Source organism: Loxodonta africana, chromosome 17, assembly GCF_030014295.1.
Source record: "Loxodonta africana isolate mLoxAfr1 chromosome 17, mLoxAfr1.hap2, whole genome shotgun sequence".
Lineage (NCBI taxonomy): Eukaryota > Metazoa > Chordata > Mammalia > Proboscidea > Elephantidae > Loxodonta > Loxodonta africana.
The window spans coordinates 55,314,362-55,458,540 of NC_087358.1; positions in this window are offsets into that span (position 1 = coordinate 55,314,362).

Here is a 144,179-nt window from a genome sequence, read left to right on the forward strand (position 1 = left end):
TTATAAGTTACAAATCAGCTTGATGGCACCTAACAACAATTGATTCAACAAACACCTATTTTTTTTTACCCTAGGATATTTTCCCCTTCTTGTATTAGTCCCTTCCCCCCTTATTTTTTAAGATCCTCTTTCACTGAAAGTCATCTCAATAGAACTGTTTCTTTGGACAAGGAATTATCACAAAATCAAACAACCAGGCATCCAGAAATGTAATTTTTGAGTAGAGTCACACAGGATAGAAGATGGTAGAGGTTGATTCATCAACATTCATTCATTAGTTTATTCTAACTGATTCACAAAAGCTGATCTTATTCTTGATTTCCAAAATCACATTTTTTAAACTTTTATTACATTATTATTAGTGACAATGTATTTTCCAACAGCTTTATTATTATTGTTTTTGTTGTCTAGATTTTATATCTGCTCTTTGCTTCTAAAGAAATCTAATTAAAATAGAATTTAGTACTTCAAAATGCTTTGCAGCAATAACCTTCAAAGAAAAGGGGTAATTAAGAATAATTATCAGATTCAGATTAACATGGGCAGAAGGAAGTGAAACTACAATTAGTATTGGAGATAAGGGAAATTAATAATGTTGGTATATAGCATAAAGCAGCAAGTTAATTTATCACCAGTTTTCATGGAAGGACGTGCTACTGAGTTCTGTTTTCTATGCTGAGGGGTGTCCATTTTTCTTCCTTAGAGTACTTTCGATGTGTTATACCAGTGCCTTCTGGCCTCCATTTTCTCTTATGAGAAGTCAGCTGTTTATCTTGTTAGGGTTCCCTTGTAAGTGATGAGTTGTGTTTCTATTGCTGCTTTCAAGAATTTTTTTTCTTTTTTTCACCCTGTCTTTGACTTTTAGCATTTTTACTGTAAAGTTTTTATCTGTGGCTCTCTGTGTGCCTGTCCTACTTAGAGTCTGTGAGCTTCTCGTATGTATAGATTATTGTTTTTGAATACTTTAAGTGTTTTTTAGGTTTTATACCTTAGTACATCTTCTCTGTTCCTTTGTTTTTCTTCTCTTCTGGTACTACAAGTATGTGCATGTTGGTACTATTAATGGTGTCCCACACATCTCTAAGACTTTGTCCATTTTTCTTCATTGTTACTGTTACTCAAAGATTCAAACATATTCAATATATCTCAATCAGTGGCTATAATTATTCATTTTGAAATTCATTTTTTACCATATTAGACCAGAAAGAGAATCTTTAAATTGACTACTGAGTTCTTTTCATATGACTCTAGTGGTATTTGAGCCTTGGTTGCACAGTAGCTAAACACTAGGCTGCTAACTGAAGGGTCAGTGGTTCAAAGCCACTAGCCACTCCTCAGGGGAAAGATGTGGCAGTCTGCTTCTGTAAAGATTACAGCCTTGGAAACCCTATGATGCTGTTCTACTCTGTCCTATAGGGTTGTTATGAGTTGGAATTGACTCAGCGGCAGGGGACTTAGGTGTATTTGATAGCTTCTGTACAATCCACTATTACAAGATAAAAATAGTCAAGGCTTATTTGGTCCATTTTCTACCACAGTCTTAGAAATAAGTTTTACTCCAAGAATACCTGTTTCCCTCATTAGAAAATGATATGGAACACAGCAATTTATAAACCCTGAATGCTCAATCTGAGGGAAAAAATTATGTATATATATATATACACACATGTATGTATGTATATGTTAAAAAAAAAAAAAAAAAACTGCCATTGAGCCGATTCTGACTCATGGTAACCCTATAGGACAGAGTAGAACTACCCCATAGAGTTTTCAAGGAGTGCCTGGTGGATTTGAACTGTTGACCTTTTGGTTAGCAGCCATAGCACTTAACCACTATGCCACCAGGGTTTCCATTTATGTACATGTATATATATTAATATTTATATATAATGTATATATCATATGTTTGCAAATATATAGATATATCATAGTGATATATGAAATTCAGAATCATGTGGTGTTTTCAAAATCCTCTATATTTCATTTGTATCCCACAGAGAATTATAGTCCTAGTATAGTCTTTTTTTTTATTATAGTCTATGGTTAGTCGTCTATTTTATCATACATTTCACACACAACAGTTTGAGAATAGCAACTCTAATAATAATACCACCAATCTAATTAATGAGAAAAGATAGTATTGCTTTGCATATGATTCTCTGTTCTCGCCCAACTTTAAATTTTTTCACTTATTTTCTATCTGCAAGACCTGACCATATAGCCCTTACACAATGAATTGCCTTCTTTTTAACCCTTGTTGTTGTGTAATGTTGAGCCAGTTTCAACTCATAGTGACCCTGTAAGAGACAGAGTAGAACTTCCCTAGGGGGTGTCCTAGGCTGCAATCTTCACAGGAGCAGGTCGCCAGGTCTTTTCTTCTGCGGAGCACTGGTGGATTTGAACTGCTTCTTTCAGTTAGCAGGCCAGCACTTATTACTCAGTAATAATTGTACAAGCAGTAGTGTCCTGGTAAACAATTAAAACTGATCACAAAAAATGAACCCAAATATGTACTTTCCAATTCTTTTTTTTTTTTTTTAATTTCAGGTACATTTTATTATCATTATATCATCTGTGTTAGTTTTATTCCTTAGGGATTCCTATTACGTATGTTTTGGATCTCATTTGCTTATCTTCAATACTTTCAGTTTATCTTAAATTCTATTTTTCCCTTCATTCCCCTTTGATTTTTAAAATGGTCCTACTTTTCACATTATAATTCCCTTGTGTTCTCTTATAAATTATAGTTTACATTTATTCTTGAACTGAATTATTCTTATTATTTATTTTCTGAATTCTGTTACCACATTCTTGAATTTTTTCATAATTCTATACTGTTTTATTTCATGTCTTGTATCATTTTATTAACACAGTTTATTTGCAGTAGAAATTTACATATTTATTATGAGCAGATCTTTTTTAGCATGTCTTCACATTCTGTAAGGAAGTAATTCTGCTCTTCTTTTTTAAAATTATAATAGTATTTTATGGGATTTAACATCAATATTTTATGTTGTTTATTTTTTTTTCTTATATGTTTAGGAAGATGCATATTCAGGACAGCTGTTCTAACTTCATATGGTACAGTCTTCTACTGATTTTTACTTAGTGCCCCAAAGTTAGTGATTCAGTTCTTCAGATTTCCTGGCTTTTTCGCTCTGCTGCCCCCTCCCTCGCTTTTTTTTTTTTCCTTTGTATTTACTTTGGTTCTATTTATCCTATCATACCCAATTCTGATTACTGTTCAGTAATTTTTCCTTATTCTGGATTCCTGTGCTGGAAGGGAGCTCTGGCCACAGAGTTTAAAGAGATTATAGGATCTAGATTGATTTTTCTGCATTAATTACCACTGCAAACTCCACTTTCACATAATATTGAATTGGTAAGAACAGTCCCTTTCACTAGAGTGAGGTTCCCCTGTTCTCTGGTTCATTAGAAACTCTTTTACCTCCCTCTATTTTCCTGTGTTTTGGTTTGCATAACACAAATGTCCTATACTTATTAATTTTTTCCCAACATGCTTTTTTGGGGGAGTTATTTTAGATACATTTCAACTAGTTTAGTTTACACACTGGCTATGAATTGAAGTTTTGCTATTTAATTCTCTATATAGAGGTTGTGATTTTAAGAGTGAAACACTACAGAAATGATTGCTTCCACCTTCCCAGCAGGTGTTTTGTTTTTTATTGCTATTACGGTGTGATTTTTTCTGTATTGAATTATTAAGCAAGACAGTTATGGTGTTTAGGAAATCTAGTATTTTCCCTAAAACCATCTGAGCATTGTGATGCATGCATGATTGTATATATATATATATATTCAATTATTTATTTCTTCATCAATTTATCTATGTTTTATAAGGAAAAAAGAATATATAATTTCTAACCATAACTTTTTTTTATTTTGTTATGAGTATATTCAGAACTTTGGCTACTTTTTATAATTTACTTTTTAGAGTCAATACCCAACATGTTATTTAAAATTTCATTCATATCACAGAGGTGTCACTTAAGTTTCAAATAATTAACAAACTTTTTGTCTTTTTATTAAGGTTTGTCAAAAAGTTAATTGTCAATTCTGTACCAAAAAAAGACTCTTGGATTCAATTGTCACGATAGTTTTCTTTCTTTCGCTCTTTTTTTTTTTTTTTGCTATTGTTACTATCTTTTCCTAGTTTCTTCAAAAATGTTCTACATATATTTGTCTTAATTAAGTCTTGCTAATTTTCTAGATTACATTTTAAGACTTCTCTGACATCAGTTCTAAGAAAAACACCTTTCCCTTTTTTCTTTATGTTTTTGCTAATATTGATATAGGTAACTAAGATTGTAAAAGCCTTTATTTTTAATATCTAAAATTTGAATAATACAAGTTAGTTGAGTAATTTTATAAGGTAATTGATAATGAAAATTATTGTGATATTTCTGGCAAGAATACCACTTGGGATAAATTTAAAATAACACTATGAGCACTTACGTTCTTTTAAGAACTATCTATATAGGATCAAATTGACAACAGCAACTCGAAAGACTAGATAGGAATCTTAGGGTGCAGTGAATTTGTGTTAATAAGGGAGAAACAACTCAGAAAAAGAGGGTGAAAATGGTTGCACAATTGAAAGAATGTAATCAGTGTCACTTAATTGTACGTGTATAAACTGTTGAAATGGTATATGTTTTGTTTTGTATATCCTCAACACCAACAAAATAAATACAATTTAGGGGAGAAAAGAAAATAATAATACTTATATATGAGTAGTATTTAGGGTGGATCAAAATTAAAGGATTTAAATTTTTTAAATACTTTATGTAAGGAATGCCAAACAAGTTTTTGAAATCATTTTCCCTGTTCGATTGTCTGTATGAAGTAATGAACACATCGTCAGTGAATTTGCTATTATTCTCCCGTGAAATCTATGCTGCTAATCTTAAATGCTGCTTAAAAAAAAATCCATCAAAGCTTACATAAATTACTGAGTCATACTGTTTCAAGACATGATTGGAACTCAGGAATTCCTGGCATTTAATTTTAAACTCAATGCTCCCAGATGCACATCTTCCTGGATAATTCATTAATCAGGAAAGCTAGAAACTATTCATCATAGTTCAGTGTAACAATTCTTTCACATGGTCCTATCTTTGTGGGGCTATACATTTTGAAAATTGCTTACTCTTGGGCATTTTCTCCATTCGAAGATAAAATATCATGTCATCAACCTAAAATCTCTTCTATAATGATCGAGAAATGTGCTGTTCATTTTTTAAAGGGATTCTGGCTAGCCGACAAGATCAAACAGTCAGCATTTGAATCATTACTGCCTTGAAAGATTTTATTATTAAAACAAGTCTTCATTATTAGAAAATTCATTTGGATACATATGAAGGAAAAACAACATTTCCCATCATGGAAGAATAACAATGCTGTGGTAATGTTTACATGTAATGCCTCTAATTGCTGTGATCTTTTAGGTTTTAAAGACAGTATTGGGAGAGGCAGAAACTGTTAGTCAGAAAGTCAGAGACTGATTCCACTATGTCTACGGTGCTAAGGGAGAATCTTTCATCGCATTATATCCTACTTAATCTCCAGTCACGTCTGCTTCCTTCCTTTCCTTGACAACCTAGAGTCCAGCAACAAAGAAGAATAGTAGTGAAAGCCCTTGTTATGCATCTTACAACATTTGTTGATGCAAACAGGACTGCCTTCTCCTCTGGTGACAAACACTGGAGCTTGTTCTACAAACACCCCTGACGTTGGACACTACATGACACTACATGATGCAAATATATGTCTTGATCCTGGAAAATGTGTGCAGTTTCCACTATGGTTGTTACATCTTTCCAGCACTGGCTTCTGATTCTCTGTCATGTGCATCTGATTACTAGAGTTTGAGTTCATTTTCGAGATGTAGTTGTAAAAGAGCATTGATAACGTGCATTCGATTTCTAGAGTAGAATTCAATATGCACTTCAAAGTTAAGGAATTACTGAAACATAGAGAGAAGACTGAGATACTTTACAGACACCAAGGATATTAATCACCATTTAAATGTGTTGCTTGGAAACTCTATGGGGCAGTTCTACTCTGTCCTATAGGGTCGCTATGAATCGGAGTCGACTCGATGGCTGGCACTGGGTTATTTTACAGTAACTGATATTTTTGCAAGTAGTTACACAACAATCACAATATAAAAAACAATCACAATATAGATGTCCTAATACAAATATTTGATTCAAGGAGCGGTATTTTGTTTTTGTTTACTTGTATTTAATATTAAAAAAAAATAATAATTTTTTTTTTTATGGACATGGAAGCAGGCTGACGTAGTGTTTTTTTTTTTTTTAACCAGCATTTTTTTCATAAGTAAACATACTGATATGATGCACTGGGGTAATCTCCTAAAGTTGCCTATTGCTGCTCCAGGTTCTGCCTAGATGTTCCAGTGCCTGAGAGGGTCAAGACCTTGGCTTGCCTATAACCTTCTTACAGCATGTTGCTTGGTAAACTATATGTACCTTGTGTGAATCACTTAATCTCTAGGATCTTCTTTTCCTGATTTATAAAAGTGGGATTAAAATGCATATTTATATCTATATTTTAGGGATATGAATTTATTAATAAGTAGGTATTGATGCAAAACAATTTAAGACAAATACAGCACTAAATATAGTAGTCAGATAGCAATGTAACTCTTATGTTAATCTTATGAGAATAACTTCTATTAAGACAAGCCTGGGTTAATTTTTAAAATAGATAAGGGTACTTCCTTTTTTTTTTTTTTTACCTTTTAATAACTTTTTTATTTTAAAATAGATTTAGATTTATGAAAACGTTCAGAAACAGCAATGTTACTGTACACCCCATACCCAGTTTCTCCTGTTAATAATGTTTTACATTAGTATTGTATACTTTTCACAATTAAAGAACTAATATTTATATACTGTTACTAACAAAAATCCATACCTTACACAGGGCTCCTTAGTTTCTACTTAATGTCTTTTTTTCTATTCCGGAATCTCATCTAGGATCCCATTCACATTTAGTTGTAATGACTCCATAGGCTTTTCTTGAATGCTATAGTGAGGGTGTGCTACTTTTTTAATAAATAAATATATACTATAGTTATATACTGTATTTTATATTTAATATAAATGTATACTATATTACAAAGTATATACGTAATTTATATATACTCTATATTTATTGTATATACAGTCATGTGTTGTTTAATGTCCACAATATGTTCTGTAAAATAGGACATTATGAGGTTTGGACATTGTGTGAACCCCAGATTATATACAGGCAGTTCCCGGGTTAACGGCGCCTAGCCCAGCACACTCTTCTGCCTGCCTGAGGAGCAGGAGCAGCCCACCCAGCGTCCCCAGACACTGCCTGCTTGCCAGACAAAGCCAAAGAGCTATATCCACTGGATACAGGAGGCTGGCCTTCCAGGGTGTGCGGCTGCGGGCTGGGCTAGGGTTGTGTTACAGCCAGACCCGTACTTTGTACGTGAATGCCCCCTAGGATTTCCAGGGATCTGTTGGTGGATTACAACTGCCTACTTTTTGCTAGCAGAGGAGCTCTTAAATATCAAATCCATTCAAAACTAAATTAATTAACCTTATTATTTTAACTAAAAGAAAACTATCCCTTTTGAATTATTTTCAAGGTTTTCCTAAGACGTTTTTACACTATGTAAGACAAATTCATTTGGATATGACAAGTATGTGCACAATGCAATTGATTTAAATGTTTAAAAAATAATATTCATTAGTCAAATTACATAGGCTTATATCTGGGGGACAGTTAGAGACTGTCAGATGATACTAGTTTGATGTGTCTCCTTAAACATCGCTAACAAGTTTTTTTTCTCATCAATATTTTCTCTCTTCCCTTCATATTCTCATATCAACATCACACTCCAATCAACTTTAAAATTTCTAACAAGGACGACACTCACACAGGTCACAAGAATGGTGATAATGACTAATATGCCTAAGTTTTGATATTTGAATGTGCATATATTATAAAAAGGAGTTAAACTTACTGTTTCTTGCTTTTAATTTCACACTGATATTCTCATATATACTACATATAGTGCTTAATGTCTTAAACATCTTTAAGTAACCTCGGGATTTTTTTTTTTCAAAAATCTGTCATATATAAAGGCATATCAAGTTTTATCATTTAACTACAATACTATTATTATTATTTGAGGCAGCCGAGTCAGTTCCGGCTCATAGCATCCCTATGTGTAACAGAAGGAAACACTGCCTGGTCCTGCGCAGTCCTCACAGCCATTGCTGTTTGAGCCCATTGCTGCAGCTACTGTGTCAGTCCACGCTCATTTGAAGTTTTTTCCTCTTAGTTATTAAATGTTGTAACAGTGCTTCCTAGGTTTAAGAGTACAAACTCTGGAGGTATGTTGCTTGGGTTTTAATTATCTCCCTACCACTAACCCCTGGTAATCTCATCCAAATCATCTGTAAAATGCAACAACATTGACAATTGCATGAGACTTATAAAAATAAATGATTCAATGGATACGAGCGCTTAGCATACTCACCAGCACACAGGATACCCTCAATATATATTATATAGATTTCGTCCTTTAGTTGTATTAAGATTTTATCTTTAGTAGTAATAATATTTTCCATTTCCCAAAAACATGTTTCCTCTTCAGTTGCAATATACATATGTGGCAGAAAAGAGCAGAGTTTTCTATCACCTCTCAAAAATAATTTCTATCCCCCCTGCTACTAGTCCACTGTCCATTTACAAGTCTTCTTAAATAATAAGAAAAAAAAAAGGCATATGATGAAAATCCATCTTATTTGCAATGTATGTTTGCACGCATGTGGGAGAGCAGTAAGAGAGAAAGTATACTTATTTTATATAGCATTTTTAGTTCTTTTAATTTGCACCTTGGGCAGAGTGAGCTGGGAAATCATTATAGGTAGGGAGAAAGCTGTCAAATGTATTCAATAGTGTACTTCTTTTCTGGATATAGTTTTTGTTATCGCAATCTTAAACTTCTTTATTTCTTTTACACAAGTTGTTCTTTAAGAAAGTATAAAATTATTAGTTCTCTGTGTTCAGAAGCTTACTGTATGTGTTACGAACTCCCATATAGCCTTCCCCCAGGCTATTTATTATAGTAACAGCAGATGAATTTTAGATGTCAGTTAATGATGCAAGATGGGTCACACTGATGATTTTTATTGGAATAAGGGACAGCCTAAGAAAATGAAAATCTAAATCTATACAATTGATATGGAATAGTTAAATGACTGTTTAAAACTTTGTTTAAATGTTAAAGACTACAGCAATTGCAGATTGTGATTACATTATTAGGAACTTTCAGCACATACCCTGATACGTATACATTTTTTGTCTAAATCGTTGGTTGTATTTTCCAGTCTTATCTATTTGCAATTTATTTTTTAAAGAGAATAATTCTTTGGGAAACATTCTGGTATACAGTTCTTAAGACATAAATGCACTGTGAGTTTAGGTATAATCATAAATAAGTAACCAAAACTAGTTTAGCTTTAGCCTGTAAAACCTCAGTCATTAACTAACCTACTGGATCCCCCAAATTAAATCACCCTCTGAGCCCCAGCTTATCGTACAGGCAAGGGCAGCAATGAATTGATCATACTAAGTAAGGTTAGGCAGTTTTTGTACTTTATCTTCAGCATGTATAAATATTCTACTTAAAACATTTGCCCAGAACTGGACAAAGTTTCATTCTGTTATACAAAAGGCCACTATGATTTAGAGGCACTTGATGGTACCTAACAACAACAACAATTAAAACATGCTTAACATATATCTCTACACTTATGGAAAGACTCATCATTTTAACTTAGTAATATACACTGTCATCAGTAGCTGATTTATATCACTGAAGTCCTAATTTAGGGTCAGAATGCATTTAAAAAGATGTTATTAATTCTGAGCATTTCTTTTTTCTTTAACCGTGTTTTAGGTGAAAGTTTACAGCTCAATTTAGTTTCTCATACAAAAATTTATACACATATTGTTATGTGACACTAGTTGCAATTCCTATAATGTGATAGCAAATTCCTCCTTACCACCCTGGGTTTCCCATGTCCATTCAATCAACTCATGTCCCTCCCTGCCTTCTCATCCTGCCTCTGGACAGGAGCTGCCCATTTGGTCTCATGTATCTGCTTGCACTAAGAAGCACACTCTTCACCATCATATTTTATGTTTTATAGTCCAATCCAATCTTTGACTGGAGAGTGAGCTTCAGGAATGGTTTTAGTTCTAGGTTAATAGAGCTTCCAGGTGCCTATGGCTTCGGGGGTTCCTCCAGTTTTAGACCACTAAATCTGTTTTTTTTTTTTTAACGTGAATTTGCATTCTTTGCCACACTTTTCTCCTGCTCCATCAGGGAGTCTCTGTTGTGTTCCCTCTCAGGGCCATCATTGGTGGTACCTGGGCACCATCTAATTCTCCTGTTCTCAGGCTGATGAGAGTCTCTAGTTTATGTGGCCCTTTTGTCTCTTGGGCTAATGCTTTCCTTGTGTCTTTGGTGTTCTTCATTCTTCTTTCCTACAGGTGGTTTGGGACCTATTGATGCATATTAGATGGCCCCTCACGAGCCTTTAAGACCCAAGACACCACTCACCAAAGTGGAATGTAGACCTTTTCTTAATAAACTTTGTTATGCCAATTGGCCTAGACGTCCCCTGAAACTTTGGCCCCCATGAGCATTTCTAATTTAGAACATGACATGTTCTACATGGAAATTTTAATCACAGTCAAACTGATGTATGTGCTACATCTTCAGACCCCATTCAGTGTTCTCTAGAGAAACAAAAACACAATCAGTATGATATGTACCTGTATTCTTAAAGAGCTTGGTTTTATGGAATTGGAGCACAGTATTCTGGGAGCTGGCAAAGCCAAAATATGTAGAAAAAGTAAGGCAGGAGTTGATGTTGCAGTCTTGGGTCCAAAGCTGATAAGTCAGGCCGGCAGGTTGGAAACTCAGACAGGATTTCTGTGTTACAGTCTTGAGGCATAAGCCCTTCTCTGGAAAACTCCCCTGTTTTGCTCTTAAGGCCTTCAAATGATTGGATAAGGCCTACCCACACTATGGAGGGTAATCCTCTTAAAGTCAACTGATTATAAATATTAATCACATCTAAAAATACCTTCACAGCAACATTTAGACTGCATTTGACAGGACATTTGGGCACCATAACCTAACCTATCGGACACATAAAATTAAGAATCACGTATGCCATTATTCCCCCATTTTGTAAATGCGATAACTAAGGCGCAGAGAACGTGATTAACTTGCCTAAAGTTACAGATGTGAGAGTGGATTCGTACCCTGTAATACATGATTTAAAGCCTGGCGCCTCCAAGCATGTTATTCTGCCTTTCCAACTGAGTTAACTCACGTTCAAAAGTGTGCACATATGTATACATTTTTGTTTTGTTTTGTTTTCTTCTAAGCTTACTTTTTTAAGATACAGGAATCAACAGCAATGGATTTGGGGTTTGGTCGCATATAATGAAATGCATTGGATTTAAAAGTCTTTTTTTTTTTTTAGACAAATGTGTACACCCATGTAACCACTGCTATAAACAAGATATAGAATATTTCCGTTCCTTGAAAATGCTTTATTGTGCCCCTTTCCAGTCAGCTCCCTGAAGTCCCAGCCCTAGGCACCCACTGATCTGTCTTCTGTCGGGTAAGTTTTGTCTCTTCTACAATTTCTTGTAAAGAGTTCAGGTAATTACTTTCTCTCAGAAGGTGTTTTTGAAATTCCTTTATGGGTGCCACATGTACCAGTTCTGAGTTAACCATATATTTCTTAGCATTTCATTGCATGGATATAGCATCTTTTGTTTATCCACTCTTCAAAAGATAGGCATTTGTTTTATTTCCAGATCTTGACCACTATGAGCAAAGCCGTTATGAACATCTGTGGACAAGTTTTGTGTGGACATATGTAATCATTTCTCCTGGGTGTTACCTAGTAGTGGAATTAATGAGTCAAATGGTCAGTGACAAAATGAGGAAAGCTTGTTGAAAAAACAGACATGCCAGGAGACAGATGCCTTAAAGAAATTCACTCTAACAAAACTTAAAAAATAGTAAAGAATAAATCTCTTTCTTAATGACTTACTTCAAAAACATTGCACACTCTTAAAAAAAAAAAAAAAGACACTCAGCAACATAAGATTCATGTCTCCAGCATTTAATAAAAATTTAGTACTCATGCAAAAACAAAAAAAAGACCATAACCAAGAATTAAAAAAAAAAAAAGCAACGCACACCAAGAGATAACATAGAAAACAGAATTATAAAATTAGCAAACAGAGCTTTTTACTCTACAAGCATTTTCTGTGCAATTCATGCTAACAGCTATACTGTGATTACCCACCCCCGCATCTAGAAACTAGTCAATGCTGCAAAAACTACTGGTGTTAGAAAGTTTTTAATTCTTCTACAGAATAATTGAAAAGGATATAATTTGAAACAAAATGCGAAGGAAACGAAAGATACAATCAGTTTCAATATCTATATGTTTGTAACTTCACTATAAAAATGGACTAACTTTTCTATCTCCAATTTACATGTGCTGCCCAAAAGAAAATACATTTATCACTAATCTAGGTGTGTATACATATAAATACTTTCATGTAATCAATATGCAATAAACCAAACACTAAAGTCGTTGCCGTCGAGCCGATTCCAACTCATAGCAACCCTATTGGACAGAATAGAACTTCCCCATAGTTTCCAAGGAGCACTTGGTGGATTCGAAAAGCCGAACTTTTGGTTAGCAGCTGTAGCACTTAACCTCTACACCACCAGAGTGTCCAATTAATATGCAATAGTATATATTAAATATAAAAGTGATAAATCATCTAAAATTGACAATTACAGCATTATTTCTCTTGACTCTGGCTTCCATGCCATCTGTTCATTCAGCAAGCCAAATAATTCCTGATTCAAATAACTTATTGGGTTTGCTCCTCCATTTCTAAATTTTGTCTCTGAGATTGATCCATACTTTCATAATGAAAAATTATCAATTTAATGTTTCCATGTTCTTAAAACTTATTGGGTTGTTACTTTAGTATAAAGTGAAATCTTAAGTTATTATGAATTTAATAATTGGTGAGAGATGGCTTTCTTCAAATTGAACAGTGATCCAACTAAACTCATTCCTACTGTTCAATATGTGAAGGTTGGAAGAATATCAGTGTATTTTTATACGTTGATATATTTGAATAACTTATTCCAATATCGGTGTACACACGAAACAATCCACTGTTTTTGCTTTACACTTTGTCAGCACTTCAAACGCTCCTATTATGAGTCTATCATCTGGATATTGTATATCACGTTTTTCTTTCAGTGTATGTTTCCTTACAGTTACTTAATATAAAATATATTAAATAAGAACATATTTTTTATATATTTCTGCTTTCATGAAATGGAAATGCAGTACAATTTAATGGGAAATTCATAGATTATGAAAACAGTTATTCAGATATTTATTAAACATATTCTTAGAGAATATTATGTGAGGTAAAAATCCTTGGTACCTGTTTATGATAAACTACTTCTCAAAATGTATGTGTCTATTATTTAACCAAAGAAGGTCTTTATTAAAATGATTGTACTGAAATCTCTGATAATCACTGACATATAATATTTTGGACATAGTTCTTATGATACACCTTTTTCTAGCATGCTGTCAGAGATACAAGGAATCCACAATTCTGTTGTCATGATTTTCTACACAATATTTAACCTGAAGCATTCACATGAAAACAAAATCTCCTCTAAATACTCGTGGAAAGCTCTTTTGAAATACTTTCCTACATTATCATAAAGCAAATTAGCAACAAGATTGCACCACATGGTGAGATTGTTTTCCCATCAAATTGTTTACTTTCCTTTCAGTCCACAAAACTTTCATGCCTTTTCCCAGGAGAAAGCCTTCAGCAGAGTAGGGACACTCCATACCACAGAATAGCAGAATTATAAGACTGTCAGAGAAGTCAGGATGCATTGCACTCAGCTGCAGAGTAGGCTTGCCTGGAAAACAGCCATTTTATCTGAGGAGTTCTTTATGGTCTGGTAAATTGTATTCCATTTAAACAAAATAGAAATGACATTCCTGGACAAAATAATTTAATCACTCGGTACGTGGTTAATTTTTCCGACATACCCTATTTCTTCATTTTACGAAATGTGTTTTTTTATTTACTTTGAATTCAAGAGTGTACAGAAATGTACTTTATTTTACCAAAGGGATGTGAATGTATCAAAAAGGAAAAGAGTCCTCCTACCCTGCAAAAAATAAATATATAAGTAAAATTAATACAGGCTTTTACAAAGAGACTATGGGAAATAATTTTCCAATATTTAGGCTATAATGGTACTGGGAATGTTAATGTTGCACGAGTCTGTGTTTCTGTGTTGATGGAAAAGAGAAAGAAAAAGTGAGAGAGACAGAAAAAGAAACAGCGAGGATAGAGTAAGCAGTATAAGAACAGCAGCACTAATAAACAAAGTTGTTAATCAAAACTTGTCCTTCTACATTTAAAGTCATGTTAACTCAAAGTCCCATTTTAGGATAATGAATAGACTTCCAGTTAGCACGACGCTTCCTCTGTCTTCATTGACATTCTTTTATTCTTCTTTGTTCTACATTTTTAACATTTGTTCACATTTCAAGGCATTGGACTCATTTGCTTAAGTCATTAAGAAATGCTGGATCCAGGATTTTATTATTTGATTATTGAGTGTTTTGCACACTTGGAAGCAAATTAGTATTCCAGCTTTGCTGCTTGCTGCTAGACACTGAACGCAGATAGAGCACATTATACGTTAGACCAGTTAAGAGGTTTTAAATTAGATTTGTGACTTGAAAGTTTGAATAAGGAAACTAATAGAACACAAAATGAAGCAGAGGGAAAATTAGATTAATTATCTATGTCATTCAGTGTGAACGGTTGCTGATATACCGTGTTGTTGAGTGGCATTTTGGTACTAAAACACCCCTTAATTTAGCCTGTATTAAGTTGTCATAATTGTTATGAAAATGCATACACGTATTTACAGATTGTAAAATATCCAGGAGTGTTTTTAAAACAAAACAAAAAAAAATTAAATAAGTCCTTCGTAGTCTCTTTTCCTCTGTTTATGTCTTTCTCTCCATCTTGCCCTGAATTGTTATAACGAACTAAAACCAATGAATTCTAAGGAATGACAAATTCAGAAAGTGTACACAGAGTGAATCTTTATTATGCGACCGTGCAAACGCTTGATCCATAAAAACAAAAACATGATTAGAAATGTCGTATTTTACAGTTAATCCAAATACGTATTCTGTACGTTTTCCACTAAAATAACTCTTCTATCTTATACTAAAAGCAAAGAAATATTTTCATAATCGTTTTCATTCTTCAGCATTCCTACAAAATGTTATCCTTCACTCACCCAGGGAAAATGGCAGAGATTAATAACAACACTAGCAGTATTGTACGCTGCGACACCAAAGGTTAAACTCTCTTGATCTATCTCTGCTCTAGGTAATCCCAACAAATTGAGCCAATTCTCCTGCACTTCTGATTCAATTCAGATACCCTAAATTCCTATGTCACGTGTGTGTGTGTGTGTGCCCAAGAGTGTCCTTTGCTCTTATTTCAGTCTTATCAAATGACAATAACATTGATACCTAACTGAAATAATTCCTGCTGGTTGCATGAAACGTGCCTGAATAAGTATCCACCTGCTCTTCATAAATAGCATCAGGTGCTCATTCTGTGTGAGAAGCTATATTTTAATTTTAAATATTCAATTTCAGTACTCGGAACCACAGTAACATGAAATTGTCATAATGCCTCCTGGTTAGTAAAACAGTGGGTGAATAAGGAAAGAAAACTTGCAAATTTTCCTTGATAATGAATGAAGCATGACAATTATTATTAAAGTATTTAAAACATAAACACCAGGTAATTCCTACTTAAGTTTTTTTGTTTAGAATTTTAAGGATTAATTCTATAATGTCAGAATTAGAAATAATATGCTTATCCCTCTAGACAACAACTAAGTAAATTATAAATTCTCTCCCATTGTTTATAAATATTTTTACACTTTATATAATGTAAATATTTTGACTCACCAGATAAAATTTCAGTGTAAATTTCAACTGATTAATGTAAAATGATAAAGCAGAGAAAGTGACATATAAAGATATGTAATACATAGATTTGTCTAGGCAGAAGTATAGAACTCTCAGCTATAACACAAAGTATCAGATTGTCAAAATTAACACAAACCAAAGATTTTACCTAGTATCAAAAAAAAAAAAAAAAACAAAGTATACTATTAATTTTAAGTATATGGGTTAAGATAAAACATAGCGGGAGCAGGAAGAGGTTTGAGAATGCCTTTATAACTCCCTGGGTATTTTCATACCTTATCAGGATACACTCAGGCAAAATTAATATTTTTAAAGTGTAAATTATATATGTATTTTCATCGGTTAAATAATTGGGAAGAGTTCGATCCTGAGACATCTGTATACTTAGATGATTGCACAGCTTATGAGAATTTTTCCTGGGAAGTATGCATCAAAAATCAATTCATCCCAGGTTTATTTATGATTAGAAATTATAAACAGACCAAGTATGTCTGGTGAAATCAGGTAGGAAAAACTATTTGATTTCCAAGAGTTCTGTCATTAATATGTTTATATGAAGATTTGACTAGTCATCTTTTTTCCATCCCTCCTTCCTTCTTTTCATTCTTCATTCTCCCCTTCCTCTTTCCCTTTCCTTCCTTTCCTTTTTTTTCTTCCTTTCTTTCCTTTCCAAAAGCTTTCCTCAACCCTTACCCCCACTGAAAAATGAGAGGATAGATTGCAGGCCTGCCGCTAATCATTTCCTTCCCAAGATACTAATACGCAGTTTTGTGGGGGTATTTTGTGATTTAATTTGTGAAGGATTCAGAAGAAGGAGAGGAAATATATGTAGAGCTTAGAATAGTGCCTGGCATACAGTAAGTTCCATATAAGTATTAGCTATTGTTGTTTTTTTTTATTGTTGTTAGGTATCATCTAGCTGATTTCATTCATAGCAATCCCATGTGAGAGTAGATCTTCCCTATAGGATTTTCTAGGCAGCCCTTGTGGCACAGTGGTTAAGCATGCCACTGCTAACCAAAATGTCAATTTTCTGAACCCACCAGCTGCTCCACAGGAGAAAGATGGGGCAGTCTGCTTCTGTGAAGATTTACAGCCTTAAAAACCCTATGTTGCTGGTCTACTCTGCCCTATAGGGTCACTGTGAGTCTGAATTAACTTGATGGCAACAGGTTAATCTTTATGGGAGCAGATCACTACGTAGTTCTGCCTCGGAGCTCCTAGGTGGTTTCAAACAACCAACTCTTCAGTTAGCACCCCAGCCCTTAACCATTGCACCACCAGGGCTCCTTCTCATTCACATCAACATTAAAAAAAAAAAAAACACTAAGATTTCCTTAGAAGAGTCCTTTAAAGTTCACAACCATTTTTTTAAGTCAATGCAAAAACAAATTTACTTTCAGCAACGGTAGGGAAGGATATAAAGCCTGAACATATTTTTACCTAAGTCAAATAGTATTTGATAATCAAGAAGAGTCTTTAATCAGTTATCAGCTTCTACTTCCTATCAATATAAAAGAATGCTTTTCTCAGTCACCGTCCAAGGATTAATTTTCCTGTGGTTTAAAATCATGACAATTTTTAAATACACAAAAAAATATCTTCCCTAAGGACATGATATTATCCTTAAAAAAAAAAAAAATGGAATTCTGAGTCATGAACAATTAAGAGAAACTTGGTATAGGAAGAATAATAGTTTAGTCTTTCATTACTCTTGAATTTTACTCTCGATAAAGTGACTTTGTCGCAATCATTCAGTTAATAACCACTCCTTATTATGCATGTAATATACAATCATTGCAAAGATACAGAGAATACAGAAATATTAGTATCATTTTTAAAAGTAAAAATATGTTATCCCACCTATATTTTAAACCTGGAGGCGTAGGTGTTAAGAGCTATGGCTGCTAACCAAAGGGTTAGCAGTTCAAATCCATGAGGCACTCCTTGGAAACCCTATGGGGCAGTGCTGCTCTGTCCTATAGGGTCTCTATGAGTCAGAATTGACTCAATGGCAATGGTTTTGATTTTTTTTTTTTAATATTTCAACCAGTGACCATTGTTCACTATATATTTTTGACATATTTTCTACACAATTTTTCTTCACATATTTTCCAAAACATTTTGAAGGTAGGCATATGTCTGTGTCTGTGCTATGGAATGGTTCTTTACTATATATTTTTAATCTTCATGATATCAATTCAATTAGATGTTCATCAACTCACATTTTCAGCTTTTCCATGCTCTTTTGAATTTTTCTAGTGGTGAAAATCATGAGCTTAAGCTTATGAATCAGATCCCAACACTCATTTGTGCAACCTGCCTAGAGAAACAGTATATTTATATTTTTACACATAACATCTACTTTAATCTTTAAAATAATGCGTTTTTTAAAATATATTTATGAATTAAAAACAATAATTAGGAGCTAAGATTTTTTTTTTTTTTTTTTAAGATGTTAGTGACAGTATGACCACAACAAAGAAGAGTTAGGCAAATGCCAATCACACAGAAGGAATACTCAGCAAAGTTGGCTCATTAGCCAAGGGGTAAAAAAAAACACAGCTAATTCTGTACTGACTGAAAAGCTCCATTAAAGAATGCGACAGCACTGTATTTAATTTAGTTAGTTTTGTTAGTTTAATTTAGGTCTAGATTTATTTTTTTACTTAACCAGAAATCACTTAAACTTATAACTTTTGCCAGTGAATGAGACTGAAGGCCTATTTAACTGGGTTTTTTAAATTTTGTGGATCACCCAAACCAAACCCACCACCACTGAGTTGATTCTAATTTATTGCGACCCCATAGGGTTTCCAAGGCTGTAAATCTCTATGAAAGCAGACAATCACATCTTTCTCCCATAGAACCATCGGTGGTTTCGAACCGCCTACCTTCTGATTATCAGTCCAGTGCTTTAACCACTGGGCCACAAGGGCTTCTTCATTTTACAGATTAAGAAGGCTCAAGTTGCACATTTTTTGAATATTTAAAATTTCTCTATGTTAATTTCACATGATTAAAATGCATTAGTGATTTCAGAAGTGACTCTGTTACAGCTACTGGCAGTAAAAGCAGACATTTGATTGGTGTACATCAGATTGGCAAAATAAACACACAGAAAAACATATAAATAATTTCAAGTGACTTCTGAACAATACAGGCTCCGTGGGTAGGTCAAGTGGTTAAATGCTCAGATACTAACCAAAGGTTGGCAGTTCTAACACAGCCAGAGGTGCCTAAGGAGAAGGAACTGGCAATCTGCATCCAAAGCCTCATAGCCTTGAAAACCCTATGGAGCACAGCTCTACTGTGACACACATAGGGTTTCCATGAGTGGAAACTGACTTGATGGTAACTAGTTAGGCTTAGTTAGGCTTTTTTTTTTTTTTTTAACCAACCTGCTCTTACTGTACATCTGCGATGAGATATGTTCTATTCTGAGGGGAAATCAAAAAGAACCACAAAGAATTTCTAAAGTCGAAACTTTAGTCTGTTAGTATTAATAAGAATTATAACTTTGAAAGTACTTCATAAATGATGTTGGATGACACAATAAGTGCAACCATTAATGTTATGTTATAAAACTCACGATTTTTTCTGGATGTGAAAAGAATTACAAATATGAAATCTAATAATTGAAGTAAACCCTGTGTAATTTAAGTATGTTTTGGAAATATCAATATATAACAATATCATTTTACAAATCTGTATTTTATTTCTAGCTATTTTCATTCAAAATATTTAGAAGCAAAAACACCTCCGTAGAAATAAAGGCAGGTAGCTTCCCTAAACAAACTCACTGCTGTCGAGTCAATTCTGACTCATAGTGACCCTACAGGACAGAGTAGAACTGCCCCATAGAGTTTCCAAGGAGCACCTGGTAGATTAGAACTGCCAACCATTTGGTTAGCAGCCGTAGCTCTTAAGCACTATGCTACCAGGATTTCTGTAACTTCCATATCTTGATTGAAAATATTCTTTTCCACTGAAATGATTCAAAGGTGTTAGGACAAATGGTTGAGACCAGTTCTGGCTCAGGTAATGTAAGTAAGTAATGGAGAAAAGTGGATGTGCACCCTTGAAGGTCCTTCAAAACTTCAGAATAGGCAGGCAAAGGAGATATACATACAAATATATATACATATATACATACTTATATGTACATATGTATACTCTACAAAGGAGGATAGGAAAGTCATATAGTAGACTAAATTCCGAAGAAGTCTTTTCAGGAGACATAATGTTTGTACAGCTTGAAAGAAAAATACGAGTTTATCTTGAAATAACAGCAAGAATATATATATATGTATATTCCAATTAGAAGGTACAACATTTTGTATATTACATGATCCTGAAAATTCCATCGGGTTGTTAGCTAATATGATTTAGAAAGCAAAAGGTGCATAATATAAAGCTGAGAAAATATATAAGAATAAAGTGGATAAAATAGACTTTATAACAACTGCAACAACAACAATTTTATTAATACATACTGTACTGGACTTATCTATGACCAATCTAAGAAAAGTCTAGCTAGAAGCCTTAAGAGCTTTGAGCATTACTTCAAATAGAGTATTTCTAATCTCCCTCCTCTTCAAGCAAACAGAAGTCCATTCATTAAAAATAAATGAATGACTATCAGCCCATGAATGGATAAACAGAATGTGCTATGTACATACAATGGACCCAATGGAATACTAGTCAGCAATAAAGAGAAATGTAATCCTGATATATGCCACAATGAATGAACCTTGAAAACATTACGCTGGGTGAAAAAAGTCAGTTGCAAAAGGGATAACTATTGTATGATCTCACTTATATGAAATAAGCAAATATATGGGAACCAAAGGTTATTATTGGTTACCAGGTGGGAGGAGGAGTTTTGCTTAGGGGCTGCTGAGTTCATGTTAATGGTGATGGAATGATTCAGAAAAGGATAGTGAGAATACTTCTGCAGCTTGAAGAATATGATCAGTGTTACTGAATTGTACATGTAAACAGTGTTGAAATATGTTTGTTAGGTATATTTTTACCACAATGTTTTTTCTATGAATAAATTAGTTAATGACTCAGTGAATGAATACTATGTTTGTATGAAGTTGATGAAACAGGCTATATTAACTCAAGAGTTTTCTCCCCCAACATAATGAAAAAAAAAAATTCATAGGCTATAAGCCATTCTGCTTTTAAAAAGTTTATATAGTCTGTAGTGGAAATTGGAGTGGAGAGGGGCAAGTACCTGATAATTGAGGAACAACTAGCTGTCTTAGCATCCTCATCTGTTCATTCTATCATCTCCATCATTTCTGAGTCTGGTTCTATTGAATAAAGTAGAATTTAGAATGACATCATATCAAAAAAGAAAAAAAAAAAAACAAGAAAGGATGGGAGGATGGCAAGGAGGGAAAAAAGAGGCAGGGAGGAAGATGAAAGAGAGAGGGAGGGAGGGAGGAAGGTAACTGCAGAAATCATTAAGAAAGAAAGCGAAAGCTTAAAGTTTGCTATTCTCCCAGCATCATCTATGTCTCTTACTGGTAATATCATTCCCCTATCTTCTGGACTGCCACACAATCTGTGAGGTTTTTTGATTTGATAAAGGTTTCAGTCCCACTATACATACCCATCACTATGTCCATTCAAACACATCACAGTTTGAAAGGGCATGTGATTCACCTATCCCATGGCAAAAATAATTAGTTACAGAAACAGGATTAATGCTGTTCGAAATCTCTCCTCCTGTTGGTCTTTCCTGTGCTCATATTTCCTGAAACAGGGAGAAATCTTCTCCATTGTAGGAAACAACCAGACCATCCATGCCAAAAAGCAGAACCAACAGGCAAAAGTCATGATGCCATGTTTTGATTAGGAGGATCTATCTGAGTGGAAACCCTGGTGGAATAGTGGTTAAGTGCTACAGCTGCTAACCAAAAGGTTGGCAGTTCAAATCCACCAGAAGCTCCTTGGGAACTCTATGAGGCAGTTCTACTCTGTCCTGTAGGGCCATTATGAGTCGGAATCAACTCGATGGCCACGTTTTTCTTTTTTAATCTGAACCTGAACACAGGTCTATCTCTGGGATGACCAAGTTTTCTGAGATAATTATGTTCCCTTTTGTTTTACCTACATGGAATTGAATTTCTATTACTGGCAACCAATGGAACACAGATTAATAAAGCAAGGAATATAAATTTTACTGAAAATTTGTGTGAAAGGGAGATCTAAAATATAAAGGTTGATTTCAATTAGTTTTGGGAGTTTAATGAAAAAAATAAGAGAGATGGTGCAACTGGTTTTGAAAGAGTAACTTGGGATATGTGTGGGGAAGAAGAGAATGGTTTAATGTAATCCCGAGGCTGCTTTTGTACAAGCAAACACCTCATGGGATTTGGTTCCTTGGTTTGGGGGCATAGGGTATTGTTTTCATGGGACATCTGCATTTTTTGGCCTAATACTGTGTTTAATGATTCTGTTCTACCTCCTAGTTAGCTACCTAGTGCCTAGGGTCTTAAAAGCTTGCAAGTAGCCATCCAAGATGTAATCATTGGCCTCTGTCTGCCTGCAACGACAGTAGAAGAAGGACAGTCAGAAGGAGGAAATGGAGTGTGCGGTTAATTGTCTTCATGAACAACTACCTCCTTTGCCACAAGACCAGAACTGAATGTTACCTCACTACCATTCTGAACATTTTGATTGAACATTCTATAGAAAAATCCTGATCAAAGAGGAAAAATGCAGAATATATCTGAAATTACCATGGAATACAGATTTTCTGCAGCCACAGAGGCTGGATGAATCCCTAAAAGTATCACCCTGAGATAGTCTTTAAACCTAAAACCAAAAATACCTTCTAAAGTTCCTTAAAACAAAACAATAGTTTAGCTTGATTAGTCAAGAATGTCTACCTTGAGCATTGTGCTCTTTTAATATCTATCCACATGGTTTCAAATTGACAACAGCAACTAGACAGATTAAGTGGGACATTTAGGAAGCAGTAAGTTATGTTAATGAGGGAGGAACAACTTGGAAAAGGAGGGTGAGAATGGTTACATGACTGGAAGAATGTAGTCAATGGCACCGAAGTATACATGTACAAATTGTTGAACTGGATCGTGTTCTGCTGTGTACATTCTCAACAACAACAGCAAAAATAAAGTAACATACTAAAAATTGCATTATTGTGTGTGATAGAACCCTATCCTGTACCTGCCCTACTGAAGTTTTAGTAAACTCATTTCACAGAGTGGTAATATTGGGTTTGGGGGACCTTTTACCTTGAAAAAAATAATTATTAATAAAAATGGTGGTACTTATTTGGGGAAGCAATTCAAGGCTTATTACATTATTGCTTAAAAAAAGTACTAAATACTAATATGGGGGGGTTAGAACATATCTTATGGTCATCACCCCTGTTTAAATATTAAGGGCCTAAGAGCATAAATTTAAATAACCCTGAAGGAAAAGAATTTTTAAACAAAGAAATTCAGTGTTTGAAAAAGCCCATTTTGAGTAAACTCACAAAACTGGACATTCACTGTGAAGGTTAATGTGTTATATGTTACTTATTCAACTGCATTTAGCCATTGTCAACTATTAGAATTGAGCTAGATACATCATAGACAGGAAAATACTTCACTTTGAAATATCTGCACCATTAAGATAAGGGTGAAATCCACCTTAAGACTCCTTTTATATTATTTGTTCTTTCTGCATTAGAAGCTTGAGGAGTTTTGCATATTCATATAATTGTGTGCATGAATATTAAAAGAGACTTTTACGTTGACAACTTATTAGATTACCTCCAGCAAAGTCAAAAAGGAAAAAAAAAAAATTGAAAATGTTTAATATTTAGTTTCAATGTTGATCATTTCCAGAGAAGGTTATTATAACCTGACACTGAACCAAGATGTGTCTCTTTAACATTCTGCAGCATTGTCATAACTAGTTAAGGAGCACAAAAGAATAGAACTGTAAGGATAAATGATAAAAGCAAAGAAGTGCAGAAAAGGATAAAAGGGCTGCTGCTGATGTTGAGTTTTATTTGTAAGACATCCCCTCCTAACCCTAATTAAAGCAAGCAGTTAGCATGAAGCATATTCAGGGAGCCCTCAGTAGTAGCATGTAAGCTCAGATTTCTGAATCTCCTATGAAGGTTATGGCAACATTAATATTTAAAGAGCCTCTCAGCCACGGGTTGTGTTAAAAATCAGGAGACCTGGGTTCCATTCGTGTTGTTTCTTTTTATAAAAATTATTGAAATTATATTGAGAGAACTGCAGTTTCTCTGGCTCTCCTAATGCTAGAAAAACAATGAAATAGTTTCGGTAAAGCAATTTGAACAACTTTCTATTTGAGACGATTTGTTGCAGTGTCACTAAAAAAGCTGATATATTGCAACTTCGAAGATGAAATTTATCTTAGATAGTACTGATAAAGCAGCAGAAAATGACATTACCTTAAACTTGCTTCAGCAGTTCCCATCAAAAGAGTCTTAAGGGGATTTAAGGTAACTCTCAATCTTCTCATTTTAGCTGGAAAACAATCTGTCAGAACTCTGTTGTCGCTGAGATCCATATTCCCCTTCCTAAGGAAAATTCCCTGACTGCCCAGTAATGTAAGTCCCAAGTGGAGTCATAAATCTTATTTGCAGAGTGAAGTTGTAGCCTGAATCAAGCAGGAGGTTTGGAATTTGTGATCCTTTGGGAAGGAGTATTGTATGGCTCTGCAATTTATTTATTTTTATTGTGGAAGTTATTGAAGTAAATAGGGCTGAATTTGTGTAAATTCTTTTACCTAAAGGGCAGCTCCACACAAAAAAAAAAAAAAAATCAGGACTCTCTGTATAACAAGGGAGAGATTAAAAATTATTAATATTATCCTACCTAACATAAATGAAGGCTCCAAGGAAAAGTTGATACCAAGAAATGAAAAGGAAACGATTGTGATAACTGTCTTTTTTTTTTTTTTCAATAGTCCAGACACTAAAGACTTATGTGAGTGGCTGTGTGTCTTAGTCAAGTGCTCCTGGGATAAGTTTTAGACAATTGTAGTTACAGTTAAATGATCACGGGCTTCTTCGACAGAAGACTCATTTACGAAGAGCTGGCCTTTATTCAGTGCCAGTTGTCATGATGTCTACTCCAGCTCAAGGCAACCCCATGAGTGTCAGGGTAGAACTGTGTTCCATAGGGTTTTCAACAGTTGGAGTTTGGGAAGTAGGCCATCAGTCCTTTCTTCTGAGACACCTCTGGGCAGACTCAAACTTCTAACTTTTCAGTTACTAGCTCAGTGTGTTAACTCTTTGCTTCACCCCAGGACTCCTTGGTCTTTGTAGCCGTTGTATTTTGTCTTCTGTGACACATAGGACAAGCACACTCAACAAGTCACATGGAATCCCTATCCTCACTCCACCTGTAAATGTTCTCTTCTTTGGATGAGATTGAGCATATTGGTTTTAAAAGGTTGTGTGGGCACAATGAAGCAATTACAAATGGGTAATATGAAAAGACTGGATCTTTTATCCTGCTGAGGCTCTATATGTCTTTCTGGTCAAAGTTTGTGAAGGTCTAGTCAAGTGGATTTGCCATCAGGAATCGGCAGAAGTGGATTGGAACCATGTTGTATTCATAATTATGCTGCTGACACAAAATAATTGCCCTGCCGAGCTGCTTGTTTCCAGGGGTTCACCAGACTTTCTGTCCAAGAATGAAATTTAGGAAATATCAAACCATTATGTATCTAGGTAGGTCACCAGAATGTGCTCACAGACACAATTCAGAATTCAATTATCTATCAGTCAGAATGTGTGTATATTTTTCATCTTTCTGAGATTTTTATTTTTTACAACCATTTCCTTCAAGGTTCTATGACTTTTGTCTGGATTTTATTTTCCCTGCATATTGCAGTATTCTAATGTAGCCATTTAGTGAAGGTAACTGACAAAAATGGATGGAAAAAATGGTATTTTAGCTTTATGATTTCATTTAGTCCCTAGCTTTCTTGTTAAAAAATACTGATTAAAAAGGTTTTTAGAAGTGATATACAGGCCTATTCATAAGTGACATCTACCCAATTAAGATGCCTTTAACTTTATATTTGAAAACCTGTATATCTGTGTAGGAACCCAAAAATATGGAGAAACATTGTGCTCTGCCTGCTTTTGATTTGGCTAATTGTAAAACAACAATAGCAACAATAACAACAAATGAAATAAATAAATAAATAGAAACTCCCTTGTTAACATAATTATTTCACAAAGAGATCTTGTTATCATAGGAAAAGTTATAGTCAAAATAAACTTTAAATTTTACTAGAATTTTGCATATCTCAAAAGGTGAAAAATTATTTTTCAGCAAAATTAGAGATACTCCAAATATGTTAAATTGGCTTGTGATAGATTTAATCTTTTTGTCAAATGAAACTAGATTAAAGTATGAGAAGGTGAACATTAATATATACTATGTTACTGATTTGGATGCAAATAAGATTTGAGATTTTTTTGAAAAGCATGTAGCATGGTATAAAATGTTAGTAAAATAGACTGTCATCCACAAATTTTCATAAAAAGGATTATAAGGAGTAACTCCATTTTATCAAGTGAAAGCGATTACACATTTGAGCCCTTATAAACTTTTTTACAAATTTCCTGATAAGCATCCTGTATATGAAAGAATGTTTAAATTTAATGTTGACCCTTGATTTCCTAAATCCTTATGTCTGGGTGTCCTAGCATTTCCCTCTCTTACCTCCATACATTTGAAGACAATTGTTCTCACACTATCCCAATGTTGTCTATACTTTCACCTCACACATTGGTAAACAATGATTCATTTTTAATCAAAAATTAGAATCTGTGTTTGGATTTCCCCAGCTGTCTTCTTGCGCTTTCACTGTTTGCCACCTGCAATAGGGACGAGGTGTTCATGTCTGTGACACTACAATATGCTACCCATTAACCTTATCCCACCTGTTGGGAAATTAGTTGCTGTAACTATCTATAGAAGTTTCCAGTTAACTATATTCATGTGTATAATAAATCTCCTAAACATAGGTTTACTTCTTTCATATTGGTTTCTGCTATCTATGGATTGAGAACAAAAACACACTACTGCTCTTGTTGTCTCTCTTTAAAGGGCTCTATCAACAGAGGAGGAGTCCCTGAATGGTGGAAATGATTAAATACTCAGCTACTAAATGAAAAGTTGGTGGTTTGAGTCCACCCAGTGATGCCTCAGAAGTAAGGCCGCCCAATCTACATCAGAAAAATCAGCCACTGAAATCCCTACGGTCTATAGTTTTTACTCTGACACACATGAGGTTGCCATGAGTCAGCATTGACTTAACGACAACTTTTTTTCTTTTTTTAATCAACATGGAGATCAAATTATGTGAATTAGAGTTGAAAATGTAGTACTGTTTTGGTATGTAAAAAACTACAAAGTACAGTGTGGCTTCAGTCAGAAAAGAATGCTACGTTTGTCTTTAGCATTCTTGTCAACTAACTTTTAACTACTCTGGGCTATAGGGTGTTATAGAGAAAATCTTGAATGCCGTTTCAAGTTAAAACAGGGGTTTATTAAGAATTTAAAACAATTCCAATTGGGGAACTATGTAGCCCATTGTAAATGGAAGCAGGTAGTCTTGGGGAAGTTTATACAAGCATTCTTATGGGGTAAAAAGAGGAACCAAACCATAGGTAGGGCAATTAAGGGAAAATCAGTGAAAATTGTAATAATCAAACTCTGGTTGGTTACAAATTATTAATAGTATAGTAAGTGATTATAGGAAACCCTGGGGGCATAGTGGTTAAGAGCTATGGCTGCTAACCAAAAGTTTGTATTTCAAATCACTAGATGCTCTTTGGAAACCCTATGGGGCAGTTCTACTGTGGCCTGTAGGGTCACTATGAGTCAGAATCGACTTGATGGCAACAGGTTTGTATGTTTTTGTTTTTTTTAAGTGATTATAGTTTCACAGGAAAAATGTAGATCATGTTCACAAGATACTTACATGTATTTTCTTTGTCTATCTTGCAAAAATATTTTGTTGGCAACAGCACCCAGACAGCACTCTTCCTGAGCACATGTATTTTTGAAGGGTGCAGATAATCACTTGGTTAAGACCCCTCAGGGCATATAGTTTCACATCCTGGTTTTGACCACTGAAGAAAAACATGCTTTTCTCAAAAAAAAAAAAAAAATGCTTTTAGTCTGGAAATCCAGATTAAAATTAGATACCATGGTCAGTGTATCATGCCTCTTTCTCACTGACTACACTTAAAGTTGTCTTTTCCTGAGACAAAGGTTAATCACAGTGATAGTAATTCTGGATTATTCTTCTGGGCCACAAACCTGCTGGGTTGTGACACAAAGAGCTAAAGAGTATAACCCACCCTTAAAAAAAAAAAAAAAAATTGCCATGAGGTCAATTCTGACTCATGGTGACCCTAGAGGACAGAGTAGAACTGCTGCATAGGGTTCCCAAAGAGAGGCTGGTGGATTCGAACCGCAAACCTTTTGGTTAACAGCCAAGCTCTTAACCACTGCACCATGCATACTTATTTCTCTTAGGGTTTTATGTTCAACAGTTAATCCTTTGACCGTCCTATCTGAATTTGTCTATATAGACATTTTCTTTATGACAATAGGAGAGTGTCTTGAGTTCAGATCTTAAAAATCATAATCTAAGGTGGATGTTTATGTGCAAGTTATTTATTAACATAGTGTTCTATAGTGAAATCCAAGGACAGGGTAGGAGAAAAAGCAAAGCAAATTTATGGTTTTACCTAAGATTTATTTATTTTTTTTTTTTTAAGATTTAGACTTGGCTTGATTTCACAGGGAGTGCAGGAGTATTAATTATACCACAGAGTTGTCCCATCTTGAGATAAGATATTTTGCAACCTATTATTAATCATTCGTTGACTGTGCAGAGGGGACACATTACCAGCCAAATGTTTCTGTCTTTTCAGGGAGATTCTCTGGAAAAGGGTGCAACTGAAAACTTAGCACCTAACACTCACAGAAACTGGGTTATAAGTACATAGGGCTGGTAAAAGCAATTCCAGTGCCTTGCCAGATTGTCAACAGTACATAGATTCTGGCATTTCATTTCAAGTTGTTTTTAACCTAGTGGAATATTTCTACCTGGGATTACTGGCACTTAGTATAATGAAGGCAAAGAATCCAGTCACAAACACCTTTATTGGTGCTGTTAAACCAACTTTGACAGCAGGGATCAAGCAAGAATACAAAATAAGATTTTGGTCTCTGTGAAAAGAACATGTACTCATGTGTATCAGGGCCCCAGCAGGAGATTTATTTCAGGGACCCAAAGCAGATGGCACAGTTCTCAACTGACCTTTATGGGACATTGTTCACTGCTTAACTTTACTGAAATGAAGAGGCACGGATTAAAAAAAAAAAAAAAACTCCCTCCCATTCTCAAGAATCTATTTAATCCACATAAGCATTTGTTGTGTAATCACACATAAATATTGAAATAATTAATATTTTCCTCAAAATAACTGAGAATGAAATCAGGGATAGACAACATTTGGTTACCAGCTAAACTGCAGAAAAAAAAAAAAAAAACTGCAGAAGACCCAGCTAAATTTGAATTTCAGATAAGCAATGAATATATTATTACTCTAAGTTTTCCCATACAATATTTGGGACATACACTAAAAAAAGATTCAATGATTATCTGAAATTTAAATTTAACTGGGCATCCTCTTTTTTTATTTGCTTGTAATATTTTATACTTACAGAGCAGTAATGGTGTAGAATTTCAAACAAGGAAAAAAGATTTTTTTTTTAATTTGTCTTGCATTTTTGTTTATTGGGTTATAAATTAAAGATAAAGTTGTCTTTACAAAGAAAAAGAGGAGCAAAGCATCACAATATAATATATTCAAGCACTGAATTATTGTTCCTGCTAACTTCTTAGAAACATAGAATGTTAAACATACACTTATATTAAGCATACACAGGTGTACACACATTAACATAAACACATTTTTTCACCCTTATTAAGTTTTAAAAGTCTACTGCTTGGTGGAGTTACAGCATCAATTTATAAACGATATATAAAAAGAAAAATCACAGCTCCCCTGCAGTGCCAGTTGAAAATACTTTGCATTACATTCACTGCTGAGAAGAGTTGTGCTGAGCTACTTGCTATAATATTGCTTGGAATTGAAGACATCCATCACACTGAGGAACCCCACCAGTTGGAATGCAAAAGGAAGTTTCTTTATGTGTGGTCTCCTTTTAGGAATGGAAGAAAGGAGTCAGTTTTTCTTGTCCACCCTTTCTTCTCCTTTTCTTTTTGTATTATTGTTCAAGAATTTGTAACACAGCAGTTATTCCCTTATCTACTCACACATGCCATTCACAGGATAACTTAAGTGTTTGCATTCATTCCTTACATGCAACACTAGTTGGCTTGTCTGCTTGTTTTTACTAAAAAGTTCCTGAGGAGTAAAAAAGTAAAGATTTTTATAAAATCTCATAAAAATTAACAATAATGAAGCTTTTAAACAACGAAATGCAGCATACCTCATTTTAAGAAAATCATCTCAAATTGTTTCGAACAGCCTTCAAACTGGATGAGCTCATTTAGTTCATCTAATACAGTTTGAATGCTATTTCTCAAATAATATAAATTTGTCCAGCTTTTAAGCTGGGTTCTCCAGAGAAATAAAATTTGAGAGACAGAGAGGTATCTCAAGGAAATGGCTTACATGGTTGTGAAAAGAAAAAATTTTTTGTAGAGGTTGGCAAATCCCAAGCCTATAGATCAGGCATCAGGGTAAAGGCTTCTCCTGAATCACATAGTTGTAGGGGCTGACAAACCCAATATTAGCATGTCAGAAGGCAGGTTTCTGGCTCACAGATTGTGAAGGCTGACGAATCCAAGACCAGCAGATCAGACAGCAGGCTACTGGCTCACAGTTTGCAAAGGCTGATGAATTCCATGAACAACAGGCAACAAGGCAGGCCACTGGCCCAAACCCCAAGAACTGGAGATCAGATGACGATGAGCCGGATTCAAGATCCAGAGTAAGCAAAAGCCAGCGAGCTTTGCCAGAACTTCCATATATATTATTGGATGCAGGCCACACCCTTGATGAAACTCCTCTTACAACTGATTGGTTTATCACATCAACAGATCACATCATGGAGGTGATTAATTATATCACAAAATGGAGGATAACTACATCATTATACCCACATATCTGCCGAATTACATCATTATATAACTACCAAACCACTAAGAATCATAGCCCAGCCAAGTTGAAAACAATTTAACAATCACATTCCACGGTTTGATACCAGTACAAATCTCCTTAAACCATGCACAGTCTCTAAAACAAGATGATTACAAAGTCACGTTTGCTCCTAACATTATACAACTAACATGTATATAACCGAAAATGCACTATTCTTGTTAACACGTTATATTTTATAAGTGAAGAAAAAAAATATTTGATGCAAATACACAAGTAAGAAATACTCATAAATATCATCAAGTCTGTAACTGGTCATGTGACCATAACTGGTATTTAAAAATACCTTCTTCCACCACCCATTCAGTATTTCCTTTGCCCTAGCAAGCAACTCAGCTGGTCATGGTTCTTTGCCTGGTGAGTCGACCCAAACCTTCATTCCTGAAGAGTCTGGGCCATTAGCAGTCATGTTGGAATTGTCTTGCTGTACCTTCCATTGACTATAATCACAGTACGTGGTAGTACTAACTGACACCTTAAGTGATCTCCGCTATTCCAGAAACATACTTCTTCACCTCCATTATGTAATATCAATCTTATTTCCCCTTGGTAATCAGGTTCAATCGCAGCAGCCAATACGGTAACTCCCTTCTTTGTCTGTTGATCTAGAAACATGAGAAGATCAAAGTGGCCAGGTGCTATTCTTAATTTCAGTGTTGTTTCTCCTGGTGGGAGAATTCCTCCCTTTGGAACTAAGACATCCAGACTCACACACCCTAGGGTCACAGAACAGGAAGCAAAAATTTTGTGAGTGGGTCATTAGAGGTAATAGTGAGGTGAGTGGTTCCACTCCCATTTCCACCACTTCATTCCTGAGCCCATGAATCTTGGTTATGGGAGAAACAGCACCACCTATTGGAAGCTGGTTTATAGCATATACAGCCTCGTGAAGAACATTGCCCCAACTCTGCAAGGTATTGCCACCTATGTGGAGCCATAATTGTATCTTTAGAAGGCCATTTCATCATTTTATCAAGCCAGCTCTTCAGGATGATGGCCAAAATGGTAAAACCAATGAGTTTCATGAACATGATCCCATTGCCACACTTCATTTGCTGTGAAGTGAGACCCTTGATCCAAGGTGATGCTGTGTGGGATGCTATGATGGTGCACAGGGCATTGTGTAAGTCCCCAGATGGCAATTTTGGCAGAAGCATTCTGTGCCGAGACAGCAAATCAGAATCCAGAGTAGTGTCGATTCCAGTAAAAACAAAATTCTGCCCTTTCCATGATGGCAGTGGTCTGATGTAATCATCCTGCTAACAAATTGCTGGCAGATCATCTCAAGGAATGATGCCATATCAGGGACTCAGTGTTGGTCTCTGGTGCTGGAAGACTGGGCATTCAACAGTGGCTGTAGCCAAGTCAGCCTTGGTGAGTTAAAGTCCATGTTGCTGAACCCATGCATAGCCTCCATCTTTGACCATGGCCACTTTGTTCATGACCCCATTGGGCAATGACAGGAGTGGCTGGGAAAGAGAATAACTGATTTCTGCAGAATGCATCATTCTATCTACTTGAACATTAAAATTCTCCTCTGCCAAGGTCACCCTTGGGTGAGCATTCACATGAGACAGAAATACCTTCACTTCTTCGGCCTGTTTAGAAATGTCAATCTACATACCTCTTCCCCATACCAGCTCATCTTCAATTTTCCAAACATGTTCCTTTCAAGTCCCTGACCATGCAGCCAAACCATTGGCCACAGTCCATGAATCGGCATACAATCACTCAGCTGGCCATTTCTCCTTCCAAGCAAAGTAAACAACCAAGTGCACTTCTCAAAAATCTGTCCATTGGGAGGATTTCTCTTCACCACTGTCCTCCAGAAAAGCACTATAGTGCTGCCACTATCCACTTTCAAGTGGTGGCTGCATATCACACAGAACCATCTGTAAACCAGGCACGAGTATTCTTTTCCTTAGTCAGCTGCTTATAAGGATCTCTCCATGTGGCCACAGGTTAAGACTAGGAGAGGGCAAGTAATGTGACAGGAGTGGATACCAAGGACATTTGGTCCACTTCTTCATGTGATTTACATATGCCTTCAAGTCCTGCTTGAGTGCAATCTCATATATATCACTTCCATTTAATGATAGAGTACTCCTGTGCACATCTGAATTTATGGCTCTGTGGGTCAGACAATAGTCAGTTCATGATGGGCACCTCAGGCCACATGGTGACTTGGTGGCCCATGCTAAGGCCCAGTAACACGCCAAAAAGCTGTTTCTCAAAAAGAGAGTAGTTATCTGCAGAGGATGGTAGGGTTTGCTCCAAAATAATAAAGTTCTGTACTGGGATTCACCAATAGGCATCTGGCAAAGACTCCAAAATGCATCTCTATCTTTCAATGACTCTTCAACCACCATTGGATTAGCCAGATCATACGGCCCAAGTGGCAGAGACACTTGCATGGCTACATGAACCTGTTGCAGAATCTTCTCTCTTTTTGGGCCCCACACAAAACTAGCAAATTTTTGAGTCACTTGATTAAAAACAAACAAACAAAACTTGACAGGCTAGAGTAGCACACCCAAATGAGGGCTATATTGCCTCTAAAATCCAAACATGTCTACCAGGCATTGTGCTTCTTATTTAGTTGTGGGAGGAGCCATATAAAATAGCTTATCCTTCACTTTGGAAAGAATATCTTGACACGACCCACACTACTGGACCCTTAGAAATTTCACTGAGGTGGAAAATATCTGAATTTTTGTCAGACAAGTTTTCCACCTTCTAGCAAGCAAATATTTTACCAGTCTAGTCCAGAGTCATTGACAGTTCTTCCTTGCTATGTCCAATCAGCATAATGTCATCAATTTAATGGACCACTGTGACTTCTTGTGTAAAGGAAAAGTAATCAAGGTCCCTGTAGACAAAACTATGACATAGGGTTGGGGAGTTGATATACCCCATAGGTAGGACAGTTAAGGTGTATTGTTAGCATTGCCTGTTGTACATAAACTGCTTCTGGTGTTCTCTCGAAACCAGAAATTGAGAAAAATGCATTGGCCAGATCAATTACTGCATACAAGGTACCAGAAGATGAATTAATTGGCTCAAACATTGAAACTCTACCTGGAACTACAGCTGCAATTGAGATCACCACCTGGTTAAGTTTATAATAATTTACCAGCATCCTCAAAAATCAATCTGTTTTTTTTGCACAGGCCAAATAGACAAATTGAATGGGGATGTGGTGGAAATGACCACCCCTGCATCCTTCAAGTCCTTGATGGTGGCAGTAATTTCTTCAATCCCACCAGGAATGTGGTACTGCTTTTGGTTTACTATTTTCCTAGGTAAAGGCAGTTTTAATGGTTTTCATTTTGCTTTATTACACAAAATTGTTCTTTACTGTTGTGTTAAAAGATGTGTCCTGTGGGCAATACACATGTGAATCTGTGGGTCTAACTTGATAAAACCACTCTAACGTGCCAATTTTCCTAAGCCTTCTTCTACAGTATATCAAGGTATGTCTGGCACTTCAACTTGATTTAATGTGGACCACTACATAATCTATGCTTCAGAGAACCAGCCAAACAAAATATAAGATCCTTTCCTAACCTCTGAAGCTGAAACATTGAATGAAGTATCTGTGGTTAGTGGCCCATGCCAATAAACTCAGACTGATATAACATTATGTCCCTTGCATCATTATCCCACACTCTTAATAGCCTTTCCCAACATATTCCACTGGTTTCTGTTTGTATATATTAGAAAAGTCAAGCAGTTCTTTTAGGGTGTAGTGTGCCTTCTCCTGGGTCACATTTTGTACTTTATCTTTTGTGGCTCACTGGACTTAAGTCTAGTTATAGGCATAGAAGCGAAAATGGATCGTGGATGTGTGTTCTGAGAACATCTTTAGCAACGTCTTTTAAGGCATCTGCCTCAACTGATACCTCAGGCAATGACTCAGATGCCACCCCCAGCAATACATCAGACAAAGGTTTATCGGACATAGCAGGGTTAATCTCATCATATGGGGGTGGAGGGGCTAGTAGTTTTACTGGGGAGGGTGGCTTAGCAGACAAAGATGGATAAATCTCTTCAGATGCAAGTGACAAGGCTGGTTCTTTTGGCAGAAATGATTCAATAGAATTTAGGGGTTCAGTGTCCCGAGGTTCCTGATTATCTGCCCATATGTCCCCTTCCCAAGTTTCAGGATCCCATTCCTTCCCAATCAATGCCTTCACTTAATTCAGACACCATTCAAGGTCGGGAATTCAATTGGTGTTATAATTCAACCACTCTTGTGATAAGACTCTGGGTTTGGATTTCAGAAATATCAGCATTGTTACTACAAGAAATAAGGCTTTTTTCAGGTTACAAGTGGCAACTCTGAGGTCATTTATGTGGTGCTTGAGTTGTGACTGAAGCCCTGAGTTCATCTCTTTCTTTCACCACTTTGTCTAGTGAAAAAGGTACCAATCAACCAGCTTCCTTATACTTCTCATTCTGTAAAAATTGTAGAAAAGTATCAAATATACAATCACCCAAAGCCTTGATTCTCACCAATACTTGATCTATTGGTGGTGATTTTTTGCATATTTCTAGTGCCACCTGTCTTAGGCTGGGTTCTCTAAAGAAGTAAAATGAATAAAGCATATAAATATAAATAGAAAGAGATTTATATCAAGGAAATAGATCACATGATTGTAGATGCTGGGATGCCCCAAGTCTATGGATCAGGATAAAGGCTTATCCTGATTCAAGTAGCCACAGGGGCTGGTGAGCCAAGATCGGCAGGTCAAAGAGCAGAGCTCTTGCTCACAGGCTGGGAAGGGTGATGAATCCCCAGATAGGCAGGCAAAACCACAAGGCTTATCCCGATTCAAGTAGCTGCAGTGGCTGGTGAACCCAAGATCAGCAGGTTGGAGAGCAGGACTCTTGCTTACAGTCTGTGAAAATCAATGAATCCCAAGATCAGAAGGTAAGCTGTTAGCTCAAGTCCCAAGAACCGGAGGTCTGACAAACAAGAAGTAGCTGCAGGATCCAGAGAGGCAAAAGCCAGGATGTCCACTTATATTCGTACGGAGGCTACGTGTCTAGGAAACTCCCTTTCAACTGATTGGGTACTCACAGCAGATCCCGTTATGGGAGTAATCACATATAAACACTGAGAATCATGTACTAGCCAAGTTGACAATCTTAACCATCATACCACCTTGCACCATGGGTTAGCAATGTCCTCTTTACTACTACTGGATGTAGAGTCATCAACATCTTTAAGACTAACCAGATTTAAGAATCAATTTAGAAAACTCATCCTAACAACTTTGTTTATCTAGAACCACTCTCAGTACCAAATATCTTAGGCTGGGTTCTCTTGAGAAGCAAAACCAGTGAAGCATATGTATATATATATAGAGAGAGAGATTTATCTCCAGTAAATGACTCATGTGTTTGTAGAGGCTGGCAAGTCCCAAGTCCGTAGGTCAGGCATCTAGCTGGAGACTTTTCATGATTCACATAGCTACAGGGGCTGATGAACTCAAGATTGTCAAGTCATATGGCAGGCTGCTGGCTCACAGGTTGTGGAGGCTGCCAAATCCCAAGATTGGCAGGCAGTAAGGCAGGCCGCTGGCTCAAGTTCCAAGAACCAAAGGTCAGATGATGATGATCCTGATTCAGGATCGAGTGAGTAAAATCTAGCAAGCTCTGCCAGAACGTCCATATATAATTCGATTCAGGCCAGATCCCCCCCCCCAAAAAAAACTCCCTTTACAACTGATTGGCTGATCACATCAACTCATATGGAGGTGATTAATTATATCACAAAATGGAGGATAATTACATCATTACATATCTGCCAAACTACATCATTAAATAACCGCCAAATCGCTAATAACCGTAGCACGGCCAAGTTGACACACAACCTTAATAATCACAGGCATCTTTGGAGCTTATAGCCATAAAATGTAGATTATTGAATTCAATAATCCTTGTACAACACTGGGCATTTACTAAATGTAGACTTTTACTAAAGTTTTGTATTTCCTTTTTTTGTTTGTATGTTTGGTTACTGATTTGCTTGCTTGCTAGTTTCCTAGCCTTGGCCTCCTGGACTTTAAAATTATATAAACAAGTTGAAGAAAAAGTAACAAAGATAATTGAAATGGCAGAGATGCAATCTTAACGGTAATGAGATAAACTAATTTAGAAAATAAAATATATTGTGCATAACATTTCCACTGTGAGGCAATAAAACAGAAGTTTCAAAGATAGTAGGTGCTGTTATGACATCACTAAAGCATGATGAAAGTGGGGAGCATTTTACAGAAGTTGGAGTCAGTAGTTATGTCCCCTTTTTAACCTGTCCAAGAGGCATAACTTGGAAAAAGAGCAGAGGTTAAAATAAGAGTAGAGAGATAATTCCCAAAAGGCTCAGTTAATGATTTGGGACTGTGAAAGCAGAGAAAAGGTGAAGCTGATTTTTACACCTCTCACTGTTTACTCTGATCCATGTATTGTGGTTCTAGTCTTTCTCTCTCCCTCTCTTTCTCTTTCTATCTACCTCTCCCTAAACTCATGAAGAGATATAGAGACTTGAAACTGGGACATCACACTTTAGCCGGATAACATTGTGAGTCAAAGAAACTGGTGTTCCCAATGGAAAGTAATAAGAAGAGACAGTAAAAGATATGAACAATGTAAGTGTCATAAAAAAAAGTATGAATTACAAAAACGATGACAAAAGTGGTTGTCAGGGTTATCTAGAGAAACATAACAACGGAGATACACACACACACACATGCACACACACACACACGCATGTAGGGACCCTTGGTAGCACAAATTGTTAAACTCAAATAGTGAAGGTTCAAACCCACCCAGAGTGGCTTGGAAGACAGGTCTGGTGATCAGTTTCTGAAAGGTCACAGCCTTGAAAACCCTATGAAGCAGTTATGCTCTGCACACATGTGGTCGTCATGAGAAGGAATCACCTCAATGACAACTAACAACAACAACAAATCTTCAGTAAAACATTTTGTTATAAGATTTCATAAAACATCTATTACATAGGCAAGTGTCCTTGGTATTCATTAAGCAAAGCAGCCTAAAAATGTGAGTTTGAATTGTTTCAACTCATTGATCTCAGGAGTCAATAAGTCAGAAACCTGTAAATGATTAAGGAGAGAATTGTATGCAATAGAACAAACCTAAGAACAGCCACCTGTGTTTGTATTCTAAGAATTGTCTGCCTTTGGCAAGTAATTTAACACACAGTTTCCTTAAAATTAGAATTCCATAATTAACTCTTGCCTTCCCCAGTTTCAACAAAGCTGAGATTTCATCTGTTTATAACCTCTGAGACACTGTAGGATCTTATGAATGTTAACTTTATCTAAGGGTATCAGGATAATTTCCTAAAAACAGTCATAATTATGAGGCAACCAGAAGTTAACTATGTGTAGATGAGATGATGCCAATAAAGTCAGAAGATAATCAAAGATTTTTTTTAATATGAATATATATGTACATTGAATGTATGTATAAAAGTTTAATTTTTTTTCTTATAAAAACATATGGAAACATTTCCTCCACATCCTAGAGAAAAATATTATCTTTCTAATAATTTGTCATAAAAATGTGGAAAATGGGATTTTATATTTAATTCCAAATTTTTCATTGATTAAAAAAAAATTAAAAATTGCAAGATCACTTTTAAGATAGAAAGCCCAAAAGTAGTTAATAAGAAAGAAACACTTGGATGTAGCATACAAAATACTTTGGAGGGTAGCAAGAGAGGACCTTTTTTCAGTGTTTTTTTTTTTTTTTTCCATTGCAATACAGCTTACAAATGGAATATAGTGCTGAAAGTTGTAGGAAGCAAGACAGTCATCGTAACTTGAAAATGGTTTGCATTTTACAGAATTCTGATGAAAGCGTATTTGCAATGGCAAATTTAAGACAGGGAACAGAACCCAAAAACCAAACCCACTGCCGTTGAGTCGATTCCGACTCATAGCGACCCTATAGGACAGAGTAGAACTTCCTGATAGAGTTTCCAAGGAGCGCTGGCAGATTCGAACTGCCGACCTCTTGGTTAGCAGCCACAGCACTTAACCACTACACCACCAGGGTTTCTACATGGAACAGAGGGCCCCCCAAACCTGCAAACAAAGTACAGGAAATGGGCCGTGGCACAGAAACAAATCCATTGACCAGAACAATGGGAAAGGGCATTAGAAGATAACCTGCAAACTTCTTTAAAGTTGTCTTACAGAAGCAGCTGGATAAAACCAGCCTCAAGGACATGTGCAGAACATCCACCTGTGACTGCTGTGTGACCTTTCACCAGGGGCACTGAGGGGCAGCATCAGCAGCCAGGAATCAAACTTGGGGAGTGAGAGACTGCACAGGCATGACACCCCACAATAAGTCCTGCTACAAATCCCAGAGGCCTCCAAGACAGGAACTATCTTAGAAAGCTGCTGTGAGCGCACCGTAGTTAACATATCCCGGCCTACACCTATGAATAAGCGTGAATCTTTTCCCACTCAAGAACTTTTAAAAACCCAGGCAAGTCTTTTGTTCTGTGAGACAGTGGTATGCGTTCCTTAGGCCCTTCTCATCTCCACCTGCAAGCCTCTTCAATAAAGCTTTGCTCGTGTAGAAAACTGTATGTGCCTTACCTTTTCATTCTTGACCAGTGAGAGGCAAGAACCTTATTCCGGTAACAAATTAAGTTTGTGGAAGACTTCATGAAGCAAGCATGCACATACACAGACACACACACCTAAGTTAAACTACAAAACCCAAGAGAACAATACACATACTTTCATTTTTTTATACAAAACCAAAAATAATTCCTGGAAAATTCAACTGAAAATCTTGATATTTAACTTAAAAAACTTAGAACATGTCAAATCAGAATGTTGAATGAAATTTTTACCTTTGTCTAGATATTTACCATATTTTTGACATACCCTAACACTGTAGTAAAATATATACACCTCAAATTTGGGATGTAAATAGTTGAAGAAAATTGAACATGGACCTAATACAGTAAGAAAATTAAGAACTGTCTTGTTCTCAACAATTTCACAATTAAACTATTTTCACTTGATTCTTATACAATATTATACAACTGGAGCATGTACACAGAATTATCTGTAAAAATACTGCTTTTTCTCTAAGCAAAGCCAGGATGATCACCTAAATGTTTAATAGTGATGGCAAATAAGGCATCTTCTTGAGAATTCAAAAACCCAAACCCATTGCCGTCAAGTCGATGCCAACTCATAGGGACCCAATAAGACACAGTAGAACTGCCCCACAGGGTTTCTAAGGCTGTAAATCTTTGCAGAAGTAAGTTGCCACATCACTCTCCCTGAGAGCTACTGGTGGGTTCAAACCATCAACATTTCAGTTAGCAGCTGAGTGCTTTAAACACCAGTGGAGGAAACTCATGTTTTTAAGGAGTATGTATTTGAGATTCAATTGCAAGAGCCATGTGACATTCCTAATTGTTTTAGATAGAAAAGTAACAGAGTTTCACAAATGAAAATAGATGCCAGCATCAAAGGGAAAAAGAAAAAAAAAGAGGGGGAATTTGATGTTAAACGCAAGATATAAAATAGAGAAAAGAAGAGGACGGTGACAGCTGCGAGGTAGAGGTAATGTAACAGCAATAGCAACAATGAACACTCTTAGATCAGAAGGAAAAAGAAAGACATTGACGATTTTGTCACCATTTGGTGGTAGGTAGCAGAGAGTGGGTGGCTCTCCAGGTTCCTCAGCTGTAGAGTTGTAAAGGTGGGATATTCTTGGAAGCTGCAAGAAAATTCCCTTCTTAGCTGTGCTGTTCATACTGTTAGTCTTCTAAAGAAACCCAACTGTTTTTTCTCTTACTGACAAGCTACTTAATTATTGTTGTAAAGAGCAAAACAGTGATAAGATCTGAACAAAACAGATGGTTCAGCATTGCAGGAAAATTTATGCTTTTGCCATGAATTTTTATAAGATACAGAAGGAAGTACAGTTTTGTTGAAAATGTCCAAGCTAGGTCAGTGTTATTTTTACAATACTCACATACATTATACAGAGTAAAAGTACTCTAACACTGACCATTTTAAACAGCTTTTACATGTACAATTCAGTGACATTAATTCCATTCATCACATTGTACAACTAACTGTCACCACAATCTATTCCCAAATTTTTTATTCGCCCTTAACCAAATCTCAGACCCCCCTAAACAACAACTCCCTCCATCCCGCCTCTCCTACAAAAAACCAAACCAGACCCGCTGTAGATGAGTCGATTCCCACTCGTAGCACCTCTATGGGACAGAGTAGAACTGCCCAATAGAGTTTCCAAGGAGCACCTGGTGGATTCGAGCTGCGGACCTTTTGGTTAGCAGCTGTAGGTCTTAACCACAACTTGAGTGTCTATAAATACGTACTCATCACAATTAAAAAAAAAAAAAAAGTACTCTAACTTCAATGTTGCTTTTCTAAGCTTTTTATACAACAAAGGCTATGAAAATGATTATTAAAAAAATGGTATAATTAAAGATACTTGTTTACTGACAGGTATAAACCAAAAAACCAAACCCACTGCTGTGGAGTCAATAGTGACCCTATAGGAGAGAGTAGAATTGCCCCATAGGGTTTCCAAGGCTATAATCTTTACAGAGGCAGAATGTGACATCTTTCTCAAGAAGAGTGGCTGGTGGATTCAACCTACTGACCTTTTGGTTAACAGTTGAGTGCTTAACCACCATGCCACCAGGGCTCTTTATTCACAGGTATAGCCAACTTAATGTGAGAATGCTCCTTTGTATAATTGTATGCCATCTATGAAAATCAACCTGTTACCTAGAGCATTAATGAAATTAGTTTGGACTTTACGATAGCAGAGTTCTTTGGATTTATTGAATGTTCTTGCCGTGTAGAGGAGGCCTAGTTGTGCAAATGTTAAGAACTAGGCTGCTAACCAAAGGGTTGGTGGTTCAAACCCAGCCAATGACTCCAAGGGAAAAAGACCTGGTTATCCGCTCCCATAAAGATTAAAGCTTGGGCAATGCTCCCAGACTTCTGGGTATTTTGTCATTAAATAAATCCCTGCAAACCAACCTCATTCATCATTCAAAAATGCTCCTCCTTGTTTTCTAAGAAATTTACTCACTTCAAAGTAACAGATGGTGGATGTTTAGGATAAAATTTTCTTTTTCCAAATACCTGTATCTCTAAAGTTTGGAATAGTTCATGTGACTTATTCTTCTGCACTGATGTCCATTGCTGACTCATAGTGACCCTATATGACAGAGTAGAACTGGCACATAGAGTTTCCAAGAAGTGGCCGGTGAATTCAAACCGCCTACATTTTGGTTAGCAGCCATAGCTCATAACCATTGTGCCAGCAGGAATCCACACACTACTGGATAACCTTCAAAAAACCATCTGTAGAGGCGGCGCCAAGATGGCTGACTGCGTAGAAGCTACCACGGATCCCTCTTGCAAAAAAGACTTGGAAAAACAACCGAATGGATCACATACATGACAGTCTATGAACACTGACCATCAAACACAGATCTAAAGAGTTGACTTGAGTGACAGGGGAGCGAAAAGCCGAGCCCTGAAGCAATGACTGCCTCTGGAACTGGCGCCCTGCTCCACAGTCTTGAGCCCTCACAGTCCCCTGGTGCAGAGTGGTGGGGTTGTTTGTGACTTGCTGAGGCGGGGCAGGCACAGGACAGAGCCCTAGCCCCTAGCCCCCTGGGGTGACCTCGGTAGAGACTCAGCCAGCACAAGCAGGCTGCACACAGATGCGGCTAACAAGAGAACGAGCAACCATGGGGAAGTGGCGACTGTTTTCAGAGCCTGGAGCCAGTGTTCCAGTCAGAAAACCTTGGCACCAGGCTTTGGACTGGGCCCAGGGGAGCTGAGCACAGCTTCTTGAGATGGCGCAAGCACGGGACTCAGCCCTAGCCCCCTAAAGTGACCTCGGGGGAAGTCCAGCCAGAGCATGCGGGCAGCGCAACTATGCGGCTGACAGGAGGAGAAGTCACCGGGAGGCAGTGACTGGTTTTGGAGCCTGGAATGTGGCATCCCAGCCGGGGAACCTTGGCGCTGGGCTTTGGACTGGGAGCGGAGGAGCTGACCATGGTTTCTGAGACAGCACAAGCACAGGACGTGGGCCTGACCCTCAGGGCCAATCTCAACCCAGCCAGGGCACACAGGCTACACACCCCTTGGGAATCTCAGATAAAACAGTCATCACCAAGCAAGATGAGTAACTTCGTCTATATTGCTGGGTGCCACTCTCTCCTATCTACCTGATCCCTCCCCTCACCTTCCCAGGCGGCTTCACTAACATTGGAATTTCCTGGGCCAGGGAGTGAAGTGCTCTGCAGGGTTTTTTTTTTTTTTTTTTTCTTCTTTTCCTAACCCATTCTCCTGGCCTGAGAGAAGCAGCTACTAAAAACCCAGGAACCAAAAATCCTTCCCTGACTTCCCTAAACTGGAATAAAAATACAGAACAACCTACAGCCAAGCATACGAGATCCACAGTCTTGGGCTTTCATCCCAACAGGGAACAAGGTGACTATTATAATGCAAAGGCAATTCTGATAGAGATCTGACTGTAATTGTTTAGCGTATCACTGGAAAGACAAGTTTTCCAGGTCTGATATCTCTACATATTAAACAGAGCCCTCACTGATCCATAACTGGGAACTGAGGGCTGAAGCTCTACCCAAACCACCTAGCCACCTGCCAAACAGGTCTGAGGATACTGACACCTACCAGTCTTTACAGGTACATGCCCTGGGTGCCTAAGGTACAGCTACAGAGCCCACCCACCAAAGTGCTTTAGGAATAGAGACACACTTACCTCACTGGCAAGTGGGGGAAGGCTGTCAACATCCTGCCTCCGCCCCAGAGTGTGACCTCCTGCTACTACTAGAATCTGGTGCACACAACTATCACCACTACTCCTCTAAGTTACTAGGTGACAGTCTACATCACACACTTGGTGACCCAAAATCAGAACACCTAAGCTGATTCTATTCAAGAGTAGCTAATGGACTCTTAGGCTTATATATCTGGTAACAGCCCAAACCAGCTGGTAATAGGACATAAGTGATTCAAAGGCTACAACAATCAAGACAGTGCAATCTGGTAGCCCATCTACGTATATTGAAAGAAAACAAAACAAGATAAGACTCAGTGAGCAAATATAAAATAAATCATTACACTATCTTATAGATGGCTCAGAGACAGCAGTCAATAATGAACCACATAAAGAAGCAGACCGTGATTGCTTCTACAACTCCCCAGATTAAAGAATCAAAATCTTTTGCAAATGAAGATACAATCCCGGAATTGCCAGATACAGAATATAAACAACTAATATACAGAACGCTTCAAGACATCAGGGATGACCTCATAAATGAAATAAGGCAACGTACAGAAAAAGCCAAGGAACACACTGATAAAGCAGTTGAAGAAATCAAAAAGATTATTCAAGAACATAGTAGAAAAATTAATAAGCTGCAAGAATTCATAGAGAGACAGCATTCATAAATCCAAAAGATTAACAGTAAAATTATAGAATTAGTCAACTCAAAAGGAAGTCAGAGGAGCAGGATCGAGCAATTAGAATGCAGAGTAGGGGGAGTTGGAGGATAAGGCAATTGACACCAATATAGTTAAGAAAAATCAGATAAAAGAATTAAAAAAAATGAAGAGACCCTAAGAATCATGTGGGACTATCAAGAAGAATAACTTGCGTGTGATTGGAGTTCCAGAGCAGGGAGGGATAACAGAAAATACAGAGAGAATAGTTGAAGATCTGTTGGCAGAAAACTTCCCTGACATCATGAAAGATGAAAGGATATCTATTCAAGATGCTCATCGAACCCCATATAAGGTAGACCCAAAAAGAAAATCACCAAGGTATATTATCATCAAACTTGCCAAAACCAAAGATAAAGAGATAATTTTAAAAGCAGCCAGAGATAAAAGAAAAGTCTCCTACAAATGAGAATCAATAAGTTCAGACTACTCAGCAAAAACCATGCAGTCAAGAAGGCAATGGGATGACATACATAGAGCACTGAAGGAGAAAAACTGCCAGCCAAGGATCATATATCCAGCAAAACTCTCTCTCAAATATGAATGTGAAATTAAAACATTTACAGATAAACCCAAGCTTAGAGAATTTGCAAAAACCAAAACAAAGCTACAAGAAATACTAAAGGAAATTGTTTGGTCAGAAAATCAATAATATCAGATATCGACACAACACAAGGTCACAGAACAGAACATCCTGATATCAACTCAAATAGGGAAATCACAAAAACAAATAAAGATTAATTTTAAAAAAGAAAAAAATGCTCAAAACAGGGAATCATTCAAGTCATTATGTAAAAGATCACAATTATCAAAAAAAGGGACTAAATACAGGAGGCATAGATCTTCCATAAGGAGAGGAAAACAAGGCAATATAGGATGATACAAGTTAGGTTTTTACTTAGAAAAATAGGGGTAAATATTAAGGTAACCACAAAGAGGTCTAACAATTCCATAATTCAAAATAAAAACCAATAAAAATATAAGGACTCAGCAAACATAAATTCAACTACTATGAAAATGAGGAACACACAATTTACAAAGAAAAACTTCTCAGCACAAAAAAGCAAGTGGAAAAATGAAATTGTCAACAACACACACACAAAGACATCAAAATGACAGCACTAAACTCATACTTATCTATAATTATGCTGAATGTAAATGGACTAAATGCACCAATAAAGAGACAGACAGTCTCAGACTGGATAAAGAAACATAACCTGTCTATGTGCTGCCTATAAGAGACACACCTTAGACTTAAAGACACAAACAAACTAAAACTCAAAGGATGGAAAAAATATATATCAGGCAAACAGCAATCAAAAAAGAGCAGGAGTGGCAATATTAATTTCTGACAAAATAGACGTTAAAGTTAAATCCACCACAAAGGACAAAGAAGGACACTAGATAATGATTAAAGGGACTATTCACCAGGAAGACATAACCATATTAAATATTTATGCACCCAATGACAGGGCTACAAGATACACAAAACAGATTTTAACAGAACTGAAAAGTGACATAGCCACCAACACAATTATAGTAGGAGACTTCAACACACCACTTTCAAAGGAGGACATGACTTCGAGTAAGAAGCTCAATAGAGGCACGGAAGACCTAATTGCTACAATCAACCATCTTGACCTCATAGACTTATACAGAACACTCTACCCAACAGCTGCAAAGTATACTTTTTTTTTTTCTGGTGCACATGCAACTTTCTCTGTAATAGATCATACATTAGGTCACAAAACAGACCTTTGCAGAAATATTACAAAGCATCTTCTCAGACCACAAGGCCATAAAAGTAGAAATCAATAACAGAAATACCAGGGAAAAGAAATCAAATACTTGGAAACTGAAAAATACCCTGCTCAAAATAGGCTGGGTTATATAAGACATTAAGGAGGGAATAAAGAAATTCATAGAATGCAACGAGAATGAAAACACTTCTTATCAAAACATCTGGGACACAGCAAAAGCAGTGCTCAGAGGTCAATTTATATCGATAAATGAACACATACATAAAGAAGAGAGAGCCAAAATCAGAGAACTGTCCCTACAGCTTGAACAAATAGAAAGCGAGAAACAAAAGAATCCGTCAGGCGCCAGAAGAAAACAAATAATAAAAATTAGAGCTGAACTAAATAAATTAGAGAACAGAAAAACAATTGAAAGAATTAAAAAAGCTGAAAGCTGGTTCTTTAAAAAAGTTAACAAAATTGATAAACCATTGGCCAGACTGACTAAAGAAATACAGGAAAGGAAACAACCCGAATAAGAAATGAGATAGGCCATATCACAACAGGCCCAACTGATATTAAAAGAATCATATCAGATTATTATGAAAAATTGTACTCTAACAAATTTGCAAATCTAGAAGAAATGGATGAATTCCTAGAAAAACACTCCCTACCTAAACTAACACACTCAGAAGTAGAACAACTAAATAGACCCATAACAAAAAAAGAGATTGAAAAAGTAATAAAAAAATTCCCAACAAAAAACAGCCCTGGCCCGGATGGCTTTACTGCAGAGTTCTACCAAACTTTCAGAGAAGAGTTAACACCACTACTACTAAAGGTATTTCAAAGCATAGAAAATGATGGAATACTACCTAACTCATTCTATGAAGCCACCATATTCCTGATAACAAAACCAGGTAAAGGCACCACAGAAAAAGAAAATTACAGACCTATATCCCTCATGAACATAGATGCAAAAATCCTCAACAAAATTCTAGCCAATAGAATTCAACAACATATCAAAAAAATAATCCACCACGACCAAGTGGGATTTATACCAGGTATGCAAGGTTAGTTCAATATTAGAAAAACCATTAATGTAATCCACCACATAACTGAAACAAAACAAAAACCACATGATCTTATCAATTGATGCAGAAAAGGCATTTGACAAAGTCCAATACCCATTCATGATAAAAACTCTCAGCAAAATAGGAACTGAAGGAAAACTCCTCAACATAATAAAAGGCATCTATACAAAGCCAACAGCCAACATCATTCTAAACGGAGAGACCCTGAAAGCATTTCCCGTTCAAGGAAAATGCTTTCAGGATGCCCTTTATGACCGCTCTTACTCAACATTGTGCTAGAGGTCCTAGCCAGAGCAATTAGGCTAGACAAAGAAATAAAGGGCATCCAGATTGGCAAGGAAGAAGAAAAATTATCTCTATTTGCAGATGAGATGATCTTATACACAGAAAACCATAAGGAATCCTGCAGAAAACTACTGAATCTAATAGAAGAGTTTGGCAGAGTTTCAGGTTACAAGATAAACATACAAAAATGACTTGGATCTTCTGCATCAACAAAAAGAACGTGGAAGAGGAAATCACCAAATCAATACCATTCACAGTAGCCCCCAAGAAGATAAAATACTTAGGAATAAATCTTACCAAAAATGTAAAAGACCTATACAAAGAAAACTACAAAGTAGTACTGCAAGAAACTAAAAGGGACATACATAAGTGGAAAAACATACCTTGCTCATGGATAAGAAGACTTAACATAGTAAAAATGTCTATTCTACCAAAAGCCATCTATATATACAATGCACTTCTGATCCAAATTCCAATGACATTTTTTAATGTGATGGAGAATAAATCACCAACTTCATATGGAAGGGAAAGAAGCCCCAGATAAGTAAAGCATTACTGAAAAAGAAGAAGAAAGTGGGAGCCCTCACTCTACCTGATTTTCGAACCTATTATACAGCCACAGTAGTCAAAACAACCTAGTACTGGCACAACAACAGGCACATAGAGCAATGGAACAGAATTGAGAACCCAGATATAATTCCATCCACATATGAGCAGCTGATAGTTGACAAAGGCCCAGTGTCAGTTAATTGGGGAAAAGATAGTCTTTTTAACAAATGGTGCTAGCATAACTGGTTATCCATTTACAAAAAAGGAAACAGGACCCATACCTCACACCATGCACAAAAACTAACTCCAAGTGGATCAAAGGCCTAAACATAAAGACTGAAACGATAAAGATCATGGAAGTATAAATAGGGACGTTAGGAGCCCTAATTCAAGGCATAAACAGAATACAAAATATTACCAAAAATGATGAAGAGAAACCAGATAACTGGGAGCTCCTAAAAATCAAACACCTATGCTCATCTAAAGACTTCACCAAAAGAGTAAAAAGGCCACATACAAATTGGGAAAGAATTGTCAGTTATGACATCTCCAACCAGCACCTGATCTCTAAAATCTATATGATTCTGTTAAAACTCAACCACAAAAAGACAAACAACCCAATTAAAAAGTGGGCAAAGGATATGAACATGCACTTCAGTAAAGAGGATATGCAGGTGGCTAACAGATACATGAGAAAACACTCTCAATCATTAGCCATTAGACAAATGCAAATTAAAACTAGGATGAGATTCCATCTCACTCCAACAGTTAATCCAAAAAACACAACATAATTAATGTTGGAGAGGCTGTGGAGAGATTGAAACTCTTAAACACTGCTGGTGGGAATGTAAAATGGTACAATCACTTTAGAAATCTACCTGGCATTTTCTTAAAAAGTTAGAAATAGAACTACCATACAACCCAGAAATCCCACTCCTCAGAATATATCCTAGGGAAATAAGAGCCTTTACACGAACAGATATATGCACACCCATGTTTATTGAAGCACTGTTTACAATTAGCAAAAAGCTGTAAGCAACCAAAGTGTCCATCAACGGATGAATGATTAAATAAATTGTGGTATATTCACACAATGGAATACTACGCATCGATAAAGAACAGTGACGAATCTCTGAAACATTTCATAACATGGAGGAACCTGGAAGGCATTATGCTGAGTGAAATTAGTAAGATGCAAAATGACAAATATTGTATAAGACCACTATTACAAGATCTTGAGAAAAAGTTTAAAAAGAGAAGAACACATTCTTTTGTGGTTACGAGAGGGGGGAGGGAGGGACGGTGGGAGACGGTTATTTACTGATTAGATAGTAGACAAGAACGACTTTAGGTGAAGGGAAGGACAACACTCAATACAGGGAACGTCAGCTCAACTGGACTGGACCAAAAACAAAGAAGTTTCCTGAATAAACTGAATGCTTTGAAGGTCAGTGGAGCAGGGGCGGGGGTTTGGGGACTATGACTTCAGGGGACTTCTAAGTCAATTGGCAAAATAAATTCTATTAAGAATACATTCTGCATCCCACTTTGAAGTGTGGTGTCCGGGGTCTTAAATGCTAACAAGCGGCCGTCTAAGATGCATCAATTGGTCTCAACCCACCTGGATCAAAGGAGAATGAAGAACACCAAGGTCACAAGATAATTATGAGCCCAAGAGACAGAAAGGGCCACATGAACCAGAGACTTACATCATCCTGAGACCAGAGGAACTAGATGGTGCCCGGCTACAACCGATGACTGCCCTGACAGGGAACACAACAGAGAACCCCTGAGGGAGCAGGAGAACAGTGGGATGCAGACCGCACATTCTTATAAGACCAGACTTAATGGTCTGACTGAGACTAGAAGAATCCCTGCAGTCATGGTCCCCAAACCTTCTAATGGCCCAGGTTAGGAACCATCCTGAAGACAACTCATCAGACATGAAATGGACTGGACAATGGGTTGGAGAGAGATGCTGATGAGGAGTGAGCTACTTGTATCAGGAGGACACTTGAGACTGTGTTGGCACCTCCTGTCTGGAGGGGAGATGGGAGAGTAGAGAGGGTTAGAAACTGGCAAAATGGTCACAAAAGGAGAGACTGGAAGAAGGGAGCGGGCTGACTCATTAGGGGGAGAGTAAATGGGAGTATGTAGCAAGGTGTATATAAGTTTATATGTGAGAGACTGACCTGATTTGTAAACTTTCACTTGAAGCACAATAATAATCATTTTTAAAAAAACAGCTGTACGTTCTTTCTTTTATCAAGATATTGTAAATGACAGATAAGCAAAATCCCACTTTGTGATAATCGCAGCAGTTTCTCTAGAACTGACTACCCATTTGCATATACCTCTCTCTCTTACTCTTAATAAATAATTGATCTTTTTAATTGTCAAAATCTTACTGTTTTAACAGACTTCATGGGGCAATTCTACTCTGTCACATGGGGTCGCCGAATGTCACTTAATAACAACAACATTTGCCATGCTAATTTCTGATAGATTAATGAACTGATTATATGAATAATAATTATTGTAGTCATGCTCATGTCTATTCAATGTTACCAGTGGTAATCCACAGATCTAAGACAAAAGGCCTTGTTCTTTATATAGTGACCATCCAATGGGGTAGATTGACAGGTAAACTGATAAAGTACATTTAACAATGTAGTTAAGAAGTTAGAAGAATGCAAGGATTGGGGCACAAAAGTCAGAATAATTGGGCCAGAAAAGATTTCACTTCTATATGGTGATGTATCCATATTTTACAGAGAAAAAGAAAGGTTGTGAAGGCAAAGAAAAGGGGAAAATAATTCACATCTGTGAGAACAGCATGAGAAAAATCACCAATATATTGTAAGGCATGGTGTAGGTAGCCAGGCACAGGTATGTGATAGTCAAGAAACAGAATGGTGGGAGAGAAATCTGGGGACGTAGTAGTGTTGGGTCATATTGGGACCTTGTTTGACATGTAAAATATTATTTTATTCTGTTAATGGTACAGAACAATAATGATACAGAGCGAGATTTTTTTTTTTTTTTTTAATCAGATAATATAGCTGTTCCCATAGGACCAAATCCATGTTTGTGTCTGGATGCTGGGACTACAAACAGTGACGTGCTTGAGCCAGTCCTTACTGGCTAAAAAGAGTCAATTTTTGATGTTTCTTCCAAACTATGTGTTCATTGATGTCACATGGGAAGCTCATACTTAGCCACAGTGGGTGGATTTACATCACCGAGATTGGCAAAATATGTAAATTAGCCCAAGACCTGATTATTAAGCATTTATCATTAAAAAATTACCTAATTTTCTGTAATTTTATTTGATTTGAAATCTACCTTATCTAATATTAGTGCAGCTACTACTGCTTTTTTTTTTTTTTTTTTTTAAATCAACATTTTTAACCTATGTTTTTTAATTTGGAGTTTTTTTGGTAAACAGCGTATGGCTGGTTCTTTTTATTTATTTATTTATTTTAAATCCATTCTGCCAACCTCTGTTTTTTGAATACTGAATTTAGAATATTTCAATTTTAGATGACTACTGATAGATCAGAGTTTAATTCTGCCATTTCATTATTTTTTTCTGTCTCTTCTGATTATGGTCAACTCTGTTTCTTTTTCTTGCCTTCATGTGGGTTACTTGAACATTTCTTAGTGTTTCATTTTGATTTATTTTAAGTGTTTTGAAGGCCATCTGTACAACTTTTCAGTGGCTGATTGCTCTGGATGTTACGGTATACGTATATGAACTTTTATAGTATACAGGTATCACCATTTTACCGTTTCCAGTGAAGAGTAGAAATATTATCTTTATTTAGGCCTCTTTACCTTCACTACTTTGAGTAACAGATGATATTTTATTTTTTATTTACTAGTTGTTAAATACTATCTATACCAAAACTACACCCATTGCTCTCCAGTTTATTCCGACTCATAGCGACCCTACAGGACAGAGTAGAACTGGCCCACATGGTTTTCAAGAAGCAGCTGATGGTTTTGAACTGCCGACCTTTTGGTTAGCAGCTGTAGCTCTTAAACACTATATCCCAAGGGCCCCAAATATTATCTATAAAACTCATGAAAAGGATAGTCTATTTATGTAGCCATATCTCCTTCTAGTTTTTCTCATTTCCCAAATGTTTATGTTCCTTTTTTATCATCTCTTTTACGTTTAACAAATTTGCTTTTTCCAAACCTTAAGAGTAGATTTGCAAGGGACAAATTGTTTTGGGTTATCAGTGTTTTAGAATGTATTTATTTTGCTTTCAGTCCTAAGAGATAGTTTGGCAGAATATAGAATTCCTGTCACAATTTTTTTCAGCATTTGAAAATATTGTACCACTTTCTTTTACCTCCATGTTTTCATATGAGTAATCAGCTGTCATTTGAATTAGTATTCTCTTACAGACAATCTGTTGTTTCTTTTCAACTTTTTTATAGAATTTTTCTTTGTTATTAGTTTTCAAAGCTTGATTATATTTTTGCACAAATTTCTTTGAGTTTAGCCTGTTTGGGGTTTACTAAGTTTTGAATCTGTAGTATTTATTTCTTCAGACTTGAGATGTTTTCAGCCATTATTGTTTCAAATACTCTTTCAAGCCCACTTTCATTCTAGTCTTCTTTGTGACTTTAATGAAATAAATGATGGATATTTTCTTATTCTCTCAATGATTACTAAGGTTCTGTTCACTATTAAATTTATTTTTGTTTGAAGGTTAATTTCATTTATCATTCTTCAAGTTTACTGCTTCTGTCCTGTCATCTCCAGTGTACTACTGAGTCATTGAGTAGTATATCAATTTTTGTTTTATATTTTTGTTATACAATTTCCATTTGATTTTTTTTACAACTTATATTTTCTTCCTGATTTTTTTTTCTTTTGTCTCATGAGAATTTGTAATTGATTTTGAGCCATTTCTATAATGGCCTCTGTAAAATCCTTATCAGATACTTCCAAACCTGATTGATCTTGGTGTTGGCATACATTAAGATTTTTTACTTTTTTAGGGAGATGAGTAATTTTTTTAATTGTAACTTGGACATTTTGCCTATTGTATTATTTGACTCTTTGTCCTATTTAAATATTTTACAGGGAGTTGCTCTGTTTAGGTGCAGTATGTAGGTGCTGCCCTACTCTCATGTACTTTTGTTCCAAAGAAAGTCTAATTCTTAAAGTCTTTGTCACATAATTTTTGTCTTCTTTATGTATTTGTTGTCTCTAGGTTACTCAACAATTCCTGTGTGAAGGTCCAGAAGGGCTTTCCCCAGTCTGGGCCACCTGATGTCTCTGGCTATGTGTGGTTGAAAGAATAATACTCCCACCAAAAGATAGCCAGATCCTCATACCCAGAATCTGTGACTATATGACATTATATGGCAAAAGGGTCTTTGCAGATGTGATTAATTTAAGGATCTTGAGATGAGCAGATTGTCCTGGATTATCCAAGTGTTCTCATTTTAATTATAAATGTTCTTATAAGGTAAAAGAAGGAGGCAAAAGATTTAGAGAGGGAGAAGTGCAATGGAAGCAGAGATTGGAGCTATGCACTTTGAAGATGAAGGAAAAGGCCACAAGGCAAGAAATTCAGGTGGCCTCTTGAAACTGGAAAAGGCTCTGATAGAGCCTCCAGGAGGCACATACCCCTGATAACATGTTGAATTTAGGACTTCTGACCACCAGAACTGCAAGATGATAAATGTTCATTTCTATATGCCACTAATTTTGTGGAAATTTGTTACAGCAGCACTAGGAAACTAATATGAATTTTGGTAGTTGCAAGTGGGGCGTTGTTATTGCAAACACCTAAAAATGTAGAAGTGGCTTTGAAATTGCATAATGGGTGGAAATATCCTGAAGAGAATAATAGTAAGAGCCACTTGAACAGATTGTTAGAAGAAATATGGATGTAAACTACCATGCAAGTGAAAACTCAGGCGGAAGTGCAAAGCATGATATAGAAACATTATTTTTGTCTTAGAGAATACTTAAATAATCATAAGCTGACAAATGGTAAAACTTGAGTGTGAAAGGCACTGCTGGTTAGGGCTAAGAAGAGTATGAGAAACATGTGACTGGAAACTGGAAGAAAGGGAATATTTGTTATATACTTTGATAGAAAGCTTAGCAAAGTGTCAGACTCCTAAAATTCTACAGGCAAGAAATAGGCTGATAAAAATCCTCACCTGAAAACATGTGCTAATTTCATTAAAACAAAAGACAATTCTGAGGGTAGAACTGAAAGCACCAAATGTGGAAGCGTGAGCCTTAGATTATTCCCAGGTCTTCAAACCTAATGGAGTTTTACAGGTTGGATTTCAGAATATCTAAGAACTGCCAGCTGCTTTTTTTCTTCCGTTTTCTCCCTTTCTGAATGAGAGTATATTTAACTGGTATCTTATGCTTTGTTCCACCACTGTATTTTTGGAGCAGTTAACTTTTCTCTTAAGTTTCACAGCTTCACAGATGGGGAGAAATTGTACCGCAGGATGGGATATACCCAAATACTAACCTATGCCTGATTTATGTGATTTAGATGATGATATTCAGGACTTTTGAGCTGAGAAGATTTAGATGAAATTTTGGATTTGGAATTGATGTGATACTGGGTTAAGATTTAGGAGAATGTTGGGAGTGGGTCGATGTATTTTGCATGTGGGGTGCATGTGAATCTTGGAGCCAGAAGGACGACTGTTAAGGCACAAAAATGGCTACCCAAAGATGTCCACGTCCTAGCCCTGTGAATAGATTACTTTCCATGGTAAAAGGGACTTTGCACATGTGATTAAGTTAAGTTGAGATGAGGACATTATTCTGTAGTATTTGAGTGGGCTCAATGTAATCTAAAGGGTCGTTATATGATGGAAGATGGAGGTAGAAGAGTCAGAGAATGATAAGTGTTGAAAGAAGCAAATGTTGGAATGATACACTTTGATGATGGAGGAAGAGGCCACAAGCCAAGAACTTTAGGTGGTCTTCCAGAAGCTGAAAAAGAGAAAAGGATCCATCACTCCAAAAGTAATGTAGCCCTGCCAATATATTGATTTTAGGACTTCTGATCCCAGAACAACAAGATAAAAAAAAAATCTGTGTTGGTTATACCACTATATTTCTGGTAATTTGTTACAACAGCAATAGGAAGCTAAAATAGAGGGGAAGGGAAATCCCAGGCTTTTGTTAACAAAGAGGCTTCTCTGGCCAGGCTTTTTTTATGTGGAATGATCAAACGTACCTGTGTTCCCTGGCCACTCTGGTCTAGCCTCAGAACCCTGGAAACTTAGTGGCTCCTGGACCAGAATTTTGTGTTGAAATTACTTTTACCCATGCCACCTTGTTGCCCCATTTCTCTGCATGGGGAAGGAGAAACTGAGTACCATAGGCAGAGACACTTTCGGGGAGGGGCACTTGTTGTGGCAAGGTGCCATGGGGTAGAAGAATATGAAACCCAGCAGGTATAAAGAATAGTTCACCTGGCTATTTATTGTTAGCAGAACCAGTTGTGTGGGACTCATCTGTTGTTGCCAGTGGAACTCCCATTGATCCATGGGGTACATAAGTCCACTTGGGCTCTGTTTTGTTGCTAAGCTGCGACTAGAGAAACACTGCGCCAAGTCTTCTTCTGTTGTGTGGAAGAACACAGGATTGCCTGTTGTGTCGTCCCACACCAGTTTATCTTCTTATTACTCCCAAATTTCCTCTTTGGTTGGTTGTTACATTATTTCCAGGATTTTTAGTTGAGCTTAGCAGAGAGGACCTGGGAGAAACTAGTCCATTATGTTTTGTTCAAAATATATTTTTTTCTTTCTAAAATAATTGATAATTAGAAGATTTTGTATATAAAAAAAAAAATTTTTTTTTTTTATACATGTATGCATACATGCATACATACACACACACACATATATATGAATGAGCCCTGGTGGCACAGTGGTTAAGTGTTTGGCTGCTAACTGGAAACTTGGCAGCTTGAATCCAATAGTCACTCCACGGGGAAAGATATTGCAGTCTGCTTCCATAAAGATTTACAGACTTAGATAACCTATGGGGGCAGTTCTACTTTGTACTATAGGGTCACTACGAGTCAGAATTGACTTGATGGCAACAGGATATATATATGAAAAAAGTTAATACCTTTTTTAACTGCATAAATTAGATAGCGGGACATTAAAAAATTACAGGAGTGTGGTATATAAGCTCAGAAAGATTCTGTTCCAAAAAATGCAAAGAATATGAGAAAGTGTTCAGAGAAGCCTTTTCTTACATATTTGGAAATGCCCACACACCAGTAAATCATACTCAATGCCTTCTAATGCATTATATTAGAAATCCCACATATGAGTAACAACAACCTAAAAACATGTTATCTTTTCTCATCTCACTCGCCTCAACAACTGAACCATGACCTTTTTTAATAAGAAAAAATATATTTTGATTCAGTTTAAATATCAGCACTGCATCTTTATTCCAGTAGCTTTCTGCCCGCATGAACACATTCAAAGTAATATATATTACCCATTAAATACATTTATATTATGTATTTTTCTCTTTGCATGGGTAGCGAAACATTTCATAGGGCAGCTATGAATTATCTTCACTGTTTTGAGTGTGCTTCCAACAAATACTATCCTGAAATATTGTTTTCATTTTCATGGACTTAGGAGAATTAAGATGCTTCCTATTTAAGCTGGAGCACTGAAACACACATTTAGTTTCTATACCCCTGAAGACCCTCTAAATCAGAAGTTTATAACCAGGGTTCATGAACTTGAATGGATTTGAACTTGAATTTACATATTTATTTTCAGTAACCTCTAACTGAAATTTATCATTTACTTCAATTATACGTGCAGGCAACCATTCCCAACAGTATTAGCAATATTTATAGCTTTATTACCATTAAAACTCACAGGTGGTTTCATATTACATATTAGTTATCGCATGTATCTAGAAAGTGAGATTACACTGATTGCTACCTTGAAATTATTTTTTATTTAAAGCATGAAGAAAAACAGACATTGATTCTTATATTGAAAATGCTTTTAAAATGTTTTTATAAATGCAATTCAGTGTAATTTATTTCTGTTGTATTCCTATGTATTTTAGTTCATGAATTTAAATCATCAGTTTGAGAAGCCCATTGGTCTCACTAGTCACCCAAAGGGATTTATGTCAAAGACGTATGAAGAACACCTACTCCAGAATGATGGTAAATATATATATACACATATTTAAATTATTAAGTATATATATATTGAAATAATTTAAATATATATTCAAATTATAGGTATTTAAATATATTTATTTAAATTATGTATATTTAAATGATTTCAATATAAATATTTAATAAATTAAATATGTGTATATTTAAATTCAATATCCACAAGAATGAGAGAGAAAAAAATAAAGATAAAAAAAAAATTGGAGTCCAGATAGGAAATCATAAAATAGAAGATGTGAGAGTGGAATGTTGAACCACCAGAATAGAAAGCCAAGAAATAATCCAGTTTATGTAATAGAATTCCCCACAAATTCAGGTATTGGCAATATTAGTCATTCCAGAAAGTGGAATAAATGTGGGGGCTAAAATAGAATTGGTTCAACAGTTTATTTAAAAACAGGCTGGACCTCCTTATTTCTTCTGCCTTTTTGTGAAACTGGTGATTGTTAATTGCCAATCCTGGGAGAAGCCTTAAGATTTATTTTCTGAAAAAAGAAAAGAGATGGAAAATGGATTAATGTAACAAAGGGCTAAATTTAAGGCCAAAGAGAAACTTTTTCATACTGCAAATGAAAGGAATAAATGAAAGTTTATATCCTGCAATGCCCACACGACTAAAACAGCAGCGTTCCTGGGTTTGAACTGACAATCAAACTCATGAGACTAAATAGACATCACCAAGACACAAGCTTATTTAGCTATAAAAAAGGACACAGGGAAAGCAATAATACAGCATACACCAAAGTGGCATGATAGAATTATTGTGCTTCGCAGGCTTGGTTTCTGAAAGTCTCAATGACCTTACCCTAGGACTCACACCAGATATATGACAACAGTGTGTGTCTTTGGAATACAACTAATGGAGTGAAGTCCCTTCAGTTTTTTTATTTATTTTTTTATTGTGCTTTAGGTGAAGATTTACAGAGTAAATTAGTTTCTCATTAGACAATTAATACACATACTAGTTTGTGACATTGGTGGCCAACCACGTGAAGTGTCAACACTCTCCCCTTCTCGACTTTGGGTTCCCTATTTCCATTCATTCCGCTTTCCTGTTCCCACCTGCCTTCTCATCTTTGCCCTTGGACTTGTGTGCCCATTTAGTCTTATACACATGTTTTTTTTTTTGAGCTATGGGTATTATTGTTTGTTTTATAGGCCTGTCTAATCTCTGGCTGAAAGGTGATCCACAGGAGTGGCTTCAGTACTGAGTTAAAAGGCTGTCTGGGGGTCATACTCGCAGAGTTTCTCCAGTCTCTGTCAGACCAGTAAGGCTGGTCTCTTTTTATAAGTTTGAACTTTGTTTTACATTTTTTGCCAGCTCTGTCCAAGGCCCTCTATTGTGATTCCTGTCAGAGCAGTTAGTGATTGTAGCCGGACACCATCTAAATGTGCAGGACTCAGGCTGGTAGAGGCAATGGTAATTCTAGTCCATTAGTCCTTTTAACTAATATTTCCCTTGTGTCTTTGGTTTTCTTCATTGTCCCTTGCTCCAGATGGTCAGAGGAGGGCAGTAGTCTTTTAGATGGTCACTCACAAGCTTTTAAGATCCCAGATGCTACTTGCCAAAGTACAATGTAGGACATTTTCCTTATAAACTGTCAATCCAATTAAGCCAGATGTCCCCCAAGACCACGGTCCCTAGCCTTCAACCCAGTAACCCGATCCTTCAGGGAGTTTGGATGTGTCTATGAAACTTCTAACTTTGCCTGGGTCAAGTTGTTTTGGTTTCCCCAGTATTGTGTACTGTCTTACCCTTCGCCAAATTTACCACTTATTTATTGCCTAGTTAGCGTTTTTCCCTCCTTACCCCTACTTTCCCTAGTAACCATCAAAAAAATTTTTTCCTGTGTATACGTGCTTTTTCATGAGCTTTTATAATAGTGCTGTCATATAATATTTGTCCTTTTGTGATTGACTTATTTCACCCAGCATAATGCCCTCCAGATTCATCCACGTTGTGAGATGTTTCATGGATTCATCATTGTTCTTTACCAGTGTGTAGCATTCCATTGTGTTTATGTACCACAATTTGTTTATCCATTCATCTGTTTATGAATGCTTAGGTTATTTCCATCTTTTTGCTGTGGTGAACAATGCTGCAATGAACATGGGTGTGCACATGTGTATTCATGCGATGGCTCTTATTTCCCTAGGATATACTCCTAGAAGTAGGGTTGCTCGATAGCATGGTATTTCTATTTCTAGCTTTTTAAGAAAGTATTATATCATTTTCCAAAATGATTGTACCATTTTGCATTCCCACCAGCAGGGCATAAGAGTTCCAGTTTCCCCGCAACCTCTCCAACATTTGTTATTTTCTGTTTTTTTAATTGGTGCCAGTAATGTTGGAGTGAGATGGTATCTCATTGTAGTTTTGATGTGCATTTCTCTAATGTCTCTAATTTCTTTTTAATGGCTAGTGAGGAAAGCTTGGTGGTGTAGTTGTTAAGAATTATGGCTGCTAAATAAAAGGTTAGCAGTTTGAATCCACCAGGCACTCCTTGGAAACACCACAGGGCAGTTCTACTCTGTCCTTTAGGGTCACTATGGGTCGGAATCAACTTGATGGCAATGGGTTATGGATAATGGCTAATGATGGAGAGAATTTCCTCATATGTCTGTTAGCTGCCCTTCAGTTTTTATACCCTGTTAATCACGTGTTCCCTCAGTGGTACATGGCAAGCTTCCATTCCTAGGTGGAACAGCAGTTTGTCAATTACATGTTGCTCATCAATTACATGTTTGTTTTTTTTTTTTAATTAATTTCTTTGCCAAATAAACACTACATGCAATCAGGCACAGGTCCTTAGATTAGAACATACAAACTTAAAAAAAAAGATACTTATTTATCTTGAATTTAGCATACTCATACAGTGCTTGAGTTAGTGTTGCTAGAGAGTTCAATAAAGAGCCAAAACCTTGTGCATCCTTGAGACTAAAGGAAAGATAGATCAGCTGTCAAAATTTTAATTCTACATACTAAAAATTGAAGCCTTTAGGCTTCACCCACAGTCATCTCATGGATCTCAGCAAGAAGGGTCTATACTTTTCATCCAGGTGACTCAAAGAACCTCCTCAAGATATCTGAGGAACGTGAAAGAAAAAAAAAAAAAAAAACACCTTAAAGTAAGAACATTCTGGATTTCAAAGAAAACATCACAACCAAATCAACCTTCAGGGAAGACAAATTCCAGCTATATTTATATAGCTCCCAATGAACTTTTTAGTGATCAGTTAGCAAATATGCACGACTTAGAGTGAGACAATTTCACTGAATAAGTTGGTGATAACTGTGGCATTAGGGAAAATCCTGAGTACAATCGAGGAATATGAGTTCAGTGTGTACAAAAAAGAAAAAAAAAAACTAAAAATTGAGTATAAAACTTGAGGCATAAACTGAAAAAATAAGAATGGCTTTTTTTTTTTTTTTTTTTCTGAGACCAGGCAAAAATGATTATGTACACTGGATGGGAAATTCACGATTTGAAATAGTCTGAATCTTGTCAAGAGGGTGGGTTGTGGAAGACAGAAATTTCCTCTTAAAAGTTACCCAGAAGAATATCATATGATGTCCCCCAGTAACAATAAAATGTTGTCCTGGAATGTTAGGTGAAGAATCATTGAACATCACCTTGTCTAATGACTTGCATTTTTCAAATGGTAAACTTAAGTCTTTAAGCTTGAGTTATTCACTTAAAGTCACAATTCTATCAATAGCTGAGTTGGAATCAGAACTTACATCTCTCTAGTTAATTGGCAGGGGCAAAGGATCCAACTGCGATTATTGTGGATTTGCAGTTAACCATTCACCACATTTATGAACTAGGAGTGAGAGCAAGGCTGGAAAAAAGAAGTAATGCCATGCACTGTGAAATTCAAATAGGAATTGAGAAAAAGAAAGCATTGGTTTCCAGTGCACATGTTATTTAAGAATATTCAAGAACAAGGTTCATAGTATAGTCCATTCTTTATCATCAAATTGCATGCTGAGTTAAAGGTTCATTTTATTGTTTTTAATTTACCCTCATAGCAAAACATAGCAGGATATCACCATACTTTGCCTTGATATCAAATTCATAGGCTATTAATTTTCTTAATAGAGAAGGTTTTGTCTTGGCAGAGAAGCCATCAGGGAGTTCCTCCTCAGGATTTTCTTTCAAATATACAGGAAAATCATGAATCAAATACAACTGGATTTTAACCACTGTTATTAACTGATAAGTATTGTGAATTAAAAAAAAGCCTCAGACTTCAGGCTTCAGTAGCAAAGACAGAAAAACATCTGAGAAAGGCTGTTCTTTACACATGCTCGGGATGATTCCTCCTGCTTATCAAGCTTCTTTCTTGTTTGGAAAACAACTTGGTCAGTTTGTTTTAAATCTGTTGTTTCCCTAACAGCAAGACACAATCACAAAACTGGCAAAACACCACCTGGGTCAGATCAAAGGGGATATTGGGCTGTGTGTTATAGCACACTGATGTTCTAATGCTGCCGTTTGCTCCCCTGCTTACTGGATAACACATTGTCAAACTCTCTGATCTTCCTTCTTTGCCCTTTAAAACCTTCTGAAGCCTTTTATTATGTAAAAGTTCAGAACAGATGTTTAACACAACAGGTGAGTGCCTTAAATGGATGTATTGGTAGTGTGACAAAAAGTCTTCACTGTTTGTATGTTGTTGTTTTTTTTCTTTGCTTTCGGATGAAGGTTATTTTTTCCCCCTTCTCTGGGTACAAATAAAAACACTAAGTTTTATAGTAACTACATATTTATAGTAACTAAGTGTGATTCAAAGAATGGATTTTACCAATAGATAGCTTTAAATTTTGAGCTCAAATTTATCTTCACCTTATGTATTATATTACACAATAACTGGAAAAAATCTAAGAGAAAAAAAACAATAGACTGAAAAATTAGGAAATTCAGGAAAATCACTAGGATGAGCAGTGACACCCTTTTTAAAGATTCAGCACATCACAGATTTCTTTATCCCAACGAATATTTATTGGTAATGTTCTGTAATGCATGTCAATGGGAAGTCCTGGTTGCATAGTGGTTAGAGAGCTAAAGCTGCTAACCAAAAGGTCAGAAGTCTGAAACCACCAGGCACTCCTTGGAAACCCTCTGGGGCAGTTCTACTCTGTCCTTTTGGGTCTCTGTGAGTCAGAATCGACTTGATGGCAAGAGGTTTGGTTTCAGGTTTTGGCATGTCAATGGAAAATTTTAACTTTTGCGAATGCCTGAAATGATACATATGTTTCTTCCAGGCATATTATACTTTATATGAATTTACAATAAGGGGCCCTGGTGGCACAAAGTTTAAGAGCTCAGCTAAATGAAAGTTTGGCGGTTCCAACGCATTCAGCCACTCCCAGTAAAAAAGACCTGGCATTCTGATCCCTTAAAGATTAAAAAATTAAAAAAAAAAAATTACAGCCTAGAAAATCCTATGGGGGCAGTTCTGCTCTCTGTCATGGCTTAGTTATGAGCTGAAAATCGACTTGAAGGCACTTAACAATATGAACAAGCTTCCCAACACCACCGTCTTTTTTAAAGGGATACTTTTATTCACTTGTCCAGTTGTCTCTCAGTGCAAATGTAACTACAGAGGTAAGAGTAGAAATTGAAATATAAATATAGACTCATCTGTATCAAAATTACATTTACTAATCTTCATTTGAGAATGAAATATGAAAGTATCAAAAGACTAGTGTATTTTACTGATGTTTATAAAAAAATAAAAACTAAAGCACTGCCATTGAGTCATTCTGACTCATAGCCACCCTATAGGACAGAGTAGAACTGCCCCACAGGGTTTCTAAGGCTGTAAATTTTTATGGAAGCTGACTGCCACATCTTTCTCCCATGGTAGGGCTGGTGGGTTCGAACGCCAATCTTTTGGTTAGTAGCCGAGCACTTAACCACTGTGCCACTAGAGCTTCTTTTGGTATAAATTGTAGAAAAGAAACTACTTAGTCAAAAAATATAAGCATTAAAAGATCATAATGTATGTTAACAAATCACTTCTTCTACCCTACAGCGAAGAAAATACATTTTTAATTCTTTCTTGATCAATTCTAGGTTCCACCCATTGCAATCATACCAATTACATAAGTGAAAATTAGGAAAACACTGTTCACCTTTATTTATAATGAAAGTAAACATATACGAAATATATACAGTAACAAGAGGAAGGACTTCAGAACCCATTGACAGGAACTGAATCCTAGTTCCTCCACAAATTAGCTATGTGATTTTTTTGCAAGTTATTTAACCTTCTTTACTTTATGCTCCTCAACTGTGAAAATGAAATGGTAATATCAACTAACTCATAAAACGGTAGTGAGAAATAAATGTATTAAAATGAGTAAATCACCTAGTATTTGGTCCAGTGCCCATAATCGAGGTGCATATATTTTTAATAATTATCTGATAATTTATTCTTTCCTGAACTTTTTGTAATGAATGAGAAGTTGATATTTTTTCTATTTTGATTTTTTAAATATTTTATATGAATATATTCTGATGGTTATATACATGGTTAACTCAGCATAAAAGATTAAGTATTCTTAAGTATTAAGATCTCTAGATGGCTCAAAGAGTTTGCCCTTGGCTACTAATTAAGAGATTGGCAGTTCAAACCCACCCAGCAGTGCCATGGAAGAAGGGCCATGGGATCTGCTTTTGTAAAGATTACAGCCAAGAGAAGCTTATGGAGCAGTTCTACTCCGTAACACATGGGGTCGCCAGGAGTCAGAATGAACTCAAGGGCAACAGGTTGTTTTGTTTTAATAAATAATTACTTTAATTGAGAGTTTCAAATAGAACCACTTTTGTCACCCCCACTTGTATTTTAAAAGTCCCTAGGAAATCAAAAGCAGTTATAATATTCTGGGAGCTGATTAAATTTCTTCAATTGTTCAGACGGGTTATAAACATTATCATTAGGATGAAGAGCAGTTGTTTCCTTTTCTCCTTTTGTTACTTTTTCCAGACTTGGGGGAAAATAAAGTAATTTCTATGCAAATCAACCGTCTGCAGCATTCATTACAGCCTTTTTTAGTGAAAATCTAGCTGGTTCTCAATCCTCTCAGTTATCTATGCGAAATTGTGGAAGAGTCAAAATAGCAAAGCAATGCTAATTTGTTTTAACATAAAATATGGAAACCAAGAATATTGTTCAAAGTTGCATTCTTGTAACGTGAGGATGTTACAGAGGCGGAAAATTAAAAGAATGTTTTCGTGTGTGTATTAGATAGTGTAATTAAAATAAGAACTGATACAAATTAACTGTGTTTATTACAGTCTGCATATACCACTTTCATGTCCCTCTTCTGAATCTGTACTCCCAAGAAAGCCTATTTACATCTCATCACTGAACACTGCAGCAGGAAATCAGCAGGTGAAAATTGTTCCGTTTGTTGCAGTGTCTGCTTTACTAAAGCCTGGGGAAAAAAAATGTGTGAATTAATAGTAATAGTCAAAGCATAGCATTACATAGAAAATACCCCAGTAATATATTGTTATCATGATGTAATTATCATATCTACATTAGTTTTTTCAAAACATTTTTGATCAAAAAAAATTTTTTTACAGAATTGTATACCCATTCAATAATATTTAATAATTTTGGTGCTGATATGGCAAAAAGATATAAATATAAAAATAACTTTAGCAGACATTAGTAAATATTATAAAATTAATTCAAACATCATACTAAGTTATAGTCATCAAATATGAAGGCCTAAACCCACTGCCGTCGAGTCAGTTCCGACTCACAGTGACCCTATAGGACAGAGTAGAACTGCCCCATCAAGTTTCCAAGGAGTGCCTGGTGGATTCAAACTGCCGACCTCTTGGTTAGCAGCTGTAGTACTCAACCACTACGCCACCAGGGTTTCCTATAAAGGCCTATTTTGTTTTAATTCATTTAACAACCTGATTCACAGTAATTAACTTAAATTTTGTAAGAAAATACGTGATTTACAGATAAATGGATATAACATGACATATTCCTTCTGTGGGTGACTCATCCCCACAGAGTTTCCAAGGAGCGTCTGGTAGATTTGAGCTGCGGAACTTTTGGTTAGCAGCCCTAGCACTTAATTACCACTCCACCCGGGTTTCCACTATGGTAAAATAGCAGCAACAAAAACACAAAAACAAATGCTTTGAGGGCCAAGTATTTATATTACTTGAATGCTATATTTTTAGTAATTACTTTGTATTACTTTATACTTTCAATGTTTTATATTTTAAAACTGAGACAAATGAAAATGATTCAGGCTTCCATTTATTAGCATTTCTGTGCAAGTAGAACACAATAGGTGACTATAAAAAAAAAAATAGCCTTAAAAAAAAAAATAGCCTTACTTCTCAATAAAATGTTAAACTTAAGAAAAAATCCCTTTATCATTTTAATATTTGGTTTGCTGGAACATTACTTCTGAGTGTTAAAATCATGTTTTTAACCAGGTTTGTCAGTTTCAGCAGATATAGTCATGCATTGTGTAACATCCACAACACGTGCTGTGAAATAGCACCTTACATGATTTGGCCTTTGTGTGAACACTGTATTATTTACAGACAGCTCCCGGGTTACAAACGTCCAATTCACTTACAACCCATAGTTCCCAACCCCTGTAAAGCCTATCATATTAAAAATGTGAGGTACATACAATGGTTCATAATAACAAATGGGCATGACTTTGCCAAGTACATCAAAACATTGTTATTACTGTATTATTATGTAAAAGACATCTTAGTGTATCTGGAGAAGTTTATTTAATGCTTCTTTGTACTGTACCATTATATGCCTGGCAGTGCAAACACTTTGTACACAAGAGAAGTGAAATACATGTGCTGCTTGTGGGAAATTGTTGCCTTCTCTACATCTGGTTATGTCCACTACTTCCCATTCTTGGATTGGGATTTTTGAATTTATGGGACCATGGACATGTATGTGGTCAGACATTGCTCAGACAGATGTTATGCAGCACATGGCTATAATTATAAATCTCAATATGGATGAAAATCACCTTCAGGTAAATTTGAAGAATTATTACTATTTTTAGGCTAGTTTTTAATTTGTGTTTTAATACCACTGCCCCTTTTGCTGGCTCTGCTAGCCAATGGCGCATTAAAAAAAATAATAGTAAAATTCACCTGCTGATTGATAGTCCACATTACTACTTCCGATGATGTTTGTTTTTTCTTCATTAACTGCTCATTTGTTTCACAATCCACTCTGAGGTCCTTAGAAACTCCATTTTAAGGGGAATGCATTTCAATAATTATTTTATTTGTCAACTAAAAATGGCATTTCCTTTTCTGTCTTAACTGATATGACTTTATGAAACCACTTCAAAAACTTAGGAAGTAAACAAACTAAAGATAAGTGATAATTGTTAGCTCAGTAAATGAGTAGATATAAAAGGTCCACATACTCTAAAGATAAAGAAGTGTGAGAGACAGTAGGTTTAGGAGGTTAGGTGATCAAAAGAAATGAGGTTTGGCTTAGGATACATGTTAGGCATACAGCCTACTCTACTTGGATTAGAAACACTATCACTGCCTCAAACCTGGATCCCCTCCCTGAGTGTAGCTTATGTTTCTTGCATTAGGAATATTGTTTTCAAACACAAGGCAACACCATGGCAGTAACAAGGTTAAGTGTTGGGTGAACAAAGAATAATTAGACATTGCTTCTAAAAAAAAAAAAAAAATTTTTTTTTTTTTCCTAAAGACTGGGCATATCACTTCTTTACAAAGTCTCATTGCTAGTGTGAATAGAGAAGAGCAATTTTTTTTTTAATTATTAAAGCTACTGCCATATGTTTAATGTAAACATAATTTTAAAATGGATTAAATCAGCTTTACTTTGTATAAAAATATCTAGATAAAATCAATATTTCCTATTTTGTTTCAGTGAAAGTACTTGATTTTAAGATTAAAGCCCTCTGAAGCCAGTCCAGATAGGGTGATTAAGATGTGCTGCCTCCATGCTTCAGAAATCTATTGAGTGAGTCACATTAACTCCTCTTCCAAATATGAGCTTAGACCCACAAAAGACATGTGTGACTTTTATGTCCACAAGAGTTAGATGACCAAAGAAGCAAATCACCTCCATTTTTAATAAACTAAGTCAGTTCACAAAGCCACCAAGAGAACAGACTTTGCTATCTTCCAGTCTAGTGTTCTAGTGTTTTTTCCAGGAGACTGACTTAAAACTTAAATTATCTGGCTTCCTTTCCTCTCCCTCCTTCTTGTATACATTTGTTATATATTTCTTACACATAATTTGGTAGATCTTTCTTCTTTGAACATAGAAACAAACAAATAAGCAAAAACAGGCAACATTGAGTTGATTCTGATTAATGGGGACCCCATAGGCATCTCCACAGGGTTTTCAATGGCTGATTTTTAGGACTTAGTTCTCCAGGTCTTTTTTGCAAGACGTCTTTGGGTATACTAGAACATTCAACCTTGTGGTTATCAGAAGAGCAAGTTAACTCTTTGTATCATAGTGTGATAACGTTCAAATACCCTCAAGCATGCCCAATTGCAATAATTATATCTTATATAACTAATATAAAATATATATTTATATAGTGACCACAGTACATTTTTTCTTACCAGAATTACGTAGAGTTCTCTTCTGATAACTATCACATGGATCAAACATGAGATATAGGATTGCCCTAATCCACAAGTGAAAAGGAATGGCAATTACTATATAGATCCAGTGCGAAAGTCTAGTGGAGCAATAGTAAAGGATGAAGTAAAAGTCCTAATTCTGAAGGACACTCACTATTGGAAACAGCATAACAACAGACAAGATCAATATTCCTCAAAATATGGTTTTTAGCCACTTGTATCAAAATCAAAAAAGGAATTTTTTTTTTTAACTCCATTTTGAATTCAACTACAAACCTAGTGAATCTGAATTTTAGGATGTGGGACTGTGAACATTAATTAATATGAATCTTAGATTATTTTTATGTGCATTAATGTGTGAGAAACATTGAGGTAGGAATTAGCTATTAGCTAAAAATAGACAAATGAAAAATGCTGTAAAAGGATAACTTGCCTTGGATTAGAACTTAAAATTTATACAACAAAATGAAAAAGAAGGAAAAGAGTGATTTTGTATAAATTGCCTACAATTTCTCAGATTAAATATACAGACTTTCTTAACCATCATTAATAGACATAATTTTATGTTTGCATGTTTTAGGAAAAGGTATAACATGGACTTAAAACACATTCAAAATTAATTTTCTTGGCAAAATTTTGAAAATATCATTAACTGTATTGAAGATGGCATGTGCAGTCCATTGGGAATATTAGCTTGAGGGTAATCTTTCTGTTTTCCTCTCTCTCTATTCCCCCCTCCATTGATAAATTTTTATTTTTCAATTTCTTTTTTTTCTTCTTTTTACTAATTGCTGTATTGTGTGTTTTTAAAAGGTGATACATACAAGAAATGAATTCCTTTCTGTGCATATTTATAAGAATATGGGTAACTATGGTGTATTGTTCTGGTCCATATGACAAATTTAGCAGCAATTTGAAGTAAGGGCATTACTCTGGCTTTGTAGAGTATCCAGCAGATTTTTCAACTCCTATGGAGTATCATTTTTTGGAGCAAATGGAGAATTCTTACTCATTACTAAACCTAGGGATTATTAATTAGTGTATCATTAGTTGTAGAAATTTAGAGGTCCCAGAGTGACTGGGACAACAGTATATACTGGCCAGTTTTAACAACTATAACACTGCATGGCAAATGCTACAGCAAGACTATAACTTTTTGATTACTCATAAATTTTACTTTGAGGGCCCAAAAGGAAATTGTGAATGTGGCAATGACACATTCATTTAATGTGTGAATTCACTGGGGTCATTGAAGTTAGTTGAGTCATTATAATTTAGAAATTTTATAAATAAATATGTACTTCTGGGTCAAAATAGGGACTTCATCACATGCATCTACTTTTTCTCTGTGCAGAAAACACACGAAACGAGAGAAAATTGAATATTAAGTCATAAACTTAATAGGACACGGAGATAAAAACGGTAAAGGTAAAATAGAAACTAACTGTTTTGGAGATACCTTGGCGAAGCTAGAGTCACCAGTCCACTTCATCCATTTGCCTTCCAGAATGCTGAGTCCTGACTTCAAACTCCAGTCAAGGAGTAGGACATGGATTCTGTGTGGACTGGCTAGGTTGAAGTAAAACATATGAAGGACATGGCATTGGAAGGAACTAAGTTTACAGCTCAACCAAATCATCCTGAAGTAAAGCTATACTCACCCATGTAACACTTCCAATCAACTTTTAAGTCCTCAATACTTGGATCTATTCAGTCGACCAAGGGCTACCTGATAATGAAAAAATCCTGGTTGAGGCTGCCTTAAACAAACAGATTAAAGAGTAGAGAACTGACAACTTAATGATATTGAATCTTTCAATCCCTGAATATGGTATATCTTTCTGTTTATTTAAATATTCTTCCTTTTCTGTAGACAGTGCTTTGTAGTTAATTTTTAAAATTATATTTACATCAATATTATGAGAACTATTGGTGTACTTTTTTTTTTTTTTCTTTTGGTAATAACCAATCCAAATGAGGGCTTTTTTGATCTCAAAAAATATTTGGGAAGTGATACACCTTCTCTAATTTCTAAAAGACTTTATGAAATATCGGCATTAGTTCTCTCTTAAATGTTTGAGAGAACCCACTAGTGAAGATTTCCATTTTACGTTGTGTCATTTTCAATAAATTATATTTCTCAAAAAATTTTTTTAAATTTATATAGGCTGTTAAATGTATTAACTTAAAATATTTCATAATATGCTCTTATTATTCTCTTAAGGTCTTATCATCTGGTTTGATATCCTGTCATTTGTTCTCTCTGTTTTTATTGCTTTTTAAGTCTAATAGAGGATTATCAATTTTATTAAACTTTTTAAAGAATCAACTTTTGACTATCAATTTTTTCATCTTTTTTCTATGTGATTTCTGCATTTATTAAAACTATTTTTAATATTTAATTTCAATACAGTTTTCTTTTAACTTTTTTTAAGAGTGGGAGCATAGATAACTTATTATGTTTTTTTTTTTTTTCCTGTTATGTAGACTCTTAAATATATAAATTTTCCTTTGTGGAATAATTTCTCAACAGTCCTAAAATTTTTATATTTCATTTTGTGTTTTTATTTAAAAAAAATTCATTGTGATTTCTTCCTTGATCCATGAGCTGTTATGATTTTTTTTTTTTTTTAATTTCCAAGGGTTTGGAGTCTTTTTAGCAGTCGTATTATTATTCACAATCTAATACTATTGTGGTCAGGCAACATATTCTTTGATTTTGATCCTTTGTGACTTTTTAGACTTGTTTGGTGGGCCTGTGTATGGTCTATTTTGGTGCATGCTCTAGACACACTTAAAAAGAAAATATTTCCAACTTTATTTGTAATGTTAAATATGCGTAAATTAGGGCAAGTTAGTTGATAATGTTGTTCAAATATTCTTTATCCTTATATATTGTCTACATTTTCTATCAGTTACTGAAAGAGAGGTGATAAATCCAAATATGACTTCCTCCACTCTTATTTGATTCATGTCAAAATTTGATTCATGAATTTGGCAGCTGTGTTATTACCTGCCTGCACATTTTAATATTGCAATGGCTTCTGCATTAAGTGACCATTTTAATATAATGAGATGTCCTTCTTTATCTCTAGTAATACTATTGATCTTGAAGTCAGTTTTGTCTAATATTAATACAGCCACACCAGTTTTCTAATTCTTCAATTTTGCATAATATATATATTTCGTATCTTTTTATTTTCAACCTTTTGGGTCATTAGATTTAAAGACTGGTGTTGTTGTTTTTTTGAATACCATAGAGTTAGTTCTGATAATCTATGACTTTTAATTGGGGTAACCTGGTTATATTTAATGGTGTCCTGGTGGACTAGTAGTTAGAAACTTAGCAGTTCAAATCCTCCAGCTCCTTAGAAACCTGATTTAATATATATGTTGAAACATCTGGGTTTAAGTCTACCTTACTGGCATTTATTTCATTCTTATCCCATTTGGTCTTTGTTTCTCTATTTCTCATCTTCTTTCTTTTTAGTGAAACTGGTATTTGCTTAATTTCCATTTTCTCCTCTTCTCAATTGCTTATTTATGTCAAATTGTGTTGTTTTTGGTGTGGTTGCTATTGCTGTTTGTTTTTTCTCATTATTACAATATGTATTTGAAACGTAGCATGGCTATCCTCAAAAATATTCTACCACTTCTAACATATTATGAGAACTTCACAAAAGTATTCTTCCAATTATTACTGTTATATTTTAAACATTTGTTTTCAACTATTTTACTTTTCTGTGTGCTCTGAAACTACAATGCATTGTTATTATTTTACTCTGCACAATCCATAGCCTTTTATAGAAATTAAAAACCAAAAATTAAAAGTTTCTTTATACTTACTGACATATATTTTTTTCCTTCAACACTAGGAGTTTCCTCTCTGATTAGATTTCTGTTGAGTCCCAAGAACATTGTCTTAGTTACCTAGCGCTGCTATAACATTAATATCACAAGCTGACGGCTCTAACAAAGAGAAGTTTATTCCCTCATAGTTTATGAGGCTAGAAGTCTGAATTCAGGGTGTCACCTCCAGGAGAAGGCTTCCTCCCCTTGTCAGCTCGGAGGAATTTCCTGGGCATCAATCTTCCCCTGGTTGAGGAGGTTCTCAGAGCAGATACCGCCAGGTCCAAAGGACATGCTGTGTTTCTGGTGCTCCTTTCTCCATGATATGAGGCCCCCATGTCTCTCTGCTTGTTTCTCTCTTTTATATCTCAAAAGAGATTGCTTTAACACAACTTAATCTTATAGATTGAGTCCTGCCTTGTTAACATAACTGCTGATAATCCTGCCCCATTAACATCAGAAAGGTGGGATTTACAACACATCCGAAAATCACATCAGATGACAAAATGGTGTATCATCACACAATACTGGGAATCATGGCCTAGCCAGGCCAATAGACATTTTGGGGGGACACAATTCAATCCATGGCAAATATCTTTACCATTTCTTTAGTACATACAGTTTTACTGGAATAAATTCTTTAAGCTTTTATTTTTATGAAATTGTTTCACATTTATTTTTGGATTAAAATGTTGCTTAATAGCAAGTTCACGGTTAACAATTCACAGTCTATCTGAGACCAGATTTGTTGCACTACTGCCCCGCACTCAGCTGTTAGCCACCAGCGACATCTGCACCTTCAGTTGAGGGCTGTGCTCAGTGTTCCTTCAAATCATCCATCAGCAGGCAGTTTTTGCCTCATATTCAGTGTATGCTGTGCTCTGAACATTTCTTTCTCAAATAAACTGTGCTTCCTACAGCCATAGAGATCAGAAGTCCTAGACTGCATGGAGGGTTTTGGTCATTTCTCCTGGCCTTGGTCGTCATCAGGCCCCAAATGTGGGATCTTTCTCACTTCTTGCCCTGATACCAATCTTCTATTTACATAATTGTTAAGTAACTGCATAAAAGAGTTGGCAGGTAGTTACACCTGTTTTATACCTGGGTCTCCTAGTGATCCTAAGCCATCACATTTGCATATACTTAGTCTTTAAAAATTCATATGTTCAGCTCTTTTCTTCTTACTCTGTGACTATTGAAGCTTTCCCTTATTCTGATGCTCCAGCAAAGAATGGAAGTAGGGATGACTCTCTTATCCACACATATGAAAGGGAATTCTACTGAGTATGACTTCTTTATATGTATACATTTTAGTATTATTTATTTTATAGTTACTGAGTCTGCTATTCACTGTAAAATTCAAGGAGGCCATTAAATCTTCATATCGGTTTTTCACAAACTGAAGTATCATTTGGCTTATATACTATACATATACTTTCTTTGATAGTTATTATTTTCATTATATAATAAAAATGTGCTAAAAAAAAAAATGTGCTAGTCATTGAAAAACTGAAAAAAAAGTGCTAGTGACCATTCCACTATGGAAATACTACCTAGGCTTAGTTGTATCCTTCGGCCTTGAGAGACCTATTTGTAATAATGTCCTGGAAAAGATATATATTTTTTTTTCAGTGCAAGTGAGCATCCTTAAATGTATTAACTAAAGCAATTTCTGAAGTCTCAGAAAGTTCCTAGGTGGAGTTCGTGAGGAGTTTCCTAGGGCACTTCAATTATTATAAGCAAAGTGTTGAAAATTAGAGTATTTTTCTCTACATGGTTCTGCTTCAATCATTGCTGAAAAGGGAATGCTGAGTCTTGTATTTTTTAGAAGCAAGCATGGTAATGGAAGACCATTTGTGTTGCAAAGAGAGAAAAAGTTACAAAGAAACTGCGGAACAACAGAGAATCAACCCTGAAGAAAATTAAGGTAACAGAATAGAGGGAGTAATCGGTTGCAGCAGTTGGCTCTCAACTCATAACCAATAGGATATTTTGCTCCCAGAACCACAATCATAGAAGGCTCTCCCTTTTGCTGCAGGCCCTGTTAGCTGCCTTGTCAGCAGCTCTGCTCACTTTTTCCTTGTAAAATAATCTCAGTTTAGCTCAGGGGACAATCTACAGACACCCAGGGGATGAATCTTGATTGATCGGACTAATCGTGGTAATGACATTAATCGTTGCTAGGTATTCACCTGGAGTCCTGGTTGCACAGTGGTTAAGTGCCAAAAAAGGTTGGCAGTTCGAATCCACCACCCACTCCTTGGAAACCCAACGGGGCAGTTCTACCCTGTGCTATAGGGTTGCTATGAGTCAGAATGGACTCCAGCAATTTTTTTTTTTTTTAGTTATTCACCTAAGAGTGTGCATGTGAGTTTAATCTTGAGGCTTTGGGTACATTTTGTTTTTCCCCTGGAAAGGGAGCTGCACACAAAGGGTAAGCTTTTTTGATGGTAAACCACTCACCCCTGCCTCAAGAGTCCTGCTTTCTGTGAGAATGTGGTAATGGCAACAATCTGTGACTTTGAACATAGTAGCTATTTCCCTGTTGGAGCAGAAAGAATAAAGAAGCCTGGAGTTTTTGATTATTATCTTTCGAACAAAACCTGGGGGCTCCTACCACTGGCTTTATCATTAAGTAACCTGCAAAGTTCTTTATGGTTTAACTGACATATTTAAACATATTTACATCCTTGAGGCAGGGTGGAAGGGGTTGTTGAAAGACAATGTAATCAGTACTCTGGCATGACTATTTTTTATGGAATCAAGTGATAAGTGTAAAAACTTGTGTCATTTGGTTTAATTCTGGCTCTATAGCTCATGTTACAACTGTTCTTTCATTTCAAAAAAATTTTAACTATGAAGAGACAAACAAATTTTATTTAATAAAAATACAGTGGCATTTCAGATTTTGACAATGCTGACTAAACTTTTTCATATCAGTTAAATCATTTGGATTAAGTATACATACACATAAACACAGAGATTGAAATATATGTTAGGATTTTTGGCTTTCAATTAGAATGTTGAAAATCACACAAGAATATCATACCCAACCAACAGCAATTATAAATTAGATAACCCACAGGCCATGACTATGGGGAAAAGCTAAGTAACGTGAAGGAAGATGACTAAGGAATAAATGATGATGGTTATGATGATCACAATGATAATAATATATGATTTCTTAAGCATTTATTTGATCAAGTGCCTTAAGAACTCATTTATCTTCAAAGCATTTTTAATAGTTATATATGCATATATATGTACACACACACACACATATATACATAAAGAGATAGAGAGACATAGAACCCTTTAAAAAATGTGAATGAATGGAGTGGATGGAGGTAGAAATAATTTGGATACATTTTTCCAGGGTATCTAAAAAGAAAAACAATCATATTTATACATTTTTTAACTTGAGACAAAAATGTAATTCCAATTCCAAAGGCCACACTCTAAATAGGTAACGTATATTAGAATGTTCGCAGTCTGATTACTTGTGTTACTTCAAAATTCATTTTTATTTCTCACCCTTTATGGTACAGCATACGTTGGAGACACTGGCCTAACACTCGAAAGAAAGGACTCTGTTCCTGAGCAAAATCAGCATACCTTGATTATCTCATTTTAAAATGAAGGTAAAAATGGTGCTAACTCATGAGGTTATTGAAAGAAAGACATGAATTATTACATGCAAACCCTTTGATATAATGTCTGGTACATAGCAATTTCTCAATAACATAATATGTAATCATTGAAAGCTGCTAAGGTTTACCAATTTTCCCAGTGCTAGCAAAAGATTTGATTCAATCATATCAACTCACAGTACTATCACACTTGCAAATCAATATGCACTTGAAATATTTAGAAATATACAATTCTATGATAAAATATATTAACCTATTATAAAACTTGTATCTGAATGAACATGTTTTTATTTTGTTATTGTCAGGAAGGACTTAGATAATTGTAAGTACTTTTTAAAGACATTAACTATCATACAATGTGTATAAATTCAGTACTCTACTGGGCACCATTTATGAACAAATATATATTTTTAAAAAGTCCAACTTCAATCTATTTTAATAATATTCTGCATCAGTACAGTGAGTTAGAGGGAGTTCAGGACTAAGGAAAAAAAAAAAAAAACGATCACAAAGTAGCGGTGTTGCACAACAGGCTATTTATTGGTACCAACACATTGACAGCTGCAGGCAGGAGGTAATGACCCACAGCAGGAGATCTTCTAGAGGCAAGCAAGATGCACAAGGAACTACCAAAATAAGAAGGGGTCAAGGAAACCCTTGGAAAACAGGACAAGGGCGAAACTTACCAGGGCCTAGGCAATGTCCTTCTGCAGCAAGCTGGGGAGTCCAGGTCGGAGAACTCTGAAGGACAGCAGCAGCTTGGTTCCTTACAACAATTTTTTTTTGTTTTTTTAATTGCTATGGACTCTAAATTAAACCCATAGCAACAGTATAGGACAGAGCAGAATGGCCCCATAAGGTTTTCAAGGCTGTAAATCTTTGCTGAAGCAGATTGCCACATTTTTCTCCTCCAGAGAAGCTGGTGTGTTGGAGCCACCTACCCTTCAGCTAGCAGTGGAGTGCTTAATCAGTGTGCCACTAGGGATCCCTTATAATGCTATAGGATTTTATCTTATCTAAGATTTGTTCAGCATTTACCTGGTAAAATACATTTCCATTTGTTAAAATAACTCTGGTATGTCATTAGAACCCATAATGAAATATTTTATTTATATAATATACAAGGAGTGCATTTCTGTAAATTAAGAGTATTGCCTTAAATGAAGAATGCATTAAATTTTTGAATCTCTAAATAATCTCTAAATTGCTTTTGGGGATTCATTATGTTTTATGTATAATTTTAATATGTATCAGTTATTTCAGCAGTTAATGTTTTTTATGCTAAGCTGATTGCAAAATATTATTTACTTTACAAACATAAAAATCTTTGGAAGAAGTTTGAAGAAAAAAAAATGTACTTATCAGTGATAAACAACAAAGTAAAAAAAAAATTTTTTTTATGGTAATAACCTGAAAACCCTGAGTACAATTTAAAAAAATATTTTTAAAAGAATTCATTAATTCACTGCTAAAATTAGCTGCAAACAATGTTGTAATATTGAATCATTCATTCCTTGAGAGCTGCTTATAGTAAAAAATAAAAATTTTAAAAAAGGCCTAAATCATAAGCACAAGTTTCATTAGAAAAAAATAAATCTATTTATCCGTTCTTTTTTTCTTTTTCTTCTAGCTTAACAATCAATGTTGCCCTTACTTCAAAATAAATAGTATAAATTTTGACAATAAACTAATGACTTTCCAGAATTAATAAAGGGATTGTAAAAGATAATTATTTTTTAATCGTCTAGTAGAGGTAATGTATTATCATAGCTATGTTAAATAATGCCTCACCAATTCAAATATACACATGGAGGAAAGGAAAAGGAAAGAAAGGGTTATAGAAAAACAAAAGTCTAAAATGCTGATTTGCTCATCCCATCTCATGACCAAAACAGAACCAATCTTATGAATTCTGTTATATGTAGTAGTATTATTCTGAAGGGATTTCAAATAGGTTATACACACTATTTTATCTCCAAATAGCATTAAGTTGGCTTAATTTAATTGAATCACCTTTTACATGAGGACACTAAAGGTAACCAAAATACACTTTTGAACATAAATCATTATTGAAAAAAATCATTTTATTGTGATTTAAAAATATTCTGTGAAGAGAATATCAACATTGCTAAGTGTTATGGAAAATATCACAGCTATTATTCTAAAAACACAAAAAAATTACCTTATTAAATATGTTGTTGTAGTTAGGTGACATTGAGTTTCTCTGACTAAAGCAATCCCATGTAAAACAAAACAAAATATTACTCAGTCCTGTGTCATCCTCATAATTGTTGTCATGTTTGAGCCCATTGTTACAGCAACTGTGTCAATTCATCTAACTGGAGGTCTTCCTCTTTTTTGCTGACTCTCTACTTTACCAAGCATGATGTCCTTCTCCAGGGGCTGGTCCCTCCTTATAACATGTCCAAAGACTGTGAGACACAGTCTCCCCATCCTCACTTTTAAGATGCATCCTGGCAGTACTTCTTCCAAGGCAGATTTGTTTATTCTTCTGTCAGTCCGTGGTATATTCAATATTCTTCACCAACACCACAATTCAAAGGCATCAATTCTTCTTCAGTCTTCTTATTCATTGTCCAGCGTTCGCTTGCACATGAGGCAATTGAAAATGCCATTGGCTTGGTTAAGATGCACCTTAGTCTTCAAGGTGACATCTTTTCAACACTTTAAAGAGGACCTTTGCAGCCTATTCGCCCAATGCAATGCATCTTTTGATTTCTTGACTGCTGCTTCCATGGATGTTGATGGTGGTTGTTGTTGTTGTTAGGTGCCGTCGAGTCAGTTCCAACTCATAGCTACCCTATGCACAACAGAACGAAACACTGCCTGGTCCTGAGCCATCCTTATAATCATTGTTATGCTTGAGCTCATTGTTGCAGCCACTGTGTCAGTCCACCTCATTGAGGGTCTTCCTCTTTTCCGCTGACCCTGTACTCTGCCAAGTGTGATGTCCTTCTCCAGGGACTGATCCCTCCTGACAACATGTCCAAAGTATGTAAGATGCAGTCTCGCCATCCTTGCTTCTAAGGAGCATTCTGGTTGTACTTCTTCCAAGACAGATTTGTTCATTCTTTTGGCAGTCCATAGTACATTCAATATTCTTCGCCAGCACCACAATTTAAAGGTGTCAATTCTTCTTTGGCCTTCCTTATTCATTGTCAAGCTTTCACATGCATATGATGCAATTGAAAATACCATGGCTTGGGTCAGGCACACCTTAGTGTTCAAGGTGACATTTTTGCTCTTCAACACTTGGAAGAGGTCCTTTGCAGCAGATTTACCCAATGCAGTGTGTCTTTTGATTTCTTGACTGCTGTTTCCATGGCAGTTGGCTGTGGATCCAAGTAAAATGAAATCCTTGACAACTTCAATCTTTTCTCTGTTTATCATGATGTTGCTCATTGGCCTGGTTGTGAGGATTTTTGTTTTCTTTACGTTGAGGTGCAATCCATACTGAACGCCGTGGTCTTTGATCTTCCTCAGTAAGTCCTTCAAGTCCTCTTCACTTTCAGCAAGCAAGGTTGCGTCATCTGCATAACACAGGTTGTTAATGAGTCTTCCTCCAATCCTGATGCCCCATTCTTCTTCATATAGTCCAGCTTCTCGGATTATTTGCTCAGCATACAGATTGAATAGGTAAGGTGAAAGAATACAACCTTGACGCACACCTTTCCTGACTTTAAACCAATCGGTATCCACTTGTTCTCTCCGAACAACTGCCTCTTGATCTATGTAAACATTCCTCATGAGCACAATTAAGTGTTCTGGAATTCCTATTCTCCGCAATGTTATCAATAATTTGTTATGATCCACACAGCCGAATGCCTTTGCATAGTCAATAAAACCCAGGTAAACATACTTTTGGTATTCTCTGCTTTCAGCCAGGATCCATCTGACATCAGCAATGATATCCCTGGTTCCATGACCCCTTCTGAAACCAGCCAGAATTTCTGGCAGTTCTCTGTCGATACACTGCTGCAGCCATTTTTGAATGGTCTTCAGCAAAATTTTGCTTGCCTGTGATATTAATGATATCGTTCTAGAATTTCCACATTCGGTTGGATCATCTTTCTTGGGAATAAGCATAAATAGGGATCTCTTCCAGTCAGTTGGTGCAGAAGCTGTCTTCCATATTTCTTGGCATAGACTGTGGATCTAAGTAAAATGAAGTCCTTGATAACTTCAGTCTTTTCTCCATTTATCATGATGTTGCTTATTGGTCCAGTTGTGACACTTTTTGTTTTCTTTATATTGAGGTGTAATCCATACTGTAGGGTGTGGTATTTGATCTTCATCAGTAATTACCTCAAGCCATGTCTGCTTTCAGCAAACAAGGTTGTGTCTTCTGCATATTGCAGGTTGATAAAGAGTCTTGCTCCAATCTTAGGGCTGCATTCTTCATACAGCCCAGGTACTTGGATTATTTGCTCAGCATACAGGTTGAATAAGTATGTTGAAAGAATGTGACATTGACACACACCTTTCCTGATTTTAAACCATGCAGTACATCTTTGTCCTATTTCAATGATTTACTCTTGGCCTTTTTACAGGTTCCTCATGAACACAGTTAAGTATTCTGGCATTCCCATTCTTTGCAATGTTATACATAATTTGTTAGGATCCACATAGTCGAATGTCTTTGCGTAGTCAAAAAAACACAGGAAAACATCTTTCTAGTATTCTCCGCCTTCTGCCAACACCCATCTGACATCAGCAATTATATCTCTTGTTCCAAGTCCTTTTGGATCAATTTTCTTTGGAATGGGCACAAATATAAATCTGTACTAGTTGGTTTGCCAGGTAGCTTTCTCCCAAATTTCTTGGCACAGACAAATGAGTAGTTACAGTATTGGATTTCTTTGCTGAAACATCTCAGCTGATATTCCGTCAATTCCTGGAGCCTTGTTTTTCTCCAATGTCTTCAGTGCAGCTTTGGCTTCTTTCAACATCATTGCTTCTTGATCATATACTACCTCCTGCAATGGTTGAACATTGACGAATTCTTTTTGGTATAGTGAGTCTGTGTATTCCTTCCATCTTTTTCTGATGCTTCCTGTGATGTTCAATATTTTGCCCATAGAATTTTTCAGTATTGCAACTTGTGACTTGAAGTTTTTCTTCTGTTCTTTCAGCTTGAGAAAGGCCAAGTGCGTTCCTCCCTTTTGGTTGTCAAACTTAAGGACTTTGCACATGTCATTATAATATTTTACTTTGTCTTCTCAAGCTGCCCTTTGAAATCTGTTTGGCTCTTTTACTTCATCAGTTCTTCTGTTCCCTTTAGCTACTCTAGGTCTAATAGAAAATTTCAGAGTCTTTTTTGACATATAATTTGTCTTTTCTGTCTTTCCTGACTTTTTAGTGAACTTTTGCTTTCTCCTTATATGATGTCATCCCACAACTTGTCTAGTCTTCGATCATTAGCGTTCGTTGCATCAAATCTATTCTTGAGATAGTCTTTAAATTCAGATGGGATATATTCAAGGTTGTACTTTGGCTGTCATGGACTCCTTTTAATTTTTTTCAGTTTCAACCTATGAGCAATTGATGGTCTGTTCTGCAATCTACCCCTGACCTCATTCTGATTGATAATCTTGAACATCTTCATTGTCTCTTCTACAGATGTAGTTGAATTGATTTCTGACCATTCCAACTGGTGAGATCCATGGGTATATTCGCCATTTATGTTGTCAAAAAAGAAGATATTTGCAATGAATAAGTTGTTGGCCTTGCAAAATTCTATCTTGCTATCTCTGGCATCATTTCTATCGCCAAGCCCATATTTTCCAAGTACTGATCTTTCTTCTTTGTTTACAACTTTTATATTCCAATCACCAATTTAACTGAAGACCAGTTAATATGACTATTATTCAAATTTATGACCAACCAGTAAGGCCAAAAATGAAGAAATTGAAGGTTTTTATCAGCTTCTTTAATCTGAAATTGATCAAACATGCAATCGTTGTGCATTAATAATTACTGTTGATTGGAATGGAAAAGTTGGAAAAAAAGAAGGATAATTAGTTGTAAAGTATATATTATATACTTTACATGTAAAGTATATAATATACACAAATATATTATATACATTATACTTTGTATAATATAAAGTACATATACAATATATATGACATTGGCATAGTTTTGTAGTAAAATGTAGAACTTCAATTTAATTTCCTAATAAGTGATAGCTGATTTTCTTAGATTTTTTTTTTTAGGATTTAGTTCATGCACTCATGTACATGCCCATGTACTCAAACACACTCATTTATTTTAGCTACTTTTGTTACAAAGAATTCTGGATATTTTGTTTTCTCTTCTTAATATTTAATTCATGTTCTTTAAGCCTATACTTATTAAAATCACCAAAAACGCAATAATTATAGCTGAAATTTCAATAAAAACACACACATATATATTTTTTTTACTATCAGTGAACAAAGGCAAGACAGAGGGAAACAGGATGACACTGACAGAGTGGAAGAGTAGGAGGAAGAGTTGAAGCCAGCTGAAGGCAGAGCTTGACTTCCTGCATCCAATTTTCTTTTTCTCTGAGACAACTTCTCTTCTTATCATAGCTTTTAAACATTGCGTGTAGTGAGTAGTGAGAAAGAACAGTTTATGAACAGCAAGGCAGGGTACTTTTCCTTATCAAAACTTTTCTGCATGATTTGGGGCACTCATTTTTAATGTTAGAACACAGTTTCCACAAGATAAAGCCAGATTCCATGTGGCTGGAGGAAGCTGGTACTGATCTTCTCCAATGATGTTATCTTTTATTAGCCAGAAAGTTCCTGAAATTCCAGTTTTTGAGGTAGGGCCAAGAAATCTATGTAACTTTCACTTCCACTTGTGGACATGATGAAGTAAAAGAGCTTGGATTTACCTTCCTACTGGAAGCAATCATAAAACAGAGAAAATATATGAGACAACAGGAATAGTAATTCATGAAAAAAAGGGCAACAGATGAGGTGAGCCCTACTCTTGCCCTGGCCTACTGCTTTAGGAAGTTTTAATGCTGCAGTACAGGAAATAGCCAGCCCAGCAGAGTCAGGCAGACTCCCTGATTTGAGGAGATAGATCTGATATTCAGGAAAGACTAAGGCAGCAAGGGTTCAAAGCACAGAGAACAAATTAGTCCCTGGCTGGCACAAAGTGTTTTCTCTCCTTGAGGAAAGGCCTGGTGATCTGCTTCCATAAAGATTACAGCCAAGAAAAACTCTATGGAGCAGTTCTGTTCTGTAACACCTGGGGTTGCCCTGAAGAGAATGGCACAGAAGAATGCATTTTACTTCATAAAACCAAATGGCCAAGGTAACAATTTACACTACCTTAAGCATTCTCTGCAGTACGTAGGTACACTATTACTCTGCGGGGAAAAAAAAAAGCTACCTTTCCGGAAACTACATTCTTGCTCTTTCTGTGTGAAGTGTGGATAAGTGAATGAAATGGGGGAGTATGTCATCAATTCCAGGTGACATTAAGAGTCTACTCGGGCTAGTGATTAAGAATTTAAAGCTAGACAGGTCAGCATAGTTGTGCGTATTTATTTAGACATACTCAGATGCTAGAGCAGGCACACAGAGTAAGTATAGAATTTTAGTGTAGCCAAGAGAATACTAAGAAATGAGAAATAGGCAAGGGAATTGAAGGCATATTCAGAAGAATTTTATTACTCTTTAGATACTAGCAGCCTTTTTCTCTGCAGCTTTTCAAGCTCAAACTTCATAAATGATTTGGGCACATATTAGCTCTATTTTCTTTCTTTCTGGTCATTATTTCTACCCTCCAATTCACTGAAACTTCTGATCAAATAATCATCAGTGGCTCACATGTTCTTAAAACCCATAAATATATTTTTTTACTGATTCAATGTTTGAGCACCATTTGACATAGCCAACTATATCCTCACTTCCTCTCTCCTGGATTCTATGGAAACATTCTCTTTTTATATTTCCAGAACACTCATACGTTGACCTATTATTTCTACTCTTTTCTTTAAATCTTACATCAAGGTTATTATAGCTAGGTGTTAGATTTTAATTATCATTTGTAAAAACATGAGTCCAAGATTTAATTCTCTAGTTTAGACATCAGCTCTGAGCTTCACATTTAAATATACAATTTCCTTATTTAAAATAATTCACTTTTTGCATCATACCTGTTGTAAAATTGCAACGTGAAAAAGAGAATTTTTATTCCCACTGATAAATGTATGCTTACCTTTAATCAAAGTTTATAATCTAGTATTTTATTGAAGTTTATTTTTAATACAATTATAATATGAATATCATTGTATACATCTTTTTGTGTATATGTTATATAGTTTGTGGTAATCTGGGAAAAGAGAGTGGTCATCTACAATTTTAATAAATTTACCCTTTTTTTCTGAAGTGTTTTGCTAATGCTGATTCACAACATTAGTGCGTAAATTCTTCATCCCAGACAAATTTGCTGTTGTCAGAATTGATTGATTTTTGCTGCTTTTGTGGGTAAAACAATAGCTTTCATAAAATAGACAACAGAGAGCCAGAAATGGGATCAACAGAAGATGAGAAACAAATATGGTAAGCCCTATGAATGCTTTGAGTTTCTGCCTGAAAGCACGAAGTTCGGCACTATTCACAATAGTCAAAAAATGGAAATAATCTCTATGTTTGTCAACAAAGAATGGATAAACAAAATGCAATACATACATAAAATGGAATACATCTACTCCTCACTTATTGAATATATTGTTATCCACCATTTCGTATTTATGATAACAGTAAAAAATCTACTATTTTGCACATTAATGACCCCACTGACCTACACACCCGCAATGGGCCTAACTCATACAGGGCGCATGAGGGAGGAGCGGCGTCTTCCCCCGGGGCACTTAACCTCAGTCTGGAACCCACAGGGTGCACGATACTCTGGCGCATCCCAGCTGGAGACCCCTCTTTCCTCCCAGGTCTCTTTTGGAATACCCCACTCTCCTTTAGCACTCTGCCCACTTGCAGCGACAAGCCAGCAAGCACCAGGGACAGGTGGCACTCGCCCCTCTGCAGAGCCACCCCCTGGCTGAGGCCACGGTGCAATGCTCAGACCATGACACTTCATCTCCAGCACAGAATGCACTGAGGAACCTGAACTAGAACTCTGGGTGGCTGAGGACGCCCCCCCAGCAGCACACAGCATGAATTTGGATTCCAGCGAGCAGAGCAAGGACTAGCCCATGACTGCTGCAAGTACAGAGGGGACATAGCCACTCAGCTGGGAGGGCTGGGGCCTGGTTGGAGGGGAGGCCAGGACAGAAAATGGTGATTATTTTGCATAACGCTGATTTTCACATAACGACCTGGTCTTTGGAACCTAACTTGGTCATTAAGTGAGGAATAGGTATATTACCCATCCGTAAAGAGAAATGAAATCCTGATACATGCTACAACATATATGAATCTTGAAAACATGATGCTGAGTGAAATATGCCAGTCACAAAAGGACAAATACTGTATGATCCCAGATATATGAAATATCGAAAACAGGCTAATTTTTACAGACCTAATTTTTTTTTTTTTTTTAAATCTTGGTAGTGGTTACTGGGGTAGTGGAAGGGGAGGGAGATGTCTTGGTAGTGGTTACTGGGGGAAGTGAAAGGGGAGGGAGATAAGGTGACTCACTGTTTAGAAGACACTGAGCTTCTGTTGAGGGTGATGGGGAAAGTTGGAAAGGGATAATGATGATTGTTTTACACATGATGACTCTAATTAATGCCACTAAATTATACATGTTAAGAATGTTGAAATGACCATTTTTTACATACATATTTACAAAAATAAAAGGTAACCATTAAAATGATATTGAATTTAATTTAGCCACTTAAAGAAAAAAAAAAGTCTGACTTAAGAAAGATGGGCTGAAGCAGAGCATGGCAGTTTTAATGAACTGTTGAGAGAGGGTTTGGAATTTGCTATGCGGGTCTAAGGTGGTAGAAATTTGTGAGGCAGAGTACCCAAGTATTTCATTAGAGACTACAGAAGAGTCAGTCACTGGAGACAGAGCAAAACCTGTCCTAGATTGGAGGCTACTACAGGCCTGTTCTAATAACATTTAAATGCAAACTATGAAATGATAAAATTTATCCAAAAGCAATTTAAACTTCAGCACTCTTTGAAAGAAGACAACCAAATCCAGACCTTAACCACACAAAATTAAATATATTTGTTATTCAACAAAAATTACTAGTCATATTGTATTTTTCTCAAATAGAGCACCTATGTAAAAAACATATCCACACATAAAATGAACACAGTGTGCCTAGGAAAATAATGCATAAGGGGTGTCATAGATTGAATTATGCCCCCCCAAAAATGTGTTATCAATTTGACTGAGTCATAATTCCCAGTGTTGTGTGGTTGTCCTCCATTTTGTGATTGTAATTTTATGTTGAGAGGATTAGGGTGGGATTGTAACACCACCCTTACTCAGCTCACCTCTGTGATCCAAGGTAAAGGGAGTTTCCCCGGGTAGTGGCCTGCACCACCTTTTATCTTTCAAGAGATAAAAGGAAAGGGAAGCAAGCAGAGAGTTGGGAACCTCATAGCACCAAGAAAGCAGCACCAGGAGCAGAGCCCATCCCTTGGACCAGGAGTCCCCGCACCTGAGAAGCTCTTTGACTGTGGGAAGATTGAGGACAAGGACCTTCCCCCAGAGCCAATGGAGAAAGAAAACCTTCCCACAGAGCTGATGCCTTGAATTTGGACTTTCAGCCTACCTTACTGTGAGAAAATAAGCTTCTCTTTGTTAAAGCCATTCACTTGTGGTATTTCTTTTACAGCAGTACTAGATAACTAAGACAACAGGGCTGCGTGGTTGGAAAAATATATAAGGTGTGTGTTATTTGCATAAAAATACAGTACAAAGAAGTAGAAAAATGTGATCCATAATAGAAAGAAAAATATATCAATAAAATAGGACCCATAAATGATAGAAATGATGAAATTTGAAGAAAGGGATTTTAAAAAGCTATTGGGAACATGTTCAAGAGTTTAATGGAAAGTATGAGCATGATGACTATGGAAATGGAATCTATTAAAAGAAAAAATGGATTTCTAAAATTTAATAACATAATTTTTTAATCACAAAAAATTAAAGTGAATCACCCTAGCACTAAGTTTAATAAAGTAGAAGGGTTATATTAAAATAAGACAATATATATACTTCAAGAATATGACAAAAAATATAAAAGGGTCAAGTCATCAACTACATTGCAAAATAATCCTAAATGTCTATGTACTTAGTAACGTAGCTTAAAAATACATAAGGCAAAAACTGACAATGCTATAAGGAGAATTGAAGAAATCCACAATTACCTTAAAATTCACAATCTTATCTCAATAAATGGGAGTCCTGATGTTAATTTGCTTGGCTGAGAATGGTTAATGTGCTTGGCTGCTAACAGAAAGATTGGAAGTTTGAGTCCATCCAGAAATGCCTTGGAAGAAAGTCTTGGTGATCTAATTCCAAAAAATTAGCCATCGAATACCCTAGAGGAGCACAGTTCTACATTGACACTTATGGGGTCACCATGAGTCAGAAATGACACTATGGTAACTAGTTTGGAATTATTTCAGTAATTGATAAAATAAGAAGACAGGAGATCAGTAAAGGTATAGCAGATTTGAACAACATGATCAACTTCTGAATTTTTTCATCTTAATTTCTTTTAGATATATATGACAGTTGTAAGCAAAAATTAAGACATTGTCTGGTGACTTTGTCAATGTGGCAACTATAACAGAAAGGACGTAGTAGGTAAAGGGACCTATATCATTGCAAGGTTTCTACATTTTACATGAAATTGCTCAATATTAACTCTAAACATTCTTTAAAATGTTGAGTATGTATATTGTAATTCTTAGAGCAATCATTAAAAATACAATACAAGAAATGCAGCCAGAGTGCCAACAGATAAAAGAGAATGCTAAAAGCAAAAAAACAAACCAAACCCACTGCCATCAAGTCAATTCCGACTCAAAGCAAACCTATAGGATGGAGTAGAGCTGCCCCAGAGGGTTTCCAACAAGTGGCTGGTGGATTCAAACTGCTGACCTTTTGGTAACAGCTGAGCTCTTAACCACTGCATCACCAGGGCTCTAGAATGCTAATAAGCAGTCAAATAATCAAAAGAAGGTAAACAAAGAGAAACAGGTAAAACAGAGAAGAAAAACAAGAGTAAATAATAAAATGGCAATGATAAATTCAATCATAACAATAGTTATAGTAAAAAATTAAGAGTTTATAATACTCTGTAAATCAGAGTGACATAATAGACAAAAGCAAGACCCTTGTATAAGCTGACTGAAAGTGCATACTTTAAACATAAAGAGCAAAAGTTTGAAAGAAAAACATATGCCATACAAAAGTAAGAAAAAGTACTTTAATAATATCAAATAAAACAGGCCTCAGGCAAAGTATAATATCAGAAATAAAGATGGGTATTTTATCATAATAAAATGGAAATATCATTAGGAAGTCACAACTATTTTATATGTATCTACTAATAGGAAAATCCTGATGGCATAGTGGTTAAGAGCTACAGCTGCTAACCAAAAGGTTGGCAGTTTGAATCCTCCAGGCGCTTCTTGGAAACTCTATGGGGCAGTTCTACTCCGTCCTGTATGGTAGCCATAAGTCGGAATCGACTCGACTGCAACGGGTCTGTTTTTTTTTTTTTTCAATCTACTAATACAAAAAAAAAGTCTCAAAATACAGTAAGCATATATTAACAGATTTAAAGAATAAAAAAAAATTCCATAATCAGAATATGAAATTTAAAACAGGCAGGGATGAAAAATATTGAACTGATTGTAAAGGGACACAAGTCAACTTTTTGTTGTGATGTAAACATCTTGGGTCTTGATTTTGGGGACTACCTATGCCTTTTTTTTTTTATGCTTACATTTGTAAAAATATTAGAATTTTACATTTTTCATAGCTGTATACTATGGAATATATACCTCAATAAAAATGAAAAAGAATATAAAAGAGAGGAGAAATTATCTTTAAAGATTTTGACCTAATCTCAGATTTTATTTTATTTGTGAGGACATGGTGGTCAAGTGCATAAACTTTGTACTGTGTACTTTACTTTAAAAATCAGAAAAGGATCAGGTTTTCTATTTCTTTTTGACTTTTTTTTTGTTTTATTTTTAGTAAACATTTTATTTAAATTTTAAATTTATTTTATATATTTGTTCAAATTTGTCTTTTATTATATACATTATATTTTAATTTTATTTAATTCAATAAATACACTTATGAACCACTTTTTAGCTGGTGTAATTTCACGTTTCAATCTTAATCCATTTACCCAATAATTTATCTTTCAAAGAAAATTTGATGAATTTTTTATTCTTTTTCCCCTTTGCTTTGTGCTTTCAGTAAATTCTCCACATCTATTTTTTTTCTTCTATTTTACTTAGTTTCCTTTTTTTTTAACTCTCCAAGTTGGACTCTTCGACACTTAAAAGTAAGTTTTTCCTCTTGTTTGAAAATTTTCATGTTCATGTTGAAAAATTTCAGCATGTAATTTTTAAGGCCTTAAAGGCCTCATTTCTCCCTCCAAGTAGTGCTTTAATTGCTTCTAAAAGCTATACAGTGTTTTATTATTCTTTATTCCAATTAATTTTAATTTCTATTATGACTTTATATTTGTCTAGTTCAGTATTTATGAAGATCTACACACAGGGTTGCTATGAGTCAGGGGCCAACTTAAATGCAACTAACAGCAACAAGTTATTTATATGTATGGAGTGCTTTAAGTATTTTTTAAACGTTATATTCTGTTTTAATATATTGTAGTCAGAAAAGATGGGCTGTACACAACCGTTATTTGGAAATTTGATGAAGCTTGCTATTTGGCCTAAGGTGCTGCCTTTTTTTTCTAAGTATTTTATACACGATTGAAAGGAATTCACGTTTTATGAGTACTACATACAAGATTCTGTGAGTAACCATTAGATTGATCGTTTTAATTGTGCTCAATTCATCTATATTATTACCAATTTTTATTTAATCTATCAACTACTTGTAGTTTTACCAATAATGGAGATAGAGGGAGTGACAGATATAGAGATAGAAACAGAAATTGTATTTGGTGCTACACATCTATTATAGTTATAACTATGAAGTAGTAAACAGTGTATTTTACTACTATGTAGTAGTGCTCATTATGACAACTTTTTTCTTAAAGCCTATTTTGTCTAATTTAATACCATTAAACTAGATTTTGCAGTTAGGATTTACCTGACAAATTTCTCCATTCTTAATTTTTAATTTTTGTGAAATTATGCATTTGGTGTATCTCATTGTTAGCATATTGCTGGAATTAAAACAATTTTTACAACCACTCCCTATTCTCTTACTTGTTAATTTACTTCATTTACTTTATCTTATTGATATATTCAGAATTTTATGATATTATTTTATGCTTTATATTTGTTCATTTCTTTTTTTAATTTATTCTTTATGCCTTTATCTTTATTCAGTTTTTCCTCTTAATCTAATTTTGTCTTTGACGTTGTTACAAGTTGTATAATACATTATAAATATCTTATTTCTGTCCCAATTACTGGCTTATAGGACTACTTATATTGACTAATTATGACATTTGTTAGGATCCATATGTTTTTAAACAAAACAAGATGAATTAGCATCATTCAAGATATTTAATCCAAATACTAATTGCATGTTATTCTGCCTCTAGTAGCAGAGTGTGACTTGTGCTTGACTCCAGTTTCAAGCAGCTAAATGCATTTATATATGTGTGTGGAATGCCCATTCCACAGTAAGGAAACACCTTTGAGTGTACAGAAAGAACAATTTGTTTGTTTACTGTAGCTGCTGCCCAGCTCTAGTTTTGTGTGAAAATCTTCCACTAGGCAAGAGTTGGCCTTCAATAGCTAGGTGACTCAGGTAAATCTTGCCAGTTTTTTATCATCTGCAGTCGTGACATAAAGTTTGCCAACGCTCCAAGGTATTATTGACCCTTGCCTTAACAACTTGCTTAAAATACAAGCTAACACTATGCAGTTAGGTAAGTTAGGCTAAGAGTCTGATGAGGACAGCAAAAGCTTTTAGTAATGGTTTTGACTGGAGAGCTGTGAACATTTTTGTCACTACATATTTAAAACTATCTAATAAGGGGACAGTTCATGCCAGAAATGTTCATACATAGTTATTGTTATTATTGGTTGTCGTCAGGTTGATTCTGACTCATAGTGACCCTATATGTTGCAGAGTAGAACTGCTCCATATAGTCTTCAAGGCTGTGACATTTCAGAAGCAGATTGCTAGGCCTGACTTCTGAGATGCCTCTGGCTTGGCTCTAACCACCAACCTTTCAGTTAGTAGTTCTGCACATAATCGTTTGTGCCACTGAACCACCTTTAAAGTTGACTACATACATCTCAAGAGCAGTTTTCAGAAATGGTAAAGAAAAGTCTAGCATATATTTCAGTAAATTATATTGTCTTTCCAATTCAACAATACTGGTGAGCACACAGATAAAACTGTTTATTAGCTTTTAAAAGACCATTGATATTTCCACTATAGAGGAATCTATTACCTTCTTATCTACAACAAAAAATATGGTGACTGACTGAAGACATTTCCTGACACTATATATGTATTAAGATGTGGTATGAAAATCAGCAGCACTTGAATAAGTGTATTTGAAGTCCTATAAAGCCCAATCTATAATTTTCACAAGACTTTTTAAAACATTGAAATGTAGATGTTAAAACTACTACTCTGTGTATCTGGATTTGTATGCCAATAGTTGTATTTGTGATTGAATAAAAAATAAATAAGTAGAGCTTAACAGAGAGTGTTTCAGATCTCTTGTGCAAAATATATTCATTAGAGAAAGATTTGCTCTACCAAACTTCCCATTCATTATATCAAGCTTTCTGTGGGTAGAATGATTGTTTCAATATCTGTTAAACAAACTGATCTTTTTAAAATTATTCTTATACTTACAAAAGCAAGACCACCTACTGGGCTTCTTCATACTTATTTCTATCTCCAAATGAACAGTCACTTGAAGTATAATTAAACTTGACTTAGATGTAAAGACCTCCAATAGAGAAATTTAATGCAGCCAAATAGATAGAAAACAAGTGTTAATGTCGGTGAAGGGAAAGGCAATACACTATAAGAGGGAAGTCAGCAAAACAGAACTGAGTCATGGGAGGACACTGAGAGGAATACAAGAACAAAGGGCAATGGTAATTGCTATAGTATAGAAAATCCTTCAACAATAGCATTAATAAACACTGATTTACGAACAGATGCATAGGCAGATAAACGTAACAAGAGGTGTAGGAGTTCGTAAGGGAACACACTTACCTGCAGATATAGGTTTGATAGTGGTTATTTCTACTGTAGGTGCTTCTTATATAGACAACAGAGCACACAAGTGTCATAGAGCGACTTCTTAGACATGATCAAACATCTCATAGGTTGAAGGGCCTAGGCTTGAAGATTAAGGAGCATAGACTTGGGGGACATCTACTTCAATTAGCACAACGTAGTTCATAAACCCACCATGATCTGACAGTTTGTCATACTGTGGTGGCTTGGTGTTGCTGTGATGCTGGAAGCTGTGCCATCAGTATTTCAAGCAACAGCAGGGTCACCCATGGTTGGCACGTTTCAGTGGAGCTTCCAGACTAAAACAGACTAAGAAGAACCTGGCAGTCCTTTCTGGAAAAAAAAAAAAAAAAATCAGTCAGTAAAATTCTTATGAATAGCAGTGGAATATAGTCTGATAGAGTCCTGGAAGACAAGTCACTCAAACTGGAAGGCACAGAAAATACAGTTGGGGAAGAGCTACCTCCTCAAAGTAGAGTTGGCCTTAATGACATGGATGGAGTCAAGCTTTCTGGACCTTTATTTGCTGATGTGGCTCAACTCAAAATGAGAAGAAATATCTGCAAACATCCATTAATAATCAGTACATGAAATGTACAGTGTATGAATCTAGGAAAATTTAAAATCATCAAAAATGCAATGGAATACTTAAACATTGATATCCTAGGCATTAGTGAGTGCAAATGGGCTAGTATTAGCCATTTTGAATAGGAAAATCATTTGAACTACTATGCTGGGAATGACAAACTGAAGTTTGCCACATTCATCATTGAAAGGTACATTTCAAGATCTATCCTGAAGTACCATGCTGTCAATGATAGGATAATATCCGTATGCCTACCAGGAAGACCAGTTAATATGGCCGTTATTCAAATTTACTTACCAACCACTAAGGCCAGAGATGAGAAAATTGAAGATATTTATCAACTTCTACTGCCTGAAATTGATCAAACATGCATTGATAACTACTGCCGATTGGGATGTGAACGTTAGAAACAAAGAAGGACCTGTAGGTGAAAAATATGTCCTAGGTTTTAGAAACTGCACCAGAGATTGCATGATAGAATTTTGCAAAACCATTGACTTAGTCATTGCAAATACCTTTTTCAACAACGTAAACGACAACTATATACATGGACCACGCTGGAGGGAAAACACAGGAATCAAATTGACTACATCTATGGAAAAAGACAATGGAGAAGCTCAATACCATCAAGCAGAACAAGGCCAGGGGTCAACTGCAGAAAGACCATCAACTGTTCATATGCAAGCTCAAGTTGTAGCTAAAGAAAATTAAAACAAGCCTGTGAGATACAAAATATGGCCTTGAGTATATCCCACCTGAATTTAAAAACCATCTCAAGCATAGAATTTGACGCATTGAACACTAATGGTGAAAAACCAGGCACATTGTGGGATGACATCAAAGACATTATACATGGAGAAAGCAAAAGGTCACTAAAAAGACAAGAAAACAAGCACGAAAATGGATGTCAGAAGAGACTTTGAAACTTGCCCTTGAACATACAGTAACTAAAGTAAAAGGAAGAAATGATGAAGTAAAAGAGCTGAACTGAATATTTCAAAAACCTGGAGTTAGAAAACCAAAAAGGAAAAATATGCTCAGCATTTTTCAAGCTGAAAGAACTGAAGAAAAAAATTCAAACCTCAACTTGCAATACCAAAGGATTATATGGGCAAAATACAGAACAACGGAGAAAGTATCAAAGGAAGATGAAACGAATCATAGAGCCATTGTACCAAAAAGAATTGGTGAACATTCAAACCTTTCAAGAGGTAGAAAATTGTCAAGAATGGATGGTATTAAAGGAAGTAACCAAATTGCACTAAAAGCATTGGTGGGAAAAAAAAAAATCTGACAGAACACCAACTGAAATGTTTCAACAAACAGATGCAGTACTGGAGGTACTCACTCTAGTATGCTAAGAAATTTGGAAGAGAACTACCTGGCCAACCAACTGGAAAAGATCCATATTTGTGGCCATTTCAAACAAAAGTGATCCAACTGAATTATTTAACAATATCATTAATATCACATCCAAGTAAATTATGCTGAAGATCATTCAAAAGGTATTACATCAGTACCTAGACAGAGAACTGCCAGAAATACAAGCAGAATTCAGAAAAGGATAGAGAATGAGGATATCATTGCTGATGTCAGATGAATCTTGGCTGAAAGCAGAGAAAACCATAAAGATGTTTACCATCTTTCAAGAGAATCTTACCATCATCAAGAGAATACTAGAAAGATGCATTTTATTTACTGTGCAAAGGCATTTGACTGTGTAGGTCATAACAAATTGTGGATAACATTGTGAAGAATGGGAATCGTGCTCATGAGGAAACTGTACATAGACCAAGAAGGCAGTCATTTGCACTTAACAAGGGGATACTACAGGGTTTAAAATCAGAAAAGATGTACATCAGAGCTGCATCCTTTCACCATACTTATTCAATCTACATGCTGAGAAAATAATTCCAGTAGCAGAACTACATGAAGAAGAATGTGGCATCAGGATTGGTGGAAAGCTCATTAACATCCTTTGAAATGTAGATGGCACAACCTTGCTTTCTGAAAGCAAAGGGGCCTGGAAGCACTTGCTGATGAAGATCAAAGACTACAGCCTTCATAAATACACGTCAACATAAAGATAACAAACAATCCTCACAACTGGACCAATACGGAAATTCATGATAAACCAAGAAAAGATTGAAGTTGTCAAGGATTTCATTTTACTTGCATCCACAATCAATGCCCATCAGGCAAGAAATCAAACAAGCATTGCATTGGGCAAATTGCTGCAAAAGATCTCTTTAAAGAGTTGAAAGGCATGGATGTCACTTGAGGACTAAGGTGGGCCTAATCCAAACCATGATATTTACAATCACCTCATATTCATGTGAAAACTGGTGAATGAATAAGGAAGACTGAAGAAAAACTGATCCCTTTGGATTATGGTATTGGCAAAGAATATTGAATATACCATGGACTGCTAGAAAAATGAACAAGTCTGTCTTGGAAGAAGTGCAGCCAGTGTACTCCTTCGGAGCATGGATGGAGAGAAGTTGTCTTATTTAATTTTGGCATGTTATTAGGAGGGAACAGTCAGTGGAGAAGGACATTATGCTTGATAAGGTAGAGGGTAATTGAAAAAGAGGAAAGCCCTCAACCAGATTGATCGACGCAGGGGCTACAACAATGGGCTCAAACATAGCAACTGTTGTGAGAATGGAACAGGACAGGGCAATGTTTCATTCTGTTGTACACAGGGTCACTGTGAGTCGGAACTGACCCAACTGCACATAACAACAACAACAACAGTTCATAAAGATAAAGTTCTGCATCCTAATAGGATGAGTAGTGCCTGGGGTCTTAAAAGCTTGTGAGTAGTCATCTAAGATATATTTATTTGTTTCCACTGTCCACAGCAAAGGAGAATGAAGAAAATTAAAGACTCCAGAGAGCAAATAATCCAAAGGACTATTGGACCTCACATGAACCACAGCCTACATGACCCCAGACTAGAAGAACTAGATGGTGCCCATCTACCACTTCCAACTTCTTTGACTGGGATTAGAACAGAGGGTCCAGAACAGGGTGGGAGGAAAAATTGTAGAACATAGATTTTAATTCAAAGACCGGACATACTGGTCTGACCAATACTGGAGGATGACCTGAGACTGTGGCCCTAAGACACCCTTCTGAACTGGAACTGAAGCCATTTCTGGAGACCATCTTTCAGGCAAATCATAAAATGGCCCATAAAATAAACAATAACACTCGAGAGGAACGTGTTCCTTAGAACAATAATTTATGTGAGATCAAAAGGGAGATACTTGCCCGAAAGCAAAGGTGAGAAGGGTTTAAATCAGAATGAAAGGAAATGGGGAATCCAGAACAGTAATGGGGAGAGCTCTGACACATTGTGGGGAATAAAATGAATGTTATGAAACACTTTATGTGCAAACTATGGAATGGGAGCCCAATTTGCTCTGTAAACTTCCACGTGATGCACAATAAAAAAAAATTTTTCGAGAAAAAAGTTATTTCAATATTAAGGAAGAGTAGAAAAATCCATTTAAAAAATTAAGTCAGTGATTGTGAATAATCTGTTTTTTAAAACTAAAAACATCTATTAGATGCCTTTAGTTTCAAAGCTATACTGACAACATCTCGCGCTAACTACCATGACTGAATTCTGTCTTACAACAAATACTGCAGTTAAGTATGGTTATATTCTAGTGAAACCTTTTAAAAGAGCTAATTATAAGTTGTTTGAGATATTGTTACATAAATAAATATATTTGCTTCACATTACTTATTTCTTATTTTTAAAAAATCATGTTTAATTTGACCGAAGTGAGAAAGAATGATCAAAACCAGATGAGAAAATGTATACATTTGTTTCTGGTGTCAAAGAGAGAGACTTCAGAGTTTCACCATAAAATAATGTACTTGCTGTAAGTTTATGTGTGAGTGTTTTTTTCTAGTTCTCATCTGAGTTTTCAAAGACATTTTATCAAAATAATGTTTTGCTTTCTCAAAAATTAATTGCTATTTCCAAAATCCACATCTTTGGAGGTTGTAATCTTCTACCTGACCTGCTACTTTTATGTTGTTTGATTGTGTTTTATTTATTACCCTGAAATTTCTTCTCCAGAGAAGATTTTTTGTTGTTTCATGGTACATATCTGGGGTAGCGCCTTAAACTATATTGGTAGATTAAAGAGCCTTTTAAACAAAGATGAGAAGCAAATCATACATTTAGTGCTCACCTTAATCCTTTACCTGTGACTGGATATACCAGCAAAAGTTTTAAAACTGTCATCTGATTTATTTCCTCTTGATTTTAGCTTGAAATACCTGGATTTTCATTGATTTGCTACAAATGACTTCATGAATGAAAAAAAAAAAGGTAAATAGTAATTTCAAAGGTATTTTATGGCACATCAGAAACTATTATGTTTTTCCTTTGAATCACTGTAGTTTTTCCACAATAGTCATGTTAATAAGGTTAATATTAATAGTGAAACTCATATTTATTCATATCTTATAACCTCTCTGGCTGATTTTAGTTCATGTTAAAGGTTATAAATTGAGAAGATTAATTAGAATCACCTAAGAAGGACAAGAAGTGGCAGCCTAAAAATAGAGACAAATTATCCACTTCATTAAATGTAACATATACTTCCTATACATAAAGTCAAATAATTAGCTGCTTATAGACAAATACAAGCAGTAAAATTTCAAACTTTCACAAAGGTCATTTCAGAAATGAACAATGGAAGAAGCAGAACAAGCATGGGTATTTAACAGAACTCAAAACAGTTCTAGAAATCATTTGTAATCTGCAGCCTGTCAAACCTCATTATAAAATCAGTGAAGCTGTCTGAAATTGATTTTAATAACTATTTAAATACATACATAAAGTATATTTATTTTATTGTTTAAGTATGTGAGTATCCCACACACAAGGATAAAAAGAAGAAAACTAATATGAGAAGATTTACTTATTTATTTTCTGAGAATTTCAGTTCCATTAGTGTAACTAATGGAGACAAGGGAACACAGTCAAGTTTGTACAGGAAAAATGTCTATATAACTAAGATAATTTGGAATTTAATGTCTCATGGAATATAATGCAGCATCATGACTTAATGTATCATGGAATGTATCATTTAATGTAACATAGAATAGAATAAACAACATCATGATAAACAGAAAAAATAATTGAAGCTGTCAAGAATATCATTATCCATAATCAATGCCTGTGGAAGTAGTAGTAAAGAAATCGAACGACGTATCGTATTGGATAAATCTGCCGCAAAAGACCTCTTTAAAGTCTTAAAAACAAAAATATCACTTTGAATACTAAACTGCACCTAACTTATGGTATTTTCAATAGCTTCATATGCATGCAAAAGTTGGACAATGAATAAAGGCAGACTGAAGAAGAATTGATACCTTTGAATTCTGATGTTGGTGAAGAATACTGAATATACATGGACTGCCAGAAGAACCTTTTGCCAGAAGAACAAACAGATATGTCTTGGCAAAAGTAGAACCAGAGTGCTCTTTAAAAGCAAGGTTGGTGAGACTTCATCTCATGTACTTTGGATGTTTTCAGGAGGGACCAGTCCCTGGAGGAGGAAACGATGCTTGGTAAAGTGGAGGGGTCAGCAAAAAAGATGACGACTCTTAACGAGATGGATTGACACAGTGACTGCAACAATGGGCTCAAGCATAACGATTGTGAGGTTGGCGCAGGACTGGGCAGTGTTTCGTTCCGTTTTACATAAGGTCATTATGAGTTGGAACTGACTTGATGGCACCTAATAACAACAGAATATAGTGCATTATATAAATATTTTTATCTATTAGTAATACTACTTAATCTTCATGAAAAGCAACAAAAGCAAGTTTTTCAGTATTCACTATTCCATAAAAATACCATTAATCACATTTATGTCAAATTATAACTAAGGGCCCTACGTTATTGTGACTTTTTTAAACATGAATTCAAATTTTCGTGGATCTTGTCATGCACATTAATGCATAATTAAGTATACTAAAATTTAATATGTTAAAAGACCAATGTAATGTGCTTAATGATCTTCAACTTAGATCAGTGTTCAAACACAAACATTGCATTTTCGTTTTGCCTACCATCTTAAACTTTCATTTTAAGAGGCATTCCCCACAAACCATATTTTGTTTGCAAATATTACAGTCTTACAAATACCTTGAAATCCACATCAGGAAGCCATAATTACCAACATCATTTAGATGTGACGGACATTAATAATGTTCACCAGTATCCGCTGGTCCTTCCCTTCCATTCTAAACAACAGCGCGATTCTCAGTTCCCTTGTTTCAAACATAGACTTGAGCCCAGTTCTGTCCGAGGACATAAGCAGAAGTGATATATGTTAGTTATTGCTATACCAATTAATTTTGAGTGCAAGACTTTCTACTCCCCTCTTTCTTCCTGCCACAGTGAAACTGGAGGTATAAAGATGGTACAATCAAAAGATCAATAGCAGCTTTTATAGGTGAGATGTTGTGTGGAGGACAAATGCCTCTTCAAGAATGCTGGCCAAACCAATTGTGGGATTACCATGAGTGAGAAATAATACTTTATACTTTATACTGTGTTAAAAAAAAAAAAAACTGTGTTAAGTTCCATAAATTCCTAGTCATTTTTGGGAAAAAGTGTTGGAATATTCCTGAAATGAATATGAGATATGATTTACTTTCAATTTCCTATCTATTTTGCAAGTCCTTGTTATGTATCTTTACTGACCTTACAAAGAATTTTTTTTTGCTTATGTGCATTTCCATGTTTTTTCCAATTGTTACCTTTCATTCAAAAATCACTTTTTAATTTTTCTAATTTAAAAATAGTATTTGTTTTTATAAAAGTTAGTGAGAGGTTGTGAGTCCCTGGGTGGTGCAAATAGTGGCTACCAAACTAAAAGTTGGGGGTTTGAGTCCACTGAAAGTTGTCTTGGAAGAAAAACCTAGTGATCTACCTCCCAAAAATCTGCCATTGAATACTCTATGGAGCACAGTTCTACTCTGACATACATGGGATTACTATGAGTTAGAGTACACTGAATGACAACTATTATTTTGTTTGTTGGTTGGTTGGTTTTGTTTTTATAGAGACAGGTTAGAAAAGGACTGTAAGACTGTCCTGGAAGATCTATCATGTCTATATTACACTTTCTGTAAAGGATTCTTGTTTGCAGATGTTTCTTCTCATTTTGAGTCATGCCACATCAGCAAAAGAAGGTCCTGAAAGCTTTACTCCATCCATGTCATTAAGGTCAACTCTACTTTGAGGAGACAGCTCTTCCCCAGTTGTCTTTTCAGTGCCTTCCAACCTGGAGGGGGGGGGGCTCATCTTTTGGCACCATTATCAGACAATGTTCCACTGATATTCATAAGGTTTTCACTGGTTAATTCTTTTCAGTAGACTGCCGGGTACTTCTTCCTAGTCTGTCTTAGTCTGGAAGCTAAGCTGAAACCTGTCCTCCATGGGTGACCCTGCTGGTACCTGAATACTGGTGACATAGCTTCCAGCATCACAGCAACACACAAGCCCCCACAGTAAACAAACTGAAAGACACATGGGTTGTGTTGTGATATAGTCTGCTATGCCAGGAATGACAACATGAAGAGGAATGGTGTTGTATTCATTGTGAAAAAGTACATTTCAAGATCTATCCTGAAGTACAATGCTGTCAGTGATAGGATAATATCCATATGCCTACAAGAAAGGCCAGTCAAATTTATGCATCAATCACTAAGGACAAAGATGAAGAAATTGAAGATTTTTTTTAGTTTCTACACTCTGAAATTGATCGAACATGCAATCAGGATGCATTGATAATTACTGGTATTTGGAATGGGAAAGTTGGAAACGAAGAAGGAATGTTAGTTGGAAAATATGGTCTTGTTGAGAGAAACAATGCCGGAGGTCAAATGATAGAATTTTGCAAGACCAATGACTTCTTCATTGCAAATACCTTTTTTTCATCAACATAAAAGGCGAGTATACATGTGGACCTAGCCAGATGGAATACACATGAGTCAAATAGACTACTCTGTGGAAAAAGATGATGAGAAAGATCAATATCATCAGTCAGAAGAAGGCCAGGGGCCGACTGTGGAACAGACCATCAATTGCTCACATGCAAGTTCAAGCTGAAACAAGAAAATCAGAGCAAGTCCACAAGAGCCAAAATAAGACCTTGAGTATATCCCACTTGAATTTAGAGACCGTCTCAAGAATAGATTTGATGTGTTGAACACTAATAACCAAAGACCAGACGAGTTGTGGAATGACATCAAGGGCATCATACATGAAGAAAGCAAGAGGCCACTGAAGAGACAGAAAAGAAAGAAAAGACCAAGATGGATGTCAGAGAAGCCTCCAAAACTTCCTCTCAAACACTGAGCAGCTAAAGCAAAAGGAAGAAATGATGAAGTAAAAGAACTGAACAGAAGATTTCAAAGGGCAGCTCAAGAAGACAAAGTAAAGTACTGTAACGACATGTGCAAAATGCTAGAGATAGAAAACCAAAAAGGAAGAACATGCTTGGAATTTCTCAAGCTGAAAGAACTGAAGAAAAAATTCAAGCCTTGAGTTGCAATAGTGAAGGATTCTATAGGGAAATTATTAAATGAGGCAGGAAGAACCAAAAGAAGATGGAAGGAATACACAGAATCATTATACCAAAAAGAATTAGTTGATGTTCAACCATTTAAAGAGGTAGCATATGATCAGGAACTGACAGTACTGAAGAAGCCCAAGCTGCACTGAAGGCATTGGCAAAAAATAAGCCTCCAGGAATTGACAGAATATCAATTGGGATATTTCAGAAAATGGATGCAGCGCTGAAAGTGCTCACTCGTCTATGCCAAGAAATATGGAAGACAGCCTCCTAGCCAACTGACAGGAAGTGATCCACATTTATGCCATAGATTCCCAAGAATGGTGATCCAACCAAATACAGGAATTATTGAACAGTATCTTTTTTTATATCATTAATATCATGCACAAGCAAAATTTTGCTGAAGATCATTCAAAAATGGCTGCAGCAGTATATCCACAGGGAACTGCCAGAAATTCTTGCCAGATTCAGAAAAGGACGTGGAACCAAGGATATTGCTGATGTCAGATGGATCCCGGCTGAAAACAGAGAATACCAGAAAGATAATTATCTGTGTTTTATTCACTATGCGAAGGCATTCGACTTTATGGATCATAGCAAATTATCTATAACATTGCAGGGAATGGGAATTCCAGAACACTTAATTGTGCTCATGAGGAACCTGTACATAGATCAGGAGGCAGTTGTTTCAACAGAGCAAGGGGATATTGAGTGGTTTAAAGTCAGGAAAGGCGTGTGTCAGGGTTGTATCCTTTCACCATACCTATTCAATCTGTAAGCTGAGCAAATAATTCAAGAAGCTGGACTATATGAAGAAGAATGGGGCATAGGGATTGGAGGAAGATTCATTAACAACCTGCGTTATGCAGGTAACACAACCTTGCTTGCTGAAAGTGAAGAGGACTTGAAACACTTACTGAGGAAGATCAAAGACTACAGCCTTCAGTACGGATTACACCTCAACATAAAGAAAACAAAAATCCTCACAAATGGACCAATAACAAACAGCATGATAAACAGAGAAAAGATTGAAGTTGTCAAGGATTTCATTTTACTTGGATCCACAATCAACAGCCATGGAAGCAGCAGTCAAAAATCAAAAGACGCATTGCATTGTGTAAATCTGCTGCAAAGGACCTCCTTAAAGTGTTGAAATGCACAGATGTCAACTTGAAGACTAAGGTGCACTTGACCCAAGCCACAGTATTTTCAATTGGGTATGCATGTGAAACCTGCACAATGAATAAGAAAGATCAAAGAAGAATTGATTCCTCTAAATTGTGGTGTTGGTGAAGAATATTGAATATACCATGGACTGCCAAAAAACACAAACAAATCTTGGAAGTTTTGGAAGAAGTAAAACCAGAATGCTCCTTAGAAGCAAGGATGGTGAGATTGTGTCTTACATACTTTGGACATGTTGTCAGGAGGGCTCAGTCCCTGGAGAAGGACACAATGCTTGGTAAAGTACATGGTCATCAGAAAAGAGGAAGACCCTCAACAAGATGGATTGACACAGTGGCTGCAACAATGGGCTCAAGCATGACAACGATTGTAAGGATGGCACAGGATCAGACAGTGTTTGTTCTGTGGTGCACAATTTCTCTGAGTTAAAACTGACTTGAGGGCACCTAACAACAACAACAAAGGATTCTTTGTCCTACATAGGGGAGGAATAGGAATGTGTTCACAGAACTGGATAATAGTAAACAACCTGTTCTACCAGAAACATTCTTTTGATTATAGACACACCTTTTTTAAAATATGTTTGTGAGCATGTTTTTCTTCAAAGTGTTAAGAATCCGATTTTTCTAAAAGTGGTTGTGTTACTAGCATGTCTAACCACTACTCATAGGCATGGACTGTGTACCCCGTTGTTGATAAGCCACTTTTGGGAGTTGTTAGTGCTCCCAAATATAAACATATCTCCAATGATCAATATTTTGCCAAAGAGATAAGAACCTTTGTACCTGAAAGTTGTAAACATTTTGGAAAGTGCCTGAAAGACCAGAAATATACCGATAAGAAATAACAACAACAAAAAAAAGTAGTTAATAACTTACAAAACAAATGAAGTGGTATTGGATATAACCTAAAAGAGTAAGGCTGATGCAACTGCAAAAATAAATAAGAAACAAAAAAAAATGAAGTTCATACATACCACTCAGGCTCCCAACTAGTACATAAGAGTTAACTACCTGTATCTCTTCTAGTGTGCTAAACTGGTTTGAGAACTGTCACAGGCTGACAAAAGGGTTGTTCCTAACCCTTGTGTAAATCTGGAGAGTTTGGTATGTGGATGGGACTCCATAACCACTAGATGTACCAGATGAGAGTGAATGGTGACCCAGGTAGTGAGGAAGATTCTCCCATTACCTTTCCAACTTGATTACTCACAGTTGCAACTTAGCTTGCAGAGTCGGATTAAAAGCTGTTAAAACTGAGTTGTGTTTGTCTGCAATTTTACTGGTATACCCCACCCCTCAATAGATGGACAGAAATCCTGGTGGCATGGTGGTTAAGAGTTTGGCTGCTAAGCAAAAGGTCCACAGTCGAAATCCACCAGGCGCTCCTTGGAAACCCTAAGGAGCAGATCTACTCTGTCCTATAGGATTGCTGTGAGTTGGAATTGACTCAACAGCCACAGATTTGGTTTTTGGGTTTGGTTCAGTAGCTGAAACCTAAGTTTTGAGGTATATTTGCTCAAAATAAAACAAACATTTAAGCAGTGAGATAAGAATGAGAAATGAGTAGGCGGAGCCAACATGGCAGAATAGACAGACACTTCTGGACAGCCCTCTTTACAACAAAGACCCGAAAAAACAAGTGAAACAAATATATTTGTGACAAGATGGGAGCCCTGAAAATCAAAGGCAAGCTTAGACAACGAACTGAGGGCTAGGGGGAGGAAGAGACTCTTCAGAAGTGGAAAGCGGTTACAGGACCTGAATCGTCTGGAGGCCTCAGGCACCATTCCTGGAGTGGCGGCAGCAGGCTGGTACTAGCATTCTGCCACAGTTTCCTCAGGGAGAAGCAGCCAGCCACACAGCCTACTCACACCTCCGGAACCTCAGGAGAATGGCGCTCTCAGTAAAAGCTAAGTACTTGCGTATATTTTACCACACCCCCCCCCCACCCCCAATCTGGCTTCAGCGGCTGAATCCCTGGGCCTGAGCTAGACCCTGGTGAGCATCTAGAGCCATTCTCCTGGCCTTAAAAAATTTGCAACTGGGGGGAAAAGACAATTTGCTAGCTCCATTAACTGGGGGAGCTCAGGACAGAAGCAGCTCCTGCCCAGGCATAAACCATCCGTGGACCTTTAGCACCTTTCCCTTCTGTATGGACCTGTGTGGGCCTATTTCAGGAGGATAGGCATTTGCTGGCAAACTCCAACCATTTCAGCTGTGCAGTGGAGAGATGGGTGTTTGACCTTTGACATTGCTTTGCCTATTAAACAAGGTCCTCACCTACCCACATCAGGGACCTAAAGGCTGGTAGCTCCACTCAGGTCACCCAGCCACCCGTGACAGGAGTCCGAAGATAATTGGTACTTCCCAGTCCTTACAACCGAAAATGTTGGGTGCCTGTGGTCCCTCTGCAGAACCCACCCACCAGCACACTCTAGGGAACAGGGACACGTTTTCCTCACAGACACTTGGGAGTCAATTCTCCGCTCCCTGTCTTGTTCAGAGCATGACCCCCTACTGCAATCAGATACCGATATATACGCCAATCACCCCTGCCCTTCTAAGAGTGTAGGACAGAGCCTGTACCACAAACTTGATGGTCAGCTATCTGGAAACCTGAGCTGAATTCATACAAGAAAACTGAATGGACTCCTAGACTGATATACCTGATAACAGCTCTAGCCAGCTGGGAACAGGACACCAGAGCTCCAAAGATGAAAATATTCAAGCTAGCTCACTCAAGCCACCCACAGGGGTATACCAAAACAAAACAAAGCAAGTAGCTATGACACAGTAGCAAGCATAAACTAACATAATAACATAGATGGTTTGGAGACAACAGTCAATATAAAGGCACATAAATAAACAGACCATGATCACCTCAAAAGGCTCTCAAAAAAAGAATCCAGGGATCTTCCAGATGAAAATGCATTCCTGGAATTACCAGATGCAGAATACAAATGTTTAATATACAGAACCCTTCAAGGCGTCAGGAAGGAAACAAGGCAATACGCAGAACAAACCAAGGAACACACAGATAAAGCAACTGAAGAAATTAGAAAGATTATTCAGGAACACAATGAAAAGTTTAATAAGCTGGAAAATCCATAGACAGACAGCAATCAGAAATTCAGAAGATTAACAATAAAATAACAGAATTAGACAACTCGATAGAAAGTCAGAGGAGCAGAATTGAGCAAGTAGAAGCTAGAATTTCTGAACTAGAAGATAAATCACTTGGCACTAATATATTTGAAGAAAAATCAGATAAAAGAGTTAAAAAAAAATGAAGAAACCCAAAGAATCATCTGGGGCTCTATCAAGAGAAACAACCTATGAGTGATTGGAGTACCAGAACAGGAAGGGATGATAGAAAATACAGAAAAAATTGTTGAAGATTTGTTGGCAGAAACCTTCCCCGATATTGTGAAAGATGAGAAGGTATCTATCCAAGATGCTCATTGAACTCCACATGAGGTAGATCTTAAAAGAAAGTCACCAAGACATATTATAATCAAACTTGCCAAAACCAAAGATAAAGAGAATTTTAAGAGCAATGAGGGATAAAAGAAAAGTCACCTACAAAAGAGAGCCAGTAAGAGTAAGCTTGGACTACTCGGCGGAAACCATGCAGGCAAGAAGGCAATGGGATGACGTATTTAAAAAATTGAAGGAAAAAATTGCCTGCCAAGAGTCATATACCGAGCAAAACTGTCTCTTAAATATGAAGGTGAAAATTAAGACATTTCCAGATAAACACAAGTTTAGGGAATTCGTAAAAACCCGACCAAAACTACAAGAAATACTAAAGGGAGTTCTTTGGTTAGAAAATCAATAATATTGGCTATCGACCCAAGACTAGAACACTGGGCAGAGCAACCAGAAGTCAACCCAGACAGTGAAATCCAAAAAACCAAGAAATATTAAAAAAAAAAAGTTCAAAACAGGGTAACAGCAATATTATTATATAAAAGAAGACAACATTAAGATAATAAAGAGGGACTAAGGAATGTAATCATACACCTTCCATATGGAAAGGAAGATATGGTGATAATGAAATAAAAGTTAGTTTTAAATTCAGAAAAATAGGGGTAAGTAATAAGGTAACCACAAAGGAGACAAACTATCCTACTCATCAAAATAAAATACAAGGGAAAAATACAGACTCAGCAGAAACAAAATCAACAACAACAAATATGAGGAAAGGACAATATATAAAGAAAATCTACTCAGCACATAAAATCAAGTGGGAAAAAGAAACTGTCAACAACACACAAAAAAAGACATCAAAATGATAGCACTAAATTCATACCTATCCATAATTACCCTGAATGTAAATGGACTAAATACATCAATAAGAGACAGAGTGTGGCAGAATGGATTAAGAAAGAAGATCCGTCTAAGGTGTACCTACAAGAGACACACCTTAGACTTAGAGACACAAACAAACTAAAAATCAAAGGATGGAAAAAAATATATCAAGCAAACAACAATCAAAAAAGAGCAGGAGGAGCAAGACTAATTTCAGACAAAATAGACTGTAAAGTTAAATCCATCATAAAGGATAAGGAAGGACACTGTATAATGATTAAAGGGACAATATACCAAGAAGATATAACCATATTAAATATTTATGCATCTAATGACAGGGCTGCAAGATACATAAAACAAACTCTATCAGCATTGAAAAGTGAGATAGACAGCTCCACAATAATAGTAGGAGACTTCAACACACCACTTTTGGTGAAGGACAGGATACCCAGAAAGAAGCTCAACAAAGATACGGAAGATCTAAATGCCACAATCAACCAACTTGACCTCGTAGACATACACAGAACACTCCACCCAACAGCAACCAACTATACTTTCTTTTCTAGTGCACATGGAACATTCTCTAGAATAGACCATATATTAGGTCATAAAGCAAGCCTTAGCAGAATCCAAAACATTGAAATATTAAAAAGCATCTTCTCTGACCATAAGGCCATAAAAGTGGAAATCAATAATAGGAAAAGCAGGGAAAAGAAAAACACTTGGAAACTGAACAATACCCTGCTCTAGAGGACATTAAAGATGGAATAAAGAAATTTGGAGAATCCAATGACAATGAAAACAGTTCCTATCAGAACCTTTGGGACACAGCAAAAATGGTGCTCAGAGGTCAATTTATATTAATAAATGCACACATCCAAAAAGAAGGAAGGGCCCAAATCAAAGAATTATCCCTACAACTTGAACAAATAGAAAGAGAGCAACAAAAGAAACCCACAGGCACCAGAAGAAAACAAATACTAAAAATTAGAACTGAACTAACTGAAATAGAAAACAAAAAAATAATTGAAAGAATTAACAAGACCAAAAGATGTTTTTTTAAAAAAACCAACAAAATTGATAAGCCCCTGGCCAAACTGACAAAAGAAAAACAGGTGAGGAAGCAAATAACCTGAATAAGGAATGAGATGGTTGATATTACAACAGACCAAACTGAAATTAAAAGAATCATATCAGATTACCATGAAAAACTATAACAAATTTGAAAACCTAGAAGAAAGGATGAATTCCTAGAAACATACCACCTACCTAAACTAACATGAACAGAGGTTGAACAACTAAATAGATCCATAACAAAAGAAGAGATTGAAAAGGTAATCAAAAAACTCCCAACAAAAAAAAAGCCCTGGTCTGGATGGCTTCACTACAGAGTTCTACCAAACTTTCAGAGAACAGTTAACATCACTACTACTAAAGGTATTTCAGAGCATAGAAGAGGATGGAGTACTCCCAAACTCATTCTATGAAGCCACCATATCCCTGATAGCAAAACCAGGTAAAGACACCACAAGAAAGGAAAATTATAGACCTGTATCCCTCATGAATGTAGATGCAAAAATCCTCAACAAAATTCTAGCCCTCATGAATGTAGATGCAAAAATCCTCAACAAAATTCTTGCCAATAGAATTCAACAATGTATCAAAAAAAAATTCACCATGACCAAGTGGGATTCATACCAGGTATGCAGGGATGGTTCAACATTAGAAAAACAATTGATGTAATCCACCACATAAATAAAACAAAAGACAAGAATCATATGATTTTATCAATTGATGCAGAAAAGGCATTTGGCAAAGTGCAACACTCATTCATAATAAAAACTCTTAGAAAAATAGGAATAGAAGGAAAATTCCTCAACATAATAAAGGGCATTTATACAAAGCCAGCATCACCCTAAATAGAGAGAGCCTGAAAGCATTCCCATTGAGATCGGGAACCAGACAAGGATGCCCTTTATCACCACTCTTATTCAACATTGTGCTGGAAGTCCTAGCCAGAGCAATTAAGCTAGATAAAGAAATAAAGGGCATCCAGACTGGCAAGGAAGAAGTAAAAGTATCTCTGTTTGCAGATGACATGATCTTATACACAGAAAACCCTGAGGAATCCTCCAGAAAACTACTGAAACTAATGGAAGAATTCAGCAGAGTATCAGGATACAAGATAAACATACAAAAATCAGTTGGATTCCTCTACGCCAACAAAAAGAACATCGAAGAGGAAATCACCAAATCAATGCCCTTTACAATAGCCCCCAAGAAGATAAAATACTTAGGAATAAATCTTACCAGAGATGTAAAAGACTTATACGAAGAAAACTACAGTACACTTCTGCAAGAAACCAAAAGAGACTTAAGTGGAAGAACACACCTTGCTCGTGGATAAGAAGACTTAACATTGTGAAAATGTCTATTTTACCAAAAGCGATCTATATATTTAATGCAATTCAGATCAAATCCCAAGGACATTCTTTAATGAGATGGAGAAACAAATCACCAACTTCATATGGAAGGGAAAGAGGCCCCGGACAAATAAGGCATTACTGAAAAAAAAGAACAAAGTGGGAGGCCTTACTTTACCTGATTTTAGAAACTATTATACCGCCACAGTAGTCAAAACAGCCTGGTACTGGTACAACAACAGATAAATGGACCAGTAGAACAGAATTGAGAATCCAGACATAAATCCAACCACATGTGAGCAGTTGATATTTGACAAAGGCCCCAAAACAGTTAAATGGGGAAAAGACAGTCTTTTTAACAAATGGTGTTGGCATAACTGGATATCCATCTGCAAAAAAAAAAATGAAACAAGATCCAACCTCACTCCAGGCACAAAAACTAACTCAAAATGGATCAAAGACCTAAATAGAAAATCTAAAATGATAAAGATCATGGAAGAAAAAATAGGGACAATGTTAGGAGCCCTAATACATGGCATAAACAGTATACAAAACATTATAAAGAATGCAGAAGAAAAACTAGATAACTGGGAACTCCTAAAAATCAAACACTTATGCTCATCCAAAGACTGCACCAAAAGAGTAAAAAGACTACCTACGGACTAGGAAAAAGTTTTTAGCTTTGACGTTTCTGATCAGCACCTAATCTCTAAAATCTATGTGATACTGCAAAAACTCAACTACAAAAAGACAAATAACCCAATTAAAAAATAGGCAAAAGATACGAATAGACACTTCGCTAAAGAAGACATTCAGGTAGCTAACAGATATATGAGGAAATGTTCACAATCATTAGCCATTAGAGAAGTGCAGATCAAAACTACAATGAGATTTCATCTCACTCCAACAAAAAAAAAAAAAATCCAAAAAACACAAATAATAAATGTTGGAGAGGCTGTGGAGAGATTGGAACACTTAGACACTGCTGGTGGGAATGTAAAATGCTACAACCACTTTGGAAATCGATTTGGCGCTTCCTTTTCTTAAAAAGTTAGAAATAGAACTACCATACGATCCAGCAATCTCACTCCTTGGAATATACCCTAGAGAAATAAGAGCCTTTACACGAACAGATATATGCACACCCATGTTTATTGCAGCACTGTTTACAATAGCAAAAAGATGGAAGCAACCAAGGTGCCCATCAAAGGATGAATGGATAAATTATTCACACAATGGAATACTACTCATCAATAAAGAACAGTGAGGAATCTGTGAAACATTTTGCAACACGGAGGAACCTGGAAGGCATTATGCTGAGTGAAATTAGTCAGTTGCAAAAGGACAAATATTGTATAAGACCACTATTATAAGAACTTGAGAAATAGTTTAAACTGAGAAGAAAACACTCTTTTGTGGTTCTGAGAGGGGGAGGGTGGGAGGGAGGGTGGGAGAGGGGCATTACTAATTAGATAGTAGATAAGAACTACTTTAAAGAACTACTTTAGGTAAAGGGAAAGACAGCACACAATACAGGGGAGGTCAGCACAATTGGACTAAACCAAAAGCAAAGAAGTTTCCTGAAGAAACTGAATGCTTTGAAGGCCAGCGTAGCAGGGACAGGGGTCTGGGGACCATGGTTTCAGAGGACATCTAAGTCAATTGGCATAATAAAATGTATTAAGAAAACATTCTGCATCCCACTTTGAAGAGTGGTGACTGAGGTCTTAAAGGCTAGCAAGCAGCCATCTAAGATGCATCAATTGGTCTCAGCCCACCTGGATCAAAGAAGAATGAAGAACACCAAGGACACAAGGTAATCATGAGCCCAAGAGACCGGAAGGGCCACATGAACCAGAGACTACATCAGCCTGAGACCAGAAGAACTAGATGGTGCCTGGCTACAACCGATGATTGCCCTGACAGGGAACACAACAGAGAACCCCTGAGGGAGCAGGAGAACAGTGGGATGCAGACCCCAAATTCTCACAAAAAGACCAGATTTAATGGTCTGACTGAGACTGGAAGGACCCCAGTGGTCATGACCCCAGATCTTCTGTTGGCCCAGGTCAGGAACCATTCCCGAAGCCAACTCCTCAGACATGGATTGGACTGGACAATGGGTTGGAGAGAGATGCTTGTGAGGAGTGAGCTTCTCGGATCAGGTGGACACTTGAGACTATGTTGGCATCTCCTGCCTGGTGGGGAGATGAGAGGGTGGAGGGGGTTAGAAGCTGACAAAATGGACATGAAAAGACAGAGTGGAGGGAGAGAACTGGCTGTCTCATTAGGGGTAGAGTAATTGGGAGTGTGTAGCAAGGCGTGTATGGGTTTTCGTGTGAGAGACTGACTTGATTCGTAAACTAACTCTTAAAGCACAATAAAAATTATTATAAAAAAAAGAATGAGAAATGAAAGTAAATTTGATCAGAGCTGTATCTCTCAGCAAATAATTAACATTTACCCAGTGGCATTTTCACAGGCTTATTGTGTAGTTTGTTACTGGAATGGAGATGAGAGGTAAAATTCCTTCTCAGACTGGTTCCTCCCAAAAAGATCCTGTGACCTCAAGTGAACTGACAAGGCAACCACATGCATAACCCCTTGATGCATCCTAGGTGAGGGGAACAAAAGAATAAAGGGCCTTAATTGTTTCTATATACCTCAGGCTGAGGGGTCCATATGCTTACGAAAAGGAGAAGGGAGGAAGAGGGAGGCTCACCTTGGTGAAGTCTGGGCTCACGATGCATGTCTTGTGGTCAGCCTTTATGACATCAAAGGAAGAACATTCCTTCCCCTTCTGGGACCTAAGATTAGATTTTGTCAGCATGCAATTATGTACCTCAGCATCAAGATACTAGGGGACCTTATAACTAAGGCAATAGAGGAGACACGCCTGCTTCCCCTACATTCTTTCAGTACAATTTCAGTGTAGAAGTTATGTAGGCCAGGGGGCAAAAACTGCTTTTGCTACCTCGCAATATAAAATATCTTCAATTTGCAAAGGTAATTAAATGTATGAATTTTAGGTTATAATTCAGCATTCCACAAATATGGTTGAAACCATACCTTATTAAGAAAGCACCATTCTGGAAATCAATCAAAAATCTGGAATTTTGAAAGACAAATTAGAAAATTATTTTTATTTCCTTATTTTTAAAACAAAAAACATGAGAATAAAATCAACTTGTTTTGGGAAAAAAAAAAGATCTGAGAAAATGCAATGGTATGTTGAGGTTTTAGGCTAGCACCCCCAAAGCTCTCTACCCCCATCTTTTTTTTTTTTTTTTTGCATCTATGCATTCAAGGTCATTAACTAATCAAATACATTGCACAAATGCATCTTTTAAGAAGTCCAGCTAACAAAGAAAGAGATCACTATACTCGAGTTTTGATAATCATCCATAATTAAAGTTGTGATGCACATTCAAACACAGAACTTCTCAACTTTATTTTAACCTATGAGCCATTCTGGTAAACATCAAACCCTTATGTTCTCCATTAATGTCATTTGGGTTTCAAAATAAATTAGGCATTGTCACCAAGAGCATGTCAAATCAATGATAATATTAGTAAAAAATATATTATAATTTGAAAAATAAGATTATTGTGTGCTTAAGGTCTGCTCATTTGTCAAAAGGTTCAATGTCCTAGGAAGAGAAGAAATTTAAAGAAAACATAGGTCATTTTCAATGTCATCCGTAGTACTCTTTAGTTTCCAAACTAAATTTTTGTTGCAAAATTTGCTCGACTCTTTACTTCCAGGCTGATTGGAAAAAATATATTAGTCCTTAGATTCAACTTTTTTTATTTTACCCTTGGAAGTGCCTACTTTTTCTCTTATGTCAATAATAAAGTCAAACTGCTCAGGAATGGTTCCTTCCTTTGTTTCAAGATACTATTGTCATAATTGATAATTCTTTATACTGGTATACCACCTCTCTATGCCTTTATGATAAACATATTCAAGAGCAAATGCTGTGAAGAAAAAAAAGAAAAAAGAGCATATGCTGTTTAATTACAGGGCAGGAGGTATATTTAGGTTTCTCAGACACAAAATGTGGTGTGCTAAGAAATAATATGTTTAGTATCATTAGCACCATGATACAATATTATTCCAAATAAGCAGAAATAGTCAATGAAGAATTAACTTTGTAGAAACTCTAGAACTGAGAAAACAATGAAAAGGAAAAAAAAGTGAAGGAAAAAGGTGGAAGGAAGGAAGGAAGATCATCTTTGCATGAAAACAACAATTTATTCATCAAAAGAATGTCCAAATCTGAGCAGTCTAAGAGTAGAGAAATTTAAGTTAACTTTGTCTTTTTGGAGTCATTCTTCTGCTCTGGATGCTTACTTTAAATTAAAATAAAACTTAAGTTTGCAATATATTTCATCAGAGGTATAAACATACAGAGTAAAATTTTATACAATATAAAGCTCTTCACTCCTGGTAAATTTGTATCATTAGAGAGAAAGCTATATGTGATAATAAAGGCACCATGTATGAGAAAATAATTTTTTTTTAACATAGCATTTATATAAGAAGATATAATTGAACCACAAGGGCAATTCTTTCAGATAACTACATTACTAAATGTTTTTTCTATGGAGTCAATTCCAACTCATACAGACCCTATTGGATAAAGTAGATCTTCTCCATAGGGTTTTCTAAGCTGTAATTTTTATGGGAACAAATCACCAGGTCTTTTCTGCTGTGGAGTGGCTGGTGGGTTCGAACCTGGGACCTTTCAGTTAGCAGCCAAGTGCTTAACCATTGTGCCACCAGGACTTCTTCACATTCCTAAATATTAACTAGTTATTTCCTGTAGCTCTCACATTCCCAGTACAGCTTTGCTGCTGCATGTGCTTTGGGCTCTATATTTTTGCAACTCACCATAGACGACAGAGACAAATGTAAACAGATATAAATGACACTGAAACTGTGTTCAGAGGCCCTGGGGAAAACACAGCTCATATAGTTCCAAGTGATTTCGTTTTACTTTATTTTCAAGTAATTTATGCTTGAATATAGCTGCTAAAACTTAAACTGATGACAAAGGGCCTGCTTTTACACCCAAATGTGTTGACATGCATCGCAATGATTTTTTGCTCAAAAATAAGAAAAATAGTTCAGTCAATTTTGTAGTTAAGATAATGCTCTGCCTAATTATCAGCCAAGCATATATAGCATCCTTTCAACCAGAAAGTGGAGATGCGATAGAATTGGAGCTCTCGTTACATGTAAACCTGTTTAAATGAAGTCATAAAGCCTTTTTCTGAGGGTGAATAAATATTTTAATTCCCACAGTAATATTATGAAATAATGTGTTGCTCCTTTCTATCTGCAGAGGAAGCCTTGGTAAAGGAAAGCATAGGAGATTGGAATCAAACCTGGATAGAAAATCCAGTACTGCGCTTTATTCTCGTTTGTCAAATGCACGTGCTGGTACATAATTCATAGACATATTTTGAGGATTAAGTGGAAAAGTGTGAAACTACGTGTTGTTAGTCTCATATCAATTTTTTCAGGCCAGATTTATCTCCCAAACATCAGAGGTTCATAGTAAAATTCCAACTGAACAACACTCCTTGATTTTTCCATGCACATATTAATTAAATCAGATTTTTAAAGTAGAACTCATTTAAATTACTCTTTCTCTTGTGTAATTCATATAACCTAATAGTACTGCCATCCACTTTTCAAAAGTACTCCATTACCTGAAAAATATCGTTCATTATCTGCCTGCATCTTCTGCTTCCTTTATCTTCTGTTTCTAGTAGTAGGGATTTGTTTGCCATCCTCTGCCCTCGTATTTCCAACCTCTTTAATTGTATTTATACTGCCTGTTTGTCCTCTAGGATACTCTAACTTATTCTGCAAAACTAAGACAGCATATATTATATTACAATTACCTCTTAACTTGCCTATTTCCTAGTTATTGTAGATCCAATGGTTAAAACTTTGCTTGGAACATAGTTGTTATTTAAGAAATAGATGTTGAACTAAATTAAGTATGTAAGGTTATTTTCCACAGTTTATATGTCATAATTTGAGATCAGTTATCTGGTTTATGAAATATAACAAAGTTTCATTTTTATATTTTCCTTTAATTTAGCCTAATGTTTGGAAATATATTCCAAGAAGGCAAACATTTATTTCTTCTTAAACGTCTCAACTGGTCATTCTTTCATATAAGAGTTGTTTTCCTCCCTTCCTTCCTTCCTTCCTTCCTTCCTTCCTTCCTTCCTTCCTTCCTTCCTTCCTTCCTTCCTTCCTTCCTTCCTTCCTTCCTTCCTTCCCTCCCTCCCTCCCTCCCTCCTTCCCTCCCTCCCTCCCTCCCTCCCTCCCTCCCTCTCTCCCTCCCTCCTTCTTTTCTCCCTCCCTCCTTCTTTTCTCCCTCCCTCCCTCCCTCCCTCCCTCCCTCCCTCTTTTCCTTCTCTCCTCCCTCCTTTCCTTCCTCCCCCCCCTTCCTTTTTCAATTCAAAAGTTTCTGCAAAGGTAATTTTTCAACTACTTCTAATTTGACATATCAGTACACAAAAGTGCAAATGTGTGGTGTGTAGTATTTAGTGACAATTCAGTGCACCCCTCCTTCTCGTTAGCCAATGAAAGCTTGCAGTATTGCCATGATACGTTCAGGAATTTGGTGCATATTGATGATTTTTATTTGTGATATCATTGTATGGATATTGTGTTTATTTCTTTGTTGCTGTAATTTAAGTACGTTGGATTTTGCTATATCAGTTATTAGCAGTAGATTCCTATGTAAGCGGGTGAAGGCCAGGGTGTTTTCCAGCTTTATGAACATAAGGGCTTCCTCCTCTCTTTCTGCAGACATGAATGGTTTAATTAATCTTTGGCTCCAATAGGGAGTCACACTTCTTCTGCTCTCAAAACTTACGTGGTTCTGGAATACTTTAGATTCAGCCTTGAAGTCCTTATGAATTCATTGGGTATTTTTACCTAAGACTGCAAAATCTGGCTTGTAAAATGACTACCCTTTTCTGAGATCTTCCACCTTAATGTACCCTTGTCTCTTCAGATAACTTCCTTCTCCACCTCCACAAGACATAATCAATTGCCATCTAGTCAATTCCTACTCATGGCAACCCCATGAATGTAACAGTAAAACTGCCCCCATATGATATTTGATAGTTGAGTTTTCCAAGAATATTACCAGGCTTTTCTTCAGAGGTCCCTTTGGATAGAATTGAACCTCCAAACTTTAGGTTAGCAGTTGAACATGTTAACCTTTTGCACTACCCAGAGATTTCTCCACAAACCACAGTGTTTTATTAAATCTCAGATATGCTCAGAGCTGCTCACAATTATGGTGGGGTTCTCTTTTTTCACATGAACATTTGCTTACTGTTGACTTCTGCGATCCAACGTAGCTAGGCCCTCACTGTAGTCTTTCTTTCTCTGATGGAAATTTTAAGTACTGTCTTGTATTGCTTAAATGTCACTTAGTGTGAACTTTATTGTACTGTATAATTTAATTTCTTAAATTAACTTTCCTTGAAACAACATCTTATTATTTCGTTATTTCCCCAAGTACCCAATGTGAGAAAGGAAACCTATTCCTTAAATTTATAGGTACTGGATTAAAACATACTTAATGAGTTGATAAAAACTTCTAACATGCCCATATCACCTAGTTTTTCTAAATATGTACTTTGAGGAGGAGTACTTTAAAGGAACATTCATACTATCCTGCCACCTTTTTTATACTTCTTCTGGTTATGTGTGAAATGCATAAATTCTCAAATATTTCTCCAATTTTTTATTTAGTTACAATTTCCAGTGATAGAGAAAATCTCTGCATGTATAAGGAATATAACTGATCTCTTTGAGTTGGAAATTTGTATGAAAATATGATTTTCTAATTCCAAGATCTGTCCTTTTTTAGTTTAATATTGCTTTACTCAGTTTCCAAAGCATTTAGATTGTTTTAGAAAATAGTTTAAAATACTATTGAGTGTTGATAAAAGTCTTCTTTGTGAAAGGAGTAGTCTCTTAAAACCATGAATTTCTCTTGCAGCAACTTGTTTGGGAATACTTAGAAAGAACCAATAAGAACAATAATGGATATCATTTTGGCAGTACCCTAAATCCATTTTCAGATTTCAAAGTTACTGCTTATTTACCAAATTATTATGAAGCACCCATTTGTGTATAAAGTCTAATAGTAATACTTATAACAGGTATATGTTCGTGTAAAAACTGCAACTTAGCTAAAATATCAATCAACCAACCAATCTATCAATGACAAGCAAGGATTGTAGCAGCTCCCTGGTATGCTGCTGTTGTAATGCTAAACAAGATCAATTAACAAAATAACCAGAGCGGAAACTAATTTTCAGTAACTACACACCACGTTAAGTACTGTCTTGTATTGCTTAAATGTCACTTAGTGTGAACTTTATTGTACTGTATAATTTAATTTCTTAAATTAACTTTCATTCAAACAATATCTTATTGCTTTGTTATTTCCCCAAGTACCCAATGTGAGAAAGGAAACCTATTTCTTAAATTTATAAGTACAGGATTAAAACATATTTAATGAGTTGATAAAAACTTCTAACATGGATCTATTACATAATTCAACTTCAATAAAAATTTACAATTGTCATTTAATGTTTAGGTTTTCTATTTCATTTTGCCCACTTGAAATGTACATTTTGTACTTTTTCAAAATAATTTAAATTTTAAAAATATTCTTTTCATATAAGCTTCATTTTGGAATGAAAATATAAAAAGAAGACATATCTTTGTACTTACGTATGCTTTACTTAGGACCTTCTGAAAACTCTTATTTTCAGGCTGATTTTGAATATTTTCAGAAGAATTAATTAAATATATATGTATATGTGCATGGTTTTACCATTTATATTTCTGATAGAAAAATATTAACCAAACTGAATATTCTACTTATTAACCAAAGGTTGGCAGTTCAAACCCACCCAGAAGCACTGTAGAAGATCAGACTGGCAATCTACTTCCAAATGGTCACAGCCTTGAAAACGCCATGGAGCAGTTCTGCACACATGGGTCTCCCTGAGTTGTAATTGACTTGGCAGCAACTAACAACCACAAAAACAATTCAAAATTGTTTTAGCACTAAGATACAGGAGGATCTTTTTCCCTCACTGCCTCTCATTTTATCTACAGCCACCTTTAAACAGACAGATAGATAGGCAGACACACAGACAGATAGGTAGATAGAAGGTAAGTAGATAGATAGATGATAGACAGGTAGATAGATAGAAGGTAAGTACATAAATGATAGATAGACAGATAAATGATTGATAGATATTTGACTATTCATAATATTAAAATTAAGAATATGGTATATAAGTTTAAAACTGAAGGACAAATTTAGATTATTACTTAATCTATCAGTTTCAATGTTCTGTGCTAAAACCATTTCTCTTTGAAAATAAACAACTGAGAGTTGGCTAGACTGAACATATTTTGGTATCAGAATGGCCTGAAGGCTAAATTGTGTGTAAAGTTTAAGACAAGATTTGTATAACCATGTATGGACATCTCTCTTAGCCAGCTAGTGCTGTCGTAACAGAAATGCCACAAGTGGATGCCTTTAACAAACAGAAGTTTATTCTCTCACAGTATAGTAGCTTAGAAGTCCAAATTCTGGGCATCAGCTCCAGAGGAAGACTTCCTCTGTCTGCTCTGGAGGAAGGTCCTTGCCATCAATCTTCCCCTGGACTAGGAGCTTCTCTGTGCAGGAATCCCAGGTCCAAAGGATGCAGTCTGCTCCCCACTGATTTCTTGGTGGTATCAGGTCCCCCACTCTCTGCTCATTTCCCTTTCCTTTTATCTCTTGTAAGATAAAAGGTAGTGCAGGCCACACCCCAAGGAAACTCCCTTTGCATAGGTCAGGGATGTGACCTGAGCAAGGGTGTTACATCCCACCCTAATCTTCTTTAATATAATCTAATCTTGCCTCATTAACCACAGGCAGAGATTAGGATTTACAATACATAGGAAAATTACATCAATCACAAAATGGAGGACAACCATCCAATGCTGGAAATCATGGCCCAGTCAAATTGCTACACATATATTTGGGGAACACAATTCAATTCATGACATTCAAATTGAAAATATTTTACAAAATATGTTTCAGTATTGTTATAGATTATATTGTATCCCCCCCCCCCAAAAAAAAGATAAGTTGGTGTCCTCACCCTTGGTAAATATGAACAGGACCTTGTTTAGAAATAGGATCTTTGATGATGTTACTGATTAAGTTAATAAGATGTCACACCTGAATAGGATAGGTCCTTCCTTATCTCATCTCAGTGCTGTCTTTATAAAAGAGGAGAACAGACACAGAGAGTCAAACAGAAGATGGACTTCATGTGACACTGCAGCTGCAAGCCAAGGAATGCATGGAGTTACCAGAAGTTAGGAGAAAGGCAAGGAATAGATTCTCCATCAGAGTCTCAGAAGGAATCAACATGGCCGACACCCTGGTCTCATACGCTCAGCCTCCCAAACTGTGAAATGATAAATTTCTATTGTCTAAAGGTACCCACTTTGTGATACTTTGTGATGGCTGTCTAGGGAAACGAATATAAACATATTATTATAGGGGAAAAGCATGCACTTCTTCTCTTTGTGAATATATTTCACGGGAAAAAACATGGTCCATATTACATGTACATAACTTTCTGGAAAAATACCTAGTATAACATTTTTTTTTTAATATAACATTAGGTTCCCCCCCCTTTTTATATTTTGAAGACAAGTTTTAAATGTTTGTAAAGAGTTTTATCCTAAGATGATCTTAAATTTGAAATATATATATATAAAGTGTCATCAAATTGAAGTATTACAAATCCTTATAACAAAAAGTCCCATGATGTAATTCAAGTTTTAAAATTACTTAATGGTATGTATACACACGCACACACATACACATACATATTTACATGTATATAATTGCTTTGTTAAAATACAAAACTTGGACACATGGAAATGAATTTATAGAGTAAATTCCAGTTTATAAAATAAACTTCTTAAGTGAATTAAATGGTGAAAACTTTAACTAATACTTTATAATTATATTAAGACTACAATTATAGAAATGTCATTATTATTAATAAAACTGCTAGTACTATTACAATGATGATTGTATGCAGAATTTAAATAAATTATTGGAAAGTATGTATGGAAAAAATGTATTAATTTTCTTAAGTCCTTTTTTAAGAGTACCCGAGGGAGCTTAACCAATTTCTATTCAATTCAAGAAATTGTAATGACATAATAGAAAATGGATGACTACTCTGTAAAACCTAATAAATGTATTAGGCTTAAAAGGAAGATTATCAATAATTCTTTCTTATGTCTTTATATCATGTATAAGATGAAAATCTGCAAGTTCAATAACAACTTACATATTTTTTTTTTTCTGTTACAGTCTGTGAAGAATATTGGAATTTGCATTTGACACTTGAGTCGATGGATTTGCTTCAGAAATGGGGTAAATCCTGCTTTGATCTTATATGTTGTAGTTACATTTTTCCCTCTTCACTTAAGAAGGCATATCTGAAGGCAAGTGACTTTATGATGGGGTAAATTACTTTTATAAATCCTTTACCAGGTGTGCTGATTTAGTAAGAGGTTCAATATGGCATAAGCCACTATTAATCTGAGGTATAGCAAAGCGTCAAGCCCCTACTGCCAAGTTGCCATAATATGTAATGCAGTACAATAGGGATGCTACAGTGAACCATAGACTGTCTATGCAGAAGGGTACCGAAGATGTTTTTCTCATCTCTCTCACTTAGCATAAGCGTGGAGATTTATAGGAACCCTGATTGGAGGTTTGAACCTACCAGTGACTCCATGGGAGTAAAGACCTGGAGATTTGCTCCTATAAAAATTTACAGCCTAGAAAATCATATGGGGCTTTTCTATCTGTCACATGGGGTCACTCTGAGTCAGAATTGACTCGAAGTCTTCTAACAACAACAATATGGACAGTCATAGTTTAAGTAGCAATTTTAAAATAGTGAACTCTCCCCAAGTTCAAGAACCAAATTTGTGACCAAACTGAAGTTGTTATAATTATTATCAAAATTCTGGCATTATAATAATAGCAGTATTAAGAATTTATATTTATTGTGAATTACTTTATATTCAAGGTACTGTTTTAAGAATTTTTTAAGTAATTAAGTCATTTAATCATAATAGTAACCCTAGAAAATTTGAGAGAATAGGCAATTTGCTAAGGGCAAAGTGTTAGAAACTAGTAGAATCAGGATTCCAACTTATACAGTTTCATTCTAAAACTGCTACTTTGACCTGCATGGTTGTTGTGTGCTATCCAGTTGGTTACAGTTGCGTCCAACTCATAGCCACCTTATATTATGGTATAAAACTGCCCCATAGGGTTTCCTAGTCTGTGATCTTTATGGGAGCAGATTGCCAGGTCTTTTCTCCTTGGAGCCACTGGTGGTTTCCAACGCCATCACCGGCAGTCTTTTTTAATCACTAAACATTATTTAACAATGTTTGGTTATTATGTGCTAAATGATATAAGCCCTTTTGAACATACAAAAATATTTAAGATAGACCATTAAGAAAACTTACCAATTGTCAAGCTCTTACAAAAGTTGTCAAACACTCTAGTATTTGGTCCCAAAAAGAACCCTATAAGAGAAGTTTTACAGTTAAGAAAATAAAAAATAGATGAAATGGTAAAGAACTCTCTCAGAGTATTAGAAACTTGCCCAAGATTAAAAAAATAGTAAAAGTCAAACTTAGCATTAAACCCACTAAGATTCTAGAACACATGTTCTTATCCATAATTGTTATGAAGTATTTTATGGATTAAATTATGTCCTGCCAAATATGTATAAATCCTAACCCCTTTAGTTGTGAATGTGATCCTGTTTGGAAATAGGGTTTTCCTTTTTTGATGTTAATGACATCTTATTGAAGTGGATGGGTCCTAAACCAGTCTCTTCTGAGTGGTGTCTTATAAAGATGAATGTAATATAGACAGGCAGACACACAGCCTTATTGACTGAAGGGTGGCTTGGGGTAAGAACCAGGCTGGTTTAACAGGATGATAGATAAGAAGTCAGGGTTTTCTAGTACCAAGCAGGTAGAGGCTCAAGGCCATATGCTAACAAATGGGAAGACATCAAGGTTACATAATCTGGAATGCTGGAGTAGGAGCTCGTAACAAAATGGAGTTTTGATTCAGACAACATGTCTGCCATTTTGTTATGCCAATTGCCTTAGTTTTAGAGGTTTTCTAGCGCATTCCCCCTTTTGTTCAAGCCTGTGCTAGAAGGTGCTGAGCACCCACAACAGAGTTATCATTCTTCTGCAAGGACTTCTTGGGTACGTTGCAGGCCCAAGTATTGAGAGTACCAGACCTTAAGGTAATTGGGCTAGGCCTCATTGTTACGGTGAGTTGATTTTCATCAGGGTCAGTGCTGCAAACAGGGCCAAATTTGGAGGAACAACTTGATAATTAAAAACACTAACTCAAGGTGTGAAATCAGGTAGTTTCTCCTATAAATTTGGTTTCTTCTAAATACATGATCCTGTTCATAGATAGGGGGATTGTAGTGGAGTTATATACATTAGATGAACATTTTATGGCACATTTGATTATACATGCAGTGATTATTTTAATAATTATTCTGGTTTGTAATAGTGATCGTAACCAAGAGCTAACATCTTCTGGCAACCAGCCAAAAATATAATTGGAACAAGTGGATCTGAATCTCAACTTCATCTTGGATGACCATTTGCAAGCCTAAGTCCCCAGACACTACATTATGAACTGGGAGATAGAAAATATCAGGCCAATTGACTGAAATGACCCAGAAACCATGGCCCTAGGCCTTTGAACAAAGGAAGCAAGTCCCATAAGGCATTTGTTTGTACATAAACAGCATCAATAACTGCTTTTCACATGCCTCAGCAGCAGCTACTACATTCCACAAAACCTCAGTCTGCCTGTTATTAATATAAACACAGCAACATTCATCTATTAGGATACAAACTTCGCCTTGGAGACTTAACAGTAAATCTGATGCTATTCTATCTGTAAAATTATAGTTCAACTTTAGATACTTCTTTAGTTATGGTATGTATAACTTTAAAAATTTTATAAATAGAAGCTTCTAAAGTCTGAAGATTTCCTCTAATGCAAGAACCAACTATTTCATAAGCAAATACCTCTACTCTGACTATAAATTATCCTATGGTGGGATCAAGGAAAGACAAAATGGATGTCTGAAGAGACTCTGAAACTTGCTCTTGAACATCAAGTAGCTAAAGCAAATGGAAGAAATGATGAACTAAAAAAGCTGAACAGAAGATTTCAACGGACAACTCTAGAAGAAAAGGAAAGTGTTACAAAGAACTGTGCAAAGAAAACCAAAAGGGAAGAACACGCTCAGCATTCCTCAAGCTGAAAGAACTGAAGAAAAAATTCATACCTCAAGTTGCAATAATTCTATGGGGAAAATATTAAATGAAGTAGGAAGCATAAAAAGAAAATGGAAGGAATACAGAGTCACTGTACCAAAAATAGTTGGTGGAGGTTTAACCATCTCAGGAGACAGCATATGATCAGGAACTGATGGTACTGAAGAAAGAGGTTCAAGCTGCACTGAAGACACTGGCAAAAAACAAGACTATAGAAGCTGACAGAATACTAAGTATGATGTTTCAACAAATGGATGCAGCCCTGGAAACACTCACCCATCTATGCCAAGAAATTTGCAAGACAGCTACCTGCCCAACTGACTGGAAGAAAACCATATTTATGCCTATTCTAAAGAAAGGTGGTCCAACCAAATGGGGAAAATGTTTAATAATATCATTAATATCACACACAAGTAAAATTTTGCTGATGATAATTCAAAAGCGGCTGCAGCAGTACAGTAACAGGGAATTGCCAAAAATTCAAGCTGGATTCAGAAGGGGACTTGGAAAGAGGGATATCATTGCTGATGTCGGATGGATCCTGGCTGAAAGCAGAGAATACCAGAAAGATGTTTACTTGTGTTTTACTGACTATGCAAAACAAATTATCAATAACACTGCAAAGAAGGGAATTCCAGGACACTTAATTGTCCTCATGGGGAATCTGTACATAGACCAAGAGGCAGTCATTCAAAAGAGAATAAGAGGATAATGTGTGGTTTAAAGTCAGGAAACATGTGCATCAGGGTTGTATCCTTTCACTATACATATTCCATCTGTATGCTGAGCAAATAATCCAAGAACCTGGACTATATGAAGAACAGGGCATCAGGATTGGATGAGACTCATTAATCACTTGCGTTATGTGGATGAAACAACCTTCCTGCTGAAAGTGAAGAGGACTTGAAACATTCATGAAGATGAAAAACTACAGCCTTCAGTACAGATTACACCTCAACATAAAGAAAACAAAAGTCCTCACAACAGGACCAATAAGCAACATCACTATTAAGTGGAGGAAAATTGTTAAGGATTTTATTTTACTTGGATTCCCAATCAATAGCCATGGAAGTAGCAGTCAAGAAACCAAAGGACGCATCACGTTGAGAAAATCTGCTGCAAAAGATCTCTGTAAAGTGTTAAAAGGCAAAGATGTCACCTTGAAGACTAAGGTGAGCCTGACCCAAGCCATGGTGTTTTCAATCACCTCATATGAATGCAAAAGCATGTTAGTATTTGAAATAGCAGTGGCTTTCCTTCCAGCATCACAGCAACACGCAAGCCACCACAGTATGAAGAGCTGACAGAGGAGTGGTGGAATCTAATTTTAGCCCTTTAATATTTTATCAACTGATTTGGAAATCATAAAATCTATGCTCAACTCAGTTCATTGATATTATTAGAATGTTACGACTCTGACTAGGGCTGGAAACATTTCCCCCAGGTCATTTCAGATGTCTCGTTGTGATTTCTATCATTTGACTTCATAGAATTCCTCTATAATAGAAGTTTCCTACAGTTTTTTTTTTTTTTTTTTTTTTAAATGGGAATCCACACAGTTTCTGATAACTATAATAAGACAGGATTTTTCTCATTTTCTTTTGTCTTAAAATGGTTCTTATCTAGTTGCGGAGGGGGAGGTCCCTCAAAGCTTCCTTGGAGCTGCATGGCCTCAGAGACAATGGCTAGGGATACCTGATCCTTCCCCACCCTCCATATCTTGAACAAGAATTAGTCATCCCACTCATTTACAGATATTTAAGTCAGCCTAGTTATTTTTTAAGGACAAAAATCACAACCTTTTATCTACCCGGTAAATACAAAAGTTCTTCAGCAATTTTGTAAATAAGTCCATAGATTCTTGGCTAAACTTTTTTTTTGTTTCCTCTCTAGCTTTGTCCTATGATTCCCTCTCCTCATTTTGTAGCTGCTAAGTCTACCTTAAGACAAAATTTCTTTTTTCTTAAAATAAAACACAATTCCTATAATATCTAGCTTAAGATACCACTTGCCTGCTTTATAGGATGCTTTAAAAAGGAACTTACAATATTTTTTATCTTTTCAAGGCCTCATTATGCTATTCAAAATAAGCAAGTCTTTTTTTTTTTTTTTTTCCAGTGCACTTTTCAATGAATTAATTTGTTTCAAAGTTTCTCAGAGTAGCTACTGAAAGACCAGGCACGATAAGCAATTTCCTCATGAAAAACAGTAACTGCCATCCAAGGCCTCCAGCCTGATACAAGGCACAAACTCAGACACTGTTCTCTAGACCGAATGCAAACTCTTGGAACTAAACTAGACAGAAAGCCACATAAACTCACTTGTCTATGAGACCAGCTCAAAGACCAGGCTTATACAATATCATATAACAAAAAACCCAGTTTCTTAAAATTTGTACAGCAATTCTTTGGTAATATTGACCCAATTCAACAGAAAAACATATTCTATATAAAACTTATTAACTTAGCAGAGTCTCAGATGGAGGGGCCTCAGACCCTCTCCGATAGGGGGAAAGGACCCCAGGACTTAAATTTAATTAAAAGAGAATTTTATTAATATATTAATAAGGAAAATATAACTTTAGTCAAAAAAGATTTTTATTAAACCAAGACAAACACAAAGACAATTATTGCAATGAGGGATCTGCCATCTACACCAGGACAAGAGATTAGTAGAATCCACTGAATCACAATCATGGGGTATCTAATGTACTGTTACAGAAGGAAGTAAGGATACGTCATTGTCAAAGGTGAAATGAGAAAGTGGGAATTTAATAATGATTGGGTACAGAAATGTGTTGACCAGTTACCTATTGATGGCATCAAATTAATAGGTGGTTTACAAGTTTTGCTTTAAGGTTCCTTGGGAAAAAACCATACAAACAAGCTGTTTGGGTTAAGGCTTTTTTGGAAACAAGTAACAAAATTCTGTTTCGTGCTTGATGAGGTAAAATAGCTACTATCTAGTATATGGGTGTTTTCTTGATTAGTTGTCACTTAACAACCATAGGGTTTCACAGAATGGTCACAGGACATTCCTTTCCAGAAATGTAGAAGTTACATAAAAGCTCCTTGGCTTTGTTACAAGGAAAAAGACATCCTTTTAGATACCAGATAACAGACAGGGCTGCCTTAGCCAGTTTAGTTTTCTGGTTCTGCATTTTTTTACACAGAGTGAATTTCAAGCCTGAACCTCACTTTAGCTTTTCTTACTCAGATCCCAAAAAAATCACTGCTGTTGAGTCGAATCCAGCTCCCAGCAACCCTATAGGACAGAATATAACTACCTCATAGGGATTTCCAGGCTGTAAATCTTTATGACAGCAGACTGCCACATCTTTCTCCTACAGAGCTACTGGTGGGTTCGAACTGCTGACCTTTTGGTTAGCAACCAGGTGCTTAAACACTGCACCACCAGGGCTCCCTTTACCAGTTCAGATACTACAAAATAATTTTAGGATCTCCACATCATTCCTTCCTTTTGAACAAAGGTTTCAAACAAATATCCCTCGATCAAAATTATAGGCATAATTTCTTCTGCATGGGTTGTTGATATGCTGCTACCAGGTGGTGAATCCATGTTCATATTTTATGCCTTTTTAATTCCTGGTGTTGAGCCTCTTTCTCATGGTCAGGGACTTCTAGTTCCTTGGTGGCAGGGCTCTTCCAGGAAATTCATCATGCTATGTCTGTGTAGCCTTCTTCAATGATCTTATTATGTGATGTCCTTAGCATGGTGTTTATGTCCTAGATGATGGCCTGTCCTGTTTTGGGCCTTTAAACTCACAACTTAGTTACTTAGTTGGAAACCACCTGTTTCTTCGCCATGCATCTTGTCCAGATACTATTATCTGGGAAAGTAATGACTTGAAGACTAAGGTCAAACTGTCAAACTATCTGACCCTTTCTTCAAAGCTAACATAGGGTACAGGATTCATTCACCATGTTGCAAAATGAGAAGGATTAATATACATAAGTTGCCTCGGAGGTGAAGAGTTTCTTAAATTTGACACACATTTCATAATACATTTGATGATTACATTATCATTATCATTATCAGAATAACTATGCCAATTTGCAATGAAATTATCAACCATGACCCTATTCTTTGTGGTAACCAACTGAATAAATCAGAAAAAAAAAAAGGTATGGTTGTAGGAGCAATGTAGTGAAGCCAGACTACATGATGATATGCTTTACAAATAACTTCCTCTACCTTTTCAGTGGTGTTAATCCAAGATTGACAGGAGGTGTTTGCTATAGTACGTACACCTCCTTGTTGAGCTAACAATAAATCTAGGGTTACTCTGTCATCCAAAACTACCTTAACTAAATGGGTTATGAATTCCTGTTGAGTTGTCATTCCATCAGCAATATCATCAGCAATTTGTGCCATAGTGGCAGATAAGTTTCTAAGAGATCTTTCTAGCTCCACTATACCATAAGTTAGAATAGAAGCCCTTAGGAAAGACCATATCCATCCAGGTCAATCAACAATGGGATTGCTCTCCATGTAAGTATCTCTTTTAGATATCCTTCAAATTTAAGCATCACTAATCCAATGATTACTGCCATTATGGATGTAAAACATCAAGTGGAACGCCCAAAGATTCTAGAGTACATTGCCCCCTCATTCTTCAGTCATCTACACAAGGAATAGCCCAAGCATAAGAACTATTATGCTGGAACAAATTGGAGAGATGATGGTAATTTGATTCTCCACAAGGGAACACATACCTGTAAAAAAAAAAAAAAAGGGTGCACAAATTACCTTTTTGTTCTGTGGTTCAGGAATAGAGAAGTTTCTATATGTTAGCCAGCTCTCTATAACACCTTGCTGCAAATAGCTAACTTCCCAAAACTTAACTCTAACTTAATATGACTCTCTGTAAATAGGGATTCTCATACACTGGGTACCCATTATATTTAGGATAAGTTGAATCCTGTTTAATAATGTTTATACCAAGACATATAATTTCTGGGTGCCTTCATCTATTCTCTATCGAAGTATTCTCCCTTTCATAGGACTTCTGGATTGCTCTGTTTTGCTTTCTGACAGTGATATGATATTGCTTTAAATTCAGTCAGATTAAATCATGGTATACAAGGATGCACAGGCAGTTCAGTTGGTACCAAAGTTTAACTCCAATGGCTCATTTGAGTACTGAACTATAAGTAATAAGTGGCAAAGGAATAACATGGTATTTCAATGCAGAATAAGATAGTGGATCAAAATTTTTCTGCACTGATAAAGGGCTTTGCTGACAAATCCAGCAGCTTATAAAATTTCCTGCACTGGTGACTGATTGAGCTAGTTTTACAAAGGCATTTTTCACCAGTGGTATAAAAGTGAAAACAAGGAAAAGACTATGGACAAAAGGGAGAACTTTTTATATAAGCACAATAAAAGCATAATACCACAGATATCCTACTAAAATAAGTACACCAGTTACCACAAAACTTAAGCCAAAGATTTTAAAGGATGCAGTATGTTACCAAAAGTAACATAACAGAAAGATAACAAGTATGAATGTTAGTATAAGAAAACAAATACCCACAACCAAGTAATAAGGCACAAATGAAAATTGTCCAAGCTTAAAGAAAAAAGGGCAGTTCTTGAATACAGGCCTGCTCAGGTTTCCTGGGTAAAATATGACGTCTACCCTAATGGCGCCTGTCATTGGCTGAATCTCTACTCCATTCCTTCCTGAAATTCAACCGTCAATTCAGAAGTCAGGATTTATAGGTCAGAGTAGTCCTTTGGGCATTTCTTAAGCTTTAGTTTAACTCCCCATCAGGCTCGGCCATCCAGACAGGAACAGTAGTCTTCTTTAGTTTGGAAAAATGTATCCAGGATTTACAAGCTGTCATTTAGAAGCACAAGGATTAGTGAGTAACACCAGATAAGACTCTTTTCAGCTGGGTTTGAATGAGTCTTTGAGTTGATATATTTTCCAATAAACATAGTCTCCAGGCTCTGGAGGTTGAAAAAGAGGTTTCCTTGGAAGTTTAGGTTATTTCTGTCTTTATTAAAAGCATTCTTTAATAGTTTATCATGTCCTTTTCCATGTTGAATCAGGGCCTTACAGTAGTGGGTCAAATTGTTTTGAGTTAAATTAGAATTGGTCATTGCTAACCAATAGGGCAAATGCACTGGATAGCCTGTTATTATTTCATGTAGAGTCAATTTTTGTAGCTCAAAAGTGGTAGTCCTTAAATGCATTAGTACTAATGGAAGAGCTTAGAGCTATGCCAATCCAAGAGAAGATGTAAGCTTAACCAATCGGTTTTTAATAATGCCATTTGTACATTCCACAAAACCAGAGGATTGGGGGTGATAAGGACAATGCAATCCTTGAAATATGGGAAAGAATTTACAAATAGTGGTGGATACTTGTCCAATGAAGTGAGCACCCCATCACTGCAAAATAATGGCTTTTGCTCCCCAAATGGGTATAATATTTTTTTAAGAATTTCTTGGCTACAAAAGCAGCTGTGGATTGACAACAAGGAAAATCTTCCACCCGGTGAGAATATCTACAAACCATGACTAAGACAAATTTATAACCATTAAAAGGTCAGAATTGTATGAAATTTATTTGCCATTCAAACATAGACCCAGTAAAAAATGCTTGTTTCTTTGGTGGGGGTTGGTAAGTTGAACCAAGATAATACCTGTGCAACTGTGACACTGCTTTACCAGTAGATCCACTTGATCTGCTGCTTTCCAGAAATGCCTGCAATAATATTTGCATAGTACATCTACGGTTCTATCTCATCCTAGATGTTCCTTCCTCTGAAAATTAGTTTCTAGTAGAATGTGTCAGTCTTTGGGCATTCCATTATGTCTGGTCCTTCCAAAAGGGAGGTTATGATGTTGTATTTACAACTTTCCTTTATCCATTTTTCCTGTTCAGATGGTAAAGTAACATTTTGGAAGGACCTGCGAATTATGCCATTTAGTGATGGTGACATTGGGATCCTCAAATAATAGTATCAAATATGATATTAGCAGAATTTCCCCCACAAAGATGACATTTTCCTGGGTTGAATAAGTCATTGGGTTTTTGTGAGTAGGAAGGGTGGTATAAATATAAACATCAGGCACTTAACAACATACAAGATCTATTTATACCTGGAGGATCAGGACCATGGGTAAAAACATGGCCAATAGCAGCAGGAAATCTTCCCCAAAAATGTTGTTCCAAAAAATAAATCAAACTTTCACCAGATTCATAAGGTAACTCTGTTAAAAAAAGATTTGAGTAAAGAGACATGTAGCTCTAAATTTGAAACAGGTCTACCTCCCAGTCCCACTCAAAGATAACATTCACTATGCACACAAATGGCTACCTCTTCTTTCCAAAATCAAACCAGATTTTTCACCACGGAGTTGATTCTGTGTCATAGAAACCTTATAGGACAGAGTAGAACTGCACCATAGGGTTTCCAAGCAGTGGATGATGGATTAGAACTGCTGTCCTTTTAGTTAGCAGCAGTAGCACTTAAGCACTCTGTCACCAGGGCTGGTACCTTTCGAGGATATGGCAAAAGTCAGAAAAATGAGAAAAATGTTATATGTTAGGACTTGTTTTTGTTAAACTCAAGCTTCTGTTTTTAAAATTATTTAGCAAGGCCACAATGAATCTTGTTTTAAGCCTTTTCTCATTTGGTTCCTTCTTTTCATGATAGTCTTCTGGACAATGTTTATTCTGTGAAGGGTTCCTGTGCAGCAGCCTATTTTGCTACTGCATCAGCTGAAGTGGTTCCCTTCATGTTCTCAGTTAGAAGCCCTTTCTTAGGCTAGGAAGCATAAATTTAACCCCAGCATTCTCTGAAGGTAGCCATTCTTTGGGTTGTATAAAAACTAAGGAACCCTCTCTGTTCTCATAGTATTCCAAAATCATGTAGAACACTAAAACCACGTGATTACCAACAGTTTGAAAGCCCCTTGGCAAGCCCTGGTGAGTACAATCAGTTCAACTTGCTGGTTGGAGGTGATTTCAGGAAGGGTGCCAATTTCAATAAGTTCAGTGAATGTGGTTATGGCATATCCACCCTGAAAATGAGAATTGGAGGGATCTGGTTTTAAATATGGTCCAACCAAAAGAATCAATAAAGGTTCAAAAGGTGTATTTCTTGAAAGTACTATCTAGGAATCAGCAACTGATCAATCAGATCAAGACAATCATGATGATCTATTCCTTCTTCTTCAGGGAGACTTAATCAAGTAACAGAGTTCAAAGAATTTACACTATACAACTTAACATTTCATAGACTTAAATACAAGAGGCACAACTTAGACACAGAGGATGGAAAAAATATATCAAGTAAACAGTAACCAAAAAAGGCAGGAATGGTAATACAAATTTCAGATAAAATAGACTTTAAAACAAATTCCACCATAACAGACAAAGAAGGACATTATATAATGATTAAAGGGACAATCCACTGAGGAGATATAACCTTAATAAAAACCTGCACAGCCAAAGGCAGGGCTCCAAAATACATAAAACAAACTCTAACAGCACTGAAAAGAGCAATAGTTCCACATTAATTGTAGACTTCAACACACCACTCTTGGTAAAGGACAGAACATCTAGAAAGAAATTCAACAAAAGATCTAAAGGCCAAAATCAACCAACTTAACCTCATAGACATATGTAAAACACTCCACCCAAAAGTAGCAAAGAGTACATTCCAATGCACATTCTCCAGAATAGGCTACATTTACACCACAAAAAAAAAACCACATTAATATCCAAAAAATTGAAATAATACAAACCATTCTCTCTGGTCACAATGTCGTAAAAGTAGAAATCAATAACAGGAAGAGCAAAGAAAAAAAAACAAATACATGGAAACTGGTTAACACTATGTTAAAAAAAAAAATATTGAGTAATAGAAGAAATCAAAAAAAGAAGAAAAAATTTCTAAAATTAGATGAGAATGAAAACACATTATACAGAACATTTGGGACACAGCAAAGACAGTGTTCAGTCAATTTATAGGCATAAATGCATACATCAAAAAAAAGAATGGGCCAAAATCAAAATGTTAGCCCTACAACTCAGGCAAATAGAGAATATTGAAAGAGCCCAAGCTACCAGAAGAAAGGAAATAATAAAGATTAGAGCAGAAATAAATGAAACAGAGAACAGGAGAAATAATAGAAAGAATCAAAAAGCCCAAAAGTTAGTTCTTTGAAAAGATCAACAAAATCAACAAACAATTGGCTAAGCCGACAAAAGAAAACCAGGAGTGGAAGAAAATATTTGACTTGAGAAATGAGACAGGGGACATTACAACAGACCCAACTGAACTAAAAAGGATCATAACAGAATACTGTGAAAAATTGTACTCCATCAAATTTGAGAACCTAGAGGAAATGGACAAATGTCAAGAAGCACACTATTTACCTAAACTAATGCAAACTGAGATAGAAAATCTGAACAGACCCATAAGAAGAGAAGAGACTGAAGAGGTTAAAAAAAAAAAAAATGAAACTCCCCTCCTAAAATAAAAACCATCACTCGAATGGCTTCACTGGGAAATTCTACCAAACATTCACAGGAGAGCTCTCATCAGTATTAGTCAAACTATTTCAGAGCCTATGAAATGAAAGTATGCTGCCAAATTCATTCTATGAAGCCAGCATAACACTGATACCAAAGCCAGGCAAAGACATCAAAAAAAAAGGAAGAAAATTACAGACCAATATCTCACATGAACATGGATGCAAAAATTCTCAAGAAAATTCTAGCCGATGGAATTCAACATCATATCAAAAAATAATACACCATGACCAGAGGGTTTCATACCAGGTATGTGAGCATAGTTCAACATTAGAAAATCAATCAACATAAACCACCACATAAATAGAACAAATGAAAAGAATCACATGATCATCTCAATCAACTCACAGAAGACATTCAATAAAGTCCAACACCAATTCCTGATAAAAACTCTTAATAAAATAGAAGAAGAAAAGAAATTCCTCAACATAATAAAGGGCATCTAAACAAAACCAATAGCCAACATCATTCTCAATGGAGAGAGGCTGAAAGAATTTCCCCTAAGAACGGGAACAAGACAAGGATGTCCTTTATCACCACTCCTATTTAATATTGTGCTGGAAGTCCTCGCTAGAGCGATAAGGCAAGAAAAAGAAATAAAGAGTATAAAAATTGTAAAGGAACAAATAAAACTATCCATATTCACAAATTCTGACTCATATAGGGTCGCTATGAAATGGAATTGACTCAATGGCACTGGGCTTGGTTTTGGTTTTGGTTTATTCACAAATGGTATGATCCTATGCATAGAGAACTCAAAGACTCCACAAGAAATCTAAGAAACTAACAGAAAGTTTCAGCACAGTGATAAGATAAAAGACCAACATACAAAATCAGCTGGATTCCTATACACCAACAAAAAGACTTTTGAAAATAACATCAGGAAAACAATATCATCTATAACGGCCCCTAAAAAGATAAAGCACTTAGGAATAAATCTAACCGAGGACATAAAAGATCTGCACAAAGAAAACTATAGGACAGAGTAGAACTGCCCCATAGGGTTTCCAAGGGGCACCTGGTGGATTCAAACTGCCGACCTTTTGGTTAGCAGCTGATTTCTTAACCACTTTTTTTTACAGCACCAGATTTTCAAAGAAAACTAAAAAACACTATTGCAAGAAACCAAAAGATACTGTCATGGATTGAATTGTGTTCCCAAAAAATGTGTGTATCAGTTTGGGTGGGCCATGATTCCTGGTACTGTGTGATTGTCCACCACTTTATCATCTGATGTGATTTTCCTATGTATTGTAAATCCTACTTCTATGATGTTAATGATGGGGAATGGGCAGCAGTTGTGTTGATGAGGCAGAACCCAATCTATGGGATTGGATTGTGTCTTCAACCAGTTTCTTTTGGAATATAAAAGAGATAAGTGAGCAGAGAGACAGGGGAACCTCATATTACCAAGAAAGCAGCGCCAGGAGTAAAGCACATCCTTTGGACCTGGGATTCGCGTGTGGAGAAACTCCTAGCCCAGGGAAATATTGATGAGAAGGCCAACAGAGAGCGAAAGCCTTACTCTGGAGCTGATGCCTTAACTAAAAACACACAGACTCCAGAAGATAAGCTAGGAGCTCCTAAAACTCAAACACTATGCTCATTGAAAGACTTCACCAAAAGAGTAAAAAAGATAAACTACAGACTGGGAAAAAAAAATTAGCTACAACGTAACCAACAAGGGTCCAATCTCTAAAATCTATAGACTACTTCGATGCCTAAATAACAAAAAAACAAGTAATCCAGTTAAAAAATGGGCAAAGGATATGAACAGAAACTTCACCCCAGAAGACATTCAGACAGTTAACAGACACATGAAGAAATGCTTGTGGTCACTAGCCATCAGAAAAATGCAAATCAAAACTACAATGAGATACCATTTCGCCCCGACATTACTGGCATGAATAAAAAAATATGTATATATACTGAAAATAAATGTAGAAGTTGTGGGAGATTGGAACTCTTATGCACTGCTGGTAGGAATACAAAATGGTAGAACCATTTTGGAAAATGATATGGCATTTCCTTAAAAAGCTAGAAATAGAAATACCATATTATCCAGCAATCCCACTCCTAGGAATATATACTAGAGAAATAAGATCCATCACATGAATAGACACGTGTACACCTATGCTAACTGCAGCATTATTCACAATAGCAAAGAGGTAGAAACAATTAAGTGCCCATCAACAGATGAATGGATAAACAAATGTTGGTACACACACACAATGGAATACTATACAACGATAAAGAACAATAATGGATCTGTGAAACATCTCGCAACATGGAGGAATCTGGAGGGCATTTGCTGAGTGAAATAGGTTAATCACAAAAGGACAAATATTGTACGAGACCACTATAATAAAAAAAAAAAAAAGAAAAGCTTTACACACAGAAAAAAGCAATCTTTGATGATTACAAGGGAGAGGAGTGTTGGAGAGGGAAAATCATTAACTAGATAGTAGACAAATGTTAACTTTGGTAAAGGGAAAGAGAGTACACAATATAGGGAAATCAGCACAGCTTGACCAAGGCAGAGTCATAGAAGGTTTCTAGACAGATCCAAACATCTTGAGGGACTGAGTTACTGGGGCTGAGCACTGGTGACCATGATTGCAGGGGACATTTATGTCTATTGGCATAGCATATCTCATAAAGAGAAGAATGTTCTACATCGTATTTTGGTGAGCAATGTCTGTGGTCTTAAAAGTTTGTGAACAGCCATAAGGTACATCTATTGGTCCCATACAATTTGGAGCAAATGAGAATGAAGAAAACCAAAGACACAAGGAAAATATTAGTTCAAAGGACTAATGGACCACATGAACCACAGCCTCCAGAATTACTAGATGGTGCCCAACTACCATCACCAGCCACTCTGACAGGAAACACAAGAGATGACCATGGACAGAGTGGGAGAAAATTTTAGAACAAAATTCAACCCCCTCCCCCCAAAAAAAACAGACTTACTGGTCTGGCATTGACTGGAGTAACCCCCAAGTCTATGGCCTCTGGACACCCTGCTAACTCAGAACTGAAGCTGCTCCTGAAGTCCACCTTTCAGCCGAAGATTAGACAACAAACAGTAACACGTGGAAGAAACATGCTTCTTAGTTCAATTAATTATGCAAGACCAAATGGACAACACTAGCTCAAAAGCAAAGATGAGAAGGCAGGAAGGAAGAGGAAAACTGGACCAATGCATACAGGGAACCCAGGGTGTAAAGGGAAAGAGGGAGAGTGCTGACACATTGATGGGACTGCAGCCAATGTCAAAAAACATTTTGTGTATAGATTTTTCAATGAGAAACTAATTTTCCCTGTACACTTTCACTTAAAGTGTAACTGAAAAAAATAAAAACAATTTCATAGAAAGTTAAACCTCGGGCAGACAAGTGTTGCATTAAAGCAGAATTCAAGATTAATGAAACTGAATGAGGAACAGGTACATCAAGAAAATTTCCAAGCACTATATTTGAATTAGTTTCTACAAGTCTAGCAGTGGCTGCCACTGATTGAAGGGCAGGATGTATATCTGTAGGATACAGGATCCAGTTGGGGCTTTCTTACCCAACAGGATGCTTTTCCCTTCATGGCATTGAGTGAAGGCTCCTAATGCATTACTGGCTTTCTCTAGAACATACAGAGAGAAGTCCATCTTATTATTCAGAAAATCTAAAGCAAGAGTAGAGAATGTCTTCTTTTAGTTTATTTATGGCCTGTAATCTGTCTGTAGACAACTGGAAAAGATCAGGAGCTGAAACTTTTAAATACTGATAAATGGGCTATGTTGTTAAAGAAAAGTTGGGGATCCAACCTCAGCAATAACCAGAGACCTAAATATCCTCTAAACTATTTTTTTTTTGAAGTTGGGGAAGAGAAAGATAAAAGGGTTTATTTTCTTTTAGGGTATATTGAGATTCCTTCTGCTGACATTACTTTACACAAATATTTTACGGAAGGCAAAGCAAATTCCAGCTTTTCCTTTGAAGCTTTGTGCCCTCAAGCAGCTAAATGTTGTAATAATAAAACACTATGTTGAAGACAAGCCTCCTGAGAGTTGGAACACACTAACAAGTCATCTACATATTTCAGCAAGACAGTGTCATAGTGCAACTTTAAAGGCATTAATCAGAATGTAAAATTTGGGAGAAATATGTGGGACTTTCGGTAAAACCCTGAGGCATCGCGGTCCGTATAAATTGTTGCACTTTCCACATAAAAGCAAATAAATATTGACTATCTGATTGCATATGAATGTTAAAAAATGTTGTACACACTTCTACTACTATAAAATGAGTAGCCTTAGAAAGTATCTTAGATAAAAGCAGATGAAGATTAGGAACAACAGAAAAATGGGGAATTACAATGAGGTTAATAGTACATAAATCTGGTACAAGCTGCCAGCCTCAGTTATGAATGTTTTTCTATTTTGTTTTGTTTTACTGGAATGATAGGAATATTGCAAGGGCTGGCGCATGGAATTATAAGTCCATCAGACAAAAATCTTGAAAGGCAGGAGCTATTCCTTCTTTAGCCTTAGGCCTTAAGGAGTATTGAGATATTTTAGGCCACGACTTGGATGAATGTAATTGAACCTTTATGGGTTAAGCTGACAAAACTTGATCAACATCAGAAGATCAAAAAGCCCATAAAGTTTCAGGTACTGAAGATAAAACATCCTTCTATAGTTGAGGTTCCAACCTTCTTTCAGGCATAGATAAAGTCAATCCCTGAAAGTAACAAAATATTTCTTGAGTCACAAGACTCTACTTTCCTGTAAAAGTTGGTTGGGAATATTTAAAAGAATTTCTCCTTGCTCTGTAAATTGTAAATGACGTTTCCATTTTGACAAAAAAAAAAAAAAAAAAAAACTTCCTAATCAATTAACTGGAATAGCAGAATTTAAGGGAAAATGTTGCGTATGCTTGATTTGTCCCACAGACACAGATATCGGCATTGAATGGGTCAAAACTTGTTCTAGACATTTTATTACTCCTTAAATTAGACAGGTTAATTGCAGAAAGTGTGCCTCCTGTGTCAATCAAAATGATGTAAGGCTTCCCATTAATATGACAAATATTTTTTACTTGTGAATTTAGCATAAGCACAGGGAAAGCATCTATTTTCTCCCCAGAGCCTCTTCATTCCATCTTTGGGTGAGCCAATGAGACAGCTTGTCCCTCTCTTTTATACTGGTAACAATTCCTTTTTAAATGTCCTTTTTTTTTTTATTTTAACAATAATGGCAGTGTTCAGAAAATACTTTGGTTCCCATGGCTGGGCCCCACCAGGAGAGGCAGAATATAATTGCAGCATTTGTACAGGCATTATCTTTTTACTTTTGGCCTCCATACTTTGAAACAGTTCATGAGCCATTTCTACTAACACATTAGTGGGCATATTTTCCATGTTGTCTTGGTCATCTAGTGCTGTTATAACATAAATACCACAAGTGGATGGCTTTAACAAAAGAAATTTATTGCCTCACAGTAAAAAAAAAAACAAAAAAAACACAGTAGAGTAGGTTAAAAGTCCAAATTCAGGGCGTCAGCTGTAGGGGAAGGCTTTCTCTCTCTGTTGGCCTTCTCATCAAGCTTCTCCTAGACAAGAAGCTTCTCTGTGCAGGGACTCCAGGTCCAAAGGATGTGCTCTGCTCCCGGCACTGTCTTCTTGGTGGTATGAGGTCCCCCTGTCTCTCTGCTTGCTTCTTTTATATCTCAAGAAATTGCCTCAAAACACAATCCAATCTTGCAGACTGAGTACTACCTCACTAACAAAATGCCACCCATCTTCCCTCGTTAACATTATAGAGGCAGGATTGACAACATATTGGAAAATCACACAATAAAGGGAATCATGGCCCAGCCAAACTGATATACACATTTTTGGGGGGACATAATTCAATCCATGACACATGATAAATTCTGTCTTTTCTCCAACACTGAGAGATCAGGCAGGAGGCCAGTCACAAAGGCCTCATTGAAGACTTCTGTTACAGAAGCACTAGATAAATAAAATATAAATAAATAACAATATAAATAAAATAAGAAACAAGTTATTCACAGAAGCTATATTCGTTAATATCTCTCATATAATTTTAAGAAATACTTTTAATAAGAAAATTTACATTAAAAAGTTTTAAAAATTTCATAATTTATTGTCATATATGACTTTATTGACTGTTATCCTTTGAGAAGAATTATTACTTTTTCCTAAAATAATATTCAGGAAAATTATTTTTATTCTGTCCTGTTTTTTATATATATATTTAATGATAGATGGCAGTGAGTTTTTATATATATATATTAAATCTATTGCCACTGTGCCAATTCCTACTCATAGTGACCCTATAGGATAGAGTAAAACAGCTTCATAGGGTTCGCAAGAGGTGACTGGTGGATTCAAACTGCCAACCTTTTTGTTAGCAGCCAAGCTCTTAAACACTGCACCACCAGGGCTCCAAGCGGACTATAAAAGGTTAAAATGAATTCAGGAAACTTGCATCATTCCATAACTTCTCTCCCTTCTTTTTCTTTCAAATAGAGAAGAAGATGTTTAAAACTCAAGGACTAGGAAGTTTTTATTTGCATTCTGGTATCCTATTTAAAGACACGTAGTTATTTTCACTCGTACTTTCATGCCATTTTCATGCTATCTCATCAACTGTTCAATGAAGAATTATGTACAGGCTATAATTCCTCTTTTTCTTAACTTTTGCATTTTTTGCCTAAATTGAGCCATGAGTCACATATTTTGAAATGTAGGCCTTGATTTCTTAAATTTAAACCCAGATGTTTGATCTTTTTTCTATCTAGGTTGTTAGCATTGCATCTGTTTTAAACTTTGGGAAAAAGTATATAATCTATAGACACTTATGAATCATGTTTGTAATGAACTTTTTTTGTTGTTGCTGTTGTTGTTAGGTACCATAGAGTTGAACCTATGTGAACCTATGCACAACAGAACAAAACACTGCCCGGTCCTGCAACTTCCTCATAATTCTTGCTGTGCTTTAGCTCACTGTTGCAGCCACTGTGGCAATCCATCCCGTTGAAGGCCTTCCTGTTTTTCGCTGAGCTTGTGTTTTACTAAGCATGACGACCTTCGTCAGGGACTGATCCGTCCTCATAACATATCCAAAGTATGTGAGATGTAGTCTTGTCATCCTTGCTTCTAAAGAGCATTCTGGTTGTACTTCTTCCAAGACAGATTTGTTCATTCTCTTGTCAGTCCATGGTATACCAAATATTCTTTATCAACACCACAATTTAAAGGCATCACTTCTTCTTCAGTCTTACTTATTCATTGTCTAGCTTTTGCATGCATATGGGGCAACTGAGGACACCACAGCTTGGGTCAGGCACCCCTTAGTCCTCAAGATGACATGTTTGCCTTTCAACACTTTAAAGAGGTCTTCTTGCAGCAGATTTGCCCAGTGCAATGCATCTTTTGATTTCTTGATTGCTCCTTCCGTGGGTGCTGATTGTTGATACAAGTAAAATGAAATCCTTGACAATCTCAATCTTTTCTCCATTTATCATTATGTTGCTTAATGGTTCAGTTGTAAGAATTTTTGTTTTCTTTATGTTGGGAGTAATCCATACTGAAGGCTGTGGTCTTTGATCTTCATTAGTAAGTGTTTCAAGTCCTCTTCATTTTCAGCAAGGAAGTTTGTGTCATCTGCATAGTGCAGGTTGTTAATGAGTCTTCCTCCAATCCTGATGTGCCATTCTTCATATAGTCCAGGTTCTCGGATTATTTGCTCAGTATATAGATTGAATAGGTATGGTGAAAGGATACAGCCCTGACACACACCTTTTCTGACTTTAAACCACACGTTATCCCTTTGTTCTGTTTGAACGACTGCACTTGTTCTGTGTACAGATTTCTCATGAGCACAATTAAGTGTTCTGGAATTCCCATTCCCCACAATGTTATCAATAATTTGTTATGAGCCACACAGCCGAATGCCTTAGCGTAGTCAATAAAACACAGGTAAACATCTTTCTGGTATTCTCTGTTTTCAGCCAAGATTTATCTGACATCAAGAAAAATATCCCTTGTTCCACATTCTCTTCTAAATCTGTCTTGAATTTCTGGCACTTCTCTGTTCATATACTGCTGCAGCCACTTTTGAACAATCTTCCCCAAAATTTTGCTTGCATGTGGTGTTAATGATATTGTTCAATAATTTCCAGATTCAGTTGGGTCACTTTTCTTGGGAATAGGCATAAATATGGATCTCTTCCAGTCAGTTGGCCAGGTAGCTGTCTTCCAAATTTCTTAGTATACTTCCAGTACTGCATCTGTTTGTTGAAATATCTCAGTTGGTATTCTGTCAATTCCCAGAGCCCTGTTTTTTTGCCAATGCCTTAAGTGCAGCTTGGGCTTCTTACTTTCGTACCAAGGGTTCCTGATCATATGTTACCTTCTGAAATGTTTGAAAGTCAACTAATTCTTTTTGGCATAGTGACTCTGTGTATCCCTTCCATCTTCTTTTGATGCTTCCTACTTTGTTTAATATTTTCCCTATAGAATCCTTCAATATCACAACTCAAGGCTTGAATTTTTTCTTCAGTTTTTTAATCTTGAGGAATGCTGTGCTTGTTCTTCCTATGTGTTTTTCTATCTCCAGTTCTTTGCACACATGTCATCGTAATACTTTGTCTTCTTGAGATGCCGTTTGAAATTTTCTGTTTAGCTCTTTTACTTCATCATTTTTCCTTTTGCTTTAGCTACTCAACTTTCAACAGAGACTTTCAGAGTCTCTTCTATATTCATTTAGGTCTTTTCTTTCTCTCCTGTCTTTTTAATAATCTGTTGCTTTCCTCATTTATGATGTTCTTGATGTCATTCCACAACTCATCTGGTCTTCAGTAATTAGTATTCATCATGTCAAATCTATTCTTGAGATGGTTTCTAAGTTCAGGTGGGATATGCTCAAGGTTATACTTTGGCTCTTGTGAATTTATTCTGATTTTCTTCAGTTTCAACTTGAACTTGCATATGAGTAATTGATGATTTGATCCACAGTCAGCTCCTGGCCTTGTTATGACTGATGATATTTAGCTTTTCCACCTTCTCTTTCCACAGATGTAGTCGATTTGATTCTTGTGTATTCCATCTGGTGAGGTTCATAGGTATAAAAAAAAAAAAATAGTCACCTTTTATTTTGGAAAAAAGGTATTTGCTATGAAGAATTCATTGGTATTGCAAAATTCTATCATGGGATCTCCAGCATCATTTCTGTCACCATGGCCACATTTTGCAACTACTCATCCTTCTTCTTTGTTCCCAACTTTTGCATTCCAATCACCAGTTATTATCAGGACATCCTGATTGCATGTTAGATCAATTTCAGGCTGCAGAAGTTTGTAAAAATCTTCATCTTTGGCCTTAGTGGTTGGTGCAGAAATTTGAATAATAGTCATATTGACTGGTTTTCTTGTAAGCATATGGATATTATCCTACTACTACAATGCCATACTTCAGGATAGATCTTGAAATGTTCTTTTTGGCAAGGAATGAAATGTCATTCCTCTTCAAGTTGTCATTCCTGACATAGTAGACCATATGATTGTCCAATTCAAAAAGACCAATAACAGTCCATTTCAGCTCACTAATGCCTAGGATATTGATCTTTATGCATTCTTTTTCATTTCTGGTGATTTCCAGCTTTCCTAGATTCATTCTTCATACATTCCACATTCTGATTATTAATGGATGTTTGTAGCTGTTTCTTCTCATTTTGAGTTGTGCCACAACAGCAAGTGTGGGTCCTGAAAGCTTGGCAACATCCACCTCATTAATGTTGATTCTACTTTGAGGAGGAAGCTTTCCCCAGTTGTCTTTTGAGCGCCTTCCAAACTGAGGGGCTCATCTTCCGGCACTATATCAGGCAATGTTCTGCTGCTATTCATAAGGTTTTTGCTGGTTAACTCTTTTCAGAAGTAGACCTCGAGTCCTTCTTCATAGGCTATCTTTTTCTGGAAGCTCAGCTGAAACCTATCCACCATGGGTGACCCTTCTGGTATTTGTATACCGATGGCACAGCTTCCAGCATCACAGCAACATGGAAGCCCCCACAGTATAACAAACTGACAGATGTGTGGGGGAATGATCTTTTTAATCTTTCTCATTTGGAATAAGAAAATGCTTTCATCTCATATATTTGTTTAAATAAGATAAGTAAAAATTAAATAATTTGATTATTTTTTAATACCTATTGTGCTGATGGCAATTTGTGGAGGTTTTTATGATGTACACATACATATTATTTTATGAATTATCCTTCCCCAGGAAATTTGATTAATTTATATAGTAGTACTTTTAATAATATGCTTTAAGTTTGCATCTCAAGAAGTTATTAAAAGAATGTTAAACAAACTAAAGATCATACAAAGAAAAAATAATAACAAAGATTAAAGAAAAAG